Source organism: Mus caroli, chromosome 7 (genome assembly GCF_900094665.2).
Source record: "Mus caroli chromosome 7, CAROLI_EIJ_v1.1, whole genome shotgun sequence".
Taxonomy (NCBI): Eukaryota; Metazoa; Chordata; class Mammalia; order Rodentia; family Muridae; genus Mus; species Mus caroli.
The window spans coordinates 113047740-113190187 of NC_034576.1; the positions used below are offsets into that span (position 1 = coordinate 113047740).

Below are 142448 nucleotides of genomic sequence, written 5' to 3' on the forward strand. Positions count from 1 at the left end.
CACCAGCAGTCCCAAAATCCTGCGGCGGGGGTCGTGGGTAGCTGGCGGGTGTCAGGCAACCCTGCGCTCCCGCTACCCCGGCGCTGATCCCTTTACAGAACTTTATAATGCAGTGCTGGGGACACAGGAAATCTTGGCTACTGCTCAGAAATTTACTGACCATCTCAGGGCCAAGAACTTGATGGCTATGAAATTTACAGATGTGTCTTTTTGACAAAGGGGAAAATATCCTATTATGTAGAAGGAATACACACACACACACATTGTCTTTCAAGTAAAGGGGATATTTTTAAAAGGAGATATTTTAATAAATGAATCATATGGCAGGACTTTCTATAGAAAGTGACATTTGGACTGTTCCTGTTATGTAAGTTCAATGGCAAAATGAAACATGTCAACTTTCCCCCTTTGTCACAATCTGCACATATGTGTCAAAGCCAGAGGTTTTCCGGTGTCTTCCTCAATGGCTCCCACCTTCGTTTGTGAGACACTCACACTGCTGAAAGTGTGCCTGAAAGCATACTTAAAAAACCACAAACTTTTTATTGTTTCTTTGTGGGCTTCACATCATGCACCCCAATCCCACTCATTTCCCTGTCCCTCCATATCTGCCCTTGCACTCGGCCCAAAGAATACAACCAAACCAACCAGCCAAACAAAGAGAAACCATCTTGCTGTGGAAGCTGTGATGTGTCACACTGGGTACCACATTGTATCCTTTTGCCCACCATCTTTACTTGCAAATGATCTGGTTCAAGGTCTCTGGCTTCTGCTACACTATAGATACTGGCTCCTCACCTGGACTCCTCTTGGATACTATGTTGAGGCCCTGTGTTTTGGAGATCCTGCAGCTTTGGCCAGTAAGACTGGCCCCTTCACATGTTCTAGCAGTTCATAGATGGGGTAGATGTTGGGGTGGGCCAACTCAAAGTGCTGGGTCTGGGCCTGGATGGAAGCTGAGTTGGTCAGCTTTTTGCCCAGGCAAGGGGTAGGGCCTGCTCTTCCAGTTGCTGCATCTGATGAGAAACAGGGCCAGCTCTGCACAGCTCTTGGATGTCAATGTGGCTTCAGGTGACAGTCTAGACCATGGATGTCTACACCAGAAGCATAATTTTTATAATCTTACAGATTCACTATCTAAAATTTAAAATGTTACATATTTTAAAAATAATTGCAAGAATAGTTGACGAAATACTCACTGAGAACATTGATTTCAGACAAAATCATCTTCCTGTGACCCTTCACATTTACAGAATTGGGAGGTGCTATTTGAGCAGAATTATAATTTAACAAGTGCAAAGACAGAGGTCTGTTTATCTTTGGGTATCTATCTTCTTAGGAAACAACAACAGCCAGAGTCCTGGAGAGATGGCTCAGCAGTCAAGAGTACTTGTTCTTGCAGAAGATCCAAGTTCTATTCCCAGAATCTACTCGGTGACTTATAACACCCATAACTCCAGTTCTAGGGGAGTCAATGCCCTCATTTGACCTCCTCATGCACCAGATACACAGGTATGCACAGACATATATGGGAACAAAAGATTCATGCACATAAATAAATCTAAAAAAAATAAGGTTCAGCAAACTAGCTAGCTTTTTGTTTTTGTTTTGGCTTGTTTTGCTTTGTTTTTCTGTTAGACAGGGTTTCTTTGTATAACAGAGCCCCAGCTGTCCTGGACTTGCTTTGCTGGTCTCAAACTCAAAGATAGCTGCATGCTACTTGAGTGCTGGGATCAAAGGCATACACCACCAAGCCTGGCTTAGTAAACTAGTTTAATCACAGTTCTTTCACTAAGCTGATCATGGGCAACTTTAAAACAAGAAGAAAAAGATGCAGCATACTGTTCATTAAAAGGAAAATAATTTTCTGGGTTGATGGTATATGCCTTTAATCCCAGCAGTCTGGAGGCAGAAGGAGGGTTCATATAGCAAAATCCAGGTGAGCCAGGGCTGCATAGTGAGATCCTGTCTTCTTTTTAAATTATTGCTTCATTTTTATCACATCTTTAACATTTTAAGTGTGATATGTAATGTATATTAGCAGTCATGTGAGTATCATTTATAAATATGTAGATTGCAAGCATCAGGCTATGGAGTAGAAAGAATAAAATTTGGTGCTTAAATGAGACAGCTGTGAAGTGAACGAAAACTCATAGTAGCAGTAACTCTGTGAAAGAGGCACAAGTCAAAAGGTGGCTCCCCAATGTGGCTTAAAGTGGGGGTGCTTGGGTGAGGTCACTGGTCAAGATTAAAACCACCGGCAGGTAATTAGGAGTTGGGCCTAGGAATCTCTGCTTGAGATGCACCTGCTGCTCTAGAGTATTCTGGGCCTAAGATGGAGTTTACTAGCTTATCAGCAGGCAGAAAGCCATTAAAACCACCCGGATGGGCCTGGATTCTCTGGAGTTAGCTCCAGAAATGATCCAGGGAGCTGGCATCCCGAGACTCCTTGGAGCAGGAGAAGCATAATGGAAAACCAGGCCATGGAGGCTAAGAAACCGGTCACTCAAGTCTGTGGAAACCAGCGGCGGCAGGCACCCAGTGCTAACTTTGGGAGCTGTGTTCCAGGAAGGAAGGCGTGGTCAGCAGGCTGCAGTGCTGGGAAGAGGTGAGCAAGGGTGCACAGAAAGCTCCCGCTGGCCTTGGCAACTCAGAGGTCATTCCGGACTTTGAGGGGCTGGCATAGAAACTAGACCGCAGAAGGCCGGGGAGCAAGGAAGTGTGTGTGTGTGTGTGTGTGTGTGTGTGTGTGTGTACACGCGCGCGCCCGTGTGTGTTGGGAGGGGCAGGAAGGTGATTCAAGGGACCTGTCCAACACCTGGAGAAAACCAACGCTTGCTGGTCGGTTTAGCTACCAAGAGTAAGTGTCGTGGAGGGAACCATGCCTCTAGAATCTCGTTTTTTGGGGGGAAAGTCCTGGTTGGGAGGGGAGGAGGAGGTGGGCAAACACCTCGAGGCGTGGCGGCGTTGCAGCTAGAGTGGTGGTAGGGAGGCTCAGAGCGGGTATCCCTGCTGGCATCTGACCCGGGACAGTGTCGCGGCCCCACGGAGCCCGGGTGGAGCCGGACTCGCTTCCGGCCGAGGACAGGGAGGCTGCCGCGCCCGGGTGCTTAGGTTTCCTGCTGGCAGCGCGGCCCAGCGCCTCGGGTAGCTTCGGGTCCTCCAGGTAGTGCGCGATCCCGCTGCACAGGCTCTCTGCCCCGCCACCGGGCCCTGCCGCATCGCGCTCAGCCTGGTCCCCACCAGTCGCGGGCTCCTGCGGGGCGGGCAGGGGCTGCGAGCGCGGCCTGGTCGGGTCCAGCTCTGCGTACCGGGCCGCGCAGGCGTCAGTGTGCTGCTGCCGCTGCCCTGTGCGCCCTGCCCGGCGCGGCACCTGCGCTCCAGCCCGGCAGCCGCCCCCCATGGCCCTGCCCTCCGAATCCGGTGAGTGCGCGCGATGCTGTGCCGCTGACCTTGGGCCGGCGCTCTGTGCCCAGTCCCCTCTGTGCTCAGAGACCAGAACCTCCGCAGCTCCCACCTCCAGAGCCTGTTCCCTGTCCCTACCCAGCGGTGGCCTGGGCTCCTGGCTTCTGGTGAGCCTGCAGCACCTCTGGTTCCTGGCTTAGAGGAAATTCTCAAGATTTAGGGAAATTAAAGGAACCGGGCATGCTAGCTTTTGAGCTCCTGGACAAGTTTCTAGGTGCCTGAGCCTCACTGAATGTGTTGGGCTGGGGTAAACTTCTAGGTGGAGGCAGAGGTATGGACTGGATGAAAGGGCCCCTTTCTTACCTCCTGTCACTGGGCAAGGCACTGGGGGGAGTACACCCTTGTGCTGTTGTAGGTTGGTTCTGCCCTTGAACTTCCTGCAGCTGCTTTAAGAGCAGATCTGCTAAAGGCTGGTCTAGGCTGGCAGAGGCCTGTGATGTAAGTTTAGGAGGCCCCATAGTAGATGTTTTCTAACGGGAGTGTCCCCAAACTGTATGTGGCTTGGTGAGAAATAAGCAAAGTTACTGGTAAAGCTGACAGCAGTATGCCCAGTATGGTCCTGAGCAGTTGTGGGCTGAGCAGGGACCTCTTTAAGAAGACGTGATTCCCCTAGGTACAAAAAGTCAATGCCGAGTGAGTCGCAGCCGTGGAGCCTCTGTCTGTTCCAGCTCCATCATCACCTCCACCTCAGAGGAAGTGTTGACTGTAGACTGGGGGAGTCAGCCTGTCTAGGTTGCAACTTGGAGGGACCTGGCTTGCTCTGAAGAGGCTGGTAGTACCCAGTCCTCTCTAGGTGGGTTGGTGTGAGACTCTAACCTTTCAGGCCTATCCATCCTTAGCCCAGCCTCATACTTGAAATCGTGAATACAGGCGAACTGGCTCTCACCAGTATTGCGTTCTTTGAGATAGAAGGTTTGCTTTTCCTGTTCTTACTCTTGCTGAGTCCCTCTTCAGATGGCCTCTGAGTCAATCCCAGATCTTGGCAGTATCTTGGGCAAGTGAAATGTAGGTTTAGAATTAAGTTGGAATATACTTTTCTTTCCCAAAGCAATTCAGTGGCCCGTTTCTGTTGTCAAGTATATTAATCCCTATTTCCTCCATGTGCTGTCTGCAGTTCTAGAAGAGACAATGGCTCTGCCTTTTAATACACAGTATGAGGAGCTGATGAGGGTACAGGCTGATTGATGGCTGTAGTCCAGGATGTGCACAGTCACTAGGAAGAAGCAAACTATAGAGGAAATGACTCCCCCCGCCTCCTGATGTGGCTTCACATTTAAATATGGCTTCTGTCTCCCTGTACCACGTAGGAACTTGGGAGAGTACCAGCTCCACCATGGTGTTTGATAAATGTCAAATAAAAGGAGTCAGTGTCTGGATGAAACTTCACATTCGTTTTCCCTGCTGGACTCTCTTGTATCTGATGTCAGGATGATGAAGAAGATAGTGATGCTGACAGCTAATACCTACAGAGAACATGTGCTGAGCTAGGGATGAGTCTAAACAACTCTCATGTGCTGCCTGACTAATCATGGCACCTCATGGCATCACTATTTCCATTACTCTTCTTTTATAGGGAATAAAAAGCCACAGAAAGTTTCATCATCTGCCCAAGGCCATATAAATAAGTGATGGAACAGGATTCAAAGCCAGGTAGTCAGGCTTGAGTCTATGTGCTTAACCATACACATGGCTGACTCTCGAGATCACCACAGGGAGATGGCCTCTGCTTAGACCATTCCCTCCTCTGTTGACTTATGTAAACATCTATTCAATGAGTGTGTTTGTGTGTGTGTGTGTGTGTGTGTACTGGGTACTTAGCACTGTGATATAATCACAAATAAGATAGGTGATGTGTGTGGACGTGATATTTACCAGGTGCCCAACTCTTGTCACACACATCTCAGAAATGAGAAGGAAATGGGCCCCTCTGGGCAAGCCTGTACCTTGCCTTTAGAGAGTAGAGTGGTGTGTTTCATGATGAGACATAATTGGATTCCAGCTTTTCATGCCAGACACAGACAATTAAGCGATAAAAACGAACACGCCCTGGTCTCTGGAGTAGGAGATACAGGCCTCCGGTCTTGTTATCATAGGTCATCCCGAAATCCACTCAGGAGGGTTTGGGAAGGACACGAGGAAGCTGGGGAGTTGGTTCAGTGGGTAAAGTGCTTGCTGCTCAAGGTTGAAGACCTCAGTTCAGAGTCCTAGAATGCACAGAGGAAGTGGGTGTGTCAGTGTTCTCCAGTGTTCATCCCAGCACTAGGTGGATGAGACAGGCTGATCCTGGGGCCTCCTAGCCAAGCTAGCTGAATAGAGACCAGCTCAGTAAAGAGACCTTCTCTTAGAAAGATAAGGTGGAGAGCAACTGAGGGAACTGGCATCAACCTCTGGCCACACATGTTCCAGTGAATACACATGCACACTTGTACAACACACACACACACACACACACCACAATATTCCCCCCACCCCCACTCCATGGAACTGAGGCTTTAAGCATGGGATGAGCACTCCTCAGTCCAGTGAGGCATGTGGGCCACAGAGAACAGCAGTATGCCAGTCTCAAGGTAAACTGTGGTTCTGAACATCACTGGTCCTCCTGAGACAGAGCTGTCCCTGTCCATTTAGCTCAATGGGACCCTCAGCCATTGTTCCTCCCTTGTCAACAGAGCAGAGCTGCCTCCATGCTCTGTCTAGACCTGGTGGAGTTGGCCCCACACCTTTATCTTGGCCTCAGGATTGCAGCTTTCTCTAAAATGGAAACTGCAGACCTAGTGGAAGGCGTTTCCCAGCTCTGATGCCACGGGATATTAATAGGTATTTTTTCCCATGGTGGGATTGCCAGTGAAGTGTGCTAAGTACCTTTCTTTATTGCAAGACTTCTCTCATGGCTATGCTAGTAGAAACTGTGTGGAAATCCCTATCAGAGAAGACAGTGTTTCCAGATCTTCCCTTTTGGAGTCTACAGACTGCACTTTGTTTAGATCAAGGCCATCTAGAATCCATTAAAGTTGGAGAATAAAATGACCGGAATGTGTTGGACTTCGAGCCATGATCCAGGATGCTCTGACCACTTCTCCCACATACCATCCCCTTCCCCAAATGCCAGGAGTGAGAGTGATTTGTTCTAATTGTCTTTTGACAGGACAGATTTGTGTGTGTGTGTGTGTGTGTGTCTGTCTGTCTGTCTAAGGGTGTCAGAGTTATAAGTGGTTGCTTAATATACATGCTGGGGGTGAACTGAGGTTCTCTGGAAGAGCAAGAATCACTCTTAACCACTGAGCCATCTCTTCAGCCCCTTGACAGAACAGTTTTAAGGGCTTGGCTTCCCCTTCTCCCATGCTGTAAGCATTTTGAATTATTTAATGAATAAACATTGCCCTCCTTCCAGGTTGTGTGTGGCCTGCTGACTGTACTGTTTATGAGACAGTTGTGTGGACAGGTGGACTGTAATCTCAGGGTTGCTGAAGTCCAGCAGTGGGTCACGTGTCAGCTCTGTAATCCTGCTCTGGGCTCACAGGAGTTACAGTGTGGGCACAGCAAGGCAGAACCTCTCGATTGGGCACGAGGAGGTGACTCAGGTCCAAGACAGGGCTACAGCTAGCCTCCTGGTAAACAACTGACCTGTCCTCCCTGGACTCCTCTCCTCAGGATTTCAACAGCACCATAGAAATAGCCATCCCACTCGGGGGAATTTCCTAGAGCCACACAGTTTGTTGAAGTCACTGGAAGGCTGCGTGTCTCCCCAGAATCTCCCCATTCTCCTAACGGGCTGAGCTTTGTGTCTTGTGTTGTCCTCTGTGGGCCACTTCAGAAAGCACAGTGATAGAATCCAGTGTGCACTTTGGGAAGTTACTGTGAGTAGTGGCAAGAAGGGAGGGCAGGGGTGAGCTTGGGTGGGCCAGGTGTGGGGTGCTTCTGTCCTGTCTGTGAGTGTGGTGTGTATACATTCGTATGCAGTCAAGTGTGTGTGTGTGAGTGTGAGTGAGTGAACCTCGTCTTCATCTTCATTTTTTTCTTTCTTTCTTTCTATTTTTATTTTTATTTTTGTTTTTTGAGTCATGTTTCTCTGTGTATCCCTAGCTGTTCTGGAACTCTCTCTGTAGACCAGACTGGCCTCAAACTCAGAGATTCACCTGCCTCTGCCTCTGGGTGATGGATAGTGTACCATCACGGTTCTTTTAGGGAAGAAAGGGAAGAGTGGGAAAGGCTTTGTCTCAGCTGCCTGCCCTTCAGCCACTGCTTCAGTGCTGAGGCCGCCCCTTATTCTGGGCTCTGTTCCTTCCTAGACAAGGAGGAAGCACTTCATAGTCCTTTCCTCTTTTGGGGGCGGGGGAGGGGAAGGAGGAAGTAGTGTTGGGCTCTGGGTTCCTTGTTGACTTGTGGGGAGCCTTCAGGAGGGTTGTTTTGCATGAGGGGGCTTCTGAGAGGGTGCAGAGCAGTCCCTACTGTAGATGAATCCCCTTAATGAGGTGAGACCTATGGCCCCAATCAATCCTAAAGTGGGGTTCATACTGGAAGCAGCCAAACTGATGCTATCATCATCCGTCTGTCCCTCCTCAGCTTTCAGAGGAGCCTGGGTGTTGGAGGAAGGGCAGCTTATCTTGTGTGGTTGCCCAGGAGGGCAGCGGTGCTGGCTGCTTTCATTTCTTCTGGTGAAGGCTGGGAGTGGGGCCAGGACGTGGTGTTCAGGATCCTGTATCCATTTTGCCTTGGATAACTGGCAGTACCTGAGGCCTTTAGGGCCTTTTGGAAATTTTCCACTTGCATTTCGTATTCGCAGGAGAATTTCCAGCCCAGACTTTTCCTGCTCCCAGATATGCAAAGCAGAGACCTCCCACCCCAGCGGCAGCAGGCAGGACTCAGCTAGCTGCTCCTGCTCTGACTCAGCTCCGGGCAGCACAGGATCCTGTGTGGCATCCTCAGGATCATTTATGGAGGCGCCAGGCTCAGGTCTGTGCCATGGGTTCTGCATCTAGGTTCTGGCCGGAGGAGGGAACAGGTTTGTTAGTGTAAGGCAGGATTTTCGTGGCACCGGGCTTCCTTTGTGCTGTGCAAAGTTGCTGTTTGTTGAAATTGGGGGCATTTTAGCTCTTTGTAACTCTGGAACAATGTGTTTACACTCACTAGAGGGTGTTATATGTAATAAGATAAGCTGTTATCATTAGCTGACTGATGCTGGCCAGTTCACAGTTAAGCCTTACAAGTCTGCTGGCTTCAGTTGGCAAATGGTTGAAAGCCAGGCATGATGGGGCAGCTGGGGCTGAACTCTGCTTGGCATCTGCAGTGAGTAGGCTTTCCCTGGCAAGACTGGCCTGGCAGGTGCTAGTGGCTTGAGAGGGGAGGGATGGCAGAGTGTCTGTGGAGGATGGCCAGAAGGCAGCAGAGGTGCTGCAGGGTTCGAGGCCCATGGAGGTCTGTTTGCTCATAGGTCCATTTGCGTGACTGAGACCACATGAAAACCTGGAAAGTCCTCACCAGTTGGGTGGGAAACCCATTGTAATCTTTAGCTGATTCTTGCAAGTTTTGAAAAGGAAAGGGTCTTTTTGGGGGTGGGGCATGGATAGGAGGGAAGAGACTGTGTGTGTGTGTGTGTGTGTGTGTGAGAAAAATGACTAAAGTACATCTTGTACATGTATGAAAATGACATAATAAAACCTATTATTTCATACAATGAATTTACACTGATAAAAAATTTAAAAGAGAAAGAAGGAAAGGGTTCTACTGGGAAGCACCATTCTGTGATCCTGGAGTCTCTCATGAGCCTGGGGAGAACGCAGTGTCTTCGTCACTACTATCAGCCTTTGTGTAACCAGGAGCAGGCATCAGCTTCTCGTGGGGCCCAGTTTGAGGAAGGCAGGTTCAAGATAAGGAGAAAGGGGAAGGACTGTGTGTTAAGAAGAGGCACTATGAAGAGTAATTGTGGTTGACTTGACTACTAGAGCAGTGCTTCAGGGACAGAGATGGTGAGTTGTGGTGTAAGAAGCCTTGGACATAAGGGCTGTCCCAAACACCTCTTCCCGAGGGCATCCAGAGTCGTGTGTCTGGCTCAGGTTATATGCATGTATTGGGTGGAGGGGTGGCTTCCATGTAGGATAGGAGTTAGGCAGAAAGGGTCCCAGTGATACAAACCCCTCTGAGCAGGAATCTTTCTATGGGGGTCAGGCAGGAGAGGGTCCAGCAGTCAAACCCTGGAGGGAAATCGACTTAAAATTCTTCTCATTAAGTTTTAAGCCCACCCATTTTATTTCTATTATCTTAGTATCTTAGAAAATGAAATTAGAGCAGCATTAATTATTAAAATTAGATATCCCAAGTGGGAATAGCAGCTTATATATTATGATCTCAGAACTCAGGAAGCTAAGGCAGGAGGACCACTATGAATTAAAGGCTTGCTTGGACTAGAATGAATATTAGGTTAGTTTGGGCTGCATAGCAAGATTCTGTCTTAACCAAAACCAACCCCAAGACAACACAAACCAAAACAGCAAGCCGTGTCATCTGGTCATTTTGAGTGTGTAGCCCTCCCATGGCGTTGATCATAAGAGGATGCCTTTTCATAACAGTGTAATCAAAGCACAGTGCAGCTCTGTGTGTTAATTCTGAGTTTGTTTTTTCCAGACAGGGCTTTCCTGTGTGTAGCTCTGGCTGTCCTAGAACTCTCTCTGTAGACCAAGCTGGCCTTGAACTCACAGAGATCTGCCTGTGTCTGAATCCCGAGCACCAGGATTAAAAGCATGCACCACTACCACCCAGCATGTATTAATTCTTCATTATCTATTATTTCACATGATTTTAAAACTATGGCTGCACCATCCCCCTACTGTTTTGTTTGCTGCTTAGCAGTCTTTCTCAAGTGTGTGTCTAATTTTGACATTTAAAAGGTCTTTGTATAAACAATGCAGAGAGATATCTCCACAGTTTCCTTGGTTCATATTATTTTCTTGTGATTTAAGGCAGGCTTGCTTGGTCCAACAGTCCTGCATCTGCTGCTCTTTGCCCGGGTCTCTCTGTATCTACTTCTGAGAAATGATGACACTGGACCAATAGACTGGGGATTGGGGACAGGGTCCCACTCTGTTCCCATTTACCTTTGGAGCCTGGTTCTCTGTACTGTCCTGGCCCCCTCCACTGTCACCTTCCTCCTGAGCCTCTGCTTGTCATGACTGCACCCAGCCTCTCACATAGCCAGCTTTGCTCCTCTCCCTCCCTGTGAGGACCAGGCTTCTGCTTGTTCCTGGCTGAGTGTTGTCCCTCTCTGTTCCCTGGACCCTCTCAGTGGGCGCTGAGGTGGTCTTTCCTCACCCTTTCTCTCTTATCTTCCTTAGAGTGAGAAGCCCAGGAAAGGCACCTTCCTGGGGTGTGGGGGAGAGAGGGAATTGGTTTCAGAGTCAAGACCACAGACATGGCTCCGACTACTCATTACCAGCCTGCTTTTTCCTGTCCTGTGTGTGTCACGAATTAGCCCCACACGCCGCAGAGAAGCCAGTATGCTGAACCTCGAGCACAGGAAACGTCTCTACCACCTAGAATGATGCCACTTACGATAAGAGGGCCTTAGAGACCATTTACACCATCCTTCCATCCCACAGATGGAAGGACTAAGAGTGACTGATCCAAGATGGCCTAATGAGCCTCGCCCCTGTAATTGCTTCCTGTCCTTGACAGACAGCAGCAAGGCCCATCCCATCTTTCTCTACCCTGGCCAACAAAAGTACTGTCTCTTGAAACAACCTTAAAGGAACTGGTACTAGGTCGGGGTGGGGGTGAGGAAGTCCCCACCCCCACCCCACCCCACCCCAGTCTTGCCCCTCCCCATTCCTGCAGAAGGCATTGGACTGTGGCCCAGGTGTAGTCATTCAGCACATGTGATCAGGACACGGAGGAGGGAGGAAGGGAAGGGGCCAGCAGGTGATAAGAACCTTCCGTGTAAAGAGAGAAGGATGGAGAGAGTATTTTAAAGAACAGGTGTTTTCAGCTAAGATTGTTACTGTTCAAAGCCCTTAATGCATTTGCTGTGTCCTGTTAGATCGTTCTGGGAGGTTGGGAGGGGCCTTAGTTAGGATCATGGTTTCAGAGGCCTGCTTTTCAGCACAAAGCCTCATTTCTCGCATAAAGAGTGCTCCTGGATTTCCCAAGGCTCTGCTGTTCTCTCATTGGACCAAAGCTCACTGCTAGCTCTGAGGTGGATCTTCCCTCTTGGAGGAGCAGGATGGACTGGTGCGGGGAGGGTGCTGTTGGCTTCTTGAAGTTTGGAGAAGGGTTGTTCAGAGCCCTCTCCCGAACCTCTCAATTTTGTAAGTTAGGAGGGTGGGGCCACCCATCCCCCCCCCCAGGTTGAAGAAACGGAAGAGCCTCCACAATCAGTTCGTTCTTTGACTTCTGAGCATTCGCTGCTTATGAAATGTGAGCCGCCCTGTGCTCTTCACACCCAGTTACTTAAGCTAATTGTGAAATCTGGTCTGCTGGGCTTGCTCTGGGAATCCGTCACCACATCCACAGCTGACCAAGGACCAGGTCTTGGGTCACGGGTCTTTTGTTCCTTACCCTGGGGACTCAGGACATCCACAAAGCCAGGAAGGCTCACCTTTGTTCTTTCTTTGTCAGCCGAGATGCCGCGCCAGTTCCCCAAGTTGAACATGTCCGATTTGGACGAACATGTCCGGCTGTTGGCGGAGAAGGTGTTTGCTAAGGTGCTCCGAGAAGAGGACAGCAAAGATGTCATGTCCCTGTTTACTGTCCCCGAGGACTGTCCCATCGGACAGAAGGAAGCCAAGGAGAGGGAGCTACAGAAGGAGCTGGCAGAGCAGAAGTCTGTGGAGACAGCAAAAAGGTTTGTTCCCATGACCGGCTTCCGTGTGTGTGGAGCTGTGAGACCTGAGGGAGCTGACGTGGTCCTGGGGCTTCTGGTCTTCTTTTAACCAAGGCCACTTAGCTCCCTAGGTATTTATTGAAGAGGGCCTTGCTGCCTTTGCCTGCTTAAGAAGATCAAAAGCCAGGGTTGTGCTGTTTGTGTGTGTGCTTGTACACATTTGTGTGCATGTAAGCATGTACATGTGTGTGGGTGCACATGCACATGTGTGCACCTACACGTAGAGGCCGGAAGTCAACCTCAGCTGTTGGTCCTCAGAAACTGGCTACCCTGTTTTAAAGTATTTATTTTATTTCCATTTTCAATGATGTGTAGGCATGTGTGTCTATGTGTAGGTATGTACATGTATGAGTGCAGATGCATGAGAAAGCTGCCTGATCCCCTGGCAGCTGTGAGCCCCCTGAAGGGGGGTTGGGTCCTCTGGAAGAGCAGTATGCACTTGGAACTGCCAAACCACTTCTTCATCACCGCCCCCTCGTGTGTGTGTGTGTGTGTGTGTGTGTGTGTGTGTGTATGCTGTGTTAAGAAGGCCAGAAGAAGGCATTGGCTCCCTTGGATCTGGAGTTACAGGTAGCTGTGAACTGCTTGAGTCAAGGCCTTTGGAAGAGGCAATCCAAGGTTTTTCCTGCTAGAACATCTCTCCAGCCCCCACCTCATTTTGGGGGGGGTCTCTTACTGGAACCTGGGGCTCTCTGATTAAGTTAACCAGGCTGACTAGTTGAACTCCAGGAACCTGCCTGTCTCTGCCTCCCATGTACTGGGATTATAAACACAACACCAGGCCCAGCTGTTTTCATGGGTCCTGGGGGACAGAGGCCGGGACTTCAAGACTGTGTAGTAGGCACTTGACCGACTGAACCATCTTCCGAACTGCCCTGCTGCCGTGGTGGCAAACACACACCATCCCGCATAGCATTTCCCTCTTCACAAATTTGAGGATTTAGGTAAAACACCAGTTCTACTTGTTTTCACTTTTTTGTTGACGTGCTTCACTGTTTGCCGAGCACTTCCCTGGGACTGGAGATATCGTAATGTATACTGCAGATAAAGTTCCCACTCCGTGAAGCTCACACTGGGTGTGGACAAGAATTAAGAACTGTACAAATTGTCAAAGAATGATCAGTTAAGATAAGGACTGGGTTGGTCTCAGTCTAACCAGAAAATACAAATGACCCAAATACTGGATCTAGGATTTTAATATGAGGAGTTGGCTACATGGCTCATAGAGAGTCCAGAAGACAAATGGGGGAGAGGTTTCCCAGAGATGTCGGGAAGGAGGGGACAGTCACCATCTCTAGGTGACGCAGACAGTAGAATGATGTTGTGGGACTGGGGTCACCTGGCAAAGTTGGATTAGGCAGCGGCTAGGAGCTGCTTCTGGGGTTGAGATGAAGGGCAGGATTCTGTCCCTAGTGTCACCCTTCTGGGACCTTCCAGGTTCTCACAGTCTCTGCCATTTGACCCAACCTAGTTCAGAAGCCAGCTGGTTCCCTGGAAAAGAGAGGAGAGGGCCTGGATTAGAAGGAAACCAAGGGTTTTACTCATTCAAGGCAAGCCTCCTGCCAGATGAGACCGAGCCTTATCCCTCACCCGCAGGCCCCGCCTACCTTTTTTCTTGGCAGGATAGGATTTTGGCATTTCCTTGGATGGATGAAGTTGGTACTTGCATAAAAAGGCAGGGGCAGAGCTTGGCCGTCTGTAAGCTCAGTTTCTGCTTTCCTCAGATGGGCCTGGAGCCCCTGAAGGAAGGGTCATCACTAGCCACTGAGTGCCATCCTTGTGTTTAGAGGTAGGTGGCCCCAGACCTAGTGCCATGTTCATCCTGGGAGTGAAAGGATGCAGACTATGGCATCCCTTGTCTGCACTACCCTGGCGTAGCAAGGGCTGGCCTCGGGGACTGAATGCTCTGCGGGGCCTTCTATGTGCTGTGAATAGGGCATTCTGGGCCTTCATAATGAAAGCAGGAGCCCCTGGCATTTGGTATTACCAGGAATAATAAGTGTCTGAGGCCAGTTTCCATAGACGGCTGCGGAGGGAGCCTGTAGTTTCCCATCAGAGCCCAGGCCCAGGGCAAAATGGAAGCTTTGTTACTCTCGATCCAAATGGCACGCCATGGTCTCCAAGAGTCGGCTGCAAACTCTGGAAATGCTCTTAGCTGCTTGCTGCTAGATGGGAGTTTCTTGGTTTGTATCATCTGACTCCATCTGCCTCTCACTGCCTTCTCAGGGTCCAGCCTAGGCCTTAGCCACACTGCAGCTCTGTGGGTGTCAGCAGAGGAAAGGTATCCCACCTCCCCACTGCCACTCCATCCAGGACATCTGGGTTCTGCCACTCACTAGCATGCTCTGTGACTCTGAGCAAAATAAGAAACCTCTCTGGGACCCAGCTTCTTCCTCATCTGAAGCGGGGATGATGACGGTCAGTCTATATGGGGCATTTTGAAGAATGAGGGAATTGGCATATGTAAAGGCTCAAGACATGCCTATGTCATAGTTCACCCTGTAAATGTTGCCACCTGGCCTCCTGCTGCTGCTGAGATGGGCAGCAATAGCACGTACTGCTGTTGGATCCTGACAGTGAGCCACGTCCTTGGCCTCCCGGTTTGCATTCCTTTCTTCCTCCTCATATTAACCAGGGAGTGGGTGCTCTTGGGGCCCCAACTTGGCTGACTAGGCAAGAAGAGCTCTTGGGAGTTGAGTCAACTTACACTAGGACACAGTAAGTGATGGGGCATGTCCTGTGATCCCATACTTTAACCAGGACATTGTCCTGCCCTCTGAAGTGACACCTGATGCTGTTTCCTCAGATGTAACTGTTGCTGCTTCTGAGTGACATGTGGAGGGAAGCCAACCATGGCTTCATTTCTGAAAGGCACCTGGCCCATTGACTGTTGGTCAGATGTCCCAAGGCCACCTGGGGCTAAGTTTGCTCACATGAGAATTGTCTCTCTACTTTACTGCTCAGTGCCGGTGCCTTTATGTAGTCACTCAGATACCAGCGTTTCCAGCTCCCCATCCATCAGTGATCCCTGAGGTAAACTGTGACAAGGACCCTTGGGACACAGGCCTGAAAGCAGCAGCAGGTCTCCAGACCCCCAGTCTGTGAGTCTGTGTTTCCAACTGTGACATAAAATGGGGCTTTCCATTTGGGACACATGCCTGTCCCACACTCTGGCTATTCTGGTACCCAAGGACCTTGGAGAAGGCTCTTTTAAAGATGCTATGCCTGGCTTCTTTTCTTTAGGCAAAACAAAACACCCACAACTCTCTTTAGATTTAGTGTGGAGGCACAAACCAGAAGCTGAGCTGTGAGCAGGAAAGATGAGCACCTGCCACCTGGCAGCCTGCCATGCAGGACTGCCAGCTCTTGGAAAAGGGCGGGGTTCAGACTCCACCCTGGTGGAGCTGGGGACCAACTTAAGGCTGCAATTGTGTAGGTCAGGGCCAGATCTGTAACCAGCAGGACCACTCACTGAGGGCCCTCTGTCTCTGACAACAGCTAGGTTTCTGCTAGCTGGTGGGTGGGTGGGTGAGGGTCCGAAAGAGGGAGGATGAGCTATGGAAAGTTTGGAGGCAAGCCCAGACTAGAGTGCTCTGGAGTTGCCAGAGGGTTGTAGACCCCTTTGAGGCTCACATGTGTTTTCTAGTATATGGAAGACACAGCTTACAGAAACCATTAAAAAAAAAACCCAGAATTTTAAACATGCAGAAATGACTGAAGCCTGTTCACGCAGAAGGTTGGAGTGGATGCTGTCCAACAGCCTAGTGATCTTTTGCTACTCTACGGAGCCAGGCTTCACCCGAATCCCCCTAAATCCTGAGCACTGTTTAGGCCCTGATTCAGAGCTTTGTCGCTCAGTGAATAGAATTCATCCTATGACAGAGGGCTCACGTACTTGGCATTCTCTGTTAATGGAACCCATCTATGTGCTTATTACAAACTCTTCCATTCCTTGGTCCAGATCCCTGAGCACTGCTTATCCGTCAGTAGAACTCATCCCTAAGCTAAAGGGCACAGGTGCTTTGCTATAGAGATGCCAGGGAGTTTTGATGTAGCCAATCATGAAATTTTATTGTCACGTGAAGACTTTTTCCCAAAGTTTACCATGTTTAAGATGTGTAAGAAAAATAAACTGCTTAGCCAGACCCAGCATTAGCTGAAGCGCTCATCCCGTTCCATTCTTTACCTTATCTGACCCTGACACTGGCAGAGTTCACCTCCTACAACCCCGTGGGCTGGAACTCAGCCAACTTGGAGACAACATGGAAAATTTTCTGAGCAATGCATGTGCATACGAGAGGGCCTCCATCTCTCCCGTGTCTCTCTCTCTCCCGTCTCTCTCTCTCTCTCTCTGCCTTTCCCACTCCGCTTTCTTTTACAGCTTTACGGAGATCACACATGCCCGGTACCACCCATCCGCTCACTGTGGGTACAATTTGCTGGGTTTTAGTATATTTAGTTGTATGTTACCAATATCAAGGGCAGTTTGAGAATATATTATGAATTATTTTTAAATTTCAATTTAATTGTGTTTATTTGAGACAGGGCTTTGCTCTTTATCCCTAGATGGTCTGCTACTAATTATGCAGCCCAGGGTGACTTCAAACTCATGACAATAATTCTACCTCAGCCTGCCTCCCCTTGCTGGGATTACTGGTGCACACAACAAAGACTGCCTTTAATTATGTGTATATGTCCAAGCATATATGTACATAAACAATATAATCATATAAGATACACATGAGAATAAATATTACATATATATATATATACATATATATGCCATCTAGGTATATATATGTATATATACACACACACACACACACACACACACACACACACACCACACTGGCTTTGGTTCTCCTGTCTCTTAGCCCTTTGAGTCTTGGGATTACAGATCTGTGCTACCATGCCCAGGCTTTGAACTTTGTGATAATTCTCAGAAGAAACCTGATGCCTGCCCGAGCTTCTCGCATAGCCCCGCCTCCTTTGTCTCCTTATTTAGGACATGCTCTAATAAGCATGTCACCTTGCTTTTCAGTACTATGGCAGATCTGAACAGGAAAATTAAGGATTTCATTTTGGTGGCCTGAGCTTGACCCTGGTTTTGTTGGGCAGTCGGCAGTGAGGGAAGAGACAATGTCTATGCAAAGTAAACACGGGGATCCGAGGCCTGGATGTCTAGGGACACGATGTCTTTGAGCCCGTGACTGGATAAGGGACACGATGTCTTTAAGCCCATGACTGGATAACATGCCGATGACCTGAGTTATCCAGGGAGAATTTCAAAAAACTGTCCTGTGAGTTCTGACTAAGAGCCCAGGATTTGGGGATTTCATTGGAGACGGCCTTGTACAATTATTTTGAAATAGTCAGGATATAAAGGGGACAGACTTAGGGGAAGGACTTAGCTATTTAGAACAGCTGCCTCCCTGAGAATGTTTTGAGTTAAAGTTGGTAAATGGGTATTTGCTATGGATTGAGGGGAGGATAGCTGAAGTGTCACTAAGTTATTTTGTTTCATGAAGCTTACTAAGTCAAAGTGCATAGCCCCCTTTTTATAGATTTGTAGTTATTGACAAAGCTTTATCAGAGGCATCCAAGTCATCTGTGCTTACATTGATGAGTAGAGACTGCAGCTATGAAAAGCAGGGAAAGGGGGCTGGGGAGATGGTGCCTTTTTAAAAAAATTTTTTTTAAGTTTTTTTTTATTTTATGTATATGAGTACACTGTAGCTGTACAGATGGTTGTGAGCCTTCAGGTGGTTGTTGGGAATTGAATTTTAGGACCTCTACTCACTCTGGTCAATCCTGCTCACTCTGGCTCAAATTTATTATTATAACTAAGTACATTATTGCTGTCTTCAGACCCACCAGAAGAGGGTGTCAGATCTCATTACGGGTGGTTGTGAACTACCATGTGGTTGCTGGGATTTGAACTCAGGACCCAATGGTGCTCTTTTTAAGTGCCTGCTATGCAAGCATGAGGATCTGGGTTTGCTCCTTAGCACCCACATGATGAAGCTGGGCATGATTGTGTGCACTTAAAGTTGAGACAGGGGGATTCTCAGGTTTGCTGACCAGCCCGTCTAGCTGAGTCGGTAGTTCCAGAGACCCAGTCTCAAAAACTAAGGTGGAGGGCCTAGCAAACACAGAAGTGGATGCTCACAGTCAGCTATTGGATGGAACACAGGGCCACCAATGGAGGAGCTAGAGAAAGTACCCAAGGAGCTAAAGGGGTCTACAACCCTATAGTGGAACAACAATATGAACTAATCAGTAACCCCCAGAGCTCGTGTCTCTAGCTGCATATGTAGCAGAAGATGGCCTAGTCGGCCATCAGTGGAAAGAGAGGCCCATTGGTTGTGCAAACTTTATATGCCCCAGTACAGGGGAACGCCAGGGCCAAGAAGTGGGAGTGGGTGGGTGGGGAAGTGGGTGGGGGAGCATGTGGGGGACTTTTTGGGATAGCATTGGAAATGTAAATGAAATAAATACCCAATAAAAAAAGGAAATAAAAACTAAGGTGGAGATCCATTACAGAGGACAATTGATGTTGACCTCTGCCCCCCCCCACTTATATATACACATGCATACATACCACACACATGTACATACACATGAGCATGTATTTACATATTCCCTATGTATTATATATTTATTACGAATAAATAACAGACAAACAAGTGGCTATAAGTCTCTGCAGCTGATGGGCTTGTGGCTGTGGGGAAGTTGTATGCTCCTAGTCAGCTGCTGTCACCTGGCCACGCCCACACAGCGAGCCCCGCCCCCCACCCTCTATTCCCTACACATTCTCTGCAGACCATGAAGATGGTGAGCAAGCACCATGCCCTATGCTGGCTGTTCCATCTTCTCCTTGCCACACAGGTTGGGATCTCTGGCATCGGGCACACAGCACATGCCAGCTCTTCTGCTTACACAAGGGGTCCCATTCCCACATGGAAGAGTTCAGTGACCATGATAAGCCACGGAGCAGCTGAGTCTGTGGAAGTGCAGGAATCTGTCCCACTCAATGGCATGCTGCGTGCACAGTTAACCATGCTTTGCTGGCTGCCACCACCACACTTTAGAGTCTTGCTTTTAGGTGGAGGAACAGCTAGAATGGATGAGTGTGCCTGCCACTTCCCCGGGCTTGGCCCTCAGGCTTATACAGTGGGGTCATGAGTGGCCCCTTGCCTCATTGTGCATTTCTGAGAGTTTGGTGAGAGGTTTGCCTTGGTGCCCCTGCCTGGCTAACTGGCATTGGGCAGAGGCCTCAAAAGCTCTGAGAAGACCCTCCACACAAAGCTTTGGACTTCGTTTAGTCTGTGAATCTGATGTTATAGGAATGTTTTGGGGGAAAAGGCAGAGTAGGAATGGGGACATGATGAATGGCAGGGACAGGGAAGGGTGTAGCACAGGTGGGGACTCTGAGCAGGAACAGGAAGATAACATGCTAGGTTACCTTAATGTCTGAGAGCTAAGCCAGCAGGAAACTCCCTGTGGCCCGTGAGGACCACCCATCTAAGGACTGATGAAGCTGCTCCCAAGCCCAGGTTTCAGGTTGGTAAGGAATTGGTGCCCTCACCGCGGCATACCCGGCCAGCTCCGTAGCAAGCTGAGTATTTCTGCCAGGTGGTTGGAGGAAGGACGGATCTGGCCAGCTGTGCCAGAGCGAGCTGGCTAACCCTGGTGCCCTAGAGGCTAGCACAAGGCGTGACAGGTGTGCTGCGGACAGACGGTTGCGATCCTGGTGATGAAGTGCTTTATATCAGCGGTAACAGGTCACACTTTGTTCGGCTCCGAGTGTTTGTGTGTCTTGCACTGGCCAGGAACAGGCGTTTGGTAAATGTTTATTGAATGACTAATTGAATGTTTATGCCTTGCTCAGGAGTGTAGGGAGCTCTGTCATTAGAGGTATCTAGGCTAGGCTGCTTAGAAGAGGGCAGGGGGCATAGTATTCATGTCTCCCCACCAGAGACCCCCTGGTTCTCTAGCTCTGCTGAAACTTTTGGTACTTCTGTGTGACTTTTTATTATTGTGACACATGTCGGGCTCATATCACCTCAGATGACATATGTGCACGTAGCTACATACACATATGCTGTGTGGATATTAGTGTACTAGTCTATGGTCCACTGTGGGCAGAACTAACTAATCAGTGTGTGTGTGTTTTCATGGTCCATGTGTGAGGGTTCTAGGATCTGAACTCAGGTCTTCATGCTTGTGTGACAAGCACTTTATCCCTGGGCCATCTCTCCACACCCATAGGCAGAATTTTTAAAATGTCTCTCTCTGCCAAGACAGAGATATGAGCTGTCTGTGATTACCCTGCAGAAAAGGCATTGCCTGACCTTAAGCTAGGGAGGTGGTCAGTGGACCGGATCTAATTACAACGGCTTCAAAACAGTGCTTTTCCAGGCTAAGCACAGCCAGGAAGACTGGGAACATGGAACACTCAGGGTTTTCCTGACAGAGGGCTCACCTCAGGGATCAGAGTGCTGTCTGTGGGGGGCTGTGATGGCCTCTGGCCAAGTCACCAGGAAGCTGGAACTCTCAGTTTTAATAGCTACAGCACAGCAGCCTGACTGATCTTAAAGATGAAGTCTTTCTATCGAGCCCAGTGTAGTTGATGTCTGTTTTGGCCTTTGGGTGGCCTGAGCATGGATTCCTGCCAATCCCAGTTGACCGTCTCACCTATAGAACTGGGGAGTCGCAAATGGGCATGGGTTCAAGTTGCCAAATCTATGGCGATTTTTTTATGCAGCAGCAGACATAGGCATTTCTACTTCCAGATGCCAGCTCAGTGGTTAGCTGATGGGGATCCCAGCTCCTTGCTGCTCCAGGATGGTAGCTCTGAGGAAGTGGCCCAGCCATTTTAAACCTGCCCCTCAGCCTATGAATGGTTTTGTATGACAGTCTGCTAACGTAGCCCAGGCTGTCCTTGAACTCAATGAATAGCATGTAATGACCTTGAATTCTGATTCTTCTCACTCTCCCTTCTGGTTGCTGCAATTTCAGGTGTGTGTGTTATCATTTCTGATTTACGTGGGGCTTTGATGAATTCTAGGCAAGCACTCTCTCAACTGAGCCACGACTCCATTCATGTGTGACAGTCTGGCTGGGGCCACAGTGAATAATGGGCACGAAGGAGAGTTCTCTGGGTGCCAGCTGGGTATCGTCTTCCTCAGTGTGACAGACAGGTTCTTTCCTATTGAGGCACTCATAGGAGAAGCCTGGTGAGTGCTTGACTTAGGCAGTCTTCCAGATTTTTGCCTGTGTGTTTTGTTTGTTTGTTTGTTTTTTGTCTGTTTTACCTGTTGCTAACCTAACAAGTTACCCATTGCTTCTCCTTGGTTAGATGAACCCCAGGCTAGACTAAGGCATAGGGGATGGTGTTGGCATAGACGAAACACACACATTGATGTGACACAGGAACTGGTGACTCATGGGCTGAGCAGAGTCAAGATGTCCAAAAGATTCCTTATAGGGGGACCTCTGTGCTTAGGGTGACTCTAACACTGACTGACTGGCTGGCCCACCCTGACATCTGTCTTTCGCAGTGCAGGAAGCTGGCTCAGCAACAGGTGAAGGACAACAGGCCAGGGTTGGGGGTTCCTGGGGTTCTGGTTAGGGCTCCTGAAGCAGCCTGGTTTGTCAGCTATGCAAGTCCCGGTGGAGGCACCTCCTGAGAAGGGACCAGTTTCATCTCTCAGGTGTGAACATCCTTGTCCCAGGGAAGTGGAAACACAGGTCCTTGGGGCAGAGAGACCTGTGGCAAGCAGGCGAGGTGAACTGGATTCTGGAAGGTTGGGTAGGGAGGAGTCCTGGATGGTGCCAGCAGGGAGCTAGCTGTTTCTGGATGAGCATGAGGCTAACTTGGGGATGGATTGACTTCCCATACCCAGTGTCACCAGGGAAGTCTTCATTGCCTCCCTATTGCCGTGAAGAGACATCATGACCACTAAACCCCATAGAAGAAAGCGTTTAAGCGGGGCCTTACTTAGAGGGTGAGTCCAGTTGCTGCTGGCATTGTCCCAGTGCTGAGTAATTTCCTTCCTGGGGATCACAGGACTTGGAGTGACATCAGCTGAAACAGTTTGGATTTTTGTTAACAAAGGAAGCCATGTCATCACAAATCAGACTTACAAGTAATCATGAGCTTGCAGCATTTTAAACCAGCCTTGTGGTCTCATCTTCCAGTGCCAGAACAACAGGTCCAGGGTCCAGGCCTCATCCTGGTGCTCGTCAACCCCTCTCCTATAGCAGAGATGGATGCAGGTCTGTACCAGCCCCAGATGCCACCAGGATGGCAAACATCAGGCTTGAGGAAGGAGAAGCTGGCTAATGGCTGGAGAAAGCCTTGCTGTGTGATTTTGTGTAAGGCCCCTTCTGTCTCTGGGCCCTAACCAAGGAGGCTGACAAACTGATCACTCTCCATCCCTTCTGCTTCCTGTGCCTACGTTTGTAACTAAAATACAGTGTTGTGTCTTTGTGTCCTTGACCACATCTTTCCAGAGACTTCATTTGTCAGGGCTTAAAGAGTTTGGCTTATTTGAAGAGAACATGCTGTCCGCTCCTGGGGGAATGCCTCTCTGACACAGTGTCACCCTTATATACTGGAGCCCCCGCAGTGTGGATCTTGGTCTGTCTGTCTCTGCTCTGTCACATTGACCTACTGCCATGTGCCACAGGTCCCAAAGACTCCACCTCATTGTCAATGAGGCATGGCCTCAGGTGCAGTGTCTGCAAGGCTGGGAGGAGGAAGCCATAAGCAAGCAGACATGTGTATGAGTGCAGGTACAGATACAGGTGCAGAGGCCAGAGGTTAATGTCGTCCTCCATCTTATTTTTTGAGACAGAGTCTCTGGACTGACTCCAAAGCTATTTCAGCTAATTGACTAACCAGAGGGCCCCTGGGGTTCGCTTGTGCTGGGGTTACCGATGTCCATGGTGATACCCACTTTCTATGTGATGGCTGGAGTTCTCAACTCACATCCTCACACTTGCACTGCAAGTGCTTTATCATCGAGTGGTCTCCCCAGCCTACTGAGACTTCTTAGTGATGCCCAGCACCAGGGATCGATAACCGTGGAACTTCTTGCCGCCTGAGATTCTCCCTATGAGCAGCTGATGTCTCCCCTGTCCCTTGTCCTTGGCTCTTAGAAAGAAGAGTTTCAAGATGATCCGGTCACAGTCTTTGTCCCTGCAGATGCCAACACAACAAGACTGGAAAGGTCCTCCAACTGCCAGTCCCGCCATGTCTCCTGCAACCCCTCTGGTCCCCGGAGCTACTTCTAAGCCTGGGCCAGCACCCTATGCTATGCCTGAGTATCAGCGGGTCACCATCAGTGGAGATTACTGTGCAGGGGTAAGGTCATGCCCACCCTTGAAGCCTGGCCCGGTGTGTGTGTGTGTGTGTGTGTGTGTGTGTGTGTGTGTCTAGGAGAGGGTGGAAGGGGGCCCAGGAACCTGAAAAGCAGAGAGGCCTTCATGGAGACTCAGGGATGTGGGCATGTCTAGGGAGCTGTCCCATCCTGGTTTACTAGACTAAGAACTTCCGGCTGGCATGCTGTGGCTGTGCCCAGTTAGTCTTGTATGTTCCAGAGCCCACAAATCTGCCAGTGGGACCTGTCAACATTCCCAGCATCCAGCGGAGACTATGTGATGGTATTGACTTGTGTAAAATTAACTCTTCCATGTTTAGGTCAATATCCTTAAATACAGGCTAGAAATCCCTCAGCCAGTAAGAGGCAGTAAGCTCTTGATGAGAACATGAACAAGCCTTTCCTGCTCAACAGTTCCCTTAGAAACGATGCCATATTGATTTATGAGAGAGCTTCCTGCTCTTCTTTATGAGTGCATAGCATTCCACTGTGTGTTTGTACCATGAACATATTGACTTCCTGAGGATGGGGGTATAGAAGGGAACTAATGCAGTCTGTTTTCTTAGCCAGGATGCTTTCCCACCAAACCCAGCCTTAGCCTCCTGGCCAGGGTTTGGTGTCCACCTCCCGTATGTGGGCAGAGTAATGGAATAGAAGGTAGATGTGAGCCGAATGCATGCTGCTGGAGTCAATGGGCCTGCAACGTTACCTCCCTTCTCTCTTCCTTGCTTCTTCCCTCCCATGTGTATAACTAGAGAACTATGAGGCTATGAGAGGCAGGCTGACCTTACTGATCCTGGTACCCAGGGGTGGCCACTGGGCCTTTCAGGGCCCATGTGATTGGCTAGTGGCCTCTTCCTCCTCAGGAACCCCTCACCTTCTCTGATCTCCTTGGTTATCTCCTGAGTCCTTTGTCACATGGTCCTTTGGCTTTGCTGTAGGTGGGGACGTGGCTTTACCTTAGCATGTGTCTGCCATCCTGTCCCTGTGGTTGTTTTGAGGGTAGCCCCTTGTGTAGGTATCTGAGATGGGAAGTGAGCTGCTTCTAGTTTGAAAAGCAAGGAATCAGATTTGGAGAATGAATGAGAGAGATGGACGCTGACCGCTCCCTCTGATGTCAGAGTTGGGCAAGGGAGAAGGCAGGATGTTGTATCCATGATGCCTTATTTACCCTCCCTCGAAGGATATCCACAGCAGTCAGGAGAAACGTGAATATCAGGGTCTTGGAAGGCAAGTGCACATACTCTGTAGGTTCTCAAAACTTCAGTAAAATGAATGATGCTACGAAGCAGAGGAGGGAAATTCCAGGCCCAGCCGTTCTCACTCTGTGCTCCTCCAGCCTCCTCCCCTCCCTCCCTGTTGGTGTCCCCTCTTTTCTGTCCTGCCTATCCATCTGCAGGTCATTAAGAAAGTATCCCAAACTTCACACAAATGACACAAAGTGTTACAGACTTCTGTGACACTCATCCTCACTGAGTACCTAGGATGATGGAGGCTGGGAAGGCCTTCAGAGATGTACACATCTCTGAGCATGAGAAGAGCATCCTGGAGTCAGTCAGATCAGGGTCTGAAGTCAGACTTTGTCACCTCCCAACAATGGTTGATCATTTCTGGGCCTAGTTTCCCCAGTTAATAAACAAACATAACCTATAGAAACACCCGTGCTTCCTATGTGACTAGGAGCCCGATTGACCTGATGAGCGGATGCCTGCTGGGTTGACTGACAGCTAGAGGGTGGCAGAGCAAAAGATGTTTTGTTCTTAGTTGAAAATGATGGTACTTATTCTCACTTGAGGGTAGGACTGAGGCTCTGTATGCTGGTTGCAGCTGCAGGCTTCTGGTTTAATCAGCATCCTTGGGACCAACCTGGGGTGTGCAGGCTGAGAACCCAGCTCCCTCCTAGCAACCCTATCTTTCTCCCTGTGTGTCCTGTGTTGGGGTCCCCAAGACCACCTTCAGACTTTGAGATGTGCTAGCAGGGCTCTCAGGATGCAGCACCTGGCTGTACCCACAGCCTCAGTGTATTACAGAAAGAAAGACCAAGGGCAGCCAAGGGGAGGGGCACACAGGTCTGGGGGACACTAGGGCTAACCTCCAAGAGGTCTCTCCCAGTAAGGCAGCAACACCTAGTGTCTATCAGGGAAGCTCATTAGAGGCGTCTTGGCTTTGCTTAGGCATCTGCACAGTACACCCCCAATTCCAGACTCTGGGCAGGAACTCAAGTACCCAGCATAAATCAGTGTTTGTGGGAGCGGGTCACACGCAACAAGCCTCTCTTATCAGTTTGATGGGAACCATCCTGAGATCCTGCTTCCTGGGGGCCAGGCTCGCCCAGGATCTCTGCAAGCATTGTCTCTGGCTGGTGGATAGACCCTCCCTTACATGTCTCCTGCTGTAGATCACTGTGGAAGACTATGAGCAGGCTGCCAAGAGCCTGGCCAAGGCCCTGATGATCCGGGAGAAGTATGCACGGCTTGCCTACCACCGCTTCCCACGGACCACAGCCCAGTACCTGGCTCATCAGGGAGAAAGTGTGCCTTTGGAAGAGGGTCTCCCAGGTATGAAGTCTTGGGGACCAAGGTGGATTCTGTGTGTGAACTGGACCCAACGTGTGCTTGGGACTTTTTGCTGGCTGAATATTTTTCTACCAGTGGTGTTTTTGGAGATGGGGATCCTGGTGTGTTTAAAACAGTACAATCAAATGTACAGCAGTGGAAGGGTTGAGTGGGAATACATACAGAGCCCATGTGCCCTGGGCAGAGGAAGCAAAACATACTTGCCTTCATATCTGGATTGTGCCAATTTCTTGGCCCTTGAGCAAACGGCTTCTCTAAATTTCAGTTTTACAGTCTGAAAAAAACAGGAATGCCAGCAATCACCACCTCCCTGGGTGAGATTGTGTGAATGTGTGTGGAGTGCTTAGGGCAGACTGGGCTTCTAGAGTGTTCCATAAATGACAGCCATATTTAAGTTCAGAGAAGGGAGACAAGAAAGGGCAGGGTATCTTCCTGCCCTAGTGAGGGACCTAGGAGCAGCAGAGGCTAACAATGAAGTCACTAAAACAAGGGCATGTCAACCCTCATCCTTGAAATCCAGGGGTAGGGATTAGACGTGGGCCTGCGGATCATATCCAGGCCAGCACCCTCGATGCCTTTAGCAGCAGGTGCTAGGTTGTCCATGTTTCTAGCCCAGTTCTGTTTTGAGCACCCTTTCCACCAGGGAGGGGCTCAAGTAGATCTCAGCCTTCCCAAGGTTATTTCCCTGTCTGTCAGAGGGACAGGTCCCCAGTATTGTCCAGGCAGGAATGACTGTCAGACGCGTGGGTGTTACATATGGCAGAAGGCCCTTGTGTCCTGGTCATGAGTGTGGTGAAGCCATGCAATCTCTGGGTGGTTGGGCTGCAGCTTCACCTTGGCCTTTCCAACTGTCTGCCCCATACACAATGCTAGCACTATCTCAAGCCTCCTGGTCTGGTCTGTTGCTGTGCCTGATGGGGACATCAGCATCCTGGCTCTGCTGTGTTCTGCCTTCTCTGTGACCATCACAGCTTAGGGTCAGCCTGTTCCAGAGTGCTGAGGCAGGACACCCTGCCCTGGGCCCTGGATGCTTCTTTCACTCAGGAGCCAAGGTTGCTCCGTCTGCCTGTCAGGCAGCTGGCCTGCAAGGTGCTGGCTGATCTGCTGTGTTTATTCCCTGGCCAGAGACAGCTGGTTAAGAGCTGAGAACTCTCAAGACTAACAAGAAGGCAAATGTTCCGGACTGTTGACAGATTGTGCTCCCAATAAGTCAAATGGAAGCTGAAAACATCCTAAGTTGAAAATGCAGTTAACACAGCCAAATGATGTTAGCCATGCCCAGAGCGTTTCTGTGAGCCTACGGTTGGCAACATCATCAGCTTTCTTAGTAACAACATGCTGACTACCCTTATTCAAAACACGGAGTGTTTTGCTGGTACACACACACACACACACTTACTCTTGCACACTCCTAAAGTTTAAAAAAGCCCATTAAGTTGAACCATCATAAGCAACGTCCCATGATCCTTGTGCAGGGCACACCTGTTTACCAAGCATTTCCCTACTGTGCTTTTATGGCCCTCACTACCACCTGCTGGGTAGGTGGTGTCTCAGGTGAGCAGTCAGGATCCCAGAGGCAGAGGGCCTTTCAGACTCTCACACCAGGAAACAGCAGAGGTGTTTTACTGCTTGGGTTAGGTGTACTCTGCCTGGCTCCATGCTAGGCTAAGGATTCTATGCTGGCCAGTTCCTGCTCTGGGAGGGCAGGGCCTGGTTATTGATCCTTTTGCTCTGTTAGGGACAGGGTGACTTCTTATCTAATTCTTTGGCTGCCTTGGGTTCAGAAAATATGTGGGAAGAGGGAGCGGTTATTCCCTGCCCCAGGCATTCCAGTGCTTTCTTACTGGGAGAACACCTAGCCATTCTTTTCTAAAAACTAAAAGTAAAATAAAGCAGACACCCCTGAGGGCCAAGAAGGGCCAAATTAGGTGAAGTCCATTTTAATTAAGCTAAACACACACATATGTGCATGTGCAAACACACACACATACGTATGCATGCACAAAAGCATGCATGCACATGGACATACACACATGCACACACATGCATTGGTGTGCTAGCCTTGGGACAGGCTTGCTCTAGAGACCGGACTATAGCAGCTACAATACAAGCCAGTGTGTGTCCTCTGATATCCAAGGTGTGAAGAACTATTAATCACACAGTGGTGAGAGTTATAGAGACAAACAAAGCAGGGAGGCTGACAAAGTGTTCAACGTTGGTCATTTGGCCACCACTCATCCTGTTTTGCAGACTTCCACCCTCCCCCACTGCCCCAGGAAGACCCTTATTGCCTGGATGATGCACCCCCCAACCTGGGCTACCTGGTTCGCATGCACGGAGGTGTTCTTTTTGTGTATGACAATCAGACGATGTTGGAACGCCAGGAGCCCCACAGCCTGCCCTACCCTGACCTGGAGACCTACATTGTGGACATGAGCCATATTCTGGCACTCATCACTGATGGCCCCACGTAAGCCAATTTCCCCGGTTCCCCCTTTTGTTGTGTGTGTGTGTGTGTGTGGGAAGGAGCAGCAGGCACTCCATCCTGGGTTTCCCTATGAGGATTGCACAGGCTTAGAACTGTTACTGCTGCACCCTGATGTACATGGGCATGTGGAAACCTCTGTGTGATAGTGGCCACTGTGTACCTACATCAGCTGCCACCCCTCTCCTTAGGCAAGGAAACACTGCAGAGAGCTGCCAGCTGTCAGCTCCGGGCATGGGCGAACATGGAGGGAGGAATAAAGAAAAACTCTTGTTTCAGCTACTGGGCTTCCTGTGCTCTTGAAAGTAGCATGCAGGGATCCTGGAGCCCTCTGTGTCCCCGCTTGGCTGGAGCTGACAGGGAAGGTGGCTTTCTTCATGGCAGGGATTTGAGCCAACCAATGGTTAAGGTTCAGTTACCTGATCCGTAGGAATGGGAGCCTGGGAAGGCAAGGGGTCATGTCAGATTGGCATGTACCCCTTGCTCACTCCTGCCTTTGGGGTTTTGCTGTGAAGGGTGTGGGCCTCGTCTCTGAGACAGAAGAGTAGGATGGGGGGAGGGTGGGCCTCTGGCTCTTGGTCCTCACTAAGCAGAGGCCAGAACTAAGACCCGGGAGGGGAAGGACAGTTTCTGGGAATCCCTTCTTACCAGGGGTGTGAGCAGTGACTGTTGTCTGAGAAACTATCAAGGGACAGTCGATGGACAAAGTGACCAAACCTAATGTTTGATGTGATGTTTTACTGGGGTCTCTATCTCTCACTAGCTCAGAGTCCTTTCCCACTCTGAGATTCCTGACTCACTCAGGGCTTGCCTCTATAGACAGACAATGAGACTGGTATTAAAAATGTTATTATTGCCATTTACTTATGTATATCCATGTGTATATCTGCATGTGAGAAGGTCAGAGGCTGTGAGATCCCCTGGAGTTCCAGGCAGTTGTGATTTGGATGCTTGGACTCAAACTCGGGTTTTCTGCAAAAACAGTATGTGATCTTAACCACGGAGCCATCTCTTTAGTTCCTAGCAGCTGCTCATTATGGTGGCCTAGGGAGATGCAGGCAGCTGCTGTTTGAGAGCACTGAGGGAGCAGGGTCAGTTCTGTGAGGCTGGGCATCTGAGCTGGGTGTGGGAGACATCTGGTCATAGCAGTGAGTCGCATCTTAGTTCGCTGAGGAAAACTTATTCCCAGGGAGTGCTTTCCCTGGGTGGGGACCCTGGGGTGTCAGTCCCACAGAGCTTTCTGTCTCAGTGGTCCTTACCTGCTCCTCACTGTAAACATCCTCTTCCTGCCCAGGAATCTCAGAGCTGAGGATCCCTCAGGTCGTGGGAACCTAGGGACAGTTGGTCATGGGTGGAGGGTTGACACCTCTGCATCCTGAGCTAGGCAGGTGGTAGTAGATAGTTTGACTGTATCATTGACATTCTGGGCAATAAATTCTGTAGTTAAAGGATTATGGGGGCTGAGGAGAGAGGAGGGGCTCCTCTGCTCAGCTAGACCCAGAGCCTGAGACAGGTACTTCAGTCTGGGGCGGCACTATCTCCATAGTTATCCATGGGATGGTTATCCCTGTGCTAATTGCCCAAACATAAGACAACAAAAGCCTGCCTGGGCTCCCAGAGTTGGTGCTCCCTCCCGTGTGTCTTGACCGTCTGCTCATGTGGTGTCATCACACGTGTGTGCTGGTCAGCTCAGCCAGGTCTGAGGAAAGCTGGAAGCATCTCGGCTCTTCTTCCTCCATGCTGTCAGAACCTGACCCTTCCATCCCGGGTCACTACCCTGTCTTGAGGTTGCTAAACTGTCGTTTGATGTCTTACTGGGGTCTCTATCTCTCACCAACTTGCAGGAAAACCTATTGTCACCGGCGACTGAACTTTCTGGAATCCAAGTTTAGCCTTCATGAGATGTTAAATGAAATGTCAGAGTTCAAGGAATTGAAGAGTAACCCCCACAGAGACTTTTATAATGTGAGAAAGGTATGTGGTGGCTGGTGTCCAAGCCACTCACCTGGCCCCATACTGGGCCCAGGGAATGATGCCCTGGGTCTGTCTAGGTCCAGAGTTGGGTGAGCGCCAGGTCTCCTGGCTGGACATTTCTTGGCCAGAGTAGCCTGTGTGATAAAACATGTCTATGCAGTAGGAAGACTGGCAGAATGCATCCTTGCATCGGGTTGTCTTGGATACTGTGGTACCATTCTAGATCTACATTGGAAAGTCTGTGTTGGTGCAAGTCTTTCTCCAGCATCAGAACATAGCCTGCTAACTGGTCTTAACAGTGGCGGCTTTAGGGTAGTGGATGTGTTAGAGACATCACAGAGGGAAAGCTGTCAGGACCTGTCTGGACTTAGGAGTTGGCAGGTTTCCATCCTTTGGAGTCAGCTCTATTAAAGCAAAGCATTAAGATGCTCCAGCCTCTGCCCTTCCTCTGCCCCTGGAGTGGCCGCGTGGCTCTGGCACCTTCTGCCTGCAGGGGCAGCAACAGGGCAGGCCTGTGTTAGAGGGTCCTGGCCTGGAGCTTTTCCACTTTCTTCCAGGGGAAGGACAACTTGGGATCATGCTGAGCATGGCTCGGATGGAGAGCAAGACTCAACTTTCTGCTCATAAGAATCCTCAGAGACAAGTGCTGTGACAGGGGTGGGGAGTGGCTTTCAGAGAGGCCAGAACTGAGGAGGAGAGGGTGTGTGGTACAGGGGAAGGAACGAGTGACAGTGGCCTTCTGGGGAGGGAGCAGAGTGTGCAGATGTCAGAAGGGGAGAGGGAGGAGAGAGCGTGCAAGCTCATGGGGCTGGAAGGTGGGTGACAGCCAGGTAGAGGGAGGCCAGCAGAGCTGTGGCAAGGTTCTGCACCATGGAGGCCTATGGACTTCTTAAAGAATGTCATAAGTCTCAGACTCTGGACCAAGAGGCTTCAGAAGTAAGAGTAGGACGCGTGGGCTATTGGATGCATGGGCAGAGGTGAAAGGTTGTGGTTAGACCACTTCCCTAGATACAATAGCCACCGTCTGTTCCTTCTTTGGGTGGCTCAGTTTCTGTGAGAACTTAGCACATACCCTGGCAGATGGGTGAAACGCCTCCCCTAGCCTGGCATATCCCCACCCCGCCCTCTGCAAGTGTGAGCGAGCACTATGGGCCTCTATAGCTCCTGAGGCTTGGAGCCAGGCTAGCCTAGCCAACTGTGCTTCTGATGGTCCTGTGGTCATCCCTGGACAGCCCATGGCTGTCTCTGGGTTGCTCCTTGGCCATGATGTGGGAAAGAGAGAGATGATTCTTGGGGTTTCCTGGCAGTCTGGGGTTGATGCCTGCTCTATCCACAACAGTCTCATTTTTGGCACCTAAATTGGTCCATAAGTATGAATCCAGAGCTGCTGAGTTAGGCCTGGTCCTCCAGGGCAGAGAGCTGGGTGCTGGGTGCTGGGTGCTGGGAGATTTGTTTTCTCACTCAAAATCTGGGTTCTAAGGACAAGACTGAGATTTAAAATCTACAGTGACAGGGAAGGGCTATTCCTATCTCTATGGTGGCTGCCATGTCCAGAGCCAGGCTCTCAAGGCAGGAGCCTGGGGCGTGGCAGGTGTCAGTATGGGTAGTAAGGAATGAGTTTTGATACTGGGAGTCCCAACCAGCAGGACCCTATAATTGAGCATGTAGTCTCTGCCCACTGCTAGGAAGGAAGGACTGTGTTTGCTCCTTGGAAGTTGGATGTTGGATAGAAATGAGCATTGTCCACTTTGGTAAAGTGTAACATTAGGGACATCATAGGTATTATTTGGGCCAAGCCTGATCAAGTGGGATCGGATCCCTGAAGCTATTCAAGCTTAGAGGAAGAATAGAGTATCGATTACTCATGTCTGCCATGGGTGTGAGAAGAGCCAGTGTTAGTTAGCTCAGGTCTTAGACATCAAACAGTGCTTCACTGAAATGTGACTGTTCTGTGAACCTTGATCTCACGTGACAGTAAAGTATCCGCATAGATTCTTCTAGCCAGACACTAAAATGAAGGCCTTTTTTGACTTATTCTGCAAGCTGGACTAGGGGATTCCTGGATGGCCCAGCTGGTTTCATTCTATGTCCTGTGACTCATGGAAGCTATGACAGGCTGTGTGCATGACTGCGAAGCTGGAAGACACAGCTAGAATGGCAAAGAATGTGTGGAGTCATGCTGAGTGAGGTAGGCCGTGCCGCAGTGAGCGAAGCCAGGCTGGGCTCCTTGTTGCCTCTCGGCTATGAAGCGCTGGAGCTTCAGCCCCGCTCCGTGTGATGTTCTGCATCTCACAGCTTTGAGTTCTTCTGTCTTTCCTGGAGGAGGGTCAAGAACTGATGGCAGGAAGGTCCCTGATGAGTGAGCACTGTCCCCAACACCATAGGCTGGCTGGGATAATGGACACACAAGTCCAATAGATCAAATGTCTGGCTTGGCATGTCTTAACAGATGACCAACCAGCTGTGGACAGCATTCCCCAGCTTGAGGTCAGTGTCTCCTTCCCCCAGCCTTGCCAGAAAGCCTGGTCTGCTGCAGTTCTAGCGTGAATTGTAGCACCCTGAATTGTGACCTCTCTTGTCTTCTTGGTATCATGAGAGGTGACCCAGCATGCCTATTGTGTCTCTAGGGCACCTGTTAGCCAGGTGACAGCCTGTAAGTGAAACACAGTAAAAAGAGAGAGAAAATGGAGGGGAGAGGGAGATAGGACAGACAACGTGAGGAGTGATAGTATTCTAAAAAAAACCAAACAGTCCACTCTAGCTTGTATGTGCACGGGGATGGTGTGGCTGACCGAGGACAAGGGGAAAAGCCACAAGGCCAGGAAAGAGGTCTTTCTGGACTCAGGAGTAAGTTCTTTGGTGGCAGTGGGAGTGAAGTTTGGGAGGTAGAACTGATGTGATTAGCTGGTACTGAGAGAAGAGGGTGGGAAGGCTGCCCACTTTTTCACAATGAACTTCTGAGGTCAGGATCGGCCATTTCCCAAGACACTGAGGACCAGGAGATGGTCAGGTTTGCACTGTGGTCTGAGACGGAGAGTACATTCTGGAGGTGAACTGTCTGTGAGTTCCTCAAATAGAGACGTCCGTTAGGTAATTACTTAGTTCTGGGACTTTCAGCTCATGGTCCGCATTTGGGAGTTGTTTAAAGAGAAAAGTTAAAGGCACAGGCGGCTCAGCTCTTGGCGTTCTTGCAGAGAACTGGAATTCAGTTCCCAGCATTCGTGGCAGGCAGCTTACAACTGCACCTGATTTCATTTCCAGGGGATTGATGCCCTTTTCAGCCCCAGCCCCACCCCCACCCCCTGCCTCTTTGCACTTGCACGTTCTCTCTCTCTCTCTCTCTGGACTCCGCTCTCCCTCAAGCCCCCCCCTCCACTCCCTGGTGTATATGCATGTATTCACATACACATGAATAAAAATAATCTTTAAAGGCACAGGTGGCATAGGTCAGGGGTGAGGATGAGCTGTCACAAGAGAGGTCAGAGGTGAAGAGACAGCTCGATGTTACAGGAGTTTAGCATGACACCGAAGACCTGAGACATTCAACAAGGAAGCCAAGGTCCCACTGGGCTCCAGGCTGGTGCCTCCTTTGGGGAATCTGTGTTTCCATCAAGTGCAGGGGTCCCAAGCTCCTGACTCCTGTCTGTGAGTCAGAACTTTCTCTGAGGTCTGAGTCCACATGCTGGCTTCCAGTCAGGATATCTGTTTCAGAATGGGGCTTGAAAATCCTGGGCTCAGGTGAGGTAGCGTTGACTGAGAAAGGTGTGGTGGGTACCCTCTTAACTCTCTTAGGGGTATTGCTTTGGGAATTCCCAGAGAAGTCAGTGGGAAGGGTTGAATCTCAATGGTTATATGAACCCATTGGAATGGATAGCACCAGTTTTTTCTTCATTCGTTCGTTCATTCATTCATTCACCATTGACTCACCGATACCTTGGACCAATCCTTGGGGCAGGTGTGACGTGGATGCAGTGGACTTGGTCCCTGCCCTTGAGGAGGTCCCAGGCAGATAGAAACATGTAAGAGGGGTCAGGAGGATGTGCCCACCAATGTGGATGACTGTCCCAGGTGCCCAGGCTGGGCAAGAGAGAGAATGGATTAGCTGTGCCCAGGGGATCAGGGTTGGCTCCCATGTAGAGGAGGCAGAATAATACATATGAGCTTGGCAGGAAGGAAACCTGTGGGCTGAGAAAGGCATGGGCAATGTGATACCACAGAGCAGCTTGGTGTCTGAGGAGCCAAGCATGGCTCCCCACATGTGATGGGGGCAGCTGGAAGAGGAGAGATTATGATTGCTCGCAGCCTTAATTCCAGGTTCAAGTGCTGGGACTGAGTATGCAAGAGAGGACTTGTCAAGTGGGTAAACTAGAAACCAAAACAAAAATATCTTGATGCTGTTTGGATATAGGCTGGGTGGCAGGCCTGCAGGAGCGAAGACTAGATCCTAGGCCTGGAGGAAAAATAAGAAGGGGGATGGTGGGCACTCTGTCCACAGCCAGTGTGGTGCTGAGACTCTGTGTTCCGCTTGGAGGGTTGAGGCTCTTCGGTCACTAGGGGAGGGGACTGGCTCATTGACCAGTGGGTGATGTGTTCCAGGTAGACACACACATTCATGCAGCAGCCTGCATGAATCAGAAGCACCTGCTGCGTTTCATCAAGCACACGTACCAGACAGAGCCCGACAGAACTGTGGCAGAGAAGCTAGGTCGGAAGATCACCCTGCGGCAGGTGTTCGACAGCCTGCACATGGACCCCTACGACCTCACGGTGGACTCGCTGGATGTTCATGCGGTAAGTGAGCTCTGCCCTGGGTACTTCTATCAGGAGTGCTCTGTCCACAGAAGCCAGCATATCTGTGCTTGGACAGTTGGTGGCTGGGGAAATCATCTTACTTTGCTTGTAGTAGAGCTGTGGAAGGAATCTGGTGTTCTTGAATAGTGAGGCTGGGAACAAACGAGTCAAAGGAAGACCATGAAGTTGGATGGTTACAAATTCTAATCCCCCTCAATCACTTAGGAGTCATGTACCCTTAGGTGAATCACTTAAACTTTCATTTTCTTGTCAATAAAATGATGACTGTAGGACTGGAGAGATGGAGGAAAGACCATTTTCTGCTCTTGCAAGAAGACAGGGTTTCAGTTCTTAGAACCCACAGTCAGGCAGGCGCTCATGAGCGCCCATTACTGCAGTTCTAAGGACTCTGCGCCATCTTCTGGCCATTACAGGAACTGCATGCACTCAGCACCCATCTAGCCAAGCAGGCACACATAAGTAAAAATATCCATACATTTAAAAAAAAAAATATTTAAAAAGTGATGACTATCATGCACCTTGTTAATTTTCAAAGTTGTTAAGATGCTGAATGACGGTGCAGTTGCTATAGAGACAGCAGAGTGGTCCTTTAAAATGTTAGCTGTAGAATTCCATAGACTTCCTAGCTTCTATTCACGCCCTTGAAGGCACTGAAAATGGAGACTTCAGTAGACACTTGCACTCCGCTGTCCATAGCAGCGTTATCTTCAGTATTCAAAAGGTAGAAAATAGCACAATTATTGGACCACAGACAATAACTAACCCAAATGTAACAAACGCACACGCACAGTAATTACTGTTCAGACTTAGAAAGCCAGAGTAAAAACTTAATTTTTTTTTCTGATTATATTTTTTTGTGGTGTGTGTGTGTATGTTTTTACACCTGCATGGCACATGTATGTATATGTGTAGGCCTGAATTTGATGCTGGTAACCATCTTGGTTTACTCTTTCTCCATATTCATTGAAGCATAAGGGTTTCTCAATCGAATTCAGAGCTCATCAATAGAGCCCAGCCTTAGCCAGTGTCTTTGGGGCTCCCTTCTCTTTGCTTTCTGAGGTCAGAATTACAAGTGGGGCCACTATGCCCACCTGGCATTGGTTTGGGCTTCTGAGGATCTGAATCTGGTCCACGGGCGAACAGTAAACAGATGAGCTGCTGAGTAAACAGATGAGCTCATCTGAAGTTTAGGGTCTTCCCCGACCCTAAACTTGATACACTTCAGTAAGTGCCCTCTGTAAGTCACTTATGTTCCTCACACGTCCAAGACCTTGAACTCCACCACAGAGTGCCTGTCCAAAGAGTCCTATGGCTGACTGAGGGACATGGTCCTGGCACACAGAATGACCAAGGTTTCATGCAGAAAGTTGTGGTGGCGCATGCCTGTAATTCTATCACTATAGAGGATGAGGCAGGAGGATTGCAAGTTAGAAGATATCCTGTGCTACATAGTGAGGCTCTGTCTAAAAGAAAGAAAGGGAGGGAGGGGGATCTAGAGCTAAAGGAGGGGGGTGACTACATTTTCCAGTGTGGCTGTCTTGGCAAGGTCAGGAGAAACATATTTGGTAGCCGCATGGAAATGTGAGGCAGCCAGCTGGTGGTCTCCTCCTCAGGGCCGCCAGACATTTCACCGCTTCGACAAATTCAACTCCAAGTACAACCCCGTGGGGGCCAGCGAGCTCCGGGACCTGTATCTGAAAACTGAGAACTACCTCGGGGGAGAGTACTTTGCTCGTATGGTCAAGGTGAGTGAGCCCTCAGCCTCTTCAGATACCTGCCGTTGTCTGCCTTCAAAAAGTAGGGGCACGTGTGACCCTCTGTCCCTTCCTCTCCCTGAAGGCCCTTCTGTCTACCACCCAACACAGGCAAGCGCTGGTCTCCTGCTCTTGAGCACGGACAGGTGTGTCCTGTGGGCTGATGGCAGGGAAGGGGCAAGAAGGGAAGAGCTCCTAGCGTCCTGGCGCCACCCCTGTCTATTGCGGCCAGAACTCGGCTGGTTGCAGGCTGGCTTCAGGTGGAGACATGGCTGCTGCCCAGCCTGGTTCTGCAGCCAGGCCTGTTTACAGCCTGCCCGTGTCAGACCCTGGCCTCCCTCCCAGGAGACACCTCGGCAGGGGAGTGGGGGCTTATGTGGCAACGCCAGGAATTTAGATCAGCCTTTCCACCTATGTGCAGGTAGCTGAAGGACCCCAGGGCCCACCGAGGGATGGGGTCTCCCATGTATCTGGGAGGTTTTTGGGTTGACTCAATTCTTGCTATCAGGAAGTGGCCCGGGAGCTAGAGGACAGCAAGTACCAATACTCAGAACCACGGCTCTCCATCTATGGTCGCAGTCCCAAGGAGTGGTCTAGCCTGGCCCGCTGGTTCATCCAGCACAAGGTCTACTCACCCAACATGCGCTGGATCATTCAGGTGCCCCGCATCTAGTGAGTATCGTGCTCTTGTCTGCCCTGGGTTCTTGGGGGACCACAGCCTGTCCTACATGACTCCTGGGTATGCTCCTGAGGGTAGGGCAGGGGTGGTGGGGCTTGACTCTCAGCACACATCACTTTTGCTTTTGAAGAATACATGGTGGGGGGACTACCCTCTCTTCTTATTGAAGACTTGGGTCATGAGATGACCTGTAGTGTCCTACATGGCTGGCCTCCCTGGCCGTCATGCAGAGCGACACTCTCATCTCCAGCTGGGCTGGGCATGGGGTTCAGAGGGGCTGAGTTGAGCTCTCACCCAGCCTGAATCCCACCACTTCACTCTCAGTGGCCTCTGGCTTGAGTCAGTGGCCCGATGGGCACAGGAAGATGCCCATCAGTTTGCAAACACTGACGGCACTGGCTGTTTGCTCTGTTCGGAAAGTGACTAGGCTCCACCAGGCAGACCAAGTCCTCCTACCAAGCAAGCCTTTGGTTTCCCCAGTGATATATTTAGGTCAAAGAAACTACTGCCAAACTTTGGGAAGATGCTGGAGAACATCTTCCTGCCCCTGTTCAAAGCTACCATCAACCCCCAAGATCATCGGGAGCTTCATCTCTTCCTTAAATACGTAAGTGCCAGGGTGGGGACTCTAGTGAGCCTGGTGTGGCAAGGGAGGGCACATCTGCCCCACATGGGTCCATTTCAGGGTTCACTTTCTCCAGCCTCCCACTCTGCTCCCCTCCCCAGCTCCTGGACCCAGGCACAGGCTGCCAGCTCCAAGAAGCTGGATAATGAAAGGAACGGAGGGAGGCTTCTTCTCAGGGTAGTGGTTGTTGGTAACGCAGGGGAAGGTTGTGTCTGTCCCTAGAAGGGCAGCTGTGGGCAATGATCAGTAGCTTTTAGCCTGGAGATTGGAAATGCCTGATCAAAAGGATTTCTTCGGTTTCCTCCCAGTGAAGCAGAGGTGCCTCTGGGGCCATGGATACACCTGGCCAGGGACCCTTGATCTATTGTGAGGCACCCAGCTGGTGTCTCATGGCTATACCTGACACACCAAAGGAATCCTCTACCTATAACTCGCTCTGAATCCAGCTCTGGACCTCTTTGGGCCTAGAGTCTAGTCATCCCACTTGGACGGCTTCCAAAACCACTTTGGTCCTGTTTTGCTCAACATTAAAATGAGGCCACAGCCACCACCCCGACACAGTGTCACTTGAGTACTAACTAGCTGACGAGTTGTAAGGCCAGGGGACCTTGATGGATGGTAGTAGATGCCCGGCATATCAAGTAGCCGCACCCCAGCATGGCACTGCTGCCGTTGGCAGTGGCTGCTGTTCCCTGCAGGACTGGCCTCCTTGGCACAGCAGCAGGAAACCTGGCAGCTCAGATCCAGCCTCATCTGGCCCAGCCTCAGTTTCCTCATTGTCTCCAGCCGGATACACAGGGGCTGGCATTCTCCAGGCTGGCCTACTGGGCCAACTCAGAGGCTCAGGGTCCCCGACAGGAGTGTGAGCTGCGAAACCCTGTGGGGAGCTGAACAGAGTCCCAGATTATCCTGCCCTGGCTCAGTGTCAGAATCCTTACTTCCCACACAGGTGACTGGGTTTGACAGTGTGGATGATGAATCCAAGCACAGTGACCACATGTTCTCAGACAAGAGTCCCAGCCCAGACCTCTGGACCAGTGAGCAGAACCCACCCTACAGTTACTACCTGTACTACATGTATGCCAACATCATGGTGCTGAACAACCTCCGCAGGTGGGTGAGGCCCCGGCATGAGCCTGTGTTGCACATGCATGTGTTCCTTCTGCCAACATGCATACCCACGTGGTATTTAAATGTATCACATGACTGCTCACACATGTGGCCATATGCTTGAGAAGACTCATGCCAACACAGATATGTAGTATGTGTGCAATGACGCTGTACACCTGCACACACATGTTCATATGCACATACTGACCACACACCATGTGGGCTATTATATCTGGGAGACAGGAGAGACCTGGGACACGCTGACCATACGCACGCTTCTTTCCTGCTAGGCAGCAGTCTGTACACATGCATTTGTGCTTTGAAAAACTTCGGCTCCCCTGTGATAGGCACAGTCTGGACACAGGAGAGACAGAGTGAAACAGATGCAATTTGTCTTAGGGTGGTCTCCCATGGAAAGGCTCCACAAACCAGACAAAGCACATACTGGCAGAAGCCAGAAACCTGGGACACAGGACACAGCTACATTCCCCTCCCTGAGAGTAATACTGCATACACCTTCCTTTGGAGTGTGCCTTCTCACTGGTTAGCACTGAGCTAATCCAGGCTGTGATGTGGAAGGTTAGAATGGGATTGAGAAAAGGGGTTGGGAGCAGGGTGGAAGTGATCCTGAGCTAAGCTCTGGGAGACAGGCTTTCTGGTTCTGGCTTTGTCACTGACCTGCTCAGTGTCTTTCAACACACGTCATCCCCTGGACCATTTCTAAAGCAAAGAGGTGGCCTCCATCCACCTGCTTTCTCATGGTGGATGGAGGCCACAGTCTTGGAAAGCCAGGAAATGGGGCTGTGGGGAATGGAGGAGGGCCAGGACCCTTCTCTATGTCTATTCTCCTCTGTCCTTGGCTTCTGAACTGTAGGAGGGGATGCTTCTAGGGTGCACTGGTTTAGCTGTGCTGACCATGCCAGAGGGATGTGGGCAGTGTAAGCCAGGGGCGCATCCTGACCTGGAGCCTCCCTTTGACAGGGAACGAGGCCTGAGCACGTTCCTGTTCCGGCCTCACTGTGGGGAGGCCGGCTCCATCACTCACCTAGTGTCTGCCTTCCTGACTGCAGACAATATTTCCCACGGGCTGCTGCTTAAGAAGGTAAGTGGGCCACTCGTGGGGGCTAGGCTCCCATCCCCCATTCCCCACCCCCCATCCCCTCTTCAGAGCTCTGGTCAGTGCTCCTGGAGAGGGCTGTGCCACTGTAGTCTTCTTGGCTTCACTTCACTTTTTATTTAAATACTTTCACATATTTTGATCATATTCTTTCCCCCTTCCAACTCCATACCCACTACCCAATTCATGTTTTCATCTTCCCCCCATCCCTCAACCCCCCAAAAACTAAACTAAAGCAGGAAAACCAACAAAAACAATTTGGCTCACTTTTAACCATAAAATAACCAAACATCACATTTTAGATGAAAAAAAAAAAACCTAAAAAAATCTTACTTTCTTTACAGAAACAGTATTAGCAGCCCTTTAGTATTTCCAGTTCCCTTTTCCTTTCCTTTTGAAAGGCTAATTTTTATTTTTGTGTTTGTGCATGCATGCTGGTGTGTGTGTGTGTGTGTGTGTGTGTGTGTGTGTGTGTGTAGGTCTGTGCATGAGCAAGGCAGGTGCCTGCAGAGGCTGTCGGATCCTGGAGCTGCCATTACAGGTCATTGTGAACTGCCTCAAACGGAACTCAGGTCCTCCATAAAAGCACTGCAGAAAACCACACTGAGGCCGCCCTGCAGCTCACTGTCACCTACAGCATAATTTTAGCATAATAATAAGCACAAAATTTGGACTCCTTCCGTTGACTGGTAACCCTTGCTCTGGGCTACAACATTCCTACGCCCTCATTTTAAGGCCTTGGGACAAAGGATTCACCACTGGGTCAGTAAGTGACTCCCAGTCCCCAGTGGCGGACACATTGGCCATCTAGCTTTTGCTTCTGTAGGTGATGTCACTGTGAACCTGGGTACCCAGCCTGCCTACATATTGGGTCACTTCCAACATATTGCCTTGCCTCTGGTCCTGACATGTGCTCTCTCTGGTCACATTTGTATGGGACACAAGTCTACCATAGCAGGAAGCCCGCTCCTTCCCTTCCCTCAGGATATGGCTCTCGGGCTAGACTGTGTCCAGCTCTCTGGTAGTTCCTCTGCTCAATGCTGTGTCTGTCTGCACACCTAACAAGAAGCATCTTAAAGGAGAAAGGGCTTATTTTGACTCACGCTTGGAAGGATACAGCCTACTGTGGCAGGGATGCTATGATGCCTGGTAACATTGCATCTCCAGTCAGGACGTGGGAAATGGTTAGGAAGGGGATCCTAGAAATGATAAAACTTCAAGGCCCACAACCAGTGACTCACTTCTAGGGAGGCTCTATTTTCTAAACATTCCATAACCTTCCAAAACAGCGCTCCCAGCTGGAAATCAAACACACGAGCACCCAAGACTAGGAAGGAGATTTTATAGTCAAACAATGGAAGCCTTAACTTGAACGTTTCTCAAGCATACAGGGGTTCTCCCGGCCTGCCCACTTCAGGGGGCCTGTGGAGGTGTAAGGTGTGGCCTCTTGCCCAGCACTGTACCCTGCAGTCTGAGGCCAAGGGGGTGTACAAACAGTGGGCAAGAGGCCCATGTGTCCCAAGCAATGAGTGGAATGCAGGCAGTAGAAGAAGGTGGGTCTGGACATCCCAGCTTTCTTGGGCGTGGTGGCCTGTCCGGACAGCCCAGCCTCTGGATTCCATTGGCGTGAACCACCACACTGCACCCTGGCACACGTCACACGAGTGTCTGTCGGTTCTTTTGCAGAGTCCTGTTTTGCAGTACCTCTACTACCTTGCTCAGATCCCTATTGCCATGTCTCCTCTCAGCAACAACAGCCTGTTTCTGGAATATTCCAAGAACCCACTCCGGGAATTCCTGCACAAGGGACTGCATGTCTCTCTCTCTACCGATGACCCCATGCAGTTTCACTACACCAAGGTGAGGCTGTGGAGACGCAGCTGTGTCCCAGCAGGCATCGGTGCTGGCCTGCTCCCCGACCCCTACCCTGTGAGGATGCAAGCCCATAGCTCACTTGTTCTGTTGTGGTGTGGCTTGGTGAAGACGAGGGGTGCTCCTCTGGTGAGGGAAGTCGGTCTTTCTCGCCATCTACCTTGTATTGATGTATCTCTGTGATCGTGGAAGAGTCAGCAGAACTCTATTGTATTGTTTTATTGTATTTTATGTAAAGTGGGCATAAAACCATGCCCCCCTTAAACTGATGAACTAGAGTCTAATAGGTCCAATATATTATACACCATTCATTCAAAAATTGGAGCAAAAAATGATAGCGTTTGATCCATTGGGGTTCTGGTGTGCTTCACTCTGTAGACTAAGCTGGCCTTGATGCCGCAGAGATCTGCCTGCCTCTGCTTAGGCCTCTGCGGTGCTGTGATTAGGGCATGGCCACCGCACCTGGCTTTGCTAATCGGATTTTTATGACTATGCTTTGTGCCTCTGGGAAGAGAGAAGGGAAAGGAGATATCATGCACAGAGAACAGACATAACTGCTTCCAGAACATTCTACTGGCATTGATGGGACCAAGCCACTGACTAGCAAGCAATCGGTGTCAGGCTTACGGTGTCTGGACCTTTTACACCCAGAATGGAAGCCTTTGAAGAGCTGCCTCCCATCTTAGTTGTGTCTGTTGCTTTTTATTGTTGTGAGAACCTAGAGATGCTTTTAAAAATATTTACAAACTCATTTAAAAACAGTAATACTCTGGTTTCTTTTCTGAGTGTATAAGTCTTTCACCTTTAACAATAGTAATGTATCCGTTTGATGCCTAGATTCCCGAACTAGGGAGCTGAGGCACTGAGACCTGGAGCTGGGAGCCAGCCTGGGCTACAGAAGAAACCCTGCATCAAAACAAAACAAAAATAACCAAGAGACTAAACCCAACAATGACAGCAACACACACACACACACACACACACACACTACACAACCTCCACCCACCCCGAAATAGTAATAGAATCATTAAGTATTATATAAATAGCAAAAAATGTTATGAAAATAACTATTTTCCCAAAACAAAAATCCCAAGAGGAGTGGCACCGTTCTGCAGTTTGCTTCAGTGTCTTATTTAATAGAAGACAGCTGGGTTCCCATCCCCGCCTCTGCATTCAATTTGCTGGAAAGCATGCGAAAGCAGTCCTGCCTCACAACTGCTGCAGAGCTGTCATGCGGAGCTGGTAAACAGATTCTGGGTCTCAGCAGTCTTCAAACCTCACTTTTAGACCTACTGGAGGCAACAGTAAAGGAAGGGCTGGTGCTGGACAGCAGGTAGTTCCTGCCAGAAGAAAAAGCAGGGCCCTGGCTAACCCCGGCCCCTTAGGGCCTGATTGCATCATCTCCAGACATTTCTTGGTAGTTAATGTTACTTTTTACTCTGTTACTGTCACTGCTCTGTTGGTCAGTGCTGGAGGCTGCTGCCTTGGGAGCTGTCCCTCTCCCAGATCCTTGTTTTGTCCTGTTTGCATGAATGTTCCTGCATTTACCCAAGGAGCCTCCCTTTTAATAGGACAGTCACAGGAGAGCAGGCCCCCAGCTTCCCGACATTGTAGGCCCTCAGTGCTGGTGAGCAGGCAAATCCAGAAGCCTGCCTGCTTTATCTCCATTTGGTGACCCACACTTGCACGCAGACAGGTCTCAGGAGTCTGGAGTTGGAGGATCTAGGTGCTAGGGAGTTGAGGGAAGCCCTGGAGAGTGAGTACTTTTCGTGATGCAAGGCTGACCTATGTTTCTCACCTGACTGTGCTCTCTGGCCGGGGCTAGGAAGCGCTCATGGAGGAGTATGCCATTGCGGCACAAGTGTGGAAGCTGAGTACTTGCGACCTGTGTGAGATCGCCAGGAACAGTGTGCTGCAGAGTGGCCTCTCACATCAGGTATGTGATGGGCTGGCTGTAACCTCCACTCTTCAGTGTGCGAGCACACAGAATGTCGTACACAGTGTGCCTTCCCCGTCACCGGTATGGGTGACAAACTGAACAAGCCAGGTCTCAGGAGTACTGACACTCGGGCTCCATGGGAAACCTTGCGAGGTCACCATGACTGCCCCTCATCTATCTCAGACCTGCCCTGAGCGAGGTCGTCCCTAGCTGCCCTCTTTCTCCTTAATCTATTTTTCTCACAGGACGCATCACTGCAGACACTGTGCCACGCATTTCTTATGTGCTTCCCAGTTTCCCTTTTGAAAGGGAGTTGAGTGCAGAAGCTTGCCCCTGTGTCCCCAGGCCCTAGTACAGAGCTGGCACAGAGCAGGCGGAGCCTTTTTCCATGGCTCCTTTAAGAATCGGATGTGGAACCAACACTGAGAATCTGGGCATCTGCCCAGGGGATGTCATTTAACAAGAAGAGACATCCTTACATGGTCTTGGGGAAGGTGACAGTTAAAGGCCTAAGTGTTTTGAGTCGTTCTGGGATCCAACCTCTCCAGGAACATGACTGCCTGCCATGTCACCTCTCAGGATGGATTCCTGGTCTTAGTCTTTTACCTCACCCAGTGTAGGCCCATCAACTTCATACTTCTCTTCCACAACAATAGAGAGAATGACTGAGTGGTCAGCGTCACACGGAAGTCCAGGGAGACTGAGTCCCATGGGAGGAAGATGTTCCATTGAGGATTGGCTCTAGGGACACTAGTCTGTGTGCTGCAGCACCTATCAAAGCTGCCCGTGCAGACCTAGAGGTTAATCTGGTTTCACTTGTCTTTCTCATGGCCCACAGGAGAAGCAGAAGTTTCTGGGTCAGAATTATTACAAGGAAGGACCGGAGGGCAATGACATCCGAAAGACAAATGTTGCACAGATCCGGATGGCATTCCGCTACGAGACCCTCTGTAATGAGCTCAGCTTTCTGTCCGATGCCATGAAGTCTGAGGAGATCACAGCCCTGACCAAATAGGCCCAGCAGTCCACACACATTTCACCATTTGGTTTAACGTCAAGTCTGCTGGGGGTAACGGTGGCCAAGATCTCAAACTAGTGCTTCCGTCTGTGTTGAGGACGCCTCTGAAGAAATCTCAAGCTCCCGATTTTGGTTGCATTTTACGAACAAGCTCACTTCGTTAGCATTTCTGAGCCAGAGGCTGGCTCCCTCCCATGGGGATCTGGGAGCTGGCACTGTGTGCACCTGTCCCTGACTGTCTCCTGTGATTGCCAGTGCTTATATGGTTAGGGCTGAGACTTTGCAAGGCCGAATGCCAAAGGACACAAGGCCTGTGTGGTGTCTGCCACACTCAGCAGTCCCTGTAGAGTGGTTCTCATTTTGGCATCTGGCTGCCTGCCTGCCTTAAACCCCCACCAAAGCTCCCTTTCATAAAGGGGCTACCTTGAAAGAAAATACAAACGCTCTCCTGTTGATGATCTGTGCATTTTTAAAAATGAGTTTCTTTCCCTCTTAGCACCCCTCCTTCCTGTCTGGTTAGGAAGCCCAATGCACCCTCTGATGTCATCACTTCTTGTTCTATGTTATTATCTAGGACTCAACGAGTCATCTCAAACCATATTCTGTGAATCCATCTCACGGTCCACTCCTGGGCTGTGGAAGGTACAGGGCGAGGTTATAGGGCTGCTCTTCACTTTTTGTTTTTAAATGAAGACCTCTGAAAAGCCCAGGGCCTCTGCTCCTTCTGGCTCTGATGTCCTGTGACTATAGTGTCACCACCTCCCCCGGGAGTCAGACCAGGGACTCCTCATGGAGTGAAATGTGCTTCAGGACACCCAGGACTAGAGCCGAGCTCCTGATCCAGTCACACCCCACCCCCGACTCCCCTGCCTCCCCCTACTGTTTTAGGCTTCACATATTTTTAATTTTTGAAAAAGAATCACTAACACAGTGGATTTTATTTTAAAGCAGATTTCTTCAGAAGCTATCATAGTCCCAGGGACTAGGTAGAATTTTTAAGTCTAACGTGAAGTTTAGCTTTATCAGGCATTTTTGTTACTAGTGCCTAGAACATAGTAGGTGCTCAATAAATACATATGGAGTAATTGAATGACTTTCTCTTTTGGCATCTATATGTGCAGAATACTCAACAATGTTCAAAGACCTTCCTAACTAGTCACAAGGCAGGAAGTCCTGTACCATAGTTAGATGAACCTAACTGTACCTGGAAGATGCCCATTTAACTAATTATTCCGTCCTGTGACTGTCATCCTTCAGTGGCCGCGTAGCGTATGGAACCATGTCATCCTTTTACTAGGCAAATACACATACTATCTCACATAGATGATTATGAAACTGAATGAAAACCTGTCATGCGGGATTATTTTTGAAAAGCCTCCATTTGTATACATTTGCCCAAACATAGCAACTATTGTACAGTTTTTCATTGTATCAAATACTTTTTTAAAGACTACAAATAAAGTCTGTTAGGACTGTGACCCAATAGAACAAATGTTTCTTTACTTCTGAGGTGGGGTGCATGGAAAGCTGTGAGCAGTGGAGAGCACTGACGAGGAAACCCAGTTTGCAAGCTACGGCTCTGGTGACCTCGTGGTCACCTAGCACCTCAGCCTAGCTTCTGCCAGTCCCACAGAGCATCAGCAAAGCCACATCTGGAGTGCTTTGCCTCGGATGATGTCGTAGTCTGTTCACCAGGGCGCTTCTCAGACTCTGTTTCTCTATCACTTTGTTTAATGAGATCCTAGTGCTCATTGACCCTCGTGTGTGTGTGTGTGTGTGTGTGTGTGTGTAAATCCCTCCTTTTGCCTGTTTTACAGTTGGAAGCCAAGGCAACTGTATATGGGCTCAGGTTTCCAGACAGGACTCTCTGGACAATTCCTAAGGGTGGATGTTTGCCTTATATCTTACTTAACCTGTACTGTTGAAAGTCGGCACCATCTCTCTGCCTCATGAATCCACACTTTAGTCTTGAATGAAAGCAGGTCTAAGGGTGTGCTTGGCTGGCTCTCTCAGTAGCTGCTGCCTGCTGAAGGGTGGGCTCATGACACAATACTCATCTTTCTCTGGTTCTTAAACACAGAGGGTGATTGGTTATGCAACTAAATGTTGTGTCTGCACCATGATTTGTCAGAATAACTGTCCCACCAGGAAAAGGGGCACACACCACAGACACACAGCCTCCGGCTCCTGAGCGATCATCTTTAAGGCGCATTCTGTAAAACAGAAGCTGATGAAGAGCTGAGACTACAGAGTGGGAATTTAGCAAAGTGTATCTGAAGGACTCTTATGCTTTGATAGTAATGTGTATTTCTCCACAGTATGGTTGACAGGCACCAGCAAACCTGACTCGAAGCTGCCACCTCCTTCTGTTTCCCCTCTCTGCTTCTCCAATGACATCCTTTTACACGGAAAGCAAAGAATTGGCAGAGCTCAGTGTGGACCCTTTATTCTGTCTAATGAGTACTGGGACAGAAAAGCTAACCAAAGTCACAGTAGCTTCTCACACTGCTGTTGTGTTGCTTCTCATAAATGCAGGTGATGAGCCGACAAAGTAGGCTTCAGTCGAGAACCCTCTCCCCAAAGCAAGGAAACTCCCAACACCTACGAATGCAAGTTATTCAGACTATCTTTTAATGAATCCAACTTCCCAGTGTTAAAAAATCAGGGAACCAAAAAAAGGTTTCCAAGCAGCCTTATTACCCAGTTGTATATTAATACAAGAAAATCACCTCAAAACAGCAAACAACACAACCCCCAGAGCACAATACAAAATAGTCCTCTAATAAATATAAATATTTAGTATATAAGAATGTGAAATTACATAAGCAAACGTCTTTTGAGTTAGCTAATGTTCACTTGCAAAGTTTACTTATTGCACATTGTATCAGTTTTTCCTAAGAATAAAACAGGCTTTGCGGGTCTCAGCCTTTACATCAATGCACAGTCAGACTCTTTCTGAAACCCACTGTTTCCAGCATTTGAGTCAACCTGCTTTACTGAATGAGCACAGCACTAACATACAATTTACATCAATTCCCCAAAGCAGGAGGCAGTTTGCACATCACTGAAGGCACACAATTTCCTACCATGGTAAATGTATTTATGTAGTTCTTATTTTATAAAGGCAAAGCTGTACAGAATAGAAAAAGTATACATTTTACTCATGAGACAAATTTACAACTTTTATGATTAGATCCTATGGTGAACCCTACCTACTATTGACATCTGGAGTCACCACCCAGTTCAATGGAATGCATAGAGAACTCTGCTTACTACTTGATAAGGCAGTTGGAGACACTGACGCTTCACAGTAGACCAGTTAGTATCTCAGAGATGACACTTTAAATAAAGGGCAGTGGGCAATATCAAGTCACTGGACTCACTTTCTATTCTTTCAAAAATGAAGGATTCTGGCTATTGCTGGAAATATCCCCAACCCCTAAAGCTATGTTATTAATTTCTGAAACACTTTAAAATTAGACAATTTGAATTAAACCCAGCAAGTCTAAATCCAAAAGGACAATTTTAGGGCTAGAAAGCAGCTCAGGTCACTCATTCCAAGGCTTAGAGAATGTGTTCTATGGAGCACTTGAAAGTTGACAGAAGAGCTTGAATCATCTGCAAATATGAATTTTAAAATGTTTTAAAGTTGTTTTGTTAGTGTGTCTCTCTGTGTAACAGGCATGTGGGTGCCCTAGGTGGTCAGATGAGGGTGTTGGAGCCCTTGGAGCTGGAGATACAGGTGGTTGTGAACCACTAATGTGGGTGCTGGGGATTAAACTCTGGTCCTCTGCAAGAACAGCAAGTGCTCTTAACCACTGAGTTAGCTCTCTAGCCTGATCATCCCAACTGTTTTTGAAACAGCATTTCAATGTGGCCCAGGCTATCCTTGAACTCACTATGTGATGGAGGGTGACCTGGAGCTTCTGGTCTTCCTGCTTCCTCCTCTCAAGTGCTGGGGTAGGAGGGGTGCACCAGCATTTTTTACTGTTTTTACTCAGTGCTGGGATGGAACCCAGGCTTTATATACATTAGGCAAGCACTCTACCAACTGAGTTACACCTCTAGCCCTGAATTGTTATGATTTTTACAAAACAGAGGTTTTTTTCATTTACAAATTCTAATGTAACTGTATCACCAATACATTTTCACATTTTTATATACTGACTTAAATGCAATCACACTAAGGTTTATATAAGGAAACCTGTATTAATAAAATGTAGCTTCTCTATAATGGGGTAGCATGTGTGTGAATAGGCTCTCAGAATTTACTTGAAATGCTAATGTTTGAAAACCACAAATACAATCTGAGTTTCTCAATAGGAACCTACAACAGAGTAAGACTTTCTCAGGCTGTGAAACCATTTCAGCTAAGGTATGATAGACAACAGCACTGTGCTTGTCCGCATGCTCGGCAGGACTGCTTGGCCATTTGGTCTGTCACTGCCCTGTCCTTACAGTGAATGGACGTCTTCAGTATTTGGGGGCAGAATCAAGTCAGACCTTTTTTTTTTTCCCCCGAGAGGGATTTTATTTAAATATTCATTAAAATTTGAATCAAGTCAGATCTTTTTCTTTGAAAGGGGTTTTATTTAAATATTCATTAAAATCTGAATCAAAAATCACTAAGTAGTAACTTCAATTGTGTACATCTATACTTAGGAAAACAGGAACATTTGAAACTTGCCAGAAATCAGTGAGAAGACTTCTATGGAATGCTAAAATTTCTTATTTCATGCACTAGTACTTTCATAGGCTGCACTGTTAGCATTAACGTTCTTCCTCCATAAGCCACTGCGGCTGTCACTGAGGCCGCACTCCTGTCACTGTTCTCTCTCTAGATGCCTGAATAGTGCAGAGAAATGGGAAGAAAGCCAATCAAGGTCTGGAGTTTAGGGTTTTACAACTGCTTGGTGAAGAGGTTTACCTGATCTTCCTCTTCTTTTAATCTGAGAAATTTGAGGAAACCGAAGCCTCAGAAAGGTGTCTTTACCTAAAATAAATGCTGCCTGGCTCAGGACTGGATGCCTCTGTGTAATCTGGAAATATAAAATGTGTGTTTCTATAAAAGAAAAAAATCCTTCTGAAAACTCAAGCTACATGGGCACTATGAAAAAATCCAATGGACGCCTATCCAGGTCCGGGGATGCCTTTCTAAAGCAGCCGGTACAGTCCATTTTCGAGACAAAGTTCCAACCAGACAGTCCTAATCCGTGTGCTGCATCATGGCAACATAAAGAATAAGTAGTTCCAGAACCCAAGGCCAAAAGTGACATAACATCAGGAAGCAATTGGGCCACAGTACTGAAGGATCCATAATGAACCACAAGGGGGCAGAGCACACGCACCTCAGGTTCCAACTGAGACATTAGTTTCAGTCATTTATCTCAGATGGCTACAACTGTCAACACTCTAAAACTTAAACCTACTAAAAAGATGCCAGAACAGTCCCTCCCTCCCTGAAAAGCAGTAGTGTCAAGTATTGCTGCTATCTGTAGCAAAGGGCTCAAGAGCAACATAGAATAGGTGGACTGTGGGAAATATGGCTAAACAGTAGCAAACTGTAGCCCACCATACATGGAAGACATGAGGGTTTATTTAAGAACCGTACATACCAGAATAGCAAAAATAAGAGGGTGGGAAAACTGATATTTCTGTGTGTGCCACAACGTCCCTCCCCTCCTCCTCTACGACAACAGTGTATTTGTAGTTCAGAATAACAACAGAAAGTCTTCCCCAAGTCATGGCCTGTGGGGCTGGCCTGCCTCATCAGCCATGTTAAGAATATAGTTAGCCATGTCATCTTCAGTGGGTGCATCTGACACCACCCATGATTCATTTGCTCCAGTCATCTGTAGGCGACAAATGGGGCAGTTCCTGTGTCGATCACTCCTGTCAGGGAAGTCCAAGCAAAACAAGTTTTTCCTTTTTTTCTTTTTCTAAAAAATCAGGTTTTTTTGAAAAGTACATGGCTTTAAAAATGCAAACAACATAGAAATGTACAATGAAAAATTAATCTTTCTCTTCACTCCAACCTTTAATTCTCTCTTCCAGGATCAACTAGTTGCCTACGTATTTCACCAGGAATGACTGAAATTGTCAATGTGTGGGAAACGAGCAAGTGAGTATGTTCTCACTGACCTTGTACCCATGTCTTATAAACCACTGCGTACCAGTGTATGTAATCATAGTCTTTCTTTTCTCTTCTTGGTGGCTTGCCATCCTCCTGCTCCAGCCTACTCAGGGCTGGGACTGTGGCATGCTCCCATACACCTGCTGCAGAGTATCTAACTCATCTCTAGTAGAAAGATACCTAGTTCCTTCATCTTGTTTGCTACCACCAGCTAAGATCTTCAGTTCTTACTTCTGCACCCAAGTAAGTTTTCCTTAATAAGAATTCCTTATGTGTCCTAAGGGGGAGCTCCCTCTTACCGATGGGAGAGTTAGTGTAAAATGTGCAACGCTTAAACATTTATTTTTAATTTAAGTGGAAACCACTGCACTTCAGGACTCATGTTGTTTGGCCAGTGGTAGGCAGGTGCATTTAGCAGAAAGGTATTACTAATTATTATTCTGAGTAATTAAGGTCATTTTTTAAAGGTAGGGTCTCTAAGCAGCCCATAGAACTTGCTATATAGACCAGGCTGGCTTTGAACTCACAGAGCTCTGTCTGACTCTGCCTCTTCAAGTGCTGGAATTAAAGGTGTGCACCACCACATTCAGCAAAAGAAAAGAATTTTGACATGTTATTAAAATCAAAAGTCTGATAAAATGTCCTTTGGTTCAAAACCAAGAAGATTTAAGGAAATTGTATAGAGATGGAACATTTGAGTTTAAGACTCGAAGAGACACCCAAATGCAGAGTAATTTCTGACACAGAACCCATACATGATTACTTAAGAGTATATTTTGCAAAGGGATTTCTCTCATCAAACACTATTTCAGAAGCTTAAATACCACGTTTGAGCTAGAAATACACTACAAAAGGAAAAGGCAATGCTGTTTTCTCATCGCTCACTGAAATCTAGGGCTAAACAACCAGTTTATCAACTATGCTTTGGCTTTTGTATAAAAACGAGAAACTTATTCCAAAAACTAGATGTGAAATTTAGAGTTGGCAGACATTATTTGGTTGATTTTGGGTTCCCCAGGGATGGATTCCAAGATGGGCTTTTCTGTACATAAAACATCACAATTTAAAAGCAGTCAAATTCTGCTTCTGACCAACAGGAACCAGATTTATCTTCCCACTAAAACCAACTAACACACAGGACACAATGTCCAGAAGAGTGGTGTTAGGTGGGGCTGATATAAAGCACTGGACATCAGACATGGTGTGACTCCCAGGGGTGAGAAGCAAAGTGAGCCCGTGGGTGCAAGTCAGCTGCCCTGTGAGTTTCTAGGACTCGGAAAAAGAAGTAGGGGACCTCAGAGGCCTGGCTGGCTGTTGAAGAAACAGCTGAGGCCAAGGTGGCTAGAGTTCACAGGGCAGAACTCTGCACAGCAGAGAGCAACAGAGAGAAGCGCCAAGAGACAGCAGGCCTTTCACTGAGCACTAGAGCCAGCCAGTGTGGGCAGATGCCAGGAGGCTGAAGCTCTGAGAGATGCATACAAAGGCCACAGAGGGCATCGGTGTACTTCCAACTCTAGAGGCACGAAGTACAGCACCTTGAAGGAGTTTGTCTCATCAGTGGGAAATGAGTAACAGGAAACTAAACTTTGCTCTGGGTCTCCTAACAAACTGTAAAAGGACCCCCAAACAGTCCTTCTAAGTAAGAAAACCATATTTTAAAACAAAGCTTGATTATTTACAGTATTAAAAAATATTTACTACCTAGATAGGTAAAATTCCTATCTGGAAGGCAGATGAGCAGCAGAAAAATGCTGTAAGACAAGATGAAGAGGAAAGCAATAAGAGCAATGCAGAACTGACAAGACATTAGAACTACCAGACAAATGAAGTAAGCGCAGTCACTGTACTAGAGTCTCCATATCCACTGAACACAGAAATGGAGGCTAACACATGAGGTAAACACACCAAGACACTGGAGAGTGCAATCACAGAGCAACGGCTGAGACAGAGGACAAGTTCAGGGTCAATGCATGGTTATTGAGGCCAAAGGAAAAAAGCAAACAGACAAGATTGGAGAAAACAATGGCTGAAAAATTTCCAATATCAACAGTACCATTGCCCTACTATATCAACCAACTCCAAGCATAAGAAACCTGGGTGGACTGTGACAAGGCATCTGTTACATTGCCTAAAAGCAGTAGAAAGATAAAGACCTTACAACAACCCCAAGAAACAAGACAGCACACTGCCCCAGAGGAGAAGGATACAGAGACAGAGGCTCCTATAAAACAAGATGAAGTGGGGCTCAACACTGAAGCCTGGAGGGAAAAGCTTTTGGCCTAGAATTTTGTAACAGAAAAAGTATTTTTGGAAAATAATGTCCAGATGTTTAATAGAATCATCAAGATGTTCAATAGAATCTTCAGAAGGCTACCAAAAAGTAAGTGGATTTCACAAGACTTCAGGATAAAGGTGGATATAAAACTATTTGTCTTCTTATGTACTAGCAACAAACAAAAACTATTTAGAACAGCACAAAACTGTGAAATATTCAAAACCACCTCCGCCCGAGATCTGCAACACTGAAAACCAGAAAACTGCCTGTAGAAATCAGAGGCTTAACATTAAGAAACCAACTGTCCCAAACCGATGTAATTAATACGGAATCAACCAATATCTCTGCAGGCTCCTTTGTGAAGCCTGATAACACTGATTCTAAACTCCCTATTAAAACATATGGATCAGTGCACATGACTCTAGACAGGGAGACTTGTACAGCAGCAGGAACCAGGACAGGGTGAGACTGGAGTGAAACAGACTTAGGTCAGTGGACAGAAGAGTCAAGAACTGACATGTACTTGAACAAGTGATTTAAAAAAAAGGTTCAAAGGTAAGTAAAGATGATATTTCAGCAAGTTATATAAAACTGGAGTAGAGGCTTAAATGTGAAACTCTAAACTTGTAGAAGATATAACTTCTGTGCTCTTGGAGCAGGAAAAGATTGTACAAAAAGGGTCATTGTCAGAAACTGAACTTTAGCCTCACTGAAACAAAAACTTCTCCTTCAGAGACATTCTCCAGAGAAAGAAGACAAGCCATAGAAGGAGAGAAAAAATGTACAGTGAAATAATAAGTTCCAATAATAAAATGGGCAGAGACTTGACTAGACTATCATTTAAGATGCACAGATGACAACTTGGCAGCCAGTAGTGCATGTAAGGGAGAGACACAGAGACACTGCCCATGCCTGAGTACAAGGCTGGCTAGCATAGGCAAAGGCAGTGGACTCCTATGTGGTATTGGAGAGGGCACAAAAAAAAAAAAAAAAAAAAAAAAAAAAATGGGAATGGGTGGGTAGGGAAGTGTGGGGGGAGGGATCTATAATCCCAAATTTGAGAGGCTGAGGCAGGAGGATTGTCACAAGATCCAGTTGAGACCTTCTTGGTCTCTTCACTGCTAGATCTTGTGTCAACAAACAAACAAATAATCAAACAACCTTTTAAAAAAGTATGACCTCTTTTGGAAGTGAGCTGGCAATTTCTTGAGAAACACCTGCTATATGACCTGGTCACCGGAGGTAGCCAACCAAGAAAAAGTCAAAATAGATGTCCATAAAACTACTTGTCCACAAACAGAGAAGCCTTTATCTGGCAATTATCTGCACTTATGACATGGTTAAATCTCCAGCTGATCGCACTGATTGAAAGCTGCTAGACAACAGAGAGAACACTCTGTGTGGTGCTACTTTAAAAAGTCTAGCAAATCCAAAGTATTGTTGGCAAATGAAAGCAATTAACTGCTGCCTAAGAATCAGGCTTCAGGTGATTCTGGGGGTGATGGGTGTGCTCTTCCTGTTGTGACAGCTGTCATGAATGTGCACATGAATTAAAGCATTTATATTTAGATACATGTAGCTTACCGCATGTCATTATAAAGTCTCCTAAGTATTCCATTATCTTGTAAGAAAATGACTTTAAGTAGCTGACCTAATGTCCCTCCAGATTCCACAGTTGAGAATTTGGTTCCTTCACACACATAGAGAGAATTATGGGGCAAGGGGCACAAAAAAAAAAAAAAAAAACCCAAACAAACCTGATTCTAGATCCAAATCAGGCATCAAGACTCTTAAAGTCCATGTGTCAAAGCCCTGCTGCATCCCCACACCTCACTGAGCTAGAGGGCAGCACAGCACAGGACTGACTATGCAGAGGACTGGAGAGCAAAGCTCTCATGGCTGTGTTTCCAGTTGTTCAGTCACAGCCCCAGCTGACCTGTGCTATCCCCAAGGACAGCGGTAACTTACCATTTATCAATACACTTCTGACAGAAGCTGTGAGCACAGGGCAGGATGAGGTCAGCGCGCCCGTCCATGCAGATACAACACTCCTCCTCATCGGTCAGCTGCTTCACCCTGAGAGCGACAACGGAGCTGGACAATGCAGTCTCTGTGCACCAGCTTCCTACTGTCTCACTGCCTTACAACGCCCCAGCAAACACCCACAGTATAACCACACAATGACTTATGTGCAGAGCAAAGGCAGACCAAAATGACCATCTTTTGGGCATAGCAAATCTATTAGGGAAGAAACACTAATGTTAAGTTTCTAAAGACTATAAAAGATAAACCCTGTACAGGTTAAAGAAAATTAAATCTGAACAAAAACTGCACACTCAAGTCTTTCCGAAATAACTCAGTCCATTCTAGGCATACTGAATGTACAGGACATCAACCAGTATATAATTTACTTGCCATAAGGGACACACGGATGCCTTTCATCAGGGCCTTACAGTGGCACTACAGTATTGGAGAGAAATGGCAGGAGTGTCCTAAGTATCAGACTCCAGAGAAAACACAGAAGGGCTGGAGCACAGCTCCGACTTAGGGAGCTTGGAGAGAGAACCTTCGCTGACTCGCTGATGCTGGCTTGGAGCCAGCGCCACAGGAGCCCTGCTCATTTGCACATGGAGTTTAGTCAATTCCAACTCCAGCAGCTCAGCTTAAAATATCCATGTCCTTCTGCTCTCAAAACCAACTTCTGCCTCAATTAAATGATTTAAAAATTGCATACAGCTGTTCCATGGTTAGTCACCCCATAGGTTAGTTTTTTTTTGAATGTTTGTAATGTTTCCAAAAGTGATTTTCAGTGTTTTATTCTTTGAGCTTTCCCGTTGTGTAAAACTGAATGTTTCAAAGTACAGTCCCACTCTCCTTAAGGGTAGGAGCTGTGTCTCATATAACTTCCATTCCCTGCTGTATTTACAGCACAGCATGAAAGTCGGCAATAGCACTTGGAACTTGTTGACCTGAACATAATATAAATAAATGTCAAATGTACAGCACGAACAGTATGTGCCAAGTCAAGTAAGTACTTTAGGAAACGTGAGAGGAAAAAAAAAATCACAGGACTTTGACAGATCATAAAGTAAGTCGTGGAGGCATAAAAGAAAACATGAAACCTCTGTGTGTGTGTGTGTGTGTGTATACGCATGTGTGCATTTGTGTGCATGTGCGTGTGTAAGGCGGCATGATGCTCATGAGTTAAACCGAGAGGAAAAGACTGATTATATAGCAAAGACAATCTGATTCTTTAATGTCAAAATACTAACTCTGAACTTGCTCTAACAGGCAAACTCGAGGCAGCGTGAGCTCCTGCTGATACAGGACCTCAGAAGTTAACTGAGTGGAGAGCAAGGGTAGTTTACAGTGAGGGAAACCAGGTAGAACTTCGTCTCATGGTGCTCCTGAGACAGCTGGGGCTGGTGTAAGAAGCATTACAACGGACATACCATTAAGGTCAGGTAACAGATTCATGTTTGCTTCTGTTGTGGAGAAAAGCATGCCCATTGAATTGAAATAGTGAAATGGGTGAAACCCTACATGCATATGGCTCTGATATGTGTGCTCATGCATACATTTGTGTATCCACACATATACACAATACATCAGTCACATATAAATAGACATATCAACACCTATATACATATCTGACATTTTAATGCCTTTTCAGATCCACTGACTTAGCATTTCTGCTTTTGGGCTTCCAATTTTCACCTGAGGGCGTCAGGGACAGAGAATACAACAGACTCCCTAAAGAGTGAACGAGCGTTCTGACAGGAAAGTTTCAGAGTTGGGAGCAGATGACTATATATCACAGCACTGTAGCCCGAGAAGAACGAGACAGAGACTGCTGGAGGAAGGCACTCCATGCCCACACTGTCTGCTACCTTTCCAGCAGCATGGGGACAGGACAGCCACGTGCTGCTCCTAAGGTACGGAGAACCACGTGAATGAAGGCTGGAGACTCTTACTGTGGAGAGCAAGGCTCAATGGAAATTTGAGGAGTTTTCAAACATTTGAAGGGCAGAAGAGATCACACTTGTTGGGTAGAATTCCAGAGGGCATGGCCTCTGCACTCAAGGGCACTCTAATGATTTACTAATAACGGTGACAGGTAACTTGCCCACACATACACACATTGTGTGCTGGGCACCTTCTGTGTGTCCCATCTATTAACTCACTTAACTGCCGACAGTCCTCTGGGGCACATGACATCGCTCTCATCTTTAAAAGGTGAGGAACTGATGAAAGAGAACAGTGAAGGCTGGAGCACAGGCCAGTTGGTTCTAGGGCCTTTGCTGTGCTGCCTCCAGGGGGTCAGACTACTCTGAGGCAAAAGGGAAAAGGAAAACTTTCACACTAGTAAAGCTATCTGGGTGAGAAAAAGATTGCTTCATTGAGGGAGTGAGTCTCACAGAGCTGTGGGGGATAGTAGTAACGCATTGTAAGTACAAGCTGGCTTCCTTCCATTTGGTGAACTATGGCTCAGATGTGATAGTGCAGAGCACAGACAGCAGCCCCTGGGATCAGTGGCATCAGAGCACCACAGAGCTGGCCAATCTCCAGCTCCTCCTCCAAACCACTAAGCTGCAATGGGCTAAATGTGTCAATGGGCTCAGCTATGTCAGGGTCTAACATGCCCTTATTCTTCTAAACCTGCTTCCTCATCTGATCAACTGTATTCCCGTGGAGTCACTGCAGGATTAAATGAACTGCAAGCACTCTACAAACTCTAGCCATTAATAGAACTACACATCTAACATAAAGCAAAACTCAGAAGGCCCCCAGACTCTCCTTCTACTTGCAAAGGCCTTTTTCTATGACCTGGGTCCCAGGGTACCACTGTAGGCTCACAACACATGAAACCAAGTGCTGGCTCACCTAACCAGCTGGTGCTGCCTTCCAGTCTTTGAGTCACACTTTCACCCCTTTCCTGAAGATGACCGCAACAGGAACTTTGTACTTGCTGTGGTATGGCTACAGAGGCAAGTAAAAAAACCACTCTCAGCTTTCAAAACACTTAGAAAAAGATTACCACTCTGAACTCAGACAAGGAAAGAGCAGAAAAATCAGACCTCTGACAGGCCTAAGCACTGCTACAGCACAGTGACACTCACACAACAGGCTGGTAACAGAGCCCACTGTACACCTAACAGTGGGGTTCACATGGAAAATACAAGTCAACTACACAGCACAGGATGGGGAAACCAGCTGGTTACAAGTGAAGGGAAAATGCAACTGTAACTGAAGCAACAGAATGAAACTCCTATCAGACACACTCCTACCTCTAAGGAGGACACAGTTGATGCAGATTCTGCATCACACCAACCAGTGCCAGTCACAGTGAGACAGAATGTTAGCATGCCTGGAGCCATAGAGGCCTTTTTCCAATGAGGTAGTTACAAATTGAATTATGTCACATCATCAGGCAGCAACAGTTGGGAGCTTTCACACACCGAAAACATGGGAGGAGAGCTCAGAAGGAACAGCATACAGGAGGCCCGAGGGAACAGGCACTGTCGTGGCAAACTGCAGTTGACGTCACTTCCTCCTGCTGTGCAGTGTCCATATGTGCACCATTGCTTTTCTTCCCTGAGTAGACACCAAGGCCTGAAGACAACGTTTAAAAATTTAACTTCCAATTAAATAACTTCTGAATGGTTCCAGATTCTTGGACCTAATTTTATAAAGGACTTTGACTGTTTAAAAATCTGTTAAAGGGAAGGCATCAGTATTTCCTATCCAAATGTAAGAGACAGAGAGTAGATTCCTGGACAAGGAGCTGACAGGGAATCTGGGACTGAAATGAAAGGAAGGACAGACTAACCTAAAACTGACCTGCCTACGACAGGCTGAGACATCAGAACTGAGGGGGTCATAGAGGGCTAGGGAAAATGTACTATGATCTTAGCACTTTGCCTGTTCACTGTACTGTGGCGCACACACCTGCCCATCCATAGACTAGCCTGACAAGATGTGACCGAGGATGGGTTCCCATCAGGCTCTTCAGAGGTGGAGCTCTGAGCCAACACTCCAGCAGCTTGGCTTGTGATGTCTTTATAGAGCTGAATAAACTGGTACAAATTCATGATCCGTGATGCTTCCACAATGCCACTGCTTTTGTTAATCTAGAAACAAAGGGAGAGGGGAACATAGACACATAGCAGTCAGTCAAATATCCTGGGAAACAGACTTTACAGTGCACAATATACCTAGAAAAATAGCAGTCTAAATAAAAGAACATATACATTTTCTTCAGTTGTGCCATTCATCAGAGAACTTACTAAATTTTCCCATCTGACATCTAAAATAACCTTGCAAGGCTGATCAAGTACTGGCCTATCTCAGGTTGAAACATCAGGTGACTTTCCTGGAGTTGAGAAATTAATTTTAGAGATTATTGAAACTTTTCATTCTTTTTGAGACATCTGCTTGGTATGTCACCCAGGCTGGCCTAGAACTGGAGATCCCCTTCCTCAGCCTCCCAAGTGTTAGCATTACAGGCATGTATGATCATTACAAACTAATAATTCTTCCTTTTTCTTTCCTTTTTATTCACTTTACATCCGATCACAGCTCCCCTCCTTCCTCTCTTCCAAATCCCTCCTCTATTTCTCCCTCCTCTTCTCCTCAGAGAAGGGAGGAAGCCCCTCCCTTGGGTACCACTCCACCTTGCAGCATCTTGTCCCAGCAGGACTAGGTACATCCTCGCCCACTGAGGCCCAACCAGGCAGTGCAAGTAGGAGGAGATCCAATGGCAGTGAAAAGAGAGCAATACCGCCTGGCTCCATTTGTTAGAGGACTCACATGCTGCACATTTGCTACAAATGCATAGGGGGGGTCTAGGTCCAGCTCCTGCATTACAAGCTTTATTTTTAATAAAGAATTTATTTATGCTATTCTGTGACAACTGAAAGGATGATAATAACTACATGTCCTCCTCCTCTTCCTCCTCCTGTTTGTACGTGATGAGTTTGTAAAGGCCAGAGGTTAACCTTGGGTATCGTTCCTCAGGACACTGTAGTGTCTGTCTGAATTGGCTATCTGTCTGAAGTTCTCTTACTTGGCCTGAAACTTGCGGATTCTATCAGATTTACAGACCAGTAGGCCTCGGGGATCTATCTACCTGTCCCTGCCTCCTCAGTCCTGCAATGCTTGGCTTTTTTAAAAACGGGTTCTGTGGATCAAATGCAATACACTCTATCAACTGAGTTTTTTCTTTAGCCCCTTTCTTATATATATATTTATGCTCTATTTCGTACATATAAACTAAAGCCAGAATGCTACATTAAACTACAAAAAGCAATTGAATTTTGCGATTTCACAAATGACGTGGAACCAGTGGGCTGGAGATCTTCCATAGATTGTATCTCTGAGCAATTTTAGAAGACTTCAGAAAATCAGAGTGGGACATATGTGAAAAACTAAGTCAGTTGAATAAGGGTATGCTAGTCTTAAAGAGCTTGAGATAATCAGATTGATTACAGGTAGGAAAGACGACTTCTTAGCAGATGAGGTGGTAGAGAGGTCTATATGAAGCTAAGAGTGGTGGTACATTCCTATAATCCCAGCATGCAGGAGGCTGAGGCAGGAGGACTGCTTCAAGTTTAAGGCCAGTCTGTGATACAGAATGAGTTGCGGGCCAGCCTGGGTTATGTAATGAGACCCTGTTTCAAAATCAAACAAATAAACAAAAAAGTAACAACAATATCCAAAGACTGTGGAGACAGAAGTTGAGAAATCTTATGCGTGCATGAAAATAAATGAAAGTACAAAGTTAGAAACAATGTAGGGAGATGAACTGGCTGTGTATGGTAGTGTACACTCAAACAAGCCCAGGACCCAGGAGGCGGGATCACAGCAAGGCTGTCTCAAAGAGACAAAGAACAGAGGCAGTGGCAGCAAGCCTTAAGACTGTGAAATGTGCTCATGGAAATGAGATATGAGAAGGCAGACACACACATATTTAAATTTATCACAGTAGTATTTGGATGAAAATGAAGGTTATAACTAATCATTTATCAATATTTTTATACTTTGAGAAGGTAGAAAAAAATCGAGACTCAAGAATGGGCCACATTTCATATCATGAAAATGTGGAATTATATCTAATAATTAAATGCCTGATTAAATTTTGAGAAGCTAATATCTATGTGGAGATTCAAACATACAAGGTTCTTTTTAATAAAAAAAACACACAGAGTAGAGTGTTGTAGTGACTTGATTTCTTTAAAAACTCAGAAATATTCTAAGTTTTTCACTATAATCCCAGGTGTGGGGAGATGTGGGGCTGCTACAGATTGTCTGCAGGAGCTGACTATGATTTGCCTCGTGCTCTAGCAGAGGCATGGTTCTGCCAGCTGCAGATAACTTCTGTGATGATGTGATGTTTGGAATTCTGAAAACTTTCCAGAGGGTACATAGATGCTAGAGCCCAGAAAGTCTGGGTGAGTTTTTGGCCATTTAGGGAGGTTGGCTGCAGTTTATTAGCTGTACTGGCTAGTTTTGTGTCAACTTGACACAGCTGGAGTTATCACAGAGAAAGGAGCTTCAGTTGGGGAAATGCCTCCATGAGATCCAGCTGTGGGGCATTTTCTCAATTAGTGATCAAGGGGGAGGTCCCCTTGAGGGTGGTACCATCCCTGGGCTGGTAGTCTTAGTTCTATAAGAGAGCAGGCTGAGCAAGCCAGGGGAAGCAAGCCAGTAAAGAACATCCCTCCATGGCCTCTGCATCAGCTCCTGCTTCCTGACCTGCTTGAGTTCCAGTCCTGACTTCCTTTGGTGATGAACAGCAATGTGGAAGTGTAAGCCGAATAAACCCTTTCCTCCCCAACTTGCTTCTTGGTCATGATGTTTGTGCAGGAATAGAAACCCTGACTAAGACAGTAGCCATGGTCAAAGAAGAAACAAAATGAAAGAAATTAGATTCAGACATTTTCCTAATTTCTCTCTCGCTTCTTCTATCCGTATTTTCCCATCTAGTGTTAGGGGGTAAAACTGGGAGGTGGGGGTGGCAATAAAGGGTGGGAAAAAGAAGAACCCTCAAAACAGCTAAGACCAGGTACAAAGAACAAACGGAACATGGCGGATTTACAGAAGCTTTTGGAATACGCCTTCAGAGCTGAGGAAAGTGAAACTGCACAATCCAGAAGAAATAAAGTATGGGGTCATTCATATAAGGACCTTACTGTATTGGTGAAATGGGTCATACAGTAACTGTTCTTATAACAGAATTCCTGTGTTTCCTGAGTGTCCACAATGCAAGTATTATAGTTATGATGTACAATGTGCCAGGAACTAAAGACATAGTGTGCATAACGCAGAACCCCTGTTACATGCAAGCTTCATGAAGTACAGACTAGGGTACAAGGAAATCGGATAAGGCAGGGAGAGAAGATGCTGGGGGGTAAGAAAGGTTCCAAGGTAAAACAAACATTTAAGAACTAGAAGAGGTACTGGAATGAGTCACATGTGCTATCTTGGGATGTTAGCTGAAAATCAGTGTGGAAGAGTAAACCAGGGAGAGGGAAGCTGGAAGGTCTCAAGGTAAAGGGGACAGGTAAGAACTAGAAGCGCTAGAATAACTCATGTCTGCTATCTGAGGATCAAGTACCACAGCTCCAGTATTCGACAGTGTAAAGGTTGTCTGGCAGATATGCACCTAGTGAGAAGTACAAGGAATCCATCAAGGAGCTGGAAGTGGACGAGACAGAGGGAAAGATGATGAGACGCAAGGTTAGAAGGTGAGGTGGTGATGAAATACAGAACTTGGCTGATCTCAACAAAGACTTTGACTTTTATTCCAAACACACAGGAAGCCATTGGAATGCTTTGAGCCAAAAGGTAACCCAATCTACTTCACCCTTCACATGCGATGAGGAATAGCTGCTGTGCTGAGAACACAGAGGGATGGCTGTCAGAACAGAAGCAGGGAGAGCACTTGGATGGTGACTGGAATGAACACCCCTGGTGAGAAGTGATGGCCACCACAAACAGAGTGAGAGTGGAGCAGACACCGAGAGAACATCTGGATTCTGAACATGGGTCATCTGGAGCACTGAAGAAGAAAGACAGCTGCAAGGTCTTTCTTGCACAGAGGTGTAAGACACACCTCATCAAGACTTGTCTGCGTGCACACAAGCAGGTATAGTCTACGTGTGGGCACAAGTGTGAAGAGCAAGGTCAACCTTGGGCATCACTGTTTGCTCCTCAGGACACCTTCCACCTCTTTTCTGACACAGGGTTCTGTGTTAGCTTGGAACTTATTAATTGGACTAAGCTGGCTGGCCAGGAGCCCTAGGTATCCTCCTATCTCTGCCTCCCTAGTGCTGAGTCTACAACACTATGCCTGGCTTTTTTTGTTTTTTAAATGTGGGTTCTGAGAGTTAAACTCAAATTTTCATGCTTGTATAGCAAGGGTTTTGCTGACTAAACTCATTCTTCCCAGGCCTCTCATGAAGTTTTCTTTTCTTTCTTTTTTTTAAAAAATATAGCGAGGAGGGGTTTTTTATAAATTATTTTTTAAGATGTATGTATGTATGTACGTACATATTTAATGTAGGAGTACACTGTAGCTGTCTTCAGACACACCAGAAGAGGGCACTGGATCTCATTACAGATGGGTTGTGAGCCACCATGTGGTTCCTGGGAATTGAACTCAGGACCTCTGAAAGAGCAGTCAGTACCCTTAACCACTGAGCTGTCTCTCCAGGCCTCATTAAGTTTTCTCAATAGTTACTTCAGTACATAAACTTGGGAGTTTTAAATATTTATTTATTTAATTTGTATCAGTGTTCTGCCTGCATGTACGTATGTGCACCACATGTATGCCTGATGCCTGAGGGGCTTGGAAGAGGCCATTGGATTCCCAGGAAGCAGAATTATAGATGGCTGTAAGCTACCATGTAGGCGGTGGGAACTGAACCCAGGTCCTCTGCAAGAGCAATGCGTATTCTTAACTCCTGAGTTATCTCTCCAGTCCCCTTAGCACTTAATTTTTAATTGATCTAATAACTTTTCTAATGCCATACCCATAAATCATCCCAGGTAAACATAATTTAAGATTTTTTTAAATGAACTCAATATTATTATTGAGTATAGTTAGAATAGTATATAGACAGACAAGAGAGGTCTTACTAAAAATTCAGAGGTTGAAACACAAATGTTTATAGTTTTTAAAGAACCATAAATAGGCAGCTCTCAGGCCAAGTGTGGCAAATGCACACTTTGTACATTCAGCGCGAGGGGCAGTGAGGCAGAGCCCTGACTTTCAGGAAACCTAGGCTACACAGTGAGACCATTCATTCCAAAAAAATTTTTTTGATAAAGAGAAGAAACTTAACACTTTTAGTCTCAAGTCATTTTTCCATATTAGACTTCACTTTTTCTCAGCCAAGTATTGGCTTTGGAAGATCCTTTGCAAAGAAATGTAAATAAAAAAATTCTTTGAATAGATCAGCTTCCCCCCTAAAACAAAACAAAACAAAGTGCAAATAAAGACTCTAATGGTCTTGTCTTTAACATTTATATTTTTTCTACTTAGAATCTTATTTTTAGAAAGTGTTTTAATAAGGTACAGTAATTTAAACTAAACAATACAGTAACATAGTGAAAGCTTGGGGCAAAAAGAATTTAATTAATAATAATACCAAACATTAACTTTGTCATGAAAGGGGCGGCAGGAAACCAAAGGATCAGAAGCCTGATCCCCTTGGAATCCCCAAGGTCTCTTCCTTGTAAACTGAGTATTTTATGAAATAATGGAGAGTAAATACAATTTAGGAAGGCCTTAGCCCTGGCCATGCAAAGGATGGCGCCTCTTCAACAGGTTTTATCATCCAGAGCAAGCTGCTGGATGCAAAGCACAGTCTTTCAGCCATGACACAGAACTGCTAGGAACAGTTCCTGCCCAGGGAGCCTCAGAGGAGCTAGAGGCCGAACAGACATCCTACTGTTAATACTGTTAATACTGTTAGCCGTGAAACCAAGAGCTACTGGAATGTAGAAGAGGCAAGAGAATTCCTGTGAGGGGAGATGACAGAGGATATGGTGTTGAGATGGGCCTGTGGAGATCAAGTTTGAACACGCAAGAGTCACTGTTTCCACTTCAGTTGCTGGTGTGCCTGCTTTTAGTCAGGCCTTCTCCACTCCCTAAAATGTCTGAGGAGTCAATACTGGTTAGTCTGATCTAAACCAATCATTCTTTCCACAAATAAGAGAGGGGTGGGTATAAGTGAATAATGACCAATGGGTTATGGAGATCTGCTGGCCCTGTGACCAGTTCTGGAGCCAGTATATCAGAATTTATGGATGCGTGAGAAAATAAACGGCTTTTGTTTAAACTAGGTTAAAAGGAGTGCCATGTGACTTGTAGCTGATGACCCTCACAAGTGACAGAAGGAACAGACACAGAAGATGTGCATTCTAAAAGTTAACACTTCCAATTCAATACTGGTGGGCATAGCAGAAAAGAAGTCTGGAGTCATATGCTAGGAGACACAGCTGCCACATACAGGAGCAAGGGAGGTTTGTAGGCAGTGAGGATTGAAGTATGTTAAGCAGGTCGGTGAGCTGAGGAGAGCTGTGCTTCAGAAAAGGCATTTCACAGCTGCATAAACTGGAATATGGAGGGGTCTGGGGTGTGTGTGTGGAGATTAGCAGAGTCTATGGCAGAAGGGACAGGGGCCTGAACTGTGGACAGTTTCCTTAAGGATATGGCATTTGCCTGCAGTCTGGGTTCCTGGTGTAATTGCTCACATATTTGCTTGAATCAACTAGAAGTAAAACACAGCAGAGGTAAAACTGACACCCACTAGGGGAATGTGACAGACTGTCAAGGTAATCTCTAGAGTCTGTGACTCACTAACATTTACTCCCAGTTTATTATCCCATTCATTCTAGTGATGCACACACACACACACACACACACACACAATCATATATATCATAAGTTTTTCCTTTTCTAATTAATGAAATCCAGTGCTCTGAAATCATCTTCTGAGATAACTCTAACTCTTCAGACTACCTTTTATCCTTCAAGATTTGCACAACAATAGCAGACTCCATCCATGTCCATAAACAGAGTATTATCATCTATAAAATGTATTTCAGACTGCTAAGTGACTCATCTGGGCAGTCTGACTGGTCAGGAATGGACTTCCAGGCATTCACAACTGTGTAAATTATGGCTTGTATGACTTATCTCACCTTTTAGAAGAAGGGTTGAGACCGAAGGAGAGCTAACAAAACTCATTTGCTCTCGAAGCCTGTGGCTAGGAACTGCTATTCTAATTAACTTACTGGGAACAGGAAGCTTTCTTTCTGCAACAGCTTCCGTGGTATCTTTAGCAGTTCTCTACAATACAAAAACTAAACTACAAGATAGTACGTCCCTCATAAAAGGTCCACTCCATAACTCAAAATCACCACAACCTCTCTGGTAGATGGTTCTTACATGAATGTAATCCAATGTTCTCAAAAGAAATGATTTCCTGAAATAACCAATTTTTAAGGTAACATCTCAGAGCTAACTATGGTGTCCTCTGAGGGCTCCACAGCAAGCTAAAGCTTCAGAAGACAGTTGGAGGGTGGGCATAATTTGATTGCTACTTCCTCTGATTGCATAATCTCTGTGACCTGGCAACTAAACAACAGTGAGAGTCAAACAGCTCGAAGGCAACATTATCAAACGATGCTGTGCAGTGACTCAGTCAGTAAAGTGCCAGCCACACAGGAATGAAGACCCAAGCTCAGGGACTCAAGGACATAAACTCTGGGTACAATGGCATGTGCACGTAATGTAAGCCCAGTGCTGGGGGAGCAGAGATGAGCAGATCCTGGCATGGAGTGGGGTACATGGCCTGCCAGTCTAGACACAACAGCAAGTGAGCTTCAGGTTTTGTGAAAGACCCTGCCTCAAAAAATAAAGACAGAGAAGCAGACACCCATGTGATATCAATTCTGGGCATCAGACGATGTCAACCTCTGGCCTCGACCATGATGCACACGTGCATATATAGACTACCCCACACACTACCTCCCCTCATCCTCACCCCTAACCTTTGTAAGACTAACAAATCAATGACATTTATTTACAAAATCTATTACATTATTAAATGTGCCTCTAACTAGCAAAACAGTATAAGCTCTAAAGCAGAAGACTCCCCCCACCTTACCTTGGTACAGACCACCCGTACGACCACTTTCCAGAAGGCAGAGGAGTCAGACCCAGGTTGTACCTCAAAGAGAAGATGCTTTTCCTGGCCAGCAGCCACCTTAGCAGTTCTGAAAGAGGCAAGCACAATTGTTATTTTTATGAAAAGGTAATAGAGCTTTGAAACCAGTCTCAAGAAACCCTTTCCAACAGAGAAGGAAATAAGAAGACAGAGACAGCAGGAGTGATTAAAATCAATAGCCTCCTATAGCACAGAATAGAGACTATTCTGAACACAGTTTCTGACAGTTTTAAAGTCTAAAGCTGGGGAATACTCATCTCCATACCTATATTTAAATTTCTTTGAGTGTCTAAAAAAGATGTTTAGAAAAAAATTAGTCCAAGGCTGGGCACAGTGACACCAGCCTGTGATCTCAGCACTTGGCAGATAGACGGACAGAGGATCAGGAGTTCAAGGAGAGCTTGAGGCCAGCCTGGGCTACATGAGGTCCTTCTTAAAAGAAAACAAGCAAGAACAACACTGACAAACACAGCCCAAGAAACCTAGGACTTGAAGTAAAAGTTTACTGGCTTAGTGTACACAAATGCTGACCAAAAGCACACAGTCCTGTGGAATATCAAATTCTTGCTTAAGTCCCGTTACGTAACCACACTAGCAAACCTTTTGGAAAGCTTTTAATTTATAGTAATTTTGAATTTGGCCAGGTAAAACAAATAGTTTGTGGAACTAAGTATAATTCTACTGCCCTTTCCTCATGAAGTAGTTAAAAGCCACGCTAGCATTAAGACCACACAATACCTTCAGTATCTTGCTATCAACACCAACTACAATCAACACCAACTACAGCTCCCTTTATTACTGCTGACTGTTCTCTGAACGCTAGCAGGACAGTTGCAAACAGTAAGTGCCTTCCAGCTAAGTAAAGCAACCTGCCCCAGTCAATACAGTCAGTCAAGGGAAACAGCTCAGCTGTGCCAGCTTCCAGTTGTTTCCTGGATACCAAGCCACACCTCTGTAGGACTGACTTCATGACTGGAGGGCGGCAGGAAACACTGCACCTACGAAATGTTCAAGTGTAGCCCATGGAAATGGGTTTCAAGCTACAGTGCTGCCATTGCTTGGTATACAGACAGCAGCAAGAGCTTAGGTTTGTTTCTCAACATTATTAGAACAGAAACAAGAAACCCATCAAAAATAAACAAAACCCCTCAAACCCACTCAAATATCCTGTGCCAAATAAGTAAAAGGAATGTATTTTTACTGTTACCCAAGAATTTAAGCACACAGGTGATATCACAGGACACAGGTTTTTTTCTAGAATCAAATAATTCGAGTTTACATACATAAATCTAAGGACTAAAAGACGGCAAATGTTATTAAATTCCTAGGAGTTGGAACAATGCGAGGGAAAAATGGCCAAATGCTTGGTAAGGCCCTTGCCATCAAGTCTGACCATCTAAGTTCAATACCTGGGGCCCTCATGGTAGGAGAGAACCAATTCCAGCACGCTACCTTCTGACCTCTACATGTGCACTGCCCCCATAAATAAATAAATGTATTTTTTTTAAAAAAGCTGGAACAAGAATAAAGTACCCAATTATTCTGATACTACTAACTTCTCAGTCCTGTTTTACTCTTTACAATATGATCTCAGAAACAAGCTATTTTTCTTTTTTTAATAAGTAAAATCCAGTGTTCTTAAAAGAAAGCAATTCCTGATAAAACCTTAAGACTATCCTTTAGCCTTCATAACTGACTGAAAATAATACAGCTATGTTCATAAAGAAAGTATGATCTTCTTACCTAACATGTTTCATATCGTTAGTAGGTCCTTTATGTCATAAATGCCTCTCGAACCGGTGCATACATATCACTGCATACATATACATATACATATACATATACATATACATATACATATACATATACATATACATATACATATACTTATACATATACATATACATATACATATACATATACATATACATATACATATACATATACATATACCGGTGCATACATATCACTGCATGCTATTAACAGTGACTATACTACTACTACAAGTTTGTATGTAGTGGTCCTGGGCTTTGAGATGGTTGAATAAGAATATAGGATAATGGAATAAACTTCCAATTCAGAGATGGTTGGAAGTGTCATCGATATTTGAGTAATCAATTAAAATGGTTAATCAGTTAAAATGCTCCAACCCCTGGCACAGTGCTGTGTGTATAGTATGTGCTCAGTGATAACTGGTTAGACTGAAGAGACTAGAAAGAACCTTTAAGGTATTACTTAAGGGGCTGGAACGATGGCTCCGAGGTTAAAAGCACTGACTGCTCCTCCAGGAGACCTCGGTTCAATTTCCAGTACCCAAATGACAGCTCCTAACAGCCTGCCACTCCACCCCACTGGATCTTAGTACTCTTGTCTGGCTTCTACAGGCACCAGGCATGCAGGTGGTGCACATACATATGCAGGCAAAAACTCATACACATAAAATACAAGGATTTTAAAAGATATTATTTAAAATATCTTAGGCAAATTGTAATTAAACTCCCAAAGAAACAGAAGACTGATACAGAATAAAGAAAAGTAAACTTAGGTGCTACCAGAGGAAAAAGTGTCACCCACCTATCAGCCACAGCAGAAGCAAACCAGCAATATTGAGAAAGCATAGGGGACTGAGGCCATTCAAGGGCAAAGAGCCCTTTGTATTTTATAAAAGCTTTTATATCGATCAGTACAAAAACTGAGGTGAATTCTATAAAGAAAGACTAAGTTCAAGGAGGAGAAATTGGCACTCCATCCTAGACAGAGATTCACTCAGGAGAGGTGAAAAGACTTAAAGTGACCCCTCACTGCAGGCGGCCACACACACACACACACAAGTACACTGGGACGCTTCCTTTAGTGATAGTGGCAAATTCTCTTCTGTTTATGTGCTCCTTTAAGTGCAAGTACTTTTACACAAGAGTCAATTGGTCTCTCGTTACGCAACGGTTGAGCTGCAGTACACTTTAGAATTGCCTGTATTCTAAATAGCATTTTGAGTTCCTCCATCCCTCTGTTCCCACATTTTAAAACAGCTACACTGAAGTCTGCGTAGAGCAGACAGTCAATGCAGTACTTTCTAACTTAAGCTAAAAAGCTCCTTCTCACCATCAGTGCGTGTGTTTACCTCCTACAGTCTGACAAACAGGGCCATATGAAGGGAAAACAGAACGAAGACGAGGAAGCCTTACACATCATTGAGTTCAGCTACTCTCCCAAGAAACTCTTCGTAAGTTAAGGAGCCACTTTCTCGAACCAAGGTGACGTGCTTTGCTACTTTTTCTGGTAACTTGTTAATAACCAACTGCGTCTGATCCGAAATTTGCTGTCCCATGGTGAAATGATGTCTTTCAGAATTCAGAGTTTTGCTTCACATAGTTTCTGTTAAATACAATGCAAAAGTTATTTTACATAAATATAAAAAACACCAATATACTTTGTCCTAGTCAGGGTTACTGTTGCTGTGATGAAACACCATGACCAAAAGCAACTTGGGAGCAAAGAGTTTATTTGGCTTACATTTCTTTATCATCATTAATCACTGAAGAAAGTCAGGACAAACGCTCAAACAGGGAAGGAACCTGGAGGCAGGAGGCTGCAGGCAGAGGCCATGGAGGGATGCTGCTTACTGGCCTGCTCCTGTGGCTTGCTCACTCTGCTTTCTCATAGAACCCAGGATCACCAGCCCAGGTAACCCCACCCACAATGGACTGGGCCCTCCCCTACTGACCACCAATTAAGAAGATGACCTATAGGCTTGCCTACAGCCCCATCTTATGGAAGTAATTTCTCAGATGACTTCAGTTTAGGTAAAGGTGACATAAAAATATCCAGTACACCCATCCTTCAAGAAGCAAAGAAAAACTACAAGCACCTGGAGGGGGAATTCAGTCATCTCAAATGAATCTGACATACAATGCATTTAACCATAGTCTTTAAAGTAAAGATTTATGTTAATTTTTCAGAATCATACAGCTAAATGATTGGAAGAGGGATGGGTCTTTAACTACCAAGCACACAGGGAAGGGGGCAGTCAAGTGACTGCATTTTCCTAAGGACACTTCCAGGCTGTCTACTATATGTCACACTTCAAACTAAATGCTCTCCTTACATGACATCATTTATTATTCACAGCATCCTATAGGGTAGATGTATTTTTATATCCTTATTCTATGAGTAAAGAAATGGTTAAGTCCATGGTATGAGACAGATGTGAACTTTGAATTCCCACCTCAAGAAATTCCATTTCATTTACCATTTAAAAAAAATCTATCTTTTACTTTTACTCAAATTAACACCTTTGCCACATAAAGCAAGTAGTAACAATTACATAGAAAAGAATTTTAGCAAAAATTTACTTTATCACTTAATAAAAATGGCATTATAGCTTGAAATATAAATATAGGGCTGGCTAGGTGGCAAAGGTGCTTGCTGCCAAGGCTGACAACTCTTGTTCTATCTCCAGGATGGAAAGAGAGAACCAACTCTTGAAAGCTGCCTCTGACCTTCACATATGCACTGTAGCATGTGCAGCCCTGGACACATACACACATGTGGCCTCCCTTCCCCCAGCCTGGAACCTGCCTGCTCAAGGGTGGAGCTACCGGCTCATTCGTCCTGCCACGCCCACTGCTGGAACCTGCCTCTGCTGCCTGGAGTCACACACGTGTTCGTCCTGCTACTGGACCCTGAGTTACTTGGCGGGAAATTGGGTTCCCTCCCCCTTCCTTTATAAACTGAGTGTCTGGAAATATTAAATTGAGTCTTGATCAGAATGTTGTCTTGACTCCATTGTTTCTTCCGCCCTGACTAGTTTCCTCTCTTTTCAGCCTGAACTGCCATTCTCAGTGAACCGTTCGTGTTGTGGACCGCGGGCGGGCCGCAACACACACACACACACACACACATAAGACAAACAAACATTTAAAAATATGACTTCAAAATATATGACCATAAATATGTATCACTTTCAGTATTAAAATTTAATGTACTGAGGGTTATTTAAAAGTTACTTTAAATATAGTAAAAGTGTACTTATACTAAAAACAAAATTCTCCCATTACTACTTTGGATCTGAACATATATGGGAGCAATAAATACTGTAGTAGAGGGATAATGAAAAAGAAGGAAACCCAGACTACTAAAACCTGATCTCTGAAGGCAAAAGATTACATTTTAAGTATGTCCAAGTATAACAAATTTGTACCAAGTATATCCAAAAAGGAACCATTAAGATTCCTTAGACTGCTTAGCAGGGCAGTGGTGGCACACGCACACCTTTAATCCCAGCACTTGGGAGGCAGAAGCAGGTAAATTTCTGAATTCGAGGCCAGCCTGGTCTACAGAGTGAGTTCCAGGACAGCCAGAGCTACACAGAGAAACTCTGTCTCAAAAAGCAAAAACTAAAACAAACAAACGCTTCCCAGCTTAGAGAAGGGGTACAGGGAATTCACCTTATTGGTTCCTGGGTGGCACAAACTAGTAACATCTCTAAATACAATAATGTTGAACTCCATTTTATTCTATGCAAAGACAGTTTCCAAACAAAAATTCCCAAATTCTCAAAACCTAAGAAAAAATAAAAAATACAACTTATAACATGAAAAGTGCGGTGTGGCAAGAAAACCCTACCAACAAAAGCAGTAACTTCACGCTTAAGGAATATATATATTTAAATGACATGCTAGCTTCACTCTTCATGTTCTGATTCATATGTGTGGAAATATCATGAATAAATGTCTACAGACCAGCTGGAAATGACTGTCATGCATGGTCTTTCTGAAAATTATGTTTATCTGGGTGGTAGTGGTGTACACCTTTGATCCCAGCACCTGGGAGGCAGAGGCAGGCAATTGCTGTGAGTTCGAGGCCAGCCTGGTCTACAGATCGAGTTCAGGACAGCCATGACTACACAGAGAATCCCTGTCTTGAAAACTGAAAATAAATAAAAAATAAAAATATATTTAACAAGTACTGTGTGTGGTGCTTATGTCTTAGGGACAAGATGGTGAGCAAACTTGGCACCACACACAGTACTTGTGTATGTTGGGCACCCAGCACTGTTGGGGGAAGGGTAACAGCCATACAAATAAGTATATAATTACAAAGTGACAAGTCCTAAACCAAACAAGTACAGGGTGCCCTGAAAGCGTGGAAGAGAGTGAAAGACACTGGTCTTGAGTTAGAAAAGAAATTCTGGGAAAACATTTGAGTCCAAAAAAGACAGTCTGGGTTTGTAACAGTCAGGGCATGGTGGGAGGACATTTTAGGCAGACGTCTCCAAAGGCATCTGAGGTAGGTGGATCGTGGTACCTCTGAGGGAAGTAAAACACACTGGGCTACTTGGAGAAGTGAGATTGACATCAAAACAAAAAACAAACTCAAGATGGATATTTAAGATTTTTTTTTTTTTTTTTTTTTTTTAGATAACTGGAAGACAAGATTAGGTATGCTTGCCCAATCTGGCTGACAGAAACTAGAATGAATGAACCATATCTACTGAATAAAGAACTGCTAAGTCTATAAATACAGCAAGATATTAACTCTTGAATGTGTTCTGAAAAGCTGACTGCACAAAAGCACCAAGGTAAGATATGCTTTAAAGCAGCACTAAAACAAGTTGTGAGGTTTTAGATTAAAATAACATTATAATAGGTCTAGGAAAGATATCAAAATAATTCTAAACTCCTGCTAGAAGCAGATGTCTACAGCAAGGAGCCTCCCACTCTACTGTGTTAAACAGGAGAGCGTTTGTTTGTTTGTTTGTTTGTTTGTTTGTTTGATTGATTGATTGATTTTCAGCTCAAAGCAATCACACCTTTAAAAGAGGAGAACATAGTCAAGTCTCAGGTCTAGAAACAGAAACAAGTCAACTTACTGTGGCTGAGGACAACTAGGTAATGACCCGGGCAGCACAACAGCCTGTTCAAATATTTGTTGAGCTGTCACACGGAAGAGGAAGTGAGATTTTTACATGCATACAAAGAGCAAATTAGCCAATAAGGACAGAGGGAAGTCCAGACTTACTGTAAGAATGCCCTGCCTGCCACCCAGCAATGGAAAGGACTGCTGCAACATATGTGAACTTCTCAATGACATAATATGAAAATGTTTAAAGATAGGAAGTTCATCTAATGAGCAGCACAGAGAATTTTCCAGGTGCAAAATAGAGGCATTAACGTCTAACCCAGTGATTCTCAATCCCAAAAGAACATCATAAAACACAGATACTTCCATGATTGTAACGGTGTCAAAAACACAGTTATGAAGCAGCAAACTTAATTTTACGGTTGGGGGTCATCATAACATAAGGAACTGTATCAAGGGTCACAGCATTAGCAAAGTTGAGAACGACTGCTCTCACAATGAAGCGGAACTCCCTCAAGCCTTGCTGTGTCCACGTAATAAACAGACTCTAGTCAGCCAGCCTGAAACGTCCAATTCTATCTATATTACCTAACAAAGGAAACTGAACTTCTGAAATGGTCTCAAGACTTAATGGAACTCCTGACAACTGAATTAAACTTTGTAGGGAGGTGACAGTCCCCTCCTTTACTTTTGGATCTCCAGCTGTTCCCAAGAATAACTGAAATAAACAAGAGAAAACTAACTATACATGTTGTATGGCGATGTCGTCACAAGAAAAATAAGGCCCAGATACTCACTGGACAAAGACGAGTAAATTGTGAAAAGATGACGAGACAATGGAGTTGGAGGTAGGGCAAGTGTCAAGAGGCAAGTTACTCAGGGTAGTTTGTACTGATTTCTCCTGGCTTTGAGACCTAGCTCTGATTGTAAGACATCTTCCTTTCTTGTAAAAGGCAGGTACTTTTGCATGACTGCTGCTGCTTCAAAAAGTATTTGTACCTTAAAAGACTTCTCATTCCCAAGTGTCTTATTTTAATACCCTACACTGCTCATCAAAACCCATCTGAAAAGAAGCCTCTGTTGTTTCTCAAATTAGAAAATGTTGCCTTGTGTCCCTGGTACCCTACCTTGATGGCAAGGTTTATAGTGTGAGGCACCATATTGTTTTCCTGTAATTGCGCTTAATATCCAGAAAGCTGATTCAGTGGCTCATGCCTACATGAGGGCATGGAATAAAGGTGTCCACACTGGCTAGGAGGGAAGATGCTGCATTTAAGCAATATTAACCATTTCATCACTAATGTAAAAATATGATTACTCATGGAGCCACTGAGATGAGTAGCCACAAAAGCAATCTGCCAAAACCACTCTTCAGGCGCCAGCCTTTTCAGTGTTGTTCACCCATATATGAACAGCATGTATTGTTCAATGAAGTCACTTTACTCAGTTCCCCCTTGAGTCTTCAGGACACATACCTGTGCTCTTGGGTAGTAGATAAGTATATAGTATTTCTCTAGTCAATATAGAAATACTTTGTTATCATTCATCTAGTATTCTTTTATTAGCTCATTCATACTGACATGACATAGCAGTTAAAATTATATTTATGGATAAAATTGTGGAAAGTTATCATTCATATATATATATATATATATATATATATATATATCACAGAACAGTAGTATTGCTTACAGACATAATATGTAAACCTGCAAACCACTGGCAATAAATTTCAGTAAAATACAAGTCTGTGGTCAAGATTCCTCAAAGAGCTGTGACCTCTTCTAGTTAAGACAGAGATGTGCTTCCCAAGAGCAGCCTGGGGGTTTCTGAGAAAGAGCTGTTATTCTGAAACTCACAGGGAAATCAAGGATTCCAAGAATATGCCACATTCTTCAGTGGGTGGCACATACAGTTAATTGCTTCTTTTTCTAACAAATGAGTTGCTGTAGTTCAAGTATTCCTTATAAGAATCACAACTGCATCACTAATACTCACCCAAGGAACTCCCTGAAAATGTGAAATATAAGTCATTCAGAAATGACACAGAGGGAAACTGAGCCCATCAAAGTGCAAGACAACTGGGTGAGGGCTGGAGAGTTCAGCTGGGAAAGGACCTCCAGGAAGCACCAGGGCCTCAGTTCTACCCCTGAACCCATGTGAAAAGACAGCACAGTGGCACACTTGTGATCTTAGTGCCAGGCCGGGGGCAGGGGGGGGGGCACAGGGACAGCAAGATCCCTGGGACTTGCTGGCCACTAGGTGTGTAGTCTATCCAGACCTAAGGCTGACTTCTGGTGCCACATCAGATGACTAGCCAACAATGACTTTGGTATCAAAGGCACCTTTGAGATTTGTTAAACTTTGTACCATCTTCCATCTTAGTAATACATACTAAGTTCTACAATTGGGGCTTGAATGACACTACTTACCTTATTATTCACTATTTATACAAACTCGAAATTTACACAGATATCCAATGATTAGGCTGATCAGAGTCGGTATAGAATCTAGAATGCCTGTTCTGGGGTCAAAGGTATTAAGGAGGAGAAATAAAACTAAAGAAATCTCAATAAAATAAAATAAAACCTGAAAACCTATAAACAGAGTACTGAGTTATTGCTGGAGTTCTAATAGCACCAGTGTAAGTAGTAAGTACACTCTGACTTAGAAAGAAAAATATTCTCTTTGCACCTTCTCTACCTTTTTAGAAAGAGAAATCAACATCCCCTAGATAAAAGAATTTAGATATATTCAGAGAATATCTATCATATATGTCCCTTATATATATATGGTTCCCTTACGCCAAATGACAAAGATAACATAGTCTCGAAAAACACAATCATGCTAAGACAGAAACCGAAACCAGCCAGCACAAAAGGGGTAAAACAAAATCCATGCAAGTCCTGAGGGCTCTGAATTCAGAAGGCATTACTTTCCAAAGACAACTATCAGGACCATTGGTCGGGTGGCAGTTCACAGCCCAAGTAAGTCTAGAGGATGAACTTCATTCTATAGCAAGCACGGTAAGGGGGTGTGGAAAAGATCGTTTAAAAATTTAGTTTGAGAAGCACGGATTAAAAGCAACTGGGAGTGTTACTGGAGCTACATGTACTCCAGAAGAAGGACAAGAAATGCTGGGCATCAGGAAATGGGGCTGGGTCGGAATATGAAGAATATGAAGGTAGGCTGGAGACAAATTGCAACAACAGTACCCCCACAGTTTTGTAATGAAACTGCACACAGAAGGCAACTTACCCTACAATTATGATTAGCAAGGAAACTTTTTTTTTAATGTCGGTTCTCAAAAGGTAGCAATTAGCTTGACAAGCAAGGGCCCGGGTGCACTGCCGGGGCGGGTTTAGTAGGAGGGCTGGCCGACACCACGGGCCCAGGCTCTCCCCTCAGAAGCCTTGCCCTGTGGCCACCCTGGCGCCCCAGCCCCGGCCCCCGCCCCTCGGCCCCTCCTTGGCGCACCTGCTCTGCTAACCAACAGCTAAACTGCTCAGTGCGCCAGCGCCAAGATTCAAAACCGCTCGAGCTGATCTCTGAAAGCTCTCCTCAGCACCACCGCGAAGGCGGACCCAGAGTCTCCACCGCCACCGCGAAGGCGGACCCAGAGTCTCCACCCGCCCAGGAATCGGTGCCCAAAGCCCGCAGCCAAGGCCCTGACAGGGGGCCCTAGCTCCTCTGAAGCCCGGTTCCACCCCTGGTGCTAACCGGGCCTCCACTCCCTGCTCCAGGACCGTGAAGTGGCTGGGAAGGGACACAGCGAGGGGGCGGCGCTGCAAGGCTCACCCAGTTCAAGGCATCGCTCTCCCCGCACCAGGGACGCCGCCTCGGCTGCTGCTTAGCTAAACCCGCTAGGCGGCAGCGGCGCGGCCCGCAAACCAGTCGCACCTCAGTGACGTAAGGCCACGCCCTCGCGTGTTGCCTGGAGACGGAGCCCCCCCCCCCCCTGTTGGCTTTGGAGGTTTTTGTAGCTCAAGGCTGCTGACACACACCTGCAGGCAAAATAGTCACATACATAAAAATCAATAAAATTAAATACTTTTGTAAAAAAGGACAAAAAAAATGAAGAGGCAAGTCACAGGCTTTGGAACAGCAAAATATATTGAACAAAGGACTTCTAATTAGAATACACAATTCTTACCCCTCCCAAAAAGAAAAAGAAACCCACAAATTTTTTAAATGGCCAAAGACTAGACTAGCCTTTTAGATTTATGGATAGCAAATAAGCACATGAAATGATGTCTGAGACCATTATGCAAATTAGAAGGGAAGTGAATTATCAATATAATACCACAGTGGCTAAAATGAAAAGAACTGTATTAAATATTGACAAAGATGCTGAACAAATATGTTCAGATTGTCTGTTGGGGATGTAAAAATGATACAATCGTTGTGGAAAGAGATTGTGGCCATTTCTTTAAAACCTAAGCACAAACATTCCAACCACATAGTCCAGTCATCCTGTTCTAGAATAGATCCACATGAAGACTAGTACACCAACATCAGATACCTGATGTGGTGGTTTGAATGGAAATGGTCCCCATAGGCCCACAGGGAATGGCACTATTAGGAAGTGTGGCCTTGCTGCAGTAGATAAGGCTTTGTTGGAGAAAATATGTCACTAGGGGCGGGCTTTGAGTTTTCAGATACGTAGGTCAGGCCCAGTGTCACTCTCTCTTTCTGCTGCCTGCTGATCCAGATGCAGAACTCTCAGCTACCTCTCCAGCATCATGTCTGCCTGTGTGCTGCCATGCTTCCCACCATGACTATTATGGACTAAACCACGGAATTCTAAGCCAGCCCCAATGAATTGTTTTCCTTTATACGAGTTTCTCTGATCGTGGTGTCTCTTCACAGCAGTAGAAACTGTATGACAACATATCAACAGGTGAAAACAACTGAAATAAAGTCACACGATGGAATATTACTCAGCAATAATAAAGAACACATGATTGACACACTTAACAATGTGGATGAGCCTGAAATACTTAGGCTGAAAGAAGATAGACCTTCCAAAAAAAATTCTAGAACAGCCCCCGTCCCCAGGAATCTTTAGTGGCAAAATCAGATCAGTGGTTGCTTAGCGGATGGTGCCAGGTAGGAAACACTACAGTATTAGAATGGGGACTAGAGGTGGCTGACTCAACGGTAAGACACTTGCCTAGCATGTTTAAGCCTTGGCTCAGACTCAAACACAAGTTCTCCAAACTTTCAAAGGGTAAGAAGAAACATTTTAGGGTATTGGCTATGTTCACTGTCTTAGAGCATGACACCACAGACATGAATGTAATATGAAAACTTCTCAAATTGTACACCTTACTCATATATAGTTTACTATATGCCAACTACATTCCCAAAAAGTTATGGGGGAAAGATGTAGCTGCTTCATGTTTTAAAGGTTCATAGCTCTGTCTAACCTGAGCCCAGTCAGAAAAAAACAGTCTCCATAAAGCACAGCTTTATAAAGTGGGACCTGTATTCCTTTTTATAGTGAGCACCGCAAAGACTGAAATAAAGGAGAGATTGCAAGACCAAGGTGATATAACGTGGTAGTTATATTAAAATAATTAATGACCAGTCTAGGCAGCTGCTGCTTAGCATAACACGTTCCTTTTTATGTTTACATAAACATAATGAGGAACCCAGAAGGTAAACAAAATAAGATCACTATTTTATTAATAAGTGTTACTCTAAACATATGTCTTAGTCACTTTCTGTTGCTGTGAAGAGACACCATGACCATGGCAGCTCTTATGAAAGAAAGGATTTAACTAGGGGGTGGCTTACAGGGTCAGAGGCTTAGTCCATCATCGTCACGGCAGGGAGCATGAGGGCATGTATGATGCAGAGGAAGTAGCTACATCCTGACCCTCAGGCTGAGAGAGAAACCCTGGGTCTGGAGTGGGCTTTTGAAACCTCAAAGCTTCAAACTTCAAACCAGTGGCACATTCCCTCTAACAAGACCACACTTCCTTATCCTTCTAATCCATTCAAATAGTGCCACTCCCTGATGACTAAGCATTCAAATATAAGAGCCTATGGGGGCCATCCTTTTTTTTTTTCTTCCATATGACTCTTTTCTTTTTTTCTTTGATATTTCCTTTATTTTAATTTCAAATGTTATCCCCTTTCCTGGTTTCCCCTCCAAAGCCTCCCTCACAGTCCCCCCTAGCTCACCAACAGACCCACTCCCACTTCCTGGCCCTGGCATCCCCCTATACTGGGGCATCGAACCCTCATAGGACCAAGGGCCTCTCCTCCCATTGATGACCGACTAGGCCATCCTCTGTTACATATGCAGCTAGAGCCATGAGTCCCACCATGTGATTTCTTTGGTTGGTGGTTTAGTCCCAGGGAGCTCTGGAGGTACTGGTTAGATCATATAGTTGTTCCTCCTTTGGGGCTGCAAACCTATGGGGGCCATTCTTATCCAAATCAACCACAAAGTATACATGATTAACCATCCTCTGTCATAAGGTTATTCTGTAGTAATGTTTATCTTACATATAATAAAAGTGTTGAAATGTTTATAGAAAATTAGATAGATAGATCATAAAAATTATAGAAGAAGTCTCCAAGTTCATCTGCCTATATGAAAGACTGTTTGTTTTCAATAAACAATGTAATTTGTTATGAGTATTCAGAGCTTCACAGTTTAGGAATTTTCCATTCAGTGATAATATGAGAATTGAATGCACTCACAGTGAATACAGTTCCGTAGGGATGCTCAGACGCATTTTGACTTTTGAAATGTATATTTTTTTTCTAGGAAGGTATGTCCTAGGACTCCTATCAGTCTGTAAGGTCACTGAACATCTGTGTCAGGACTGTGGGAATACTGTGGAAGACTGTGAGTGGCAAACACTATTAACTTCCTGTATGTAATTGATGAAACTTTGAGTTTGACAGTGCTGACTAACAATCATCTGCTCCAACATTCCTTATAGATGAGGAAAACGGAGATCAGGGGTAGGACGTGTTGCACCCAAGAACTATGGAACAAGTGGATGAGAGTGGGCTAGCTTCCAGAGATCCTAAGCTGCCACTCTGTGTTTTCCTTCACAGTATATAGGATCACCTTCAATTCTCAGGGTAGAACACAGGAAAACTAGTTATCCATGGTTAAGATGAAACCTCTGGCTGGGCAGTGGTGACAACTTCTTTTAATCCCAGCAATGACAGGTGGGTCTCTGAGTTGAAGGCTAGACTGGTCTACATAGTGAGTTCCAGGGCAGCCAGAGCTACCCAGAAAAACCCAGTCTTGGGGGGGGGGGAACCAACAACAAAACCATCAAACCATCAAATCTCTGTCACCTTCTAGGATGCTGCACTCTGGTGTTTCTATATCCCAGTCCATCCTTTCTTTTGCCTGCTTCTACACTCTAGTGTCTCTACAATGGGCACTATGGTCTCCCCTTAGCCCTTGGATCTTATTCTTATTCCCTTTGGGAACTCATGCATTCCTAGATTTATTTTATGTATTGCCAATTCTTGTATTTTATTGGCAATCCAACCCTGCATTGCCATATTAACAGAGGGGAGCTCCTATAGGTATGAACGAACTGTAGCGATGGCACCAGAAGTCAACGACTTTCACACCAAAGTGGCTTCAAGATCCAAGTGTCAGTGCTGGTGTCAGTGATACCAACTAAAGAGATGGCAGTGCCCAGAGGACTCTGTGGTGGTGGGGAAAAGTGACTTCAGTCTCCAAGAGAAAGGTGTCATCTAAGAGAGGGTAAGCACTGTGATACCTAGGATGGTGCAGGGAAGCAGTGTGGAGTCTGGCAAGGTCAGTGGGCAGTGCCAGGAGGATGTGGGAGCTGTGTTCAGTGGGGTCAGTGGAACTGGCAACTAGAGGAAGTGGTCATAGTGCTTAGTGGGAAATAGAAAAACCATCAGAGATGGTTGGTGTGCTCTGTGGAAGGCATAGCAGTGAGCAGAGCAGAATTAGGCCAAGGACAGTGGGGAAACTCAATACCGCATGGATGAACCACATTGGCTTGTGAGCATGTTGAGCAATATGTTTGTGGATAGCCTGGAGGGTTGGTACATTGCTCCAGGAGCACTCTTCTGACTTCAGATAAACCAGAAGGGCTGGACATCTGCTTTAACAGATCCAGGGGAAAGAAGACCATAGGAGTGCCTCTCAAACCATAGTTTGGGGAGAGGAAAATAAAGGAAGTCTAGCCATTACAACAGGATACTTTCCTCTTCTCCTCCATGTTGTGTTAAATCATTCAGTTACACCCCACCACTACCACCACCACCTACACTCCCAGGGTCTCTAATGAAGCTATTCTGTTCACATAGCTGGAGACTTAAGCAGGATTCATAATGAGAAGTATACATGGGAGTTAAAGATCCATTTATCAAGCCTCAGTAGTCAGTTCTGATTGATTCAATGAGACTCTTCCTCTGCACACATGCAAACCTCAGCTTAACACTGAGCTCCTGTCATTCTAAGCGGGCACCATTATGCTTTGGTTTATCTATCTGCACTGGAAATCCCCACGCAGGGCAAACAAAGTCTTACTTCCATCTAAGTTAGGATCAGGTTCACCTCTTGTCTCTGACTTTATCTCTAATGCCTACCAGTCCCATACACATAAATGTAACTTTCCCAAAAACAACCAATCAAAGTTTTGCTCATGATTGTTCTTGATGGCAGAGGTTAAGTCGATGTTAACCCAGAGAGAAAAAGTTATGTTTAATAGTCTTAATTTATCCTTTTGGTTAAGTTAACAGCTGCATTCTGCACCAAGGGAAAGCCATCAAGAAAAAAACTGAGGCCAGCAGGAACAATTGCTTTTATAGAAAATATTCTTAGCACTTAATACTGGTCTCCACACATTCACTCATTCAGCATTTACTGAGAGCCTACTTTATTTTCACAGCAATGTATTTATTTTTGTTAATATGTATGCAGGTCTATCTACATGTATGTCTGTGCACCATCACATGCATGTCTGGTGCTCTCAGAGATGAAACAACTGTGTTGAACCCCCTGAAACTGGACTGATGATAGATGTGAGCTGCCATGTGGGTTCTGGGAACAGAACCTAGGTCTTTTTCAAGAGTAGCCAATGCTCTTAACACTGAGCCATCCCTCCAGCCTTCTGAGAGCTTACATCATATGTGGTATCTCTATGTATCTTCACAGATGTTAAGAATGAAAGGAAAGACAATGTATGCAATTATAACAATTCAAGGTGGCATATGCTAACATGGCAACATAAGCAAACTGTACAAGGGAGCAAGAATAATTCATAATTCTAAATTCATAATTCATCTAAAGTGGCTCTCCAAGCTCCCCACGTCCTGGTATGCATATGCCTCTCTTTCTATGAGTGCACTGAACATAGACACTTACTTCTGACCTATTTATTATTGTTACCACTTCCAAGATTAAAGCTAAAAGACGACGACTGCTCCTGCTCTCGCTCTTGCTCTTTGGCTCCTCCCTTGCTGCCTCTCAGCCCCAAGTAACAGACTGCAGTGTATGAACCTGACTGTTTAGCCATTGTCTCACGGCTGTGACCAAATAGCAAAGAAGAGAGGAAAGATTGGTTCTGGTTCACATGTGAAGTTACAGCTCATCACAGAGGGAAGGCACAGTAATGGGAGCAGTGAAAGCCTGTGACAACAGGGGCATCAGGCTGCGGGCTCATGTCTCCATGGACCAGGAAGCAAAGAAAGAGTGGGAAGTATGCCTGGGCTATAAACCTTAAAACCCTCCCCCAGACCTGTTTCCTCTATGTAAAGCCTAGCTCCTAAAGGGTCCACACCTCCCAGAGCAGCAGAATTGGAGGACGGGGAGCAAATGTTCAACCACACAAGGCTGTGAGAGATGTTTCACATTAAAACCGTGACACTGGCCAATTTAAATGAGACCATTTGAATCAAAGACAGCCCATAGGGTGATACATGTATTCCTGTGTCCATTTTACTTTTGCTAAGTAAAGATTATGATGTATCCCTTAAATTTTGCACAGTGTTTCTATAGAAACAAAAGAGCAAAGATGTTTCTAAATGCTTTATTTGTTTGGGGCACAGATATTTTTTTCCTCTCAGGTTCTTCTTGCTGGAAAAGAATAAGAGCTAATAATGTATTTGTTAAAGGCACACAAAGTGTATATGTTGGTACATAGAGGTAATAATACACTTTCAAATACATTAATAATAAATTAAGGTTGAAGTAGTTGCTGTATTAGAGAAAATAAATGGATATTCTCAGCAACAAAAAAAATTAGTTTGGAAGTAGAAAAGCTAAGGATATCAAAGCTGGAAAAAAAATATTAGCTTCAGCCCACACTTCGCTATCCATGAGAATGTGTTGAGTAATATCAGTTATGGAATGTCATGCCATACATAGCTCCTCATAGCTTTAACCCCAAAATCTGAAAACTAAACTTTTACCAAGCCTGAAACTGTTTGTCAGCATGCTGTCCCCAGGGGGAAGTGTCACACTGTGAAACTTTATCTCATGTGGAAAATTATTTTTAAATTTTCGTCTGAAATTACCACCAGGCTAAGTGTCTAAGGTGTGCATGAAACGTAAGTAAACTTCATATTTAGACTGAGTCTCTCTAATATATCATTCTGTTTGTGAAAGTATCCCAGCCTTCAAACATAATCTGCAACCTGTAACACTGTCGGCGCCAAACATTTCAGTTTCTCAAGGGTTCTCAGTTTGTAGCAGATTACCTGACAACTTTTTTTTCTTTTTGTACTTTTCTTTTTTTTACCTTTTAACATAGTTGTTTTCTCAGCCATGGGTCCTGTAATTCAAGTAAAAAATGGAAATGCATACTTGTGTTTGTTTCTTTGCGTGTGTGGGATCGGTGGGTTCTGGGGATTGGACTGGAAGCCTTGTTTGTACATGCCGGGCAAGTGCTTTACCACTGAGTCAGCTCCTGGACTCTCTGCTTTTAGGTTTCTTATAAACGTGTATTTGTCTCTAGAGAACACCAGCAACAGTAAAAAGAAAAGAAAGTGTGTCTACGTGGTGCAGATCAATTAACTGAGAGGCTTCTCGGCCCCAGCCTGTATTTACAGTCTCAGCCAACAAGGCTGCTATATGTGCCCCCAGCTCCCATCTCATGCTCTGTTTATTTTGGCTTTCCAGAGATTAAGTCTCAAGTCACCCAGGCTCTCTATGACCTTCTGTTGTTTTCCTTTCCTTATTTTACATGTGCCTGGTTCCAAAGAGCACAGCCAGGTGGTGTATTTCCCTGTGGGAAGATTTTGAACTATGGGGCTGGCCACGTCTCAGGGACTCTGGCCTTTCATGGGGGTCAGGCAACCTGGATGCCTGTCTCTGAGTGTGAGCTTAGGAGCTGTTTTAAGACCTGGTACTTTGAAAGCTCCCTCCACTCTCTGGTCTGCTGTGAGCCACAGAAGGGTTAGGGAGGCTGTGGGAAGGTTGGAGGCCAGAGGGTAGAGTCCAGAGAAGACTGCAGTAAGGAGAGGGCTCCTTCTGGTGAACTCTGCAGTCTTTTTCTGCAGGAACTGACAGTGGCTTGCTTCTTTGGTTCCTGGGGCATGAAACTTGCCTCGTGTGTACCTTCTCCACTCTCTTGCATCTAAACTTCAGCTTCTAAGCATCGCACCGTAGTTTTGGGTGGACTCTTGGCCTCCTCTGGGTTTTTAATGGTTTTCTTTGATTCTTCATTAGCATTGACGTCATCAGCCTTCTCTTCCTTTACAACCTTGGTTTCGATCATTTCCTTCTGTTGATTCTTGGTTGTGAAAGGGAAGGCCTTCACATACCTGTAGGATACACATATATCACAAGGAGAGACTTGAGGTGGCACACATCACAACATATAGGACTTTGTCTACCATGGGACATACTGGCACAGTTCCCTAAGCACCCTAACTTCACAGTGATGCTAATACAGGTATACTCAAATATATCACTCTCGAATTTTAGTGGATTCAGTCCTATTGAACAGTACCCATAGGCTGGACTTGGGGTGTCCTCATGACCCTCCCAGAACCCCAACTGAAATACAGTCTAAGATTTTCCCTAACTGTTAACCTCTCTGTTTTCATTTCTTGAGTTTGACACCCACTGACCAATATCTACTGTCTAGATGACATACGTGCGCAAAGGGCAGGTAGTAGTGATGTCTAAAAGGGGTGCCATCTCCCTTTTGACCAAATGCCAATAACAACCGTGGAAGAGCACCAGTTAGTTGCACAGCAAAGGTGACAAGACTAGAGATGTGCCTGCAACCTCACCTTTTCACGTAGCAAACAGCCAGCACAGCGGCAGCACCAAAGAAGAGGAGAGCCAGCACCAGCAGGGTGGTGGGGACACCTGGAGGGGAGACAGGGTCCATTGGCCTTTTGCTTGCATGTGTGTGTCTGTGCATGCAATGATTCACTTTTACATGGGACATAGATAAGAAATAGTACAGAAGACCCTTCTTTGTGACTATTTTAATCATACACACACACACACTTTTATTTTTTGCATTGTATGTGTGCATGTGTGTAGGTGGGTGGGTGCAAGTTCTAAAGAGACACTGTCTAAATGTGGATGCCAGAGGACAACTTGTGAGAATCAGTTCTCTCCTTCCATCATGTGGGTTCTGGGGATTGAACTTATGTTGTTGGGCTTTGGCAGCAAGGGCCTTCGCCCACCCAGCTACCTCACCAGCCCTCTATTTGCTCGGTGTGTGTGTGTGTATTTTTATGTCTACTTTATCACTGCAACGTGAAGAGTGGGGTACATTGTTGCTTGAAGCTCCGAGATCAATCTCACAGGTCCATGTGAGAAACTGGCATTTGGGTTAAAGTCATATGCCATGAAGATATGTTCTTTTGTATCTATAGTATAGGATAATTATTTATTTTGTGGAAATGCAAGTTTTCAGCAGGGAAGCTCTTTTGTGTGCATGAAGTGTCACCTGACCCTTGAAGCTATTTACAAAGCTATCTCTAAGAGTCTGTGGAAGCTGGGTTTTTGTTAAGCTTTTATTTGTGTCTTGTGGGTGCTGAGCGCTCTGTCTGGAGATGTACTGGGTGATGTGCATTGTCTGTTGACTACAGCTGCTTGTGCCCATGCAGACCCAGAAGACATTCACCTCCAAACCCAGCTGCTTCATTCTTGAATGCTGCCCCACTTTCAACAGATGCTTCTGTTTCTGTAGCCATGGTGATAGGTTCTGTATAAACTTCCGTGATACAAATCATTTTTGTCTTCCGTGCCATGGAGGTCAAAGGTGGAGCCCGGGTGGTGGCAGAAACAGGCGTTGTGGAGTCGGGGGATGATGCCAAGTAGGCGCTGCTGCTAACAGAAAACTCTGTTGCAGGTGTTTGAGTGTCCAACACGGGGTAAAATGTGGTGACGATTTCTGGAATGCAGGAGTTAACCCAGGTGTCTGTCCAAAGAAAGACGAGGGAAGGGAGAAGTAAGCTCGGCAGCAGGACCTCACCAGGCCTCTCACTGCAGTCAGAACCCAGGTCTCACCAAGATTCAAATCTAATCTCAGTTCCCTTCCTTAGCGTCCTGCAGCATCAGCCTCCACTGAAAGCCTCCTCCAATGAGGCCTTCTGTGAGCCCACCCTGCCAACATCATGAGACTAAACGACTCAAATGCCCAGGCTTCCTCTCCACAGCCTTGCTATCCTGCCAGCCCCTCGGCTGTTGCTTCACTTCCTTCATCACCCTGGATTTCTCTGGGATGCCTTTCCCACCCTTACAACCCCTGTCTGCTCTTTACTTAATCAATTCTCCCCAGCTGTCAGGTTTACTGGGCCTTGCCAGACTTCTCTAGACTGGGTCTCTGGTTGACTATTCTTGTCTGTGCCTGATCTTGTCATCTTGTTCTCATCATTTTGTCTCCCTCTGTATTGACCGTGAACTGCCTGCAGCAGGAAACTGGTCTGATTTGAGGATCATGGTTCTTCCTCTGTGCCTGGCATATCGTAAATGCTCAGTGAATATTTGAATATAACGGAGAAAGATAAAGGAAAAATGAAAGAGAGAAAGGAAAAACTGGGGGTGTACGTAAGATACCACTTTAGGACCAGATCTAAAATAAAATCTCTCTGTGCTCAGGGAGGGAGTGGGGAGGGAGGTACGTAGTGTTTTCCAATCTGTTGGAGAAGAGTTGCTAGGAAACACATCTGTTGTCTTTTTCACTCTGGGTCAGCCGTGGTACCAGGTGTTTAGCATTTATCAAGGCTTCATTTACACAGGAAGATGCTGAAGATCATAGACATTGAGTTCTCTTGCTCAATCACAGTCGGGAAATGAGAGAGCAGCACAGTATCTTACAATACACATTTTCATCTCTTTTAAAGCCCTGATTATTTATAGCAGTGGATGCTACTGGCCAGAATTGTGGCTATGAAAGTAGTAGTTTCATGAAGTTGATTTACCTTTGAAAGGTAAATAAGTCACCAGTTATGAGTCTATGGAATACTGCCAATAAAATGTTTGACCACACTTGCATCCAGTCAGTAGTTTATTCTATACATGACACTTTGAAAACGGCCTTGTTCAAATAAGCATCATCGTTGACCTTTGTCACCTTGAACCTTTAGTCCTGTTTCCCATTCTTTGGTCCTTGCTAAGTTCTTCCCTCAGAGAATCAACATTTTAAAGTGAGGGAAGAAAACACAGAGAACTCAATAGACATTGCTGAATTCTAAAACACTGGCACAGGGGCCTAGCAAACACAGAAGTGGATGCTCACAGTCAGCTATTGAATGGATCACAGGGCCCCCAATGGAGGAGCTAGAGAAAGTACCCAAGAAGCTAAAGGGAACTGCAACCCCATAGGTGGAACATTATTATGAACTAACAGTTCCCCAGAGCTCTTGACTCTAGCTGCATTTGTATCAAAAGATGGCCTAGTCGGCCATCACTGGAAAGAGAGGCCCATTGGACTTGCCAACTTTATATGCCCCAGTACAGGGGAATGCCAGGGCCAAGGGGTGGGGGTGGGTGGGTGGGGGACTGGGGGGGGAGTGTATTGGGGACTTTTTGGATAGCATTGGAAATGTAATTGAGGAAAATACCTAATAATAAATAAATAAATAAATAAATAAATAAATAAAAATAAAGGGAAAAAAATAAAACACTGGCACATAAGTGGTTACAGCTCCTGCTTCTGGCATGACGTAGGGTGCAGTGTGGAAAGCTGATGGCACTTATTCAACAGATACTTACAGAGTACCATCTCCATGCCAGGCCTGCGCTCTAGATGCCAGAGTCATAATCCCTGCTCTTAAGAGGCTTCTGAACCATTGGAAGAACAGAGATGATAAAAGATAAATAAGCCACGGTTTTGGAATATTATAAATAGTAAAACAAAACTTAAACAGGGTGTCGGTTAAACTGGTAAGGGTGGAGATGAAGGCTGCATCCTTGGTTAGGGCCACAAGAGGAAGTCTCCTGGGGAGACAGTACTTAACCTGAGACCTAGTGGTCAAAACTGGCCAGTCACTAGAGATCTAGGGCAGACACTGGAAGAAAACAAAAAGTGCAAGAGCAGGAACTCTGAATGTGCTGAGCCCATTTGATGAACAAGAAACCCAGTGTGGCTGAAACAGAGCAGGCTCATCTGTAGGGAGAGAACAGGATATCCTGGTCAGCAGGATGTGCATGATCCAAGAACGGAGAAGTGGGTAAGTACAGCCAGGTCAGGAAAATGAGCAGGAGCAGAGTACGGCTCTAGAGAATAGTGTGACTGGCAGGAGAAAGCCTGCAAGCAGGAGGCAAGGCTGGAAAGACAGACCTGGCCAGGGTATCAAGACTGCAAGTTACCAAGCTAAAGGGCTTGGAATTTACTCTGTAGGAAAGGGCATTTTCTACTAGAGTTCACAACCCTCTTTAACCATATTCACGTGTTTTTACATGCATTCTATTTTTATATATAAAAGATATCACATGCTACATACTACATATGTGAGAAGTCACCAAAGGCTGTAGGGCAAATATTTACCAGTGGAGGAGGGCGAGGGGAGGGGCCAGATGCAGAGAGAGGGAGGCAGTCCAGGAGCAGAGAAGAGAGTTCTAGCAAACTGCACAGAAATAGAAGAATTTAGAAATGTCTGGTTCCTAAATCATAGAAAGATTAGGAAGAGCACAAAAGTCCACCAATAGAAGGCAGACTGAATGAATGACTATACAGACAGCCACTCGAGCACATTAAAAACCTAGCCATTAAGAATTAGAAACGTGTCTGTGAGTCGACCCAGACTAGTTTTAAGGCTGTACGTGGGAAAGCTATGCACAGAGTAGCGCATGGAATCCCAGCTTTTCCGTGAGAAAAGTAAACAGTCTCCCATATACCTTTCTTTATGTGCAAAACAGATGCACAGGCAAGACATGCATAAAGATGGGAGGGTTAGGAGTTGGACATCCCTGATTACTTTGAATAGCTGCCTGCTGATGCTGTGTGTGTGTGAGAAAATTGAAACAGTAAAATTGAGCCCTGTAACAAACCGAAACAAATAAGCCTCTTCTATTCTTTTCGAATGGGATCCGAATCACAGTGGAGGAGGGGTTGGTCCAGTCACTTTTACACAGAGTCCCCTGATCACCTGTCCTCGCAGAACTTTCTTCTGCAGTGGGGGAAGGGATGAAGCAATCCTCAGTTCTACTCAATAGAGTCGTCTCCCAAAGATACTGCCTTGCTATTTTGAAACTTCCGTAGCACAAAAAAATTAAATGTATTATTTACTAAGAACTAACATTCTGGGTGTAGGAGAAGAGAGATAAAGCGAAGTCAGAAAAAGTAAGTTATTAAATTTGAGTTAAAAATGTCCATATGTGCGCAGTTCACACACATGTGCATGTACATGTTCTCTGTCTGTCTGTCTGTCTGTCTGTCTGTCTCTCTCTCTCTCATACTTGCTGAGACTAGTAATGTAAATAATTTTCATGTAGATCTTGGTTTTTGGTTAGCATTTTGCACCCAAAAGTACCAGAGGCCCATAGAGAAATGAACTGTTATCTCTCCACCAGGAACAAAGAGAGTACAAAGTGAACCTGGGTCTGTCTCATTGCTAGGAAGCAGTAGTCACCTAAGACTCCTACATACCAGATTTGGAACATGCACAGGACTAGAAAGAATAATAAGTATAAAATTTATTTTAATGTGCTTGGCACATTGAATAAATCAAACATCACATGTCTATGGTAGCTTAAGGTGGAGGAAGTGTGTGTATACATGCGTGTGTGTGTGTGTGTGTGTGTGTATACATACGTGTGTATGTGTGTGTGCGTGAGAGAGAGGGGGCTAACTAATAAATACAGAAAGGAGGACTGATTTAGAAAAATCATTAATCTGTAGTCCCCTATATAATAACCATTTTCAGCAAGGACTAGTTTGGGGTGAGGATAATTTCATGGTACTAAAATATTGTGTGTAAGGATACCTACTAACTACAAATGAGAAAATATATCCTTCTCGGCTTCATTTTCAACCTGTTAGTCACCATCTTGAGCAAATCATCAGAGTAAAACAGTCAGTAATAGGAACTATTGACATTTGGTGTTCTTTGTTAGGCTGTGATTCCTACTACACATTACTCTCTACAGCATGCCTCACACATTGACCGGAAGTTGAAGAAGTTTCTTGACCTTTCAGGGTGTAGGAAGTAACAGGGGCTGAGAGTACACCTCAAGCAAAAGTAGGAGGAACCAGATGAGTCTGAGGCTCCTTCCTCTCTCTTGTTTAGTCAGAGAGATGGGCACCACAGCACTGTGCCCCAGCAAGGCAGGACCAGCTCCCAGGAATGGGGCGATGAGAGAGGCAGGCACACAGATAACTCTTTAGCTAAGACACACTGAAGGGACAAGAAGGATGGCGACATGTCATCAGGGTGCAAGTCTTGACTCTGTCGCTAACTCCCTGCCCCCAAAACATGCACTATGAACTGCTGGTGAGGGGAGGAAGCAGGATGGGTGTCTTTAAGATCGCTTATGTCAAAGCTCTCTGCTTCAGAGAATTGCTTGGAATCCCTGGATCCAACTTGGCTGATGTTGGTGGGTGAACATTGTCTCTTAGATCTTATAAATTAGTATTGAAATCTCTCTTGTGTATATATGACCACTCGCTAGCTAACCTTCAGGAAGTCAGACATATGAGTGCGTGTCAAGCAGCCTTCTTACCACACATGGAACAACTAACTGGGTAGTAGTTAAAAGAAATGCTCTGAGAAATGGCTTAGCAAAGCCATTAGATTAGGGCAACCAAGGCCTATGGGCAAGACTATGAAGATGACTGCAAATCAGTCCTGCTCTCTAGGTTTCAATATCTTCCTTCAAAAGAGGGAGATTGGTCCTTGATTTCAAAATGTCAGGTGGGATCATAGAAGGATGTGGTGTCAGAGTTAGACCCAAGCACAGCTCAAGTGTATCCTCCAATGTTTGTGTGTTAGAATCCAATGTGGTAACGCCAAGAAGGGGTAAGACCTTTAAGGGGTGGAGCCTAGCAGGAGGTCATAAAGGGTACCACAGCCATCTGTGAGTTCTCCTGGGACCTTGGTTGGTGCTAGGATGTATTATATTCCTGCATTCCTCTCTGGGGTCCAATCTCAGCACACATAACGCTTCTCTTATATATTCTGCCCTTTGTGATGACATGGAATCCTCCCAAAGGTCAAGTTGCTGTTACACCATGACCTTGATTCTCCAGGAGTCTGAGCTACTCTTCCTTTCTTTATAAATTGATCAGCTGCAGGTATTTCATCACAGTAATGGAGAATGTCCAACACAGATACGTAAGACAAGTGGATTAAAGTTCCCATGGCTACGTTTCCTTGTCTGTAGATGGGATGATAAGGCTTCCTCAAGGGAAGTTCAAAGTTCTGCAAGATAGCTAACTTCTCAACTGCTTTGTCCAGAGGGATGCATCCATACATATAGATATCTGTTTATTTCCCACTTCCTGTTTATCTTATAAGAAACCCGGGCAGTGGAGGTAATAGCCGAGCCTCTAGAAACCCTTATTCTTACGCTACCACTCAGTACTACTTCCCCAAATATTTTCCTCTGAGGGGTACATTGCTCCCCACAGCCTGGTCTGGTAATATTTAGATAACCCACAACTGCTTCTGCTGCTACTCAGGGCTGCTCATCCCAGACAGGTCCCAGATCTTGAGACACCCATAGAATGAGCCACATGAAGTGGCTCAGGGTCTGACTCACCAGATGAGTTGTGGCAATAGGCTTTGAACTTTTGGCTGGAGGGAGCATACCAAATCAGGACACCTTTGCCATTCTTCCCACACCTGGGGTTTGAGAAAATCCGAGGGATGACAGAGAACTGTTCTCCAACCCATCCATAGCTGTAGAAGAGCACACATTGGTTGAATGGACAAAGGTTAGAAGGCACCATGTCTACCACTAAGCAGGAATACTGGCTTTAGTGAAGCTCTTTCTCACCTGCAAGTCTCAAAGCCAGATTTCTGCGCTGACTCCACCTGGTCCCTGCTGGCCAGAGTCAGTCCCAGCATCTTACAGGCCTCGTTGGCTTCTGTGAAATTCATCTGTGGGTTTCTGTTTCTGCCCACAAGGGCAACACCCATGATTCTGCACGTAGAAATGGAAAGGTCTGGAAAGAAATCATAAAGTCCTCAGTTTGCTTCCAGCCTTGTTCCCAGCTCTCAGAGAATCATTGTCTTGACCCTGGTCTGTGAGGCTGGTGTTGAACTTAGTTATGATACAAGCCAAGAATATCCCACATGGACTGCCCTCTGGGTTAGATGCTTGTACTGCCTGATTGAGGCTGTAAATCTCCAGATCCCGAGCCCACTGAGCACTCTGTACTAAGGAAGCTTTAGCTATCAATTGGTTCCAGCGTGGGGGTCTAGGTGATTTAGATGCTGCAAGCTTTTTTTTTTTTTTTTTTTAGTCTATGTAAGGAAGCCTCCGAGAGTTCAAAGAAAGAACTCAGAGCTCTGGTTAACAGCATAATCACTAGCAATACTCCAAAGTAACGTGTCCCTGTTTTGAAAGAGGCGTATACTTGCTAGAAGAGAATGTGAGTTCTCCGTTTCAGGTCCTTTTTGGCCATTGGAGGACAGGCTTACTCAGAAATTCCTGGAGGAGCCTGCAGGAAATCTTGCAGGGCAGGGAAACTAAATAAAGGAAGTTGAGTTTCAGAATCAGGGCGGGCTTGGCTATCACCTGCTCTCTGTAACTCTGAGACCTTGCAAGTTTGTTACTTTATCTTTTTGAGCCCATTTCCTTATTTGGAATAGAGAGAGTACTAATGGTCTGCTGGGCAGAGGGTAGCGGGAGTTTCATGCGTGAGTTCTAGCAGGGCTTAGCATCTGCCACAAACTAGGTACTAAGAGATAATAGCGTCCTTTGGGCTTCAAAGCATTCTGATGTTATCTACCAAAGACTGATCTTGGGAAGGCTGAGGCAATGGTACTTGTCAGAATATTTTTCTCAAAATCTAGTGGATCTGGGAGCTCTTTTGACACACTTCTCTGGAACTTATAGATCTATGTAAAATTACCATGTATTATATCCCCTGTATTACCATACTTCCCCTGGGCTTTATTATGAAAATCCACTTTAAAAAGGCATTTTAGCCTTGTAAATAGTGGCTATGCAAGACTCTAGCAGGGATACCCAGCCTTTGGCCTATGGACCACACAAACTCTTAGTCTAGTGGTTCAAAATTGTAAACTTACTTAAAACATTCTTGTGAGATTCTCTCATTCTCTCCCTCTCCCTCCCTCTCTCTCTCATCTGTTGAGCTTTATCTATGAAAGTTCATTTCAAGTTCCCAAGCCTGTGAGAAAAACTTCATGCCTCTCCTGCTGTTGATTAGCTGTTGGGACTTTGGGGACAAGTTAGGGCTTTCATCTGTGAAGTTGCACCTTGTGAGGCCTTGTAGTTGGAAGTAAATTAGGTAGCTTGTCCCTAGCAGAGCTCTAATCCATGCAAAACAGTCAAACATACAAATTTCATGCTTTCTGATTTCATTTAGAAATTCTAATATCAAGCTGGAATCCCAAGTTACACGTTCTAGAAGACTTCTTAGAAAATGTCACAGATCACAGGAACACTGTGCTCTTGGGAATCTGATAGGGCGGAGGCAATGCCAAGTGTTAGGATCGTCTACCTGCGGGGCATTAGACAAAGCCCTTGGATGCACGGAGACTGTTTTTTCCCACATAGGAAATGTTTTCTGACAGAGGAGTCAGTGCGACTCTACACACGCTCAATTCTGACTCTCTCTGTAACAAGCCTTTTAAGAAGTTCCTGTCTGCACCCACTCCTCACCTCAGCACCACTGAGGCCAGCTGGATGATGGTAACTTTCTACTCTTTGCAAGAATTTAATTTCCTTCGGAAACAAAATGCCATTGTTGAGGAGGAAGCAAATAGTGTGGTAGGGGTCTAAGAGCGAGGGGTGTGGCTCAGTTTGGAGTACCTGCCTAGCAGGCACAAAGCCTGCAGTTCATGCTTTGTCACAGCGTGGGACTGAACACGACACACTTGTAATCCCTACATCTACTGTGTGAAGGAAGAAAGGATCCGGAATTCAAAATCACTTTCAGCTACACAGTGAATTTATGGCTAGCCTGGGCTACAAGAGACCCCCATCCCCCTCCCCCCAAAAAAACCCAAAACCAAAGCATAACCAAAAAAAAAAATTTCCAAAATAACTGGTGTAATTGTAGCACTGTGGTGTGGTGTGTGTGAGTGTGTGTGTGTGTGTGTTGTGTGTATGGCCTCCTGATGGCATTGCTAAGAGGACCAGGTTTATTTTAAAGTGACAGTTCTGGTATTGGGGGGGGGAGAAGCAGCATAATCATCTACTCTAATCTCTCATAAAAGTCAAATCCAGCAATATATGAATCAACTCCGAACATCTGATCCTGGGATGTCTCCTGTTTCAGGGCATCTTCAGCAGAAGGGTTCTCTTCAATGAATCTGTTACTTCACTTGCCCAGGACAGTAATAAGTGGTTTGTGACTTCAGCGTTTTTCCTACCATGCCAAATGAAGTCTCCATGAACGCAGCTCACAAACGCAACTGGAATCCCTCCCTTCACAGCTGCTGATGGGAAACATTTAAACCCAAATTGTCAGCTAATTCCCTGCAGATTAAAACATTGCATTCCACTAGTGGCAGAATGCCTTGCGATTAAAGCAATTATATTAACAGAGTTGTATAAAGTGGGCAGGATTTAATAAAATATACCCATTTTTCCTTGGACTTGATGACTGCTTTCAATGTTCATAACCTTGGTTTGCTCCTTGAATAAAATCCTTTAAAAACAAATGACTTCTCATTTTAAAAAAAATTTCAAATTATTATCATTAAAAACTTTCCATAACCCCAATTAAAATTCTAAGTGATGTCAAGGTGAATATGAGTCATTTGGAGAGTCTGCAGTGCAGTCAAACCTCTTTAGCTAAGTAATAAGCCCCACTCAATCTGTTAACCTCACAAGTCTCCCCCATTCTCAACAGTCCATAGTCAAGAGCAGGGGGAGCCTAGGGCGCTTCCCAAGCCCTCGTGTAGCCTCCGTGTAGAAACCTGGTAAGACACCTACCTTGCCCGTGGTCGGCACCTTGGACTGGGTGCCTAGTGGTCCAAATAGAGGCGAGGAGTAACACCAGGCTAGTGTGCTGGAGCATTGTGCAGATCCCTCCGGGGCACTGTGGCTGGCCACTCGCAGTAAGGGAGACAGATGTTCAATCACCAAGCTGGATGGAGAGTTCTGGAAATAGGCTGAGGATTTCCCTGCTTTCAAGCTTCTGATTTGTCAAAATCACTGGAGGAAATGAGTGACATCCCTTGAACGCCCAGGCTGTACTTTGTGGACGGCTTTCTGGAACATTTAGCTAATGCTGACTCAGAAAGCACACGGGTGAGGAAGGCAGATAGCACTGTGTCAGCTGCTGAAGATTTCCCCAGTTCCCATATTCCCCTGTGGGCTCAGTTCCCACACTCTCCAGTGTGATGCTTTGCGGAGCCCATTCATTCATGTCCGCCCATGACTGGCTCTGCCACTAAAAGATTGAAGATGGATTGTGTTTCTTTTCCTTTCTACAAGCAGTGCCCACCACTTCTCAGATGCATTGCCTTGTAATGTGTAAGGAAATAACAGTGAGGCTTAGGATAGTGACTGCTCCTAAAAGCACCACTCCTTCCTTTGGAACTTCTTACATACACGGGACAGATCAACATTGCTAGGAGATTCATTTTTCAGAGAGACAAGACTCATAAAAGTCTTATCTGGGGCTGAAACAGTGGCTTCACAGTTCAGAGCATGGACTGCCCTTCCAGAGGGCCTGAGTTTGGATCCCAGAACCCACACTGCGCAACTCATAACCACCTGGAATTCCAACCCCAGGGGATTTATACCATCTTCTAATTTCTGCAGACACCCACGCTCATTGCACATACCCACTCACAAGTATGCATACATATTAATAAATCATTTTTAAAATTCACAGTTATAAAACATAAGTAACAAACCATTTATTTTTTTAAAAAAATTAGACACTTTGCACCTTACAAAAGGAGTTTTGATTTGTGTAACAGTGATCACCACAGGGATTATTGTGTCACAGTTCCCACAGTTACTTTTCGCTGGATGCTGGTGGAATTCATCTTAGACTCCAAGGTCTTCATCTGACACATATGACAGACAGCCACACTGCATTAAATCAGAATGCACTCTGTATCTCCAAGCGGAGTTTTCAGTGGTTCTTCTTCAATAATTACAGTTGGAGCTCTGGAGTAATGCCTGGAGCAAAGGGTTGTGAGTTTTCTTCAAAAGTAAGTGTCCTTTATGGGAGTGGTAGTGTGTGTGTGTGTGTGTGTGTGTGTGTGTGTGTGTGTCCATATGTGGCTATGTGTACATGAGTGCAAATACCCAAGAGGCCAAAAGAGGGTATCAGACCCTAAAGAGCTGGGGTTACACATAGTTATGAGCCGCCCAGCATGGGTGCTGGGAACTGAACTCAGGTCCTCTGCAAGAACAGAACTTAGTTTTAAATATTGAGCCATCTGCCCAGTGTTGCCTATTTAATTCAACACTTGAATCACATGGATAGCTACTTAATTGTACTGGTACAGATGTAGCTATATGTGCAGAAAATGCCAAGAACGAGACTCTATTCTTCACAAACACTGAGAGTTTCTAGGCAAACAAGGAAACTGCCCCTGAATATCTCTGATGTAAACGTGTTTGCACACAAGCCCTGGGGACTGCATAAGAACATGTGACTCTAGCACTGTAGTTCCAGAAAAAGAGGTAAGAATCATGTTCTTTAAAAATCATCCTTGATGCTTAGCATCATGACAGAAAGAATAAATCATCCCAAGGAGGGAGAGAAGATGGCAGAAAGGGGAGAATGAGCTGTAGAAGGCAAAGCGTGTGAGAAATAACTTAGGAGAAATGAGACCTCATTAGCTTTTATAAACAAAAGGACAGATGGGCTTCTTAGATAAAAGAGGTCTGAATGATTGTACCAGGGCTAAGCGGTGAGTTTCCAAAGTAAAGAAACACAAGTTGTTCATGACTGTGTGAGAGAAGAGTTTAGCCACTGTTAGAATATGACTGGGAATAAATATTGCTGTCAAGATAGGCTCTTATGATGTAATCAAGGCTGGCCTAGACCTTTTTACTAAAAAATAAGAATTTTATACATGTAGATAATATGTTTGATAATATTCACCCCATTTCCTTCTCTTCTTAGCTCCTTCCTGCTCCTCAACTCCTTCACAGCACGTCTCCTCGCTCTGCTCACGTCTTTTCCTATAGCCCACTGAGTTTAATTAAGGTTGTTCACATGTGCATGGAAGGGAGCTGGTTGCTGTACCGTGGACAACTTGGTAGTGGCTAACTTCTGAAGGAAAATGACGACTTCTCCTCTGGCAGCCATTAACTGCCAATAGCTGCTCCGGAGCAGCCTTCCCTGGCTGGGATGGAACGCGCGGAATCCTGGCCCACATGACCACAGCTGCCGAGCTTCATCATGCACAAAGGACAGGGTCTCACAGCTCTCTTTCTAACTAGGGTTCTTATGTCCTTTCTGCCTCCTCTCCTGCCTGTACTCCTTGAGTCTCGGGGGCGGGGGCGGGGGGGATGGGTGAGGAGTTGTATAAACTCTGATTAGGGCTAAGCATGCAGCAGCAGCAGCCTCCTCTCAGCATTCTGAGCAGTGAAGAGTCTCTAAAAGGAGCTTCTCTGTTCAAGGCAGGTGACTGGACTTCACTGCCTCTCCAAATATTACATATACATTATGCATCACTATTTTACACACATCTATATAAATACTATATGAATATATGAATAATATATGAATATATCCCACATCAGCTTCTGTGCCTCTCTGTGTGGTAAGCATTGCTACAAAGATCCGTTCTAGTTTCCTTTTCTGTTTCTGTGATAAGACTCTGAAAAAAAGCAACTTGGTGAGGAACGGGTTTACTTCATCTTACATTTTCAGGTCTTAATCCATCACTGAGGGAAATCAGGGCAGGAACTCAAGGGAGGGCCTGAAGCAGAGGCCATAAACTGGGCGGAGGATGATGCCCATATTTGAGTTCAAATTCTAACACTAATAATCCACGTGTCCTGGAGCGTATTTTAAGAGCACTTAAATTCTCCGGGCCTCAATTTTCATTGCCTGGCAAACAATGGAGTTACAGGAACTTAAAAATAACAGTAGCTCTATGGACCTGGATAAGGCTTATTTCTAAGAAATACACAGGTGGACAAATGTATTACTCACTGTGGTCTGACCGCTGTAACTAACACAGCTCAATGGCTTGCTTGAAAAGTCTATGAGGTGTTCCGATGGCTGACAGGAGGTGATGGTGGGAATAGTGGGTGGGAATACTGAGGACTCCACAGCACCATTTGCTCAGAGAGAGAGAGACTGCTTCTGCCTATCTTCTAGTATCTCTAGAGCTCTCTTCCTGGACCAGCAACCAGAATGCCGACAATGGTGCTGAAGAACGCTTTCAAGGTCAAGCCTGGGGTGTGTCACTCCTGTTTATAGTTGAGCAATCAGAACTTAGTCACATGTTCCCATCTAACCTGATCAAGGAGTTTTAATCCAGATATGTACTCCGAGAGGAAAAAAGGAAAATGAGTTGATGAACATAGGATGGTCTGTGCTTGGGTGTCCCTACTTAGTCAGCCAATATTCAGCTCACTATTTCTCCCTCTTGCAGAACACAATACATTTCTCAAGGAAGGCCACTCAAGGTCCTAGGCTGCACAGAGTCCATGATCTCTGAGTTATCCTCTATTTGATTTTTCAATTTCTATGATAAGCCACGATCAAGGCAACTTAGAAAAGAAAACATCTAATGGGAGCTTACAGTTTCAGATGGTGAGTCCATGACCATTGTGGCAGGGAGCATGGTACTGGAGTCATAGCTGAGAGTCTGCATCCTGATCCATAGGCATGAGGCAGAGACAGCTAACTGGAATGCCATGGGCCTTTTGAAACCTCAAAGCTTGCCCCTATTGATATACCTTCTTCAATGAGACCATACCTTCTAATCCTTCCCAAACAGTTCCACCCAACTGGTGACCAAGTATTCAAACAGATAAGCCTATGGAGGCCATTTTCATTCAGACCACTAAGTATAGCTGTGGCAATTTGTAGTTTGGTGACCTATGGATTTAAGAGGTTGTATACCACTCCCCATAGGTACTGGTGAGGCAGGATCTGGATGGTCTCAATGAAAGTTCCCACTCATCAAGGGGAAGGATGGAAGTCACAGCAATCTTCAGGCTTAAGTGGTTCAGTAATGACAAAGAAATGGCATAATGAAGATCATTGCTGTGGATGGGATGCAGTTTGCATGTTATTCAAGGGTCCAATATGGTTAAATGCTGGGTCTCTAGGGCGGTATCATGTTAGGAAGAGAGGTCTAAGTGGGGAGTTTTTCTTGTGCAGTTCTTTTGGGAGTTCTTGTGAAAGGGTTGTTATATACGGAGCAAGCCTAACCTGGTCAACCCCTTCCTCTCTGCTTTTAGCAGACACGTGACTGCCAGCTCCAATACCCACTCCTGCCACTACCATTTGCCCTTCACCAGGAATTCCTTGTCAGAACTAAACTGACAAAGGTACCATGACCTTGAATCTTCAGCACTGTGAACCAAATGAATCTCTTCTTAAACTGGATGTGGTCATGCACGCCTGTAATCCCATCACTCACAGAGGAGAGGCAGGAGGAGCATGAGTTCAGGGTCAGTCTGGACTACAAAGTGAGAACAACGTATCTCCAAATAAAACAAATAAACAAATAAACAAGCTCTGGGGGACTGTTGAGGTGATTCAGTAGGTAAAAGTGCCTCTTACTGAGTCTTAAAACTGAGTTCAGTTCCCAGGGCCTAGAGGGCATAAGGAAAGAACTGGCTCTCACAAGAAAAGAACTGGATGCTCTCTTAGGGCTAACAGTCCCATAAAATGTAACACACTAGCAAGAGTTGTATCTCACAGCCAGAAGCTCTAGGAGCTGGAGAATGGCCATTGTCAAATGGATCCAATCTAGCATCACCTAGGCCCTGGACTCTAAGAGATGAGCCTCTGGCATGCCTTCAGTGGATTATCTAGATTAGGTTCATTGAAGTGAGAAGACCTGCCCACTGTGGATTGTGCCATTGTGGGATGGGATTCTGGACTGTAGGAAAAGCAGAAAGTGGGCTAGGACGTTCATCCCTCGGCTTCCTGACTACAGCTGCAGTGTGACCAGCTGCCTCCAGCTCCTGCTGCCAGGATTCCCCACCGCAAGCTAAACCATTGAACCGTGAGTCAAAATAAACGCTCCCCATCAGGTCGGCTTTGCCAGGGTTGTCCTATTTACCAGGTCGGCTGTCCCTATTTTAGCAACAGGAAAAGTAACAGACATCTCTGGAGACACATTTTAGAAATGCTACATATTCTAGATTCGATCCTGATTGTGTTTTCTGGGAGAAATTCAAGTCTATAGTTCTTTGTGGATCTAATTCAGCATTGGAGAAAGGTTAGGGTTCGGCTCCACATAACAAAGAGGCTTTTGACTTCTGCCAATGGTTTGGAAATGTGCATTTATTTTCAAACTCAGCTATGTGACACTCTAAAGTTCAACACTGCCACACCTACCTGTGTGAGGTTTAACAGCGTTAGGGACTGACAGTCGGTGACATGTACGTCCAGTGTCTCCCTTGCCATACCCTCTTCCAGGCTGCACAAAGAAACAGCCCACATAACTTCACGGCTAGAACGTGAAGGTCCTTTTAGGAAGTGACATCACTGGTGATGCAAACACATCCTTGGCAACCAGTCCCTCAGGCTCAAGCAGAAATGCCAGATTTCAGGAGCATCTTGAGTGGAAACTTTTATTCCATTTCACAGTTATGTCTGGAAACGCAAGGCTGGCTTCCATGTCACTGGCCATGTGTGGGAGCAGCTGTGACTGCTCCAAGTTGTCCCTCGCTTTCCTGAATGGGCAGACCAACAGTGTGCTTTCAGCCATGCCATCCCAAATATGGCTATGCTCTCTGGAGAGGTCCTTTTCCTCAACTGTCTTTACAGCTGGAGCAGCGTGGTTGCTGGTCTGTACCTGAGGACGCCTGCAGGCTTTGGAGGCCAGTGGTGATGCTGAAACAGTTCACTCATGTTCTCCTCAACTCTCTCACCCAGAAAAAGGGTGGGAAATTTTCGGCCAAGTGGACAATGGGCTTAACTCAGGCTGGATCTTCTTTTGCTGTGGGGGTGGGCTGAGACTGGACACTTCCCCTGCAAAGTCCTGCCCAACAGCTGCTCTCTCTTCATTCCCTGTAAACCCTGGCTTTGTCTCGGACGTGCTTATGTAGTTAAATCTCCTTGAGCTGTATCTAAGGCCCTGGAAGCCTCCAGGTAAGCCCTACCCCTGCCCCCTGTCTCTGAAATCCCTCTGCCTGACTCTGAACCTCATTACCTCTAATGGCACATCCTTGGGCTTCTCTTTCTCTTTCTAGCCACTGTAAAGACGTTTCTTCAAAAACAGTATTTTAAAGTGAGGCCTAGTTGGGGGGTGGGGGTGGTGCATGTCTCTCTGAAGGGACTGATTGCATGGAGTCAGGTTCTTGGACTTGAAAATGGTGTTGCTGTAGTCTTATTTCATTCTTGCTCTCTTCGAGAAAGATAAAAATAAGATGAGACCATGAATCAGTCAGAAAGTCACAGCTTTCTCATGGGAATAGAAATTGTCATGAAGGTGACAGTACTGGGCCACCTCAAAATGTCACATGTTCTGGGCTGCTCTCCACCTTGAATGTTTACTTGTTCTTCTAACCAACATCAAATGACTCTCTCCCACAGGTTTGCCATGCTAGGTACCTAGACAAGAAATGGTAAGACAGAGTTCTTGAGGGAAAACATCCAGGGAGACAGATATATAAATAAGTTAGACAGTAGATACAGCTCAATGACTAAAATTTAACAAGTGCCAGAAGCACTAAGAGGGGTGCTCCCCACTAGGCTGGGTATGCAAGAGTGTGGAAGGAGGTCACAGAGGCATGTACCAAGGGGAAGTGCTTACGGTTGGTCCTCAAGAGCGGCAAGAAAGAGGACTAAGGCAGCAAAGATGCTTCTGAGTTAAAGGACAGGGAGAGACGCAGTGCCATCTGAGAACCATGAGCAGCTGAAGGGTCAGCTGGGGAGTGGGGTGGAATCAGACGGAAAGGCACCCAGCTGGAGAAGGCACCCACAGGTGACGGGGTAGGAGTGCAGTCCCTGGAGCCAGACCACTATAGTGTGAATGACTTACTAACTATATATGCTTGACAAATTGAATCATTGTATGTGTGTATGTGTGCATATGCACTCTGTGCATTCGTGTGTGTGTGTGTGTGTGTGTGTGTGCACTCTTGTATCATTTATGCTTCTATTTCCTTATTTGAACATGGAGTGAGTGATATCTATTTCAGATTTTTCTTTTCTTGAGGACTAATGAATTACTGCCTATATAGCACATGATTTTTGGCTCACAATACATACTACATAAGTGATAGCAACAAGAACAACGAACCAGAAAAGCAACCACAAGAGAAGCCCCATCTCTGACTGAAGAGAGCTGAATGAAGGAAACTGTCAGCAGCATGGAGAGCCGCCATGCTGGAGGAGAACGCACTGCCTTCAGGTTAATGCTGAACAGGTCTGTGGAAGTTGGAAATATCATGAATGCTGTAGTCCCGAGGTGCATGGCAGAGTGAGAGTCAGAAGTGGAAGGCACACCTTTTCTTACCCAAGAGGTGGGTTAACTGTGTAGGATCACTTTCAAACGGAGCAAGCAACCAGGGAACAGACTGTGCCAAACAGCAGCTCCAACCTGGCATATGAAGTGGAACAAAGACATGATTTCTCAGAGGTTCAAACATCTTCAGAGTGTGTGGAGGGCTCCCTGTGTCGGTACCTGGTGAATACTGCTCCATACCTAGTGAAAACCAACTGGTTGGCATGACATGGGTGCCACTGAGCAGAGCACACTTCCAGAGTGGGTGTCTTTGTGCACAAATGTATGTATAGTCTATATGTATACAGATTCATTATATATTAAATCACATCTTCCTGTTTCCTTTCTAGCATGGGGCTACTTTTAGCCTGTGTATTTTTATGAGAAAGCTTTCCCACTCTCTGAAAAGAAATGGTAATTCTGAAAGGGAGAGGGGAGGCGAAAGAATAGTTGTGATACATGAAGTGGGAAGTGGGACAATATGTTGTGACCATAAGACTGAGCCTTATGGTCAGTGCTGGCCGCCTAAGTATAATTCTTACTGACCATGAAACACAGAGAGGAAAAAGGGAAAGTAGGTTTCTCATTTTCCCCTGAATGAAGGGGTTTCAGTTCTAATCGATCTGAGCCAGGGGCAGGACTCTTCCCTTGTGCTAGAGTCCTTAATGAAGGTTGATTCTTTGTCAACCAGACACTTTCCCAGAGCATGATTGGATCTTTTGTTGATCCCTTCAAAGCATCAGGTTGTCGTGAGTAGTTTCCATGAGTGACAGGAGAAAACCTCCTTGTTCCCCAATGGGATGGGTGGCCACATGTGCCCGGTTTGGGTCTGACACATGTGCTTAGGGGCAGGGTGTTGGGATGAATGCACTAGAGCAGGCATGACTAAGGAGTCCAATGCCCTACTGCTCTGCTGGCAGCTCTTGCTGGAGTCCGGAGCTCCACCAGGAGTCCCGCTGGGCTGCAGAGCAGGTGGATCTCCCAGGGGGCCCATCGGCCTCCTCTGTGCAGGAGTTATAGGAACTGTAGAGCCCGAGAACAACACTCAAGACCAGCATCACTGCGGCCATCATCCAGATCACTTGCCAGTGTTGACACAATTTAGGATACATGACTTGTAGGAAGTGGACCAGTTCTTCAAGTTTGCTGTCAATAAAATATAGATAGAGAGTTTAGTATACTGGGCACAGATCTAATGCCCAGACCCATAGTTCCCTGCCTGGGGATACCTTCTATGCTGTCTAAAGCAATGGTTCTGAAATTCAATGATACAGAGCAACACATGGCAGATATTATTCAAAATACCTTTTAAATGAAAATTCCACAGTTAACATCTAAGGATCCCTGGGTGATTTTGGTGCCACTGGTCCATACTGTGGGAGGCCCGTGCAGATGTTTGTCAATCTCTTTATCTCCATCCTTTTCTTTTCCTACTCTCCAAACCCTGTTCTCTCCATTTGGCTGTCTCTCCCTTGCATCTCTCTCCTCAATTACCACATTCCCCTTGCTTATTTTCCAACTTTCTCCCAGCCCACCCTCTCTCTTTTCAGCTAAGTAAAAAGACATGGATCAGAGTCCCATCCTAGAGCTTTCCAGAGAAAAGCACTTTAAGCAAGCTGTATTTTTCTCCTATGTCTAAGTCCAATCCTATGATTTGCAAAGCAAGATTATTGAGGGTTACCAAACCAAAGAGGTGAGGAGAGTGACTGAGGGCTTCCTGTGGACTCCGAGTCACAACACGGACACTGAAGTGCTCAGGCCAGCTGCCTGGCAAGCTTGCAGCTTGAACTGAGAGCAGGTAGAAAGTAGAAGGCTTGCTATGAGTCAAAATATTCAGCAAATGCTCTCCCAAGAAAGGGGCCAGGTCTTTGGAATGCTTATCTTAGGTGCCAGAGCCACAAAGGACAGCAGTTGGTCCCTTGTCGACGTAGGGACCCCCATCAAGCCATTCTAGCTATAAAAGTCATGACATGAACTGGATGTGGACCAATCTCAGCTGTACAAGCCGTTACATGACAGCTTAGTATAACTGCTTCCGAGAAAAATCATCGGCTACTTATGCAACGATTGGAAAGGGAGAAGCTGGAATTACAAGCTTCCCTCCTTCCAGCCCTATTTATCTTTGGATCCTAGTGGGATACAGCTGGAATCCAAAATGGAGCCATTTTTCAAGCTCTAATTTTGTGGTCCATAACAGGCTGCTGGTGTGGGGAGAAGCCCACTCTAAATCCATGTTTAAAGATTTATTTTTTTAAATTATGTATCGGGAGAGGGAATATGCACACTGGGGTGCAGGTGCCTGTGGCGCCAGAGGCATCAGATCCCCTGGAACTGGCTTTACAGGAGGTTGTAAATTCAGATCCTCTACGAGAGCAGCATGTTCTCTTAACTGTCAAGCCCCTAAGTCTTTCCAGACCCCAAACTCATCCTCAGTCTGCAAAAGAGCAGGTCAAGATCTGGGTGTGTGATCCTTAACTGGTCACCCAGATTTTAGCCCGTAAGAGAAACTGGAAATAAAATTAGGCCAGAAATAGAAATCCTCTGGGTCAGTTTTTGATGTCTAAAGCTTCTGTTTGCTGGGCAGGATTGGAAAAGTAAAGGCACTGGCTTAACATCCATCTCAACTCCATAGAACAAGCCTGAGTCAGTGGCGAGAAACAAACAAACAAACAAACAAACCAGTTTTATGTTACATATTGTGAATCTCATTTGTATTACATAATAATGCCACAAACTGAATTTAGAAGATGTTGGGTAACTTCACCCAAAGTTCCTCCAGTGGTCAACATTTATAACAGATTACTGTGTTACATATAAGGGAGAAGACACTTAAACACAGAGACATATAGGTTAGTGTTGAAGCCTTTAAATAAGGGTCTAGTTGCTAGGCTTACTTAGGTCAGTGGTCTTTATATGTTTCTATATTTTTAAAATTTATTTAATTTGTATGAATTACATACAAATGTGTATATTGGTATGTATGAATGCTTTGCCTGCACATATGTATGTGCACTATATGCATACCTGGTTCCCATGAGAGTCAGAAGAAGGCATCAGATATCTGATGGAGTTAAGACAGTCATGAGCCATGATGTGTATGCTGGGAACTAACTTTGGGTTCTCTGCAAGAGCAACAAGTACTCTAAACCACTAGGCCATCTCTCCAGCCTCGATGTTTCTTAAAATGTATAAAATAGAACATAAAAACCCCTGTGTATGTGTGTGTGTGTGTGTGTGTGTGTGTGTGTGTGTGCAAGAGAGAGAGAGAGAGAGAGAGAGAGAGAGAGAGAGCACATACACCTTTCGATACACATGAAGGTCAGAAGAGGGCATGGGATGTTTCCCTCTATCCTCCCCTATCCCTTTGAGGAAGGGCCTCTGCTTGAACCTGGAGTTCCTGTTTGCTTAGATAGGCTAGAACTCAGCAAGCTGCAGTGATCCTCTTGTCTCTGCCACTGTTGGAGTTGGAGTTACAAGGCGTGCACAGGATGCCTGGCTTGCTATGTGAGTGCTGGGGCCCAGGCTCCAGTCCTCATGATTGTGTAACAAGTGTTCTTAATAACTAAATCATTCTCCCGCCCGCATGGAACTTTCGGTAGCTTCTGTTTGCTAGTGATGGATCAACATCTCACAGAGGTCTCACGCTCAAGTGAAGGCTTCTGCAGGCAACTCTGGTGCAAAGGGGTTCCACAATGGACTGAGCATCGTCTAGCATTAAGCATGGCAGCTCTTGGGACCAGTCTGCTTGGGTTATGGGTGAGAGAGGGGCTTTATGACAGTGGGTGTGCAGTTTATATGATAAACGTGAAGCTGGGCTGAGTCTGAAAAAGTGAAGCTGTTCTTGTGCTGAAGGCTAAGACCTGCTGGGAGGCCTTGCTCTGGCCTTGTATCAGTCGTCTCCTCCAAAGCTAAAAAACTCTAATCAGGCATGAAGGATGGGAGTCTGAATGAGGTCCAGGTGCTACAAATGGCCATTATCCAGTGTTGCTCACAAGCTAGGCAGAAAGGGACCCAGGCAAAGCCTTGCTTCCCTGGGCTTTTTTGAGAGACAGGAGGAGGCTGCTGCTGTATGCCTGCGATTGAGTTAGCTAGATTGGGCCTGTGCTCTGTAAGCCAGACTGTTTATAGTCATGTGCCTGCTCTGCTTAGTTCTCTTTTGTCCTGTGTGTGGACCTGCTGGAAATTCTAGCCTGTCTTAGATGAATTCAAGGTGCCAACAGAAGGGCTGTGTCCAGGCTTGGGCTTGACAAAGGCAGCCTGGTAGTCTGCAAAATAAATGCAGATGACCCCCAAGAGGGAGGAGGAGCCGGAAGCAGTTGTGTGGAGTCAGGGCTGTGCTTCCACAGTGCAACTTGAGGCTCTTCCACCAGAGAAGGTGGTGTAACTGGCACAGGCATGTTCACCATGAAGAAGCATTTTCCCTGGCACTCTGAAAAAGCTCTTTCCTTGGCAATGAGGCTGACCCAGGCAGGCTGAGCCCCCTCCGGCTGGTTGCATCTTCCACCACTGGGCTCCGTTGATGGCATCTACAGGTTTTGAAATACAGTTATGGTCTTTCCAGCCTTTACTTACTACCTTATTCGTTACATGTAAGTAGGTTCTGGGGCTTGCCAGCAGGAGGTTCAGATCACAGACACTGTGTCTGGGGTCAGTGGCAGATGATCATACAGTTAATGGTTTTGTCTGCACAAGTTCTGGACCAAGCCAAGGGCATCTAAAAGAAGATTTCAGTGAAGTGTTCCAAGATTACTACAACTGTATTTGAGAAAAACAAAGCAAAGCAAAACCAAGGTCTTCATGTACTAACAGAGACAGTTGGGCAGAATATATGAAATTAGGGCTTTTCTAGAAATCTAGGGTGTTGATAGTATCCTTAGAGCAGTGTATGCCTCTTCTTGGGGACAGTTTCTTCTGTCCTTAAACACATTCCTGCATGGGATAGTCCTGGTCTGGTAGGGTTATGACTTCATTTCATGGAATGCTCTGCAACTAGACAAGGCTATTTCTATTGTTCTTGGTCTGGGGATGTACCTCAATGGGAGAGCACTTGCCTACTGTGTGTGAGGTCCCGGGTTCAACCACTGATGGCAGTTTTGTCTTGTTTTGTTTTTAATATACTGTTCTGTATGGTACAGTAAGACCTTCACCTAGAGAGGAGCAAGAACACAGACCTTCTCTCTGTATGCTCCATCTCCACTTCCACTGGTTAAAAGGAGATACCTTGAAACAGAAAATATTTCATCCCCAACCTAAATTGAAGACATCATGCAAATGACCGTGTCAACATAGCAGGGTCCTGGTAGAGACTGAACTTTGCCGTTGACCTAAATTTGTTCCCTGCTTTGCTGTTCCCTCTGCTTCCCTCCACTGTTCTTGTTTTTGTCTAAACCCTTCTCTAGGAATTCAGGCCAGCTCCTTTGATCTAGACTCTTACATGGTGCAGGCTGTGGAATGGGCTGACCCAGAGCTTGGCTGGGAGTCCATCAAGAGTCCCTCTCCCTTTCTAAGTTCCTAGAGAATATAGATGGCTCCCTGCCTTGTCCATGACTTCCTCTGACCCCTCAGCTCTGCCACTAGTAACTTGATTTTCCTCTATTTTCTGTAGTTATTGCCTTCTTGAGTTCTGCTAGCCAAGAATTTGAGTTCTGTTGGCCAAGAATTTGGGCCCCAGGCCTACTGCCATTGAGGACTGGAGTTTCCGTCCATTTTGTGCAGTTAAATGACTTGCAACCCATTTGGGATCCAAGCGTAGGTTTCCAACCTGCTTCCCTGGTCCTTCTCATCCTCCTGGGTTTCTTCTACCTCTTCTGGTTCCTCAGGACTCTCTGTCTTCTGTTCTTCTTCCTCTTCCTCCTTCAGGTCTTGAAGTTCTTCAGTCTTCTTTACCCCTTCCTGATATCTAGAGGGCAAAAGAAGAATAATTGAGTCTGGAGGGAAGGGTCAGACACAGGACATTCTTGCCTGAGGCCCTAGGGGAGGGGACTCAAGAACCCCCAGTCACTGCGCACTTCCTGTGGCTCCATACAACAGGAAAAAGCTGGGAAGCACCACTGAACCGCAACACGACTCATGTCAGTGCCATTTCCCCTCACTCCTCAGCCATCCTTCCTGTTTATGTGACAGTGTGACAAACTGACTGGGAAAAATGTAGGACAGGGTCTACTGCTGGTTGTTATCCTATAAAACATTCCCCAGAGATAAGATTTCATTTCCCCTGTGGAACCTAGGAGCTTCAACTTCAGGGGGCCCCTCATCTCAGGATACTGGGTTGGGTATTTCTCAGACATGCCAGGGCTTGACATAGGGAGGTACCCTGAAAATATTGACAGAACCAATGAAGGGATTTTGCTCTCCTGTTTTGGGGGAGAACTTTCCTTAAAAGCTCCTAGTGATCTTGGGATCACATATGTCCATGAATACAATCTGCTTACTTGTCAGGCAGCCAGGTGTTTAACTTCATTGGTTGAATTGCAACAATTCCACCCACAACTGAGTGACTGCGCACAGATACAATGGGGCTCTGTACTAGGCCCATGCTAAGTTAAAAGAGTTTTCTATCTTGAGTCCTGGGCCTTAGACCTGCTCAGTGCTCTCTCCCAGTGTCTGATAGCTGGGCATGCTTGCTAATGCAACTCATTTACAGATAGGCAAGGGTGGAAGTGGTAGGAGAAGAACAGGAAGTGGGACCACCAATTTATACAGAAGACCAGGGCAATTCTAGGAAACACAGTTGAAGGTGCCCCTGGACACTGTTGCCAATAACATGACAGATCTACACATGTGTCAGGAAGCCTCAGGCAGCACCAAGAACCTAGCCCAGGCCCTTGATGTTTAGATATTCCTAGGCAGCAGCATCAGGCCTGAAAGAGAGGAGTCTAGTCAAGTCTAGCCATTGTCTAAGCACATCCTATGTCCTGTCTCCCTGGGTAGGCTCTCTTCACTGAAGGAGAGGCTTTGGGCCCATTGACTGCTTCCCGAAAGCTCCTCAGAAGTAAGCCAGGGTGTGGGAAGCTCTCTGTGCCAGGTGCCCTCAGGTGGCAAGGTCTGACTCACTGACTCACCCTTTGCTGTAGGCTTCTTCCTCTGCCCTGGCCTTGGTCTCCTGGCTCGTCTCCTCCAGACAGCTTGGGAGTGGCACAGGGGCACACACTTCGCAGTTAGCCTCTGCATTTGTCTTTCCACTGTGAGAGGAGGGAAGTGCAGGGCGTCATTGCAGGGAGAGACTGCACATCTGCAGACAGAACCATATCTTTGGTCTGGTTCCTGATTCAAAGAGGAAATTTGGGCTCTTTCACTGGCTTTGGGGTTTTAAAACATCTATCTTGAGATGAGATTCCATAAAGACACCATCCATGAATCTTCTCCAGACCACTGAGGAGACAGACCCTACCTTAGCTTCTTCAACCTGATGTCCCCAAATCCAACTTTCTGCTTATTTGAGGAAGTGCTGTGACAGGCAAGTGTCACAGGCAGCAGAGCACTGCCACAGGATACAGACAGAGACATCACAGGCTGTCCTGTGTCTGGTGACTTTCACTTATTCTATCAACTATGCATTGGGTATGAGAACGTTACAGGTACAAGGTGATATAGATTGTAAGAAGGAAGGGAGAAACCTCCTTTTTTCTAATGTAGAGTTTTGCAAAAGGAAAAGGTAATTATACTAATTATGAATTATATTTATGAAAGAAACTATTCAGTGACAGAAAATGACAAGGAGAGGATGGTCACAAAGAGTGGATGGTCAAAAAAGACCTCTCTGAGGTGCTGAAATTGAAGCCTCAGCCTCAGAGATGAGGTATGTATGCAGAGGTCATCTGAGGCAAGAGATGGAAGATAAATAGACTTTGAGATGCAAGGGATGCTGGGAGACCCGAGTTGCTAAGAACAGTCAATATGGCAGGAGCTAAGTTTGGAGCAGAATAAATGGCCATGCATATGAGATGTCCAAGAACAGATGTTGGGTGGACAGTTGGAGATGCCCAAGTGAGGCAGAGATGAGTTCTTGGCTAGAGAGAGTTGCTTGATGTTGCAGGAACATAAAGAACAGATGATGGGTTAAGAAAAAAGCGTCAGGAGAGAGGAGCAGGCTGAAACAACAGAAGTAGCAGGTAGAGAGGTGGGTGCAGGCCAGAAGAGGTGGGAGGCTTGGGGTCAGGGAAAGAGGGCTCAGTGTGTTTCACTGTGTCTTCTGAAACTCTGTGTCCCTGGTGGGTATGATATGCAGGGCTCACAAGGAGTCTTGAGGCAATGGATGGATGGGCTTAATGAAGAAAGGGAAGTAAGAAAGACACAGCCACAGTTGGAGTAGGTAGGAGAGCAGGGAGTGACTGGCTGGGCTGATGGGCTAAATAAGTGGTTCTAGGGTGCAAGCAAATTCAAGCACAGGGAGAAAGGGCCCACTGCCTTTGACTAAAGCAATTGAGACCTTAGAAAAGTAAGAGAAACCTCTCCTTAATTGGAACAAAGAGTAGAAGTGAAGGACAGAGGGGTGGAGACCTGACAAAATATGATCTGCCCCCAACCTGGTGACAAAGCTGAAATGTTGTTTGTAAGAGCAATGCCAGGTCTTCTCCTGAGCAGGAGAGGGCAGGGATCTGAGAGGGCTGAGAAACAGCAGGAAGCACAAGCATCGTATAGAGTAGTAGGAAAACAGGCACACTAGCCAATCCCTTCAGGGTGGTTGGGCATGCTTGGAACTTGTCTAATAAATGAATGGGACGGAAAGTTCAAAGGAAGCAGCCTAAGAGGCACAGCTTCCCTATAGATGCTCTCTGCAGCCATCTTGGTGGCCCGAGTCCCACTAGGAGTGACTAGAAACTGGAGGAGCCTAGAAACTAGGCAAAGTCTGTGAGCTGAGCCTTCCAGCAGGGAGCTATAGGGTTACCACTGCCTTTCCTTAAGCAGGGTACAAGCTTCCAGCGTACCTCCTACTCTTGGCCTCAGCTTCCTATCTCTTAGCTTTCCTTCAGATCTTGAAAATATTTGTTTCATTAGGCTAGAAACCAAAACCCATCATGAACAAGGAAGATAATGCTCTAAAAATACAAGCTATGCATAACATTTCTCCTCCTGCAAATTGTACTCTCCGCTCCCTTTCCAGAGACCTTTGTCTGATGTGCAGCTTCCTATCCGTCCCCTGACTGGAACAAGTAAAGAAAAACACAGAGTCAAGGGCAGGGGTGGTAGCTATCTCTGAAGTGTATTTATATGGTAGAAGTGAAATGTGGCCTTCACACTTTTGGCTTCTTTTCTCTATAGCTGCCCACGTTCCAGTCCTTAAAGCTAGACCGATATGAAGAGAACTTGCCAGAGACAGACCTAGATTAAACCCCAGGCTCAGAGACTCTAACTAACCAGCCTCAGGGTGTGCAAGATTGTAAACCACCCCCAGGTCCCACCCCTGCCCGGCAGGAATGAGGATACTCTAATAGAAGAGATACCTGTAGCTTCCCCTTGGCCATAAGACTGTTGAAACAATATTCCCCAAGAAAGTGAGATCTCCTCAGGAATCTCATGCCAGCAGGAGAAAAGGTTAGAAGCCTAGGCCATCCAGAGATGAAATTGGTCTCCCGGAAAAAGACATGCAACTTGCCAGGTCACCCAGTGGAGCTGAGATAGTGGGTCAATGACAGGAGGAAGGACACCTTGACCGCAACTGCTGAGCTGTGCAGACCTCTGGCCCTCAACTTTAAACCCAAGCCCTCTGTCAGGACGCTGAACATATATTGGATGGAGGGCCACTGGATCTCTTTGTTTTCATTCCCAACATAACCATATTAAATAAGTCCTTTTTTCTGCTTTCTACTATTAATTCGGCCCTTTTAATTGGCTGATTGAAGGTAGGTGGTTAAGCCTGACTTGTTAGAGCTTCCAGGGCACGGACTATGTATGACCTTAACTCCAGTAACAATTAGTGTGTGAGAAGACTCAAATTTAGCCCTGCTTCAGGTTGACGATAACCCATGCTTCAACTGTTCTAGTCACTGTCCTTGAGAGGAGTTCCTTCCTGGCAGATAAGAAACAATTCCATACTTGCCTACACTCACATTACTGATGACGGTTGGGGTTGTTCACTTTGGCCCACTAACTTCCTGTCAAGGTAAGCTTTCTTCCTTGGGCCTTTGTCTCCTCTGGGGCTCTGCCTGCTGTGTAAGGCCCCAGGTATCTGCTGAATGAAGCTATTCCCACCACATTCCCACAGTCAGCAAAGCTCCTTTCTCCACAGATTGCTTCAAGTATGAGAGGCTGGGAGAGCCGTGGTTTCACAGGAAGCAGGAAGCTGGGATTGGAGGCGGGACAAATACAGTGATATGCAAACGTTGTCGTTATTTTCTGATTTTCAGACCAAGCTTGGAGTCCCCTAAGTATCTCTGCTGACTGCCTGGAAGTTTCTCCTTGTGCATCTTTAAGACTCCGGTCAAATCCTCCTTCACTGTGGGACCTTTGTTGATGTTCTACTGCCTCCCAGGCCAACTGGCTAAAGTTGATCTGTCACCATACTTCCAGAACAAAGGGAAAATGTTTTCACACCTGCCTGTCCCCTCCTTGGGGCTTTGATCAATGGAGTGGCCTATGTTTGAAAGGTGCCTGGTGCGGACTACAGTTCTTTTGTTCCTCCAACCCCTCAATGATGTGCCTGGTCCTTGCATATGAAGTTAGTAAGAAGAGAGATCCTATCTGTAAGTGAGGACTTCCATAGGACCTAGAACTTAGCTTGGGCTAAGACAATCCATACTGAGCTCTGTAAATGAGAGCCGAGCACAGTCTGTGCCCTCCCCAGAGATCACTGGGTGGACTTCAGTGTTCATCCTCACCCTGGGATCCTGTGCCTTCTTTCTGGGGTGTTCATTAAACTGTGGCTGTTTTTGCCACTGTGCTCAGCTCTCAGTAACCTTTGGGTCTGTTTGTTCAGAGTAAATCATGAGTCAAGCCAGTTGCCAGTGTATTGGTGAGCAGTATTCAAGCCTTTCCAAAAGGTAGGTCTTGCCTCTTGGGCTCAGAAGTGCTGCTAAATCATCTCAGCTCAGTGGCTTCCTTTGATAAACACAAGCCAGAGGACCTGAGTCATGGGACTGTTCTTACTCCCTCACACCCACTCTCAGATTCTTGAGTAATAATCACCCTGGGGTATAATCTTCTCCAGAATATAAACAATAAGGGGTTAGATTGTTTGCTGTGCAGATCTATTGACCTTGTTGCTTCAAAAGCACAGAAGACAACAATTTTAAAGACCATAGCTAACACGGCACTGTGAGATGCTAGCATCATGGCCCGTTCATGAAACTAATCTGCTAACACTCCCACATCCTAGTTTTGCTGTCCCTTGGTGAGTGGTTCTGTATACACCCTCTCGTCCCCAGTTCTGTCCTACGCTCCATGTCCACCTACTCACTGGTTCTCCCCAAAGACTTCTCTTTTCCACCCTTGCCTCTGTAGTCACAATGAATGTCCTCTGGTGTTCTATTAGGAGGTTAAGAGCATGAACATGGCATCTTTTAGGTGTATAAGGTTAGGGCGTGTATCCCTGGGCATCATCTTCCTCATCGATAAGACAGAGATGTTAATAATGTATCCACCTCATGAGGTCTGTGATGGTTTGTATATGCTCAGCCCAGGAAGTGGCACTGTTAGAGGGTGTGGCCTTGTTGGAGTAGGTGTGTCACTGTGGGTGTGGGCTTTGTCCTAGCTTCCTAGAAGCCAGTATTCTACTAGGAGCCTTCAGATGAAGATGTAGAACTCTCAGCCCTACCTGCACTGTGCCTGCCTAGATGCGGCCATGCTCCCTCCCACCTTGATGATAATGGATTGAACCTCTGAACCTGTAAGCTAGCCCCAATTCAATGTTGTCCTTTATAAGACTTGCCTTGGTCATGGTGTCTGTTCACAACAGTAAAACCCTAACTAAGACAAGATCCTTAGCAGGGTTAACAAGAAATGGACAGAAATTAGGATAAAAGGTGCCTGGCATACACAGAATGAGTTAAAGCTAATAGTGTGACTTGTCATCACCATTACCATCGCCATAATCTTTTTTTGAATTCACTGCTACCTCGAAATGCTGCGCATCTCCTATTTACCTAGTTGATGATATATCCTTCAGGCTTAACTTTAAAAGCAGATTCCGATGGAGAAATATTTCCTGAGTCATGGCCCTTCTTACACTCACACAGGGTTAGGGGCACATTTTCTCATGTGTTGGTCCCTTAGCAACCACACTTCCTTATGACAACATTCATCACAACGTGGAATAATAAGCTGCTTCCCGTCCGACTTTCCCACTAGACTGGTACTCCTTGAGAACATTCCATGAGGCTGACCCGAGAGCACTTGTCAAAAGAATGAAAGACTAAAAGACCACAGACAGTTCCTCCTATGTGCATCTTTAAGGGTAACTAAAAACCTCTCTCTAGCCATGTGTTTAAATGTATACACCTCTAGACATTTGATGAGTTGAAGAATGGTTTGTTATGAGATGGCCTATAAGAGCAAGACTCAATGCTCTAAGCTCACATGAAATAGTATTGCCAGCTGCTCTGTACTGTGGACTGGCCACAGGCTACTCGATCGTCCTATCATGCCTAGCCAATTTTCTCCCTTATATGCAATACTTAGGAAATGGGGACTCATTTAACATGAAGCTCAATGAAACTATGACTATCTGATTAAATTATAACACATTATTTCCCTTCAACATGACTAGGCAAACTGGAATAGGCGGCATCTGCATATAAGAAAAGATGAATTTATATCCACTTGCAAATTGTTTCATAATTGGCCGCTTGGGTATCTATGATGCTTCCAGTTCTATGCATTTGGAGAAAAAAGCAAGGTAGTACCTCTTATAAGTTCATAGGGAGGAGCTGCTATTATTTGGAGTCTCTGGAATCTCTCTTCAATTAGACCTCCCTGCACTCTTTGCAGCTACCATTATTTCTATATATTTCCAGTAGTGGAGTGCAGTGTATACAAAGGCGATTTTGAGTTAGCCTAAGAGGGAGCTACAAACTCCCTCCCGGGAACTTCCGGTTTGTCTCTGAGTTTCACTTGGGCCTTTTAGCTTCTGATTCCAAACCTGTGAATGGCAGCACCATCCCTCATCCTCACTCAGTTACTCTGCAGGTTTGGAGCTGTTCTGCAGATTCTCCTGCCAAGGACATCTCAAGTGCTTAATAATCCCCAGTGCCTTGGACATCAGCACTCAGCTCGCCTGAACAGTAGTTCTGATTGAGAGTCTATCAAGGAAAGCGGGGACCTAGATCTTCTGCTTTAGCAGGGTCTGTAGGCACAGAGCTGGGAGGGAGCCCGTGATGAAAGTGCTCTGAAGTGGACTTGTGAGCCCAAAGTGAAGGCTGACAGAATTTCAGAGTATAAATGCTCATTTCTCCACAGGTTCAGAGGCCATGAGTTAGGCATCATGGCTCTATATGGTAAGATGTGTAACTTTAGATACTTTTGTTTAGTGTCTCATTTGTCATGTCTTGGTAGTTTTTCTGGATTGGTCAAGAAGCGAGAGGAAAGAAGAGGAAACACTGCATGATATAAAGAAAGGACTATATGCTGGTAGATGACACAGGGTATAAATACTGGGCAAATGCTGACAGCAACCAAAGGGGTCCTTAGTCACACCTCCTGAGAGTGAGGAACACAGGCTGAGTCTTGAGGCAGAGAGTTTGGGATCTTCTCTGAACTGACATCGACACCAGCATTCACATTCTCAGGCAGCCAGACAATAATACAAAGCCTTCTACCAGCAACAGAAAATGAAAGTGCTTCAAGGTAAAGAAGAAGAAATGAGGTCTACACTCCACTAACTGAGGAAAGACACAAAGAGAGCCCTGAGAGGTGGAAGCTGTAATCCAGATGTTTCCCAAGAAGCAAATGAAAAACATCAAAACATAAGCTGTAAATTTCTCCCATCACAGAGAAACAGCCTTAATGCTCTGGCTTAGCAGGAGATGATCTACAAATTACATAGAGGCCTGTGGAAACCAGGCCAGGGAGGCTAATGTGTCTTCCTTCCCACTACTTGATAGAAAGAAGACTTTTTAAAAGGGAATTTACCTTTCCCTGTGCTTTGGGGATCCTCACCCTCTCTGTAATAGTTTAAACTCATATAATGATTCTATTCCCAAATGGAAGAAATATATTCATCTTCCTCTACCTATGGTTTTGTCTAGGATTCCAGGAACTAGCAGCCATTTGCTGCAAGCCTGATGATGACATCACCATGAAGTGGCCAGAGTCAAGGGACCCACAGAGAAATAGAACCCTGCCACACTGGAGAAGCACACCCTGGGCTTGCTATCTAAGCCATGTTGAATTGAGGTGTGTGTGTGTGTGTGTGTGTGTGTGTGTGTGTGTGTGTGTGGTGTGTGTGTGTGTGTGTGTATCCCTAAGGAACTCCAACTACTGAGGAGGCTTTCTACCTCTCAGGGGTTCTTAGGCAGGGTGTAGCTGGCTGGGTCTCAGAGAACTTCCCCTAGAACTTAAGTTTCTTTCTATTTCATTTTTTGGTTTGAGAATGAGAGGAAAGAAAGCAAGCCAGAGGTTTTCTTTAAGGATCCCCAATGTTAAGTGGAGAACAGAGGAACTTACTTTTCCAAAAGTGCAGGCAGCGCTGGGGAGACGGAGATGCTGCTTTTCCCATTGGACGATTCAGACTGGATGGAAACAGGACTGAGGATGAGTGAGGCAGCCGGGCCTCGGGCGACGCTGGGGAGGGGCTGCAACTCTCATTTCTCTTTCCTTTCTTCTCTCCCCCTACCCCAGGTTTTCCTCTGAGGCTCCATCCTAGCAGGGAGCCGTCAGTGTTCCTCTGTCCCATTTCCTGAGGACCAGAAGGCCTCCTACCCAGTGTGGGTTTAGAATCCTTGGGATGGACTCACAAGCACCACTGTTCCCACAGGTTCGGTTCCAAGCGCAAACCTCAGGAGGTGCCTAATGGCACAATGGGCTCAAGCTGGCAAACCTTTCTGTGCTGCTGCACTGGGTATAGGCAAAGTATAGGCTTTCTACTCTGTACCCATGCTAAAATCACCCACAGTGAATTAAACAGTACTGATCCATTCCAGGGGTGGGATCCATGATCAGGGTGGTTTCAGTGCAGCTGTTGTCATTTTAAAGTGTAGTTCTCAGTTGTCAACCACTCATGTAAAGGTGTATTCAGAAACCATGTATCTATGAAGACATCTGTTGCTAACTAACCTTTTCTTGTCTCTTCAAAGAAATATATTTTTAGTTTTAAAACATGCGTTATGTGTATGAATGTTTGCCTGAATGTATGTCTATGCACCATAAACTTGCATTGAACTTGGAGGTCATATTAGGGTGCTGGATCCCCTGGGACTAGAGATATAGATGGTTGTGAGCTGCCATGTGGGTGCTGGGGATTGAACCTGGGTCCTTTGGAAGAGTTGCCAGTGCTCTTAACTGCTGAGCCATTTCTTCAGGACCTTCAGGTTTCTTTGTATTGGTGATCTGGAAATTTCCATTTCAGAGACAAAACACTTACAAGGTAAAAGAAACTTAACAGTGATTGGTAGCTATGGGTACGTGGGGCTCTGAACTGACTTGACCAGTTTCTTTCACACTGAACCTCTCTCTGTACAGCTGTTCTAGAACGTACAGTGATTAGAGAAATCACTTGAGAAAGGTCTCTAAAGGTTTTAGAGAAAAGTCACTAGATTCACAAAGACTTTTGGTGTAGAAAAGATTCTCTTATATATTAAAATCGTCTCCATCTAGAATGAAATGCACATTTTTCTTTGCCTGTCTTTTTATGCCCTATAGAAATATTTAAAAATAAAGAAAATTTAAATGATTTGTTTTCTTATTGTCCAGAAATAACCATTATTGTGATGATTAATTTTTAATAATCAACTTACCACAGCCTAGAGTCACCTAGGAAGACAGCCTCAATTGAGGAATTGTCTAGACCAGCTTGGCCTGTGGTCATGCCTGTAGGGGGATTGCTAATTAATGTAAGAAGGCCCAGCCTACTGTGGGTGTAGGAAGACCCAGCTCTGGTCTTTGGATGCAATGGCTGCGTTCCTGCCTTGCTATATTTAATGGTGGACGATAGCCTGAAATTGTAAGCCAAATAAACCCCTTTCCCCCTAACTTTATTTTTGTGAGAACATTTTATTACAACAACAGAAATGGGCCTAGAACAGTTATAAAATTTCAAATGATTTCTTTCACAATTTTCTATTTTAAAAGGTACAAAAATAGAATTATATATTCTAATACATGTGTTTATTTTATATAGAAGCTGCTATTTCTTCTCAATAAACCATGGGTGATAATTCTACAGAAATTCTTTATGATGGTGTTTACAGTTTGCTGCCAATCTCCTGTTGCTAAGCAGTGGGCTACTTTCAGGGTTTCATTGTTGGAAACAATGGTGTAGTGATTTAGGACAGAATGACACCCAGTTCATGAACTCCAGCTCTGCAATCAGTTTTGCTTCAGCGATATCTGCCGCAACCCACTGTAAGCTGCGAAGGTGCTTTTTAAATGAAAGCATACCCTCCTTAAAGAATTACGGTTCTGTTCAAAGAGTTAGCTGCTTACTCCCTGAGCCATCTGTGCTTTGCTTGAGAGCACAGAGATCTCTTCTCAGAACAGTGGGAAGGTTTACACTGGGCTGCTTGGTGTATCTCTATCTACATTGTATGCTGGAAACGTCCTGCCCCTGCTGACCCTGTCCCTATCTACGAGCCCTCCATAGTAGTCATGTGAGGGAAAGGTAGAAAAGGAAAGACAGCACCATACTCACTAGAGCTGGTAGGGAAGGCATGGGTGAAGAGCTCGGGGCTTGGCCAGGCAGGTTCAGGGCATTAAACTTGGGAACCACAGCAACGCTGACCCTCCGGCGGGGCATGTTCTGTGGGAAGAGAAGCGATTCAGGCCTCCTGTCTTGAGAAGAACAGCAGTCATGGTTCTGAGGGTATTAGGAAAGCTTGCTAACTTCTAACATTCAATAGATAATTTGTTTTGGGGGTGGTGATGATGTTAGGAATCAGGGTGGGAAGAGTGAATCAAAGCTGACCCAAATTTTCTGTTGGTCATGAGTGATCTTTCCCATTTTAGAATTTGAGACTCCATTCTCTGAGTAGCATCCTAGATAGTATGTAAAAAAGGTCTGTGGCAAAACCGAAGTGTATGTATCATTTCACATCAAGTTAATGAAGGGTTGGGAAGACTACGCCCGAGTAAGAAAGATGGGGCATCAGAGACCATGTGAGCAAGTGTGAAAGCTGAGTACCCTGCTGGTACCCATAGGTCCAAGAGGGAATGACCATTTGAGTGACCATGAAGATGTCTGACACGTTTCTTCTGGGAGCATTGGAGTTCCTCTGCCATGCATACCTTTCCCATTGTGAGGGACATAGATCGCGCCGTGCGAGGAACCCCGTCTTCTATAGTAGGAAACAGCAGAAGAAAATTGGTATGAGTTTCAGGTTGGGGACCAACAATACACAGACAGGCAGAAATTAAGCCAAGCTATTCATGGGTCACAAATGGCCTTGCAGGAATGGCTCAGAGATCTGGGCACTGGGGACCCTTCACTTCTGATGCTTCACCCTCTACAAAAATCATCTGCAGCAAAGGGATCAACTGTCTTGACTAGAAATTTATTCTAACTCCCCCAGACACTATGAGAAGCCCTCATCTTGGGTTTCTGAGCTTCATTTGAAGCGTCTTTGGTATCACCCTGGATGGTATGTGAACAGGACTCTGCAAGCTTGAAGCATTCCAACTCATTCCACGTTCACTCAAAGGAGGGACGGTTGGTGACACTATTAGCGAGGAGGATGTGATGTTAAGGGTGAAAATTCACTAATAGAAGTCATTTCAGTGTGTTTCCTACACCACGACTCAGAATAACAGAAGCTGCCACTTTCAGAACTTCTCCTTATCGTGTATATAAAATGATACAATTCATATTCAGTGTTCAACACTATACCTGCATAAGAGTACGACCAGAAAAACAACTGGATACATGAAAAGTATTTTCATTTTTCAAAAATGTAAATCTTGCCCCTTTGAATATATTTTCAAATATGATTTGTTCAAAATTATCAGAAAAGTATCATCAAGGTCAGTTGGGTTTGGTTCAGTGTCACCAACATCCTGGAGCCTGTACATCTGTCTGTCCTCCATAGCCCTGTATTTTAAGTATGACCCTTGAAAAGCATGTTGCTATATATTTCATTTTGTTCTGTTTTTTAACTTGAGAATATTGTTCAACCAACAGTTTCACACTGTCTATACTTCTTGTGATCATTAACAGAGTTGTTTTTATTTCTATCATTTCATTTTCTATAATTTACTTTGTTTTTTTACTTTATTATTTTTTAATTTCTTTCCCACTCTACATATTTGTTGAGATACTATCCATCCTAATCTTTAAAACAGGGTTTTAACTTCTGATATTATTTGGCCTTAAATTTAAAATTAGGGCTGGAAAGATGACTCTGCTGCTAAAGGCTAGGCTCACAACCAAAAATAAATTTAAAATTAATCAATTATTTCCTAAATAGTGCTCAAAACAATAACTCTCGAAAACCTTTATTAGGGGGCTAGTCACCATTTTTATGTCACCCTGTGTATTCTCAGTTATGCATTATTCATCCAATCAGCTTACTGGATACTTATTGGCTCCACCCACATGCTTATGAACTTCCTTGATCACCATCCTATCTTGCAATCTGTCAATCTGAGACCCAACATCCCCACAACCCTAGTATAGTCTTTAATTGTCCTTTCAGCAGGGACCTATGAAAAGACCCCTTTCTTATCATTATCCCCAGCCCTAAGCCTTGCATGACCGCCTGTCTATTTCCTCTCAGTACCTTGAGGGGTCAAACCACTGTCATCTGGTGTTATTGTTGCTCTTGAGAGTTGAGAATTATCTATTTACAAATGTTCTTCTCATTACATTTAAGATCTTCACTTAGCTTTTCCTTTCCTTCCCCTCCCCTCCCCTTCCCTTCCCTTCCCTCCCCCCCCCCTTTTGTGTGTGTGTGTGTGTTTGTGGTGTACACACCTGAACGTGTATGTGAATATGTGTGCATGTTCATGCTTAAACAGGCCAGAGGTCAACACTGGGCATGAGACAAGGCTTCTTACTGAAACTAGATCTTGCTTCTTCAGCTAGACTGGCTGGTCAGAGAGGTCCTGGGATTTGCCTGCCTCCAATTCCTCAGAGCTGGAGTTACAGACGCAAACCACCACGCTTGAGCTTTGTGTGGGTGCTGGGCATCCAAACTCTGGTCCCCATGTTTGCCCAGCCAGGGTTTGCACCCACCAGGCTGTCTCTTCACTCTGTATTTTATCTTTTTTTTTTTTTTTGACGTTTACATTTCATGTGGATTGTAGTTTTTTCCTGATAGACTTCACTGCACTGCTGAATCCAGTGATTTGTGTGGAAGATGCTAGGTTATTTCTTTGAAGATTTTCTGTGCCTAATTTCCCCCTTATGGACCACATGGCAAATGGATTGTAGGCTCTCTCCCATACCCTGTGTCTCAGTATTTTAATCACTGTATCCATTCAACTGCATTTTGGGTAACCCTCTCAGATCTTCCAGTCACAATGAACAGGTTAATATTCTGGAAGGGTGGTGCTCATCAGATCAGGAGGAAGAAAACCAGGGTCACATGCACACCAGTTCTTATGGGGTTCAGGCCAGACGCGACTTGGCTCATCCACAATGCCTGATCTATCTTCCAGGGAAGATTTTTCTCAACCTGTTGTCAAGACCCCTTTAGGGATCAACCAACCTTCAGGGGTTGCACATCAGATATCCCACATATCAGATATTTACATTATGATTCATTACAGTAGAAAATTACAGTTGTAAAATAGCAATGAAAATAATTTTATGGCTGGGGGTCACCACAACATGAGAAATCCTATTAAAGGAAGCGGCATTAGTAAGGTTGAGAACCACTGCTCTAGGAGGTGGAAAATAAGACAGGGGAGAGGAATTCAGAATACTGAGAAACCTCCTCTACCATGGTTATCACACCTACCGAGTCTCCCTCACCCCTGACCCCTTGTTTTGAGGAGTTGTAGTTCTGTCATAACTATTATTTGATCCTGTGTTTTCCATCTGCCTTTCCATGTCTCTGCTGATTTTAAAATTCTAATTACTTGACTATCTGTTGTTCATAAACGCAGTCTTATATTTGGTGGGTCTAATGATTTGTGTTCACAGTAGACTGTTCCATTGTGTATTTGCGCTGTGAACTTGTCTTCATCCAGACCCTATGGAGGATTCAGTGTGTGGTGGTGCAGGGTGTGCCGCTCTGCAGCAGCTGACTGTGCTCCTGAGGCCTCCTCCCGATGTTCTTTCCAATTCCCCAGAGATTGCACCACCGTGGCTGTCATTCATGTACTTTCTCTATGAGGAAGGAGAGAGCATTTGTTCCTCCCCGGGTACAGGGTGAAAGAGGCAAGCTTCCACATTGGCTTCGCTGCTGGCTAGTGAGGGAGGCTTTTTATTCCCTGCAGAGATTCTATCTCAAGGCACAGTCCCTAGAAGGTCCTAGCCTGGCACACGGAGTTCATTGTCCACTCTGCAGGCACCAGGGCTCCAAGGTTGCTCTCAGCTAGTACTGAAAGCGAACAGTTCCAGATAAGCAGGGCTGCTCTGGCTTCAGCAAGCCGCAGGGTCGGTGTGGTTTCAGTTCTCTTCTTGGTTCTGGCTGTTTCTTGTGGGCTCAGCTGTTCTTTTAGGTGCCTTGTTTTATTTTGTCCAGCAGGAAGTTTAAGCATTTTGGATAAAGGATTTTTAAGTTTTCTGGTCACCCCAAAAAGCAGAACCAGAAAAAATTCTCTATATGTGAAGAGTTCAAATAAATTTCCAACCTTGCAGCTGGGATAATCAGAGAATTTACAAAATAAAAGGATAAATGTTTAACAAATGCACAGAAGGGCATCAAACTTTGAATCAAAACAATTTATGAGATAAATTGAGATAAAACAATTGTGAGATAAAACAATTTATGTCTATAAAATTATAAATATATTTTATATTTATGTATTAAGAGAGAACAAGTTTGGCCATCAGTGTACAACAAACCTCAACCATTAGCATAACCCACTAAGTGACTATGTCAATGAACAACTTGAAAATAGTTTATTTATAAATATTTACTTTCGTAATCTAGTAATGTTTTAATTTCATTAGCTTTTTAGTTAGTAAACAAAATAATACATTTTATTATAACCTTTTCACACATTATGTCATTCTACTAGGCTTATGTCTGCCCTCCTCATTGCCCTCCTGTCCCTTGCCCACTGGTCCCCTTTACCTCTACAAAGAGTCTCCCCTCTTTCAGCTAGTATTCATATTTCTAGAAGTTTGTTCAAGGGAAATAATCCAAAATGCAGATAATCAGCATGTTGCATGTCCCAAAAATGTGGTCTTTATGAGCAACTTATCTTTTAATCAGGGATATTTTATTTCACTATAAGTCTCAGTCATAGACAGACTGCCAGAAGTCATGTAAAGGCTTTTTAAAAAAATATGCTGTCCGGGACTGGAGAGATAGATTAGTGGTTAGGAGCACTGGCTGCTCTTCCAGAGAACCCGGGTTCAATCCCCAGCACCCACATGCCAGTTCACAACTGTCTGTAATTCCAGATTCGGGGGATTTGACACTGACGCACATGAAAAAAAAAAGATGTTGTTAGAGAATGGTCACAGCACAGCACACCTGCTCTATGTCTAGATTCACCAATGCTCACCTCTCTGCAACAGCCACAGTGGAGGAAGAGCTTGGAAAAACCAAAGTAGGACTAAATATCTCCAGCCCTTATTCTTTGGAGGATTTGGCTCTTGAAGCCCTTTGCTCTGGCTAGCACTTTTCCCAGCCCCCAGACTGGGTCATGGGACTCTACAGAGCCCATCTCACCCCAGGAGTCTGCTTATTGTATTTCCTGTGTGTGGGTGTACTGTAGGAACACGCTTGTGTGGCTATGTGTGGTATGTGAGGAGAATGTACATATAGAAGCCAGAGTGTCTCCCTTTATTGCTCTCCACTGTATTTTCTGAGGCAGGGCCCCTCACTGAACCTGGAGTTCACCATTCTCTAGACTAGCTACCCAGCAAACTTCGGGACCTACCTGTCACCTTTGTCTATCCTGCCCATGTCTATGTGCCTACGCCCCACATCAGTGACTTCAGGCCATGCTCAGAAAGCCATCCCCATCTACTCTCTCCTAGAGTAAACCAATCCTTTCCTTCTCTAACCTTTTACAGCCTGTGGCAGTGTCTTTCTCCTCCCTGGACACGACAACCCTCAGCCCAATGCCACAGGCAACAAACTCTCAGGACAGATCTGATTTCATCTGGCGGTCCCTGCGGCCGTTCTGCTGAGCTCAGAGTAGAGTAGCTGGTGCTTGTCTGCTTCCTTTTCTTGTCGCACTAGGACTGGGGCTATGCCATGCAGGGCATCCCAAAAGTGCTCAAAAAGCACCTTAGAATGGATGAATGAGACCCCTGGGTAACCGATTATCCCATAGAGCATTTTGGGTTTTGTTTTAGACAGGCTCTTATTCTATAGCCCAGGCTGGCCTCAAACTTGCAGTAATCCCGTTTTTGCCTCCCAGGTGCTAGGATTCCTCTATAAGATTCCTCTATGACAATCACTTCATCCGCAAAATTCTGGTACATTGGTTTACAGGAGATATGAGCCTTGTATAGAAATAATTACCCGAACCTACATGCTAGGGTTTTCTTGGAATCCACTTTCCATTTGTATAGAGAGCAGTTTGTTAGGGGTCCAGATGCTTGTGGCTGGGGAACCTGGCTGCCAAGATCCGAAGCAGACAGTCCTGAGCACATGTACATGGCCTTTGGACTCTGGCAAGTCTCACTGAGATCCCCAGGAAGCTTGCGGAACCTCCTGTTTATAAAGGTTTTCGGTCTGTTATACTTTCCCTCCTCCTGTTCTTGGTAACACGGATGTTTGCATTCCGCAGGAGTTCCTAATGTGACAAGCTGTTTGCTTCTCCAGCTAGCACTCTCCTGGACCAGACTCGAAGCCCTAGCAGCATCTGGGGAGAGATTCTGGTCCAATGTACTATCATTTTCCTCCTGGACTGAGCAAGAACCTCTGAGCTTATCTTTCCTGACTTCAGCTTTGATACTCTGCAAACACACTGTGCTCGCTGAAGTCAGAGTAGTACAAACATAAAGTATGGGTGTGTCCTGTGACATGCTTCTCACCGACTCCCTGTTCTACAGGGCAAAGGCATGGTTACTACTGTGGCCTGGACGGTGGTCAGCCTTGCAACATCACTCCAGCACTGCCGCCTGTGCTCTCCTCCACATCTTACACATACTGCCTCCTCCTCCTCCTCCTCCTCCTCCTCCTCTTCCTCTTCTTTCTTTAAAACCCTGCAGAGATGACCTCCCAGGAGGTATCCATCCTTGATTCCCTGAGCAAACTCAGGTGGCCCTTCTCTGTCTTACACCAATTTGTATAGAACTTCTAAAACATTAAGAAAAGAATCACTGAAGCATGTGTCTTGCCACGCATCTGCTGTTTGTCACAGGAATGGCTCACTTAGCTTAGGCCTTTTCTGCCCCACTGCCCAGATTCCAACCCTGCACCGCACTGTTGCAATATTCTTACAAATACACATACTGCATTATCACTTCCGTGGCCTTTGACATGCGCTTTTCCTGCGGGGAACAAGGGCACAGGTGCATGGCGACAGCTGAAGGAAAGGATTGGTTTGCTCTAGGAGAGAGTAGATGGGGATGGCTTTCTGAGCATGGCCTGAAGTCACTGATGTGGGGCGTAGGCACATAGACATGGGCAGGATAGACAAAGGCCCAAGACCAGAGAACTTCAAGGCCAGAGCCAGGGGCAGTTCCTCACAGGACTTCTATGTAGAAGATTTATCCTCCAGACAGGAATCCTTTAGAATGAAAGTGGGCACCATTCCATACTATGCTGGGACTCTGAGCACACCCAAGGGCTTCTGCAAGACAGCCTTGAACTTTTATATGAACTCCCGCTTCATATAGAATGTTTTCTGGTTCTGCTCTTTGGGGCGACTGGAAAAAATTAAATATCCTTTGATTGGAATGCTTAAACACTTCTGCCAGACACAACGGAATAAGCAGTCTCATGAGTTTGAGGCCAGCGTGGACTAGGGATGCCGATCTGCTCCAGTTATGTAAATGCTGTGCTACACTTACAGTGAGCCACTTCAATGCTCATGTTTCCCTAACGGAATGCCTTGGATCCTTCGTGCTTTCTAGAATAAGGCTCAATGTCTTAGCATGTGATGTCCAGAGGGGGCAATCCGAGGGACATGGAAATCAGAGTGTGCTTGGCATCTGCCACTTTGGTTAATTACCAGGAGTTGGGAAACCCGTGGTACCTTTTATGTTTCAGATTCCAGGACCTCCATCCTCACTGGAGCAGCTGCTGTAATGGCCCCATGAGTGGCTCTGGGCAGAAGTGGAGGAGTTTCAACCAGCCAGATATAGCCACCAAGCTGTCCTGATCCCTGAGTCCCAAGCCATGGGGCACCTGTCCTCACAATGAGGACAGGAGCCTGGTTCTTACCAGAGGGCCCACAGCTGCGACTAGAATTCTGATTTGCAAGTTTCTTAAATTCCATGAGCTCAGCGTGGTCCTTCTCATACGTTCTCTTCAGATTCTCCACATACTGCATCATCACTTCCGTGGCCTTTGACATGCGCTTTTCCTGCGGGGAACAAGGGCACAGGTGCATGGCGACAGCTGAAGAAAAGCACCAGCTACTCTACTCTGAGCTCAGCAGAAAGGCCGCAGGGACCGTCAGATGAAATCAGATCTGTCCTGAGAGTTTGTTGCCTGTGGCATTGGGCTGAGGGTTGTCGTGTCCAGGGAGGAGAAAGACACTGCCACAGGCTGTAAAAGGTTAGAGAAGGAAAGGATTGGTTTGCTCTAGGAGAAAGTAGATGGGGATGGCTTTCTGAGCATGGCCTGAAGTCACTGATGTGGGGCGTAGGCACATAGACATGGGCAGGATAGACAAAGGCCCAAGACCAGAGAACTTCAAGGCCAGAGCCAGGGGCAGTTCCTCACAGGACTTCTATGTAGAAGATTTATCCTCCAGACAGGAATCCTTTAGAATGAAAGTGGGCACCATTCCATACTATGCTGGGACTCTGAGCACACCCAAGGGCTTCTGCAAGACAGCCTTGCACTTTTATATGAACTCCTGCTTCATATAGAAGATCAACAAGCACGCGGGTTTGCTGGGAAGAAGCACTCTAGGGCTGGGTCATGAGGACTTAATGTGCTAAGTGAGTCTTGACTTTCTGTGCAGGCAAAGAGGAATTACTGATCGTGTTAAAGTGGGGGATGATGGAGTCATGAACGGAGACAGGACAGACGTGAATGAGACTTGTGGAGTGAGCACCACAGGGAGCAAGTGTCTCAGCTGGTCCAGGGGAAGCAGGGAGGAGAGCAAGAGCTGAGACACAGAAGATGGGGGGACCACAAGGCAGGGTAGGGGGCAGAAGGCAGGGTGGAAGGACCACGTTCCGAAGGTTACAAGCCAGGTATGGTGGTGCATATCTGGATCTTAGCACTCAGGTAGTTGAGGCAAGAGGAACATGAGTTTGAGGCCAGACTATACTACATAGTTAAATTCTGCCTGAAAGTAAATAAATAGGGGGCTGGAGAGGTGGCTTAGTGGCTAAAAGCACTGGCTGCTCTTCCAGGGGACTCGGGTTTAGTTCCCAGCACCCACATGGCAGTTCATAACTGTTTGTAACTCCAGTCACAGGGGATCTGACACCCTTTTCTGATTTTTGATGGCACCAGGTATGCATGTGGCACACAGGTGCAGGCAAAATGCTCACAGATATATAAAAACACATAAAAATTTAAAAACAAACAAGTACAAATAAAGAAGAGAAGAGTAAAGACAGATTCTATAACATGGAGAACTAGAAATATATTTGGAAGGGTTACATACAACGGAGGTGGGTGGGGGGTTTTCTTTTTCCATGCTCCCTAGAGTCCACAGAGGACCCAGCTTAGGCCCTGTCTATCTTAGAGGGATTTCCCTATAAATGTCTCCACCACCATGTGGGACTGAGACCCGCCTCTTCCCTAGCATCCTTCTGGTGGTGTTGTTCCCCGCTGAGCTACTTCCTAGGTCACAATGCTGAGTCAGCCACCCTTTCTTCAGAAAGACACCAGGGTGGGCCAGCCCCGTGGCTTGGCCGCCTTTCATTGCTTACGAGTGTACCCTCAGCACATCCACTCACAGAAGCACTGCACAGGATTGGGTACCACGGCGTTATGGGACATTTATGTGCTTTCCGTGAATTTTGTCAGCCCTACGTGGCAGACACAATGAGCAGCTCTGATTTACAGCCCAGCACACTCACATATGGAGAGCTCTGTGAGAGCCATAGCATGAATGAGGGACAGAACCTGGAGGGGAACTCCGGCAGTGGGCACTGCAGCATTGTGTGGAGGCTCCATATGCTTTCAAAGTGGCCAAGGTGGAGAGTCTGAGCTGGGCCGGCATGCAACTCTGCCAGTCACTCACTAATGCTAGAACAACTTCAGTATCTCTGACCCAAAATGTCTACTGAAAATGTTTGGGATTTTTGTCAGGTTTGGGATCATTTCATATACACAATGGAGTATCTTGGGAATAGGACCCAAGTCTAATTATGTTCCACATATACCTTATTGTACATGTGATCCAGAGATAAGTTTGTACATTTTTAATGGATTTTGACTGTGTCTTGTCACAGAAAATTAGTTGGTTTTTTTATGTGTGCCATAATGGAGGCTCTCAACACATTTGGAATATTTGAGATTTCCCACCATCTAGAAGCTATATCTTCTGAGAATATTCACCTTCACTGGGCGGCAGATATGGGGGATAGAGGCCACTTTGCAGGGTCACTGGGTGGATTAAATGAAACAGTGCCTTTTCCTGAAGTGTGCACTGCCCAATGCTGGTTCCCTAGAAGCTGAGTACGTGTTCTGTGAGAACACTGAAGAGGGAGAGCCTCCTCAGTCACACATTCTTACAAAACACACAGGAAAATCTCAACAGACTTCTCCAGTAGGGAATTCTCTAACTTAACTACTGTAGATGGGCTCTAAGAGAGGAAGGCGGTACACAGTCTACCTCAAATGTCAATGCCCACAGAAAACAATCCCTGAAGGAAAAATTCAAAGGTTGAATTGGCACCAAATATGTTGGAATATCTCAACAACCTATATAGAATGCCTGGTCTAAGTCAGTCATCAAGAGGTGGTACCTCTCTGTTATGGTTTGTATATTCTTGGCCCAGGGAGTGGCACTATTAGAAGGTGCGACTTTGTTGGAATAGGGGTGTCACTATAGGCATGGGCTTTAAAACCCTCATCCTCGCTTCCTGGAAGCCAGTATTCTGTTAGCAGCCTTCAGATAAAGATGTAGAACTCTCAGCTCCTTCTGCACCATGCCCACCTCGATGATAATGGACTGAACCTCTGAACCTGTAAGCAGCCCCATTAAATGTTTTTATAAGAGTTGGCTTGGTCATGGTGTCTGTTCACAGCAGTAAAACCCTAACTAAGACACTCTCCTTGCCCTTGTTTGTGTCATGGTACAAATTACTACAAGTGGAATAGTACCAGCCAGCAAGACCAAACACTGTGGGGCTCACCTGGCGAACAGCACCCACCACTTCAGCCCGGCTGGAGAGGCGGGCAGCCAGACGATGCAAGACGGCGATGTCTTCCAGAAGTTTCTGATAGGTCTCCCGGTGTTCGCAGTGGTACCAGATGTTTGCTGAGGACTGAGGGACAACAAGGAGCATCACCCAGAGTCCTCAAACTGAGAGCCTAACCCCAATGTGCAGGTCGGGGGGTGGGCCCTCAGGAAGTGACTAGGTCACTAGGTTGGGGCCCTTACCAATGGGCCCAATTGCTTCCCATACATCAGGGGCCACAGAACTTTCTCTTACTTTCTTTCTACTGTGTCAGGCTACAAAGAGAGGTTGTCGGTCTCATTATAGCCTTAGTGTGGACCTAACCATGCTGAAACCCGAGCTTGGCCTTCTAGTCCCCTGGAGCTAAGAGAAACAACAGGTTTGTTGTTTAAACCACCAGCCTGTGTTAATGCATTATAGTAGCTTGAGCTAACTAAGAATGCATACCAACCCAGAATTCATTTTCATGAGACAAGCCCAGGCCAGATACAGGAGAAGCCCAGTGGAGACACACTACATCTGGCTGGCCTGAAAGAAGTCATGTCTGAGCCAACCATCCCTCTCCTAAGGATCTGCCAGGGTGCCTGATCCCAGGACCTCTGCCTCAGCCCCTCCCAGTCCTTTGAGGAACACTCTGTCAGGACCTTGGATCCCTTCTCATTCCCAGAGACTACTTTGCTAGTGGCAGAAGTGGGCCCAGCTCTTAGAGGCAGTTGCTCTTCAATTACCGTTATGGAGGCTTTGAAGTTTTCCAGTTCCTTCTCCGTGTTCTCTTCTGTCAGGTTGCGCTCCCTTTCAGCCTGGTTAATTCTAGACTCCAAGGTGTAGCTGTCATTTCTAAAGGCCAAGGACAGTTGTACAAACACGTTCTGTTGGGAACAAGAGTGTGGTAGAGGTGCTGGAAGGAGTGACTGCCGCCAGCAAGGCTGCGGGTGGGATTCTTGCTCAAGCCCTTTTACCAGGAACTAGTCCCCAAGGCCCCCATGTGCAGGTAAACTTCCCTTGATGGTGAAACACACCAAAACAGACAAATGGCAATCCTTGAGGTCCAGGCAAGGTCTTTCCCAGGACCAAATGTAGCCAGGAGACAATAGCATTCTGCCTTTCCCTGAATCAAGAGCATCCACGTTTGGGTTGAGATAGGCCTAGGCCTAGGCCTAGGTCAGAGCTGTGTAAGCAGTTTGGACTCACACTGGGACCTATTTCAGGGGGTTGGGGAGGTCTGCATCAAACCTCTATATCTGAAGAATGGCCAACTCAGCAACAGGCTTGTGGATTTAAAGCAAACTTCCATTTCTAACCCTGTTATCTCACAGTTCTATGTCACCTTTAAGTAACTTCCCAGAGATTAGACAAGATCAGGTATGGATCAGTTATGATAAATGTCCTGGAATAAATATTCCAGCCCAAAATGAAGCACACCATACAGGAATGATTTTTTTTTTAAGTTTTTGTGTGTATGGATGTTTTGCCTGCATGTATGCGTGCACACAACAAGTGCAGAAGCCAGAAAACGGAGTTGAATCTCCTGGAACGGGAGCCACCATGTTGTTTCTGGGAATGGAGCCCAGGTCCTCTGGAAGAGCAGCCAGTGCTCTTAACAACTGAGCCATCTCCAGCCCGGCAAGAACGAACATTTTAAAGGTGCAGGTGATCAGATGTGGAGTTAGTACTCACCATAACACATAACTACTGAGGAGGAAAAATAGACAAGTAGACTCCACACGAGAAATAAGAAGGGAGGGAGGTGTTCCAATTGCTTCATCTGCCCTGCCTGAAGCAAGTGGGAGCAGTTTTGTTTCTTCCTTCAGTGTGTGTGTGTGTGTGTGTGTGTGTGTGTGTGTGTGTGTGTGTGAACAGTATGTTTGTACAGGCCAGAGAACAGCGTCCAGGAATTGGTTCTGTCTACTGTGGGGTCATAATGTTGTCAGTCTTGCATAGGACTTTTAATCACTAAGCCGTCTCACCTCCATGATCATTGACCCCTGCCTGGCTTCTGGAGTTCATCTAACATGGCCAATGGCAGTTATCTCCAGACAAGAACTGCCTCCTAGACGACAGTGGTGGGTCTATTGAAAATTACCCCTTATTGACCATCGTGATCGTGAATTATAAACCTTGTTACATTTAACCCCACAACAACTCTCTGGAGTGAGGACTCTTACACCCATTTTACAGGTGAATAGACCAAGACTAGAGACATCATTAACGTGTTCAAGGTGACACATGAATAGCAGAGCGAGGACTTGGCCTTACATCTGATTCCCAAGTCTGTTTTACTTCTGCCATGCTGATGGCTATGTGAGCACACACCTGAGAACAGGGTCTGACGTTAACAGAGCTGGCATGATCAGTCTCCATAAATGACAGGCCAGTGATGAGGGTTCTCTCTCCTACCCAGCTCCCGTCTATGAGCAGTTCTCAATGCTTAGCTCTCTGTACCTGACACGAAGGGTCCTGAGGCCAGTTGGAATATTCATATCCAACTCACTCTTGTTAAGTCCTGAGTCTGGGAGCTTGGGTGAGCTGTTTTATTGCCCAGCTTCTCTTCTGCTTTAAGTCCTGCTCTGCCTACTTTGCAGAGCTCCTGGGAGATCACCTGATTAGGGGTGGGGGCTGTGAACTCGCTGCAGTGGTAACGTCTAGTTCAAGGGCACTGTGTTACCTGGTGTGGGTGGAGGACACTTGTCTCAGGTTGTCTATCTTCCCTTGCTCATCTGCTCCACTTCTCCAACCCTCCCTGACTCACCTCTGCTACATGTCTTGTCCATCTGTCCCTTCACCAGAATGAAAATTCTCAGCTCGCCCATCACCCAGCATTGGGACAAGGAGGTTAAATCAGGGAAGGCAGCACCAAGAGCTTTCACACTGTCGGCTGAGCTGGCCTTCTTGCAACCCAAGCTCTCAGGAGGTCAGTACCTTTGTCCTCCATGACAAACTCTGAAGCTTCAAACATGGCCACATTTAAAATTTTTGGACTAAATTTAGTATATTTGTAAAGTCTCCTGGCTAGCATTGTATTGGAAACTCATCCATCAAGGGACAACAACAGTCTTTGAAGGTGACAGCTCCAGCAACCTTCTCACCTCTCACCAGATTTGTCAAAATGAATGGAGGTAGGCTTGGGAAACTCAGTAGTGGCTGGGAACAAGTATTCAGAACATCCCACAGTCACTGTTATCACTCTTGTATAGAAACGTTAGGGCCACAGTCTGCAGGAAGGAATGTGTGGATGAACCTCATCAGAGACAGTCAGAACACATCACGGAGCCCGTGAGCCACTTACCTCAACTTCCTTTTCAGTGAGTGGAGGGGCGCTGTAAAGAAGAAAAAAGTACAGGTGAACTTTATCCAGCCTACTAAATAAAGCAGAAGGTGACTTCGGATGACCAGCAGGTCGTGCACTTCCAGAAGAGGACTGAGCAGAGCTGGTGAGATGAAAAGATACAGTCCTTTGTGTCCTTCCTGTCATCTGTGACCACTGACCTTTATAGAGGGGGTGTGGAATATTAGATGTTGGGGTCAGCACCCAAGAACAGCCACTACAACCCCTCTAAGTTCCAGCTTGCTCACATGTAATATCAGAATATTGTATGTCTTATAGGAATATATACATATGTATATATATATATTCATGTTTGCACATACACATATATATATGCATGAACACATATGTACTGTATGTGTAAATACAGTCAGCCTTTCTCAGCCACATGTTCCACATTCCTTTAAGCAACCACTATATATTGAAAATGTTACAACAAACTGTGCCTATACAGAATTTATTCAGACTTCTTTTGGCCATATTCTCTAAGCAACACAGAATAGCACCCACTGAAATAGAATTTACACTATATTGGGTATTATACATCATGTAGAGATTATTAAAAGTATCAGAGGGTTGTTGAGACTATATGAAAGTACTATGCCATTTTATACAAGGTCTTGAACATTTGGATTTTGCTATCTGTGTGGTGTGCATATGTGTGCGTCCTGTAACCAATGCCCACTGTAGGTTAGCTGTATATGGCACCTTGGCTATTATTACTGTTTACCCATAGGCTGTGAGAAATCAGAAAACACACATGCATTTGTCATTTTCAAACTATGTCTGACGTAAACTGTAGCTTTCAAGGGCTTCCCTAGCTCTGTAAAGACTGATCCTTCCTTCCTAGACTCCGAGGACTGTGACAAACATTTATTTGGTCCAGAAACATCTATTTGGTAAGAAAAGGGTTGGTAGAGCTCATTACAACAAGAGCCTCCAAACTCTGGAATCGGGGTGGCATATTGGTGACCTTCTGAGAGGTTCCTGAGCAGTTCCCACAGCTTGTCCCAGTCAACAGATTCCTTATCTGCACAACCACTCCATGTGGCTGCCTGTGCAGCCCTTAGTAACTAAAGTTGGCTCCATTGGAAGCCCAGATAACGTAAATACCACACAGGCGCTTTCCTGTGCTGGGTGGGGAGGCCAGGAGGGGGTCCAACTCACGTCACAGGACTTGGCGAGTAAGCACGCCATCAATAAACTTCTCAGGAAACACAATTTTCCTCCCTTGTATGGGTACGGAGAGACCCTGAGAGCAAAGGGAGAGGGGTCATCCATCTCTGGGAAGGGCTGGTTCTCACCCTTGACCAAGGACAGCAAGAGCCTTCCTGTCAGGATGAGACAGCAAGACCCTGTGGCCATCAAGCCAGCAGAAAACAGAGTATGGGGACAAACAATGACAAAGGTGTCTCCTGCTTAAAATTCTTGACACAGGCCCTGTCCTCTCAGGGTCAACATGCTTTCTCACTTGAATACAGAACAGGCACATACGGTCTGGGGGGTTTATCAAGTGCTTAAAATGTGCTTCTGTCACCTAGGTTCATTTAGCTATTAAATGAAAATGACATCTTTCCAGAAATAATTAGGCAAGCTTATTTTTCTACTTCGGTGATTCACATTCTACTTTGAGCTACAGAACACACACAAACAGTAAGGGACAGGGTGGCGTGGTGGAGGTCCAGTGGTCACATGACACAGCCAGTTCTTACTAAGCAGTAAGGAGGCAGACTCATGGGCCTCCAAGACAATGCAGAGTAATGGCGTATCTTCTCAGGTACCCAGTGTGCTCTCTCTTTGAAATCTAAATTTTATCAAATCACGAGAATTCCTTATAGACCCATGCACCTGACCAGGGAAATGATCCATGACTACTTCCTCCCATTCTGTGAGTCGCTTTCCACTTTCTGGGCAGCGTTGAGGCACAGGCTTTTTATTAGGATTATGATGATGGTGATGACTTATTTTTTACCTGTTCTTTTAAAACCTTCTATGTGTGATTTCCTGTCTTATCTGGAGCTGTGGGCTATCCCAAGTTCATAGCTCATGAAGATTGCTTGTCTCTTGTATTTTCCTCTAAGCATTCCACGACATTAAGGTCTGTGGTCCATTTTGAGCTGGTGTTTGTGTATTATGGTAGCTTCATTCGCTGTTCACTATATTTTGTTTATGAGTTTTCTATTTGCATGCATGAATGGGTGACAGAAGAGGGCATCAGATCCCATTGCAGATGATTCTGAATCACCATTCGGGTGCTGGGAACTGAACTCGGCACCTCGGAAAGAACAACCAGTGCTCTTATCCTCTGAACTATCTCTCCAGACCCTAGCTTTGCTCTTTTGCATGTGACTCGCCAGTTGTCTCCCTGACATTTATTAAAACCACTTCTTTTCGTTTGGAAAGCTATTCACCAAAATCTTTGCACGTGTGGCTTCTTGTCACTATGACCTGGATTCCTGACTACCCTGTCATAAAGATCTTCTTTGTCTCACTTCCCAGTGTCTCACTTAGATCGTTCTCTGGGTTGCCCTATCTCATGGTGCTCCTAGAAATTTCTCCAATCCCCACTCTTTACTTTCTAATCCAGCTATCAAGGATGCATTCTGGGCAGACACTCTTCCAAGCCCTGCCCACAGATGGTCTCATTTAGTGCATCCTGCCAGTGGCAAATCACTTACAACTCTTCTACAGTCAATGAAACAAAAACTCAGAAAGGAAAGGAACCTGCTCCCTGTGAGCAGAAGTCTGGGGCACTTTCTGCTCAGTTCTTCACATGATTTTGGATGTTGTGCATCTCTCCATATACCGTCTGTCCCACAGGTAAGTGGTTTATATGGATTGACATGTGTGTCCCCTGGCAAGTACTTTGAAATGTATGTCCTCTGGCCCAAAGCCCACCACTTTCACCTCTGGTGACCCTTGTGTCCTCAAAGGTTCTTGCCTGAATTTCATATACTCTTGGAGTTGGAAATACCAACATGGCCCACCTTGTGCTTTGTGTTTTGGCTGCATCAGCCCTGCCTGGACCACTGGACTGCATCCGTTTCAGGATGAAAACCAAGACTGATACTCTGCTGTGTTCCACCCATGGTCTAACATGGGGACCCCCTGAAAGATCTTCAAAAGCTCATGTCCTGATTTACCTTCCAGTGAGTGACTTGTGAACCCTAAGTTTGCGCAGCAATATGTCAGAAATGTTGGGCATCACATCCAGACCACTCTTAGACTCTTCTTCCTCAGCTGCTGGGGCGAGTTCAGGTGAGACTCCTGGAAAATAAGAGTTTTCCTTATAGAATGCCTGTTTCAAATCATACTAGTACTATTGGCAGCCGGCTTCAGGTCCCAGGAGAGCTGTCAACACTTGTAAGCAGGTTGTTACATGCCAGAGACCTTATTAATTGTTTTCTATTTTACTTTACCCTCAGAGTGGCCTGAAGAACTGCTTCTTAACCATCCTTTAAACAGCCTGTGCTGCCTCCCCAAATGATGCAGGGTTGTAACCAGGAAACGGAGAGAGCAGGCTGTAAATCTCTCTTCTGCTTGTGGATAGTATAAGGCTCAATAAAGTTGGTAGCTTGCTGAAGATATAGGCATAGCAAATGGCACAGCTTGATGGCAAACCAACATCTATCTGGCCCCAGTCATTTCTTCCCATAATCCCCAATGTCAAGTATGATCGTGTGCCGGCATTTAGATGTTGGTTTCTGGCAACTGGAAGCTGGTTGACTCTTTGATTATGGGTGTTTGGGGAAAACCTCTCTATTTGTTAGGCTCTTAAAGGGATCTCTTGACTGATAATTTTTCCCAAATAAATCCAAAAGCACCATCTCCTAGCTCCTACCTAGAAATCAGCATCTTGTTTGCCACTAGATAGTAACAGAAGCAGGTATTTTCCAGGATAAAGCTAAGGTCAAGAGCCCCGTCACAGGTCTCAGAAATACGGATGTCTGCTCGTCAACAGAGCCAACAAACAGCATGTGCTGCCTCCCCAAATGATGCAAGGTTGTAACCGGGAAATGGAGAGAGCAGGCTGTAAATCTCTCTTCTGCTTGAGCAGCTCTTTCCTGGATCTGTCGCCTACTTCCCAGTGGCTCTTTGAGGAATCCTATGGTTCATGGTCTCTAGACCCATCCCATGCCTATACATACTCTGCCTTGTTGCTGTTTGAGAGACCCCAGATGTTCTCTAGCAAGTGTAACCCAGACCACTGGCCAACACCTTGGGCACCTTCACATCCACACAAGATAGACTTGCTGTGCCTTACCGTGTTCTCACTCACAGCATATTTAGGGTGAAGTAACAACCTCAGACATCTTAGACATCTTTCATTCGAGCCACCTCAGGATCCCACTGGTCCTGACCAGTGAGGGTGCTGCATTTACACGCAGCTGTCTATCCCCATTTTTTTACTGTCTGCCATGGCTTTTGACCTAGCAGTGTTCCAATTTCCTTGTCTGTTTTCCAGAATTGCAGGCTAGGCTAGAGGTCAGAACAGAAGGCAAAGTTGTACCAATCATCTGGCTGGAATTAAGACTGGGATTCCTATCACCAAGGGAGACAAAGCAGAGAGGAGAAAGGACACAGTTGGGTTCACAGTAAATAGGTTTTTAACAGATTGACCCTGTTCAATAACAGAACAGTATTACAGACTCCTTGATATGTCAGTTATTCAAATGAAGGCTACAGGGCCATCTGTCGTGGACAGGACAGCCAATACTACATCTCTAGGTGTACCACTAGACCAGAAGTTCCTGTAGCTACCTGTCAGCTCTTGCTTTCTGCTGGCATTTGTTGTTCACTGATAGCTCCATGTGTCATCTGTGACCTTGCTCTGTATCTATGCACCTCTGACACACTTAGCAGAGAGCCAGCTAAGTGGGGGGCTCCTGAGGTTGCTGTATGTGTGTCTGAAACATCAAATCTAATTCCAGATGAAGGACACACTGGGGGCTTCTGCCTAAAACATCCCTCTAAGTTGAGAGAAAATGAGGGGAAGGAGGAGGAACAAAAATAGAAAGAAGAAAAGAAACTAATTAGGGCTACCAGCTCTTATAAAATAGCAGTTCCATGTATAAGTGGATACCAGAACCAAATACCCTTTCCCTGAATGCAACTAAATTAACAACCAAAAATCATATTATCAATTATATATGTGCCAACGATGATTAAATACAGAAAAATAAAGTATTGAAAATGATAATAATAATGGCTAAAAACAGAATTTCCTAGAAATAAATGGGGTACCCCCACCTTTGATTCTTCTTTCTTCCTCCCTCAAAGAACAGGGGTTTTATTGAGTTTGTTTGCTTTGAGTCAGGGTGCCACTATATTGTCCAGGCCAGCCTTTAGCTTGTACTGGTCCTCTTGTCTCAGCCTCTTGCATTCTGGGATGACAAGCATGCATCTCAACACCAGGCCTAAGAGTGGATTCTGGGGGTGGAGAGTTGGCTCAGTGGTTAAGAGCACTTGTTCTTGCAAAGGAACTGGGTACAATTCTCAGCACCCATGTGGGGGCTCACCACCTCCTCAAGCATCAGGTGTGCGTGTAGTACACAGACACACATGCAGACAAAACACTCATACAAACAAAATATTTTTTTAAAAAAATAAATGTTGACAGGAGGTGATGGTGCATGCCTTTAATCCCAGCACTCAGGGAGGATCTCTGAGTTCAGTGCCAGCCTAGTCTACAGAATGAGTTCCGGGACAGCCAGGGCTACCCTGAGAAACCCTGTCTTTTAAAAAAAATGAATTCTGGATAAGGAAACGTCTAAGAATATAAGAGCACAGAACAAGAAAGAGTAGATAGAACGAGTAGGCAGCCTGCAGAGGAACGTCAGAAAGAAAGTTTCTCTAGAAAGTCCTACACCCTACCATACCAACACTGCCAAGAAGATAAGAGAAAGTGCTGCCTGTATTGGCATTTAGCTTTCCCTGCCAAGAAGGAGGAGAGAAGAAAGGA

At 45.9% G+C, this 142448-nt stretch overlaps 4 protein-coding genes and 3 long non-coding RNA genes across 13 annotated transcripts in view; 2 read left to right on the forward strand and 5 right to left on the reverse strand.

The window, feature by feature from the left end:
• The first annotated feature begins 2604 nt into the window (after positions 1-2604).
• On the forward strand, positions 2605-47173 carry Ampd3 (adenosine monophosphate deaminase 3). 2 transcript variants are annotated; one of them, XM_021166488.2, is made up of 16 exons: positions 7891-7937; positions 8249-8418; positions 12073-12298; positions 23504-23708; positions 26123-26282; positions 28551-28770; positions 30630-30759; positions 35356-35550; positions 37185-37316; positions 37834-37997; positions 38485-38611; positions 39579-39742; positions 40721-40841; positions 42543-42716; positions 44554-44664; positions 45506-47173. In XM_021166488.2, exons 1-16 carry the CDS (start codon positions 7933-7935, stop codon positions 45680-45682), a joined length of 2481 nt encoding a protein of 826 aa, XP_021022147.2. In that variant the 5' UTR covers positions 7891-7932; the 3' UTR covers positions 45683-47173. The 2 variants fall into 2 exon arrangements, with proteins under 2 accessions (XP_029335645.1, XP_021022147.2); XM_029479785.1 differs by lacking the exons at positions 7891-7937; positions 8249-8418 and adding an exon at positions 2605-2860.
• Positions 35144-36186, reverse strand: LOC110297626. Its single transcript, XR_002378309.1, has 2 exons — positions 36090-36186; positions 35144-35702 (listed from the first exon to the last, which is right to left on the reverse strand). It is a non-coding gene; the product is annotated as an uncharacterized LOC110297626 (long non-coding RNA).
• A 1120-nt stretch (positions 47174-48293) lies between the features above and the next one.
• Rnf141 (ring finger protein 141) lies at positions 48294-79079 on the reverse strand. 3 transcript variants are annotated; one of them, XM_021168105.2, is made up of 6 exons: positions 78990-79079; positions 71516-71705; positions 68271-68379; positions 60043-60224; positions 56062-56169; positions 48294-51577 (listed from the first exon to the last, which is right to left on the reverse strand). In XM_021168105.2, the coding sequence occupies exons 2-6, from the start codon at positions 71656-71658 to the stop codon at positions 51427-51429; spliced, it is 693 nt and encodes a 230-aa protein (XP_021023764.1). In that variant the 5' UTR covers positions 71659-71705; positions 78990-79079; the 3' UTR covers positions 48294-51426. The 3 variants fall into 3 exon arrangements, with proteins under 3 accessions (XP_021023764.1, XP_029335492.1, XP_029335493.1); XM_029479632.1 differs by lacking the exon at positions 78990-79079 and adding an exon at positions 78669-78832; XM_029479633.1 differs by lacking the exon at positions 78990-79079 and adding an exon at positions 75202-75246.
• Positions 57737-60033, reverse strand: LOC115031523. The gene is made up of 2 exons (XR_003837173.1): positions 59553-60033; positions 57737-59073 (listed from the first exon to the last, which is right to left on the reverse strand). It is a non-coding gene; the product is annotated as an uncharacterized LOC115031523 (long non-coding RNA).
• A 6144-nt stretch (positions 79080-85223) lies between the features above and the next one.
• Positions 85224-98019, reverse strand: Lyve1 (lymphatic vessel endothelial hyaluronan receptor 1). Its single transcript, XM_021167682.2, has 6 exons — positions 97744-98019; positions 94612-94780; positions 94375-94514; positions 88295-88591; positions 87447-87525; positions 85224-86972 (listed from the first exon to the last, which is right to left on the reverse strand). The coding sequence occupies exons 1-6, from the start codon at positions 97826-97828 to the stop codon at positions 86786-86788; spliced, it is 957 nt and encodes a 318-aa protein (XP_021023341.1). The 5' UTR covers positions 97829-98019; the 3' UTR covers positions 85224-86785.
• A 5125-nt stretch (positions 98020-103144) lies between these two features.
• Mrvi1 (murine retrovirus integration site 1 homolog) overlaps positions 103145-142448 on the reverse strand; it is a 114135-nt gene continuing 74831 nt past the window's right edge. For 3 of the 4 annotated variants that reach the window (XM_029479807.1, XM_021167036.2, XM_029479806.1), the window contains 11 exons: positions 139630-139753; positions 136448-136478; positions 133890-134030; positions 133117-133248; positions 130016-130157; positions 122790-122839; positions 122197-122304; positions 120015-120079; positions 112478-112597; positions 111178-111315; positions 103145-106562 (listed from right to left, as the gene is read on the reverse strand). In XM_029479807.1, coding sequence (XP_029335667.1) covers positions 106319-106562; positions 111178-111315; positions 112478-112597; positions 120015-120079; positions 122197-122304; positions 122790-122839; positions 130016-130157; positions 133117-133248; positions 133890-134030; positions 136448-136478; positions 139630-139753 — 1295 coding nt within the window. In that variant the 3' untranslated portion in view covers positions 103145-106318. The remainder of the gene's footprint in view (positions 106563-111177; positions 111316-112477; positions 112598-120014; positions 120080-122196; positions 122305-122789; positions 122840-130015; positions 130158-133116; positions 133249-133889; positions 134031-136447; positions 136479-139629; positions 139754-142448) is intronic. The other variant, XM_021167038.2, reaches the window with a different exon arrangement.
• LOC110297931 lies at positions 139189-140064 on the forward strand. Its single transcript, XR_002378340.1, has 3 exons — positions 139189-139306; positions 139637-139744; positions 139912-140064. It is a non-coding gene; the product is annotated as an uncharacterized LOC110297931 (long non-coding RNA).

Coding starts and splice junctions, on each gene's coding strand:
- Ampd3 (XM_021166488.2), top strand. Junction 28,771..30,629: donor CTCATCACTGATGGCCCCAC/GTAAGCCAATTT, acceptor ACCAACTTGCAG/GAAAACCTATTGTCACCGGC. Junction 37,317..37,833: donor ACTTTGCTCGTATGGTCAAG/GTGAGTGAGCCC, acceptor TCTTGCTATCAG/GAAGTGGCCCGGGAGCTAGA.
- Rnf141 (XM_021168105.2), bottom strand. CDS start 71,658: ATGGGACAGCAAATTTCGGATCAGACGCAGTTGGTTATTAACAAGTTA. Junction 56,170..60,042: donor GCTAGTCTATGGATGGGCAG/GTGTGTGCGCCA, acceptor TGTCGCTCTCAG/GGTGAAGCAGCTGACCGATG. Junction 51,578..56,061: donor CAGAAGTGTATTGATAAATG/GTAAGTTACCGC, acceptor CTTCCCTGACAG/GAGTGATCGACACAGGAACT.
- Lyve1 (XM_021167682.2), bottom strand. CDS start 97,828: ATGCTCCAGCACACTAGCCTGGTGTTACTCCTCGCCTCTATTTGGACC. Junction 88,592..94,374: donor CTATTGCCACAACTCATCTG/GTGAGTCAGACC, acceptor TTCTTTGGACAG/ACACCTGGGTTAACTCCTGC. Junction 86,973..87,446: donor GCTGTTTGCTACGTGAAAAG/GTGAGGTTGCAG, acceptor TGTATCCTACAG/GTATGTGAAGGCCTTCCCTT.